This window comes from Megascapheus bottae, chromosome 18 (genome assembly GCF_031878675.1).
Source record: "Megascapheus bottae isolate mThoBot1 chromosome 18, mThoBot2.hap1, whole genome shotgun sequence".
In the NCBI taxonomy this organism is placed as follows: domain Eukaryota; kingdom Metazoa; phylum Chordata; class Mammalia; order Rodentia; family Geomyidae; genus Megascapheus; species Megascapheus bottae.
Window position 1 is genome coordinate 7,647,576 of NC_143526.1, and position 144,179 is coordinate 7,791,754.

Here is a 144,179-nt window from a genome sequence, read left to right on the forward strand (position 1 = left end):
TTTTGTCCCCATTTCCCTCCCCTCCCCCTCTCCCAATCATCTTATTTTCCTTCCTTCCATTTCCTATTTCAAATAAACAAACGTGTATACAATATACCAGAAAACAAGGTAAAATACTGTAGCGATATGAGATTAAGGGGCAACAAAAGAGAAGAGAAATAACATAGTACATTAAGAACAATAATCACACAAGATAAAGCTTTTGTTTCCATATCCTGGAGATCCTTTCATTTAGTCTCATTCTATATGACCTTATGTAGGTTTTGTGCTATTGTAATCTTCTGCTAAGAGAGTCCTAGGTGTGTAGTAATTATTATAAATGAGGGAAACCATGGAGCCTAAGTTCCTTTGGGTCTGGCTTACCTCACTTAATATGATTTTTTCCAAGTCTTTCCAGGAAATGATACTATTTCTAATAAAAATCAAAAGACCCAGATTTAGAAGTTGAAACTTAAATGCAAGTGAAAAAGCCTGTGAGCTCTCCTATATTAAAATGTGCTCTGGATGAGACTCAACATTTGAACAGCAACAGCTCAGACTTGGGTTCGTCAGTCCACATAGGGCTAAAGCCAAACTAAAGGAAAATGTTGGCATACTCGGTGAAAAATGACTTTGGAGTTGTCAACTTGGGAATCCCAAAGTAAAATTAAAAATAAAATGAAGTAATTCCCTGTTTAACTGAAGAAATAAATCAACCAGTGCACAAAGCTATTTTTTTTCCCCCAGTCCTGGGGCTTGAACTCAGGGCCTGAGCACTGTCCTTGGACACATTTTGCTCAAGGCTGGCACTCTCTCACTTGAGCCATAGTGCCACTTCTGGCTTTTTCCATGTATGTGGTACCAAGGAATCGAACCCAGGGCTTTGTGCATGCTAGGTGAGCTCTCTACTACTAGGCAATGCTCCTGGCCTACAAAGCTATTCTTAAACTTTTCACATTTTTGTGTGTCAATACTAAGGCACAGTACTTAGTATTAACAGGGCCAGGGAACTTTCTAATGGAACCTAATGTGTCCCAGAGCTCATGTTCCCTGATCCCCAATTGACTTCTCTGGATCCTTTTCCAAAAGGAAGCTGCCTGAGAGCTGATGTGAAATGAAACTGCAAAGATCTAAAGATTCTTCACTTTTCTAGTTCACAGGTATGGCAAAACTTTTTTTTCCCTCTGGATGCTTTCTTGTTTACCCCTGTCCATGTGAAGCAAGATAATTTGATTGATTGAGAAACAAATATACTTTTGAAAATGGTTGAAGAAAACGATAATTTGACATTTTCTCCCTGACTTCTACTTTAAAGTGCAGCTGAATATATATATATATATATATATATATATATATATATATATTTTTTTTTTTTTGTAGGTCATAGTGCTTGAACTCTGAGCCTGGGTGCTGTCCCTGAGCTCTTCAGCTCAAGGTTACCACCCTACCTTTGAGCCAAGCCCTGCTTCCTATTTTCTAGGAGTTAATTGAAGAGTCTCAGGTCCTTTTGTGCCCGGGCTGGCTTTGAACCTTGATCCTCAGATCTCAGTCTCCTGAGTAGCTAGGATTACAGGTGTGAGCCACCATGCCTGGCCTAGGTGTATTTTTTTTTATTTATACAATGTAATCTAAATTCAAAATGTGGTAAAATTCTTTCAAATTAAGCAAAAAGAATAGTCTAAAAACAGTATTTTACACAAGGAGACCTTTCTGAAGTTGGAGAAATACAGAAAAGATATAAGGACCCATGACTTAAAAAGAAAGTGAAGGAAGGAAGTGACACTATGGCTCAAGTGGTAGAGCGCTAGCCTTGAGGGACAGTGCCCAGGCCCAGAGTTCAAGCCCCACAACTGACTAAAAAACAAAGTAAAGGAAAAAAAAAACGTTTTTGGAGGAAAAAATTTTTGCAAGGTTAGCTTTGTCCTAAAAAGAGTATTTCAAATTGGAAAAGGTAATCAAGCAAAGAAACCAGAAGGCTAAAAATTGTTGTAGAGGAACAGGGAGTTTGGCCTAGTGGTAAAGTGCCCACCCAGTATGCACGAAGTCCAGGGTTCAATTCCTCGGTACCACATACATACAAAAAGCCAGAAGTGGTGCTGTGGCTCAAATGGTAGAGCTCTAGCCTTGAGAAAGCCCAAGGACAGTGCTCAGGTTCTGACTTCAAGCCCGGGACTGTCCAAAAAAAAAAAAAACAACCCCAAAATAGTAGAGTATGAGTAAATTAAAGAGATGGTTATGAAAGGATTGTGTACATGATTAAGTTAGGTAATTTAAAACTACCAAAATTATCTAAAATTCAGTGCACTAATTTTACAACATTTATTTCTTTTGCCCTAAGATGTTTTACTCTTTGTAAACAATTAAAAAAAGGTTTTGTCAAGAAAAACTTGTTTGCTGTAATTTTCACAGGTTTTTAACTAATGAAAATTGAATTCTATTTAATATTAAGATTATTTAAATGGTTTATAGGCATCATATTAAATTATAATAAGAAATATATTAAGTAGGGAAGTTATATGTTTAAATCTCAAATACATGCACAATTTTACTTGGTGTAAGAGTTTACTGGTGACCAGGTGCTGCTGACTCATCCCCTGTAATCCTAGATACTCAAGAGGTTGAGATGTGAGGATCATGGTTCAAAGTCAGCTTAAATAGAAAAGCCCATGAGACTTTTCAATACACTGCCAAAAAGTGACTCAAGTGGTAGAGCGAAGCTCAGGAACAGTACCTAGAATTCAAGCCCCAGAATTCATTCTCTCTCTCTCTTTTTCTCTGTCTCTCTCTCTGTCTCTCTCTCACACATGCGCACACACACAAATATACTGGAGGAAAAATGAATACAGTTTATACAATGATCACTAAATTGAATAGACATTAAATGTAATGGACATTATACACAGGGAGATGTACTTGTCTAAGAATAAAAGTTTTTCTGTTCACTAGCACTGTTTGTTCTAACTTGGAAGGGAGCTAAAAGTTCTCATTTGTGTGAGTAATTTGTAAACAAAGATTTAAAATTTTATCCCAAAGTTAGTCAAAGCCTAGTTTAACAGGAGACATCTGTAGGACCTGGTTCCCGTGTGTATTAAATGTGTTTGGGTTCTTCAATGTCTACCTCAGAACAAACATTACTAAGTCTTGAGATAGCTAAATGAGTGATGGGTACACGGGTTTCTATTTTTTTTTTTTATCAATTTAAATTTTATTGTTTGGGGGCCGGGAGTTTGGCCTAGTGGTAGAGTGCTTGCCTAGCATGCATGAAGACCTGGGTTCAATTCCTCGGTACCCCACATACATAGCAAAAAGCCAGAAGTGGTGCTGAGGCTCAAGTGGTAGAGTGCTAGTCTTGAGAAAGTCCAAGGACAGTGCTCAGGCCCTGAGCTCAAGCCCAGGACTGGCAAAAAAAACCAAACAAACAAACAAAAAATAAATTTTATTGTAAAAGTGATGAACAGAGGGGTTAGAGTTACATAAATAAGGTGTAACAAGTACATTTTTGAAGAGTTACCCACCTCTCATTTTATCCCACTTTTCCCCCTCCTGACCTCCCTCCTCCCCAAGTTGTAAAGTTTGCCTCCAACATAGTGTTCAGTGAATATCACTGCTAAATTGGTTCAGCCTTTGTCTCATTGTTACAGGTTTCTAACTTTAACAGAAAGCTTTATAGTGCTGGTCCAATGGTATTCATTAAAATTAGTAATCTAAAGTGCTACATGCAACAGAAAAGACAAGACTACATATACCTTTTTTTTTTTTTTTTTTTTTTTTTTTTGCCAGTCCTGGGCTTGAGCTCAGGGCCTGAGCTCTGTCCTTGGACTTTCTCAAGGCTAGAGCTCTACCACTTGAGCCTCAGCACCACTTCCGGCTTTTTATTTTTCTATGTATGTGGTATCGAGGAATCGAACCTGGGTCTTTGTGCATGCTAGGTAAGCACTCTACCACTAGGCCAAACTCCCAGCCCCTACATATACCATTTTTCAAAATTTAACCATGTATATTTTAAGGTTTTGTAAATAGTTGAAATTCTTCTCAAAGGCATTTATTACCAAAGTAATAAAAACACTACTGTTAATTGTTTTTCTTTTTTATTATAAAAGTGATATGCAGAAGAGTTAATAGTTTCATAAGTCAGATAAAGCATACCTTTCTTTTTCAACAATGTCTTCCCTTCCCTCAAGTTTTTATAAAACCAGTAAGGTTTAATAGCTGAAAAACAGCATGTATCATGAAATATAAGGTTAGCATTATCCGAGTAGAGTTCTTTTTTTAAAGATGATTATGTTATTTCTAAATTTATATAGTGTTTTGTCCAAACTTAGTAATTTTCAAAATGTAAGGTCCATTATGAGCAGTATAGCCTCACTCCAACATACAGATGACCTTAATTTCTTGTGTTCTGTATGATCAAGAGTTTCCACAAATATACAAATTTGCTAGGTGGAGATTGGAGGTTTGGAGAGTCTCTTTAAAATCATTCACTCCTTCTAACCTTTTAATTGAGTAATCAGTCCTTCTAACTTTTAACTGTTTTCTGGTGGTTAATTGGAGATAAGAGTCTCACAGTCCTCTGTGCCTGGGATTGGCTTTGAACTCTGATCCTTAGATCTCAGCCTCCTGAGCAGCTAGGATTATAGATGTGAACCACCAGAACCTGGATCCTTTTAAGAATAAAAAGTGGGGTGAAGAGCATGATTATCTTCTGTAACAGGACTGTTGACCCTGGACAAAGGGAACCAAAAGTCATTCCCCTATTTAATTTAGGAGGTGACATGGGTAATTTGGTTGACAGGACAATTAGTTGACAGGTTGCCATGAATCAGACTGAAAAAGATTTAGACCAGAAGACATCAAGGGTTTTTGTTGATCTTTTGGTTTGGTTTGGTTTTGTATGTTGTTTTTTGTTCAAAGAGAAGTCCAGGAGATAAGGAAAAGACCTTTCCCTTTCCAGGGAGAACAGACATTTAGGAGTAGGCAGAATTTTTTTTCTTGAAGGAATTTTACAAGTCTGTAAGATTAAGATATTGAATCTACCTCCCATTTACAGGAACGGCATTCTGGATTCACAGAGATGGACATTTATATGCACCTGTCCTCTATTTTAGATGAAATATCCAAGTCACAGCTACCCTTTCTGGTTAAGGTTTCAATTTTCTCCAATTTTAAATCTTTTAAGAAAAAAGTTTTAACTCCCAGTAATAAGATTTGTTTACTCCTTGATGATCAAGAAGAAGAAAAATCAGGGGAAATACATATAAATCCAAATATGAGAGTACCCAATAGTTTTGAAAAAGAAGCTAGAATGAGAACCTTAATGACATGCTCTGTCTAAAAGCTACAACCGAATGTGAAAGCCTTAGCTAAAAGCTGAAAATGAACATGGGAACCAGTTGCAGTAGGCCTGGCAATTCACCATTGAGGAGAGCTTTAAAAAGTTGGTCCTTGAGGGGCCAGAAGTGTGGCCTAGTGGTAGATTGCTTGCCTACCTCGCACAAAGCCCTAGGTTTGATTACTTGGTACCACATACACAGATAAAAGCAGTGCTGTGGCCCAAGTGGTAGAGTGATAGCCTTGAGAAAGCCCAAGGACACTGCCCAGGCCTTGAGTTCTAGGCCCAGGAGTGGCCAAAAAAAGAGTTGGTACTTGAAAGAAGGGAGATTACAAAAAAAAATGTCAATTTATTATCATACCATTTGGCCTGAATATAAATTGTACAATTAAAATTCTTGGCTGAAAGTGTATTAGCTTTCAGTTTAATACTATTCTCTATGCATGTGTAGTTTGTAAGAGGTAGAAAATATTGGTCTTAAATTATCCATGTGCATACAGATAACTCTGATCACATCAATGACATATTCCAAAGAAAAACCTTGATGTTTTCCCAAGAATCCTAGGAAATATGTAGACTGCTTTGTTGCTACTACTTTTGAGAAAATGGGAAAGACTTGTATGTATATTTTCCATTGTTAGTACTCTAGAAGAGATATGTAACATTTGGACAAAACTATGGTAATGAGCTTCATGTCACGGAATAAAGCAAACCAATGAGAAATGTTATTTCCAATGAAGAACAACATTGAAACTATCAAGTAGGGAATGCCCATATACATTTTTTAAATTTGCTATTAATTTTCCCTTTGTTCTTTCCTTGTTTCCCCCTCTCTCCTTCCCTCCCTCCCTCCCCCTTCCTCCCTTCCTCCCTTCCTCCCTTCCTCCCTTCCTCCCTTCCTCCCTTCCTCCCTTCCTTCCTCCTTTCCTTCCTCCCTTCCTCCCTTCCTCCCTTCCTCCCTTCCTCCCTTCCTCCCTTCCTCCCTTCCTCCCTTCCTCCCTTCCTCCCTTCCTCCCTTCCTTCCTTCCTTCCTTCCTTCCTTCCTTCTTTTCTTCCTCTTTTTGTTGGTTATGGGACTTGAACTCTGAGCTTGGGCACTGTCCCCAAGCTCTTCAGCTCAAGACTAGTGCTCTAGCCTTATCACTTAAGCCACAGTGCCTCTTCTGGCACTGTGGTTTTCTGGTGGTTCATTGGAGACTGTGGTTCAGGGACTTAGGTGCCTGGGCTGGCTTTGAACCTGGCTCCTTAGATCTTAGCCCCCTGAGTAGCTAGGATTACAGGTTGAGCCACTAGCCCCTGGCTTGCTTAATTTCTTATTTGAGAGAATATGCTAACCAATACAGAGAGCTGTTTCTAGGATGACTAAGAGACCCTGACAAAAATATAGTCATGATCAGAGCCTGGATTCAATACAAACAACACTACTGGGACATCATTTAATAATGCATCCATGCCCAATTGTAGTAAGCCACAGAAAGAAAACATGGATGCCTAAAACCCACTAGAAAAATTAGCCCATTTTTGTCTCTTCAAATTTTCAAAATCTGAGACTTAGTAAAAGAAAAAAGTTAAAGAGAGTCCAGTTATAGGCCTGGAAGCAAGCCCATTTTTTTGTTACATAAAAAGCTCTCAAGTATTGGCTATGAATGGGAAATTTCCCACTAAGGGAAAGCTCCTTGGAGGAATAATCTGGGTTAACTCTGAGCAAGAAGTGTTTTCAGTAACCCAAAGGAAAAAACGATATCAATGTGAAAACCAGGACATGAAAAGCCAAATGCCCTAAGAAGGGGCCTATTGTTATCCAGGGTAATACTCCCCTTCTAGGAGGGAAAACACTGAATGAAATCCCTTCTCCAGAGAGCTTGGGGATGTCTAGCTTAAAGCTGGCAGTCTCTAGGACTAAAGTTGCCAGAGTTCTTAATTATTTGAGCCCGACTGGCCAACTCCTAATAGCCACTAAGAAACGCCAGGTGGCAAAAACATTAGTTTAAATAGGCAATGAGTACCTGATTCTTCTGCCTTAATTGGCTTACCTGGATCTCTCTCTAAATGGAGCTGTGTGGTAACTGGTGTTGATTTAATTGGAAAGTTCCAAATATTCTCTATTCTCCTAAATTATTGGTATGGTGAAACATTTTTTTCCTCAAGGATTTCTTATTTAATCAAAATGCATCTTTTTTTCTCTTTCCCTGTACTAGTACCTACATTGCCCAAGTTCTTGTCTTGTTGTCCAAGATTTTTATTTTTTTATTTATTTTATTTTATTTTTTTGCATTTTTTTATTGTAATTAGTAAAAGGGTTACATGATATTTGCCAGATAGAAGGTGCATTAATTCACATACATTGATACCCTTTCACATGTCTTGGTACCCGTTTCCCTCCCCCCCCACACCCCCCACCCGTCTTGGTTTCCCCCCTTCCCTATCAAATTTCAAATAACCAAATACAAATAAATTCAATATATCAGATAACAAAGTGAGATACTATACCAATATGAGATAACCAAGGGACAGCAAAGGAGATGAGAGACAACATAGTACAGTCCAAACTCATCAGGAACAATTGTAAGAGGTGACCACTATCCCCTATACTCCATTTAAGATGAAAAGGGCCTTAAAACCACTGGAGGGGAAATGAGGCAGGATAGGTAAGTTGAAACAAGGACCTTACAAAAATGCTGGGCCTGGAGTTTGGCCTAGTGGTTAAAGTGCTTGCCTAGCATGCACGAGGACCCGGGTTCGATTCCTCGGTACCACATACATAAAAAGCCAGAAATGGTGCTGAGGCTCAAGTGGTAGAGCTCTAACCTTGAGAAAGTCCAAGGACAGTGCTCAGGCCCTGAGTTCAAGCCCAAGACTGGCAAAAAAAAAAAAAAAAAGAAAGAAAAAAAATGTTGTTGCTGTTGTTTTATTTGGTGATAGTTCTCTGGGCCTGGGCATTGTCCTTGAGCTTTTGTGTTCAAAACTAGCAGTGTTTGAAACTAGCATGCTTACCACTTGAGCCACAGCTCCACTTCCTGATTTTTCTGAGAAGTTTATTGGAGATAAGAATTTCCTAGACTTTGCTGCACAGGCTGGTTCCAACCACAATCCTCAAACCTCAGTCTCCTAAGTAGCTAGGCTTATAGGTGTGAGCCATTCATGCTTGGCTTTTTTTTTTTTTTCTAGTCCTGGCCCTTGAACTCAGGGCCTGGCACTGTCCTTGGGCTTTCTCAAGGCTAGAGCTCTACCACTTCAGCCACCACACCACTTCTGGCTTTTTTCTATGTATGTGGTACAGAGGAATCGAACCGAGGTCTTAGCAGCACTCTGCCACTAGGTTAAACTCCCGGCCCAGCTTATATATTTTTTATTTATTTTTATTTTTTTATTTTGCCAGTCCTGGGCTTGAGCTCAGGGCCTGAGCACTGTCCTTGGACTTTCTACCACTTGAGCCTCAGCACCACTTCCAGTTTTTTTCTATGTATGTGGTACTGAAGAATCGAACCCTGGTCTTCATGCATGCTAGGCAAGCACTCTACTATTCAGCCAAACTCCCGGCCCTCAGCTTATATTTTTTAAATAAATATAAAAGGGGCCAGAATCAGAAGTTGAAGCCATAGAACAAATGAAAAAGTAGATAAAGCTCCTTCTTTAAATGCTAAGTTACAAAGATTGAGAGACCAATCCAGTTATTTAACTCTGCTTTCTTCGTTGAAATGGAAAACCTTTGACAATTAACTGTAAATTATGAGTTGGTGCAGTAAGATGAGAAGCTAGTATGACAAGATGAAGTCCTAAAGCCTACATATTGTCTTATTTCTAGCAAATACAACAATTGTGCTGTTGAGTCTTGGAACCTTGGTTGTAGTCATTTTCTCCCTACTCCGTTAGACTAAAATCTTTGGTAAAACTTCTTTTTTTTTTTTTATTTTTTTTGCCAGTCCTGGGCTTGAGCTCAGGGCCTGAGCACTGTCCTTGGATTTTCTCAAGGCTAGAGCTCTACCACTTGAGCCTCAGCACCACTTCTGGCTTTTTTTTTTCGATGTATGTGGTACCGAGGAATCGAACCCGGGTCTTCATGCATGCTAGGCAAGCACTTTAACCACTAGGCCAAACTCCCGGCCCTGGTAAAACTTCTTACCTGGTGGGGCTCTAATTTTGGTGAAACATTCTGAAATAGCCTTCATTGAGTAATTCTCAAAGACCTGAGATCTTGTGTGAGAACTAGTTAGAGAAACATCACACCCAACTTTAAATGACAGAATTTGGCAGGAATTGAAACTTACAAATTATAGAAAACACTTAGTTTTTGGAACTTTTTGTCTGTCTCTGTATCTGTTAGCCATGATGACATCTTTCCATGTCATCTCCATGTCATGACCATTTGAGGGAAGACAACAGATGCAGGAATGGACAAGAAATGAAGAAATGTGGCTGGGTATTGGGAGCTGCTGCTTTGTCTCGATTGCTATAGATTTGCTGAACCTAATGCTATACTTTTAACTTGCTTTAAGCTCTTCACTAGCAGTTCTCTGAATTCAGTGTTGCTTTATAGATGGGCCACTTTTGCTGTCCTGGAAGTCATGGCTAAGAGGGACTGAGTCACATCCTAATGGTTATAAGCAATGTTTTCGTTGTCGTTTTGTTTTTTGTTTTGTTTTCTGGCACTGGGGCTTGAACTGAGGGCCTTGGCTCTGTCTTTGAGCCTCTTTTGTGCTCAAGGATAGGGCTCTAAAACTTGAGCTATGGCACACTTTCAGCTGTTTTCTGAGTAGTTTGTTAGAGATAAGAGTCACATGGACTTTATTGCCCAGGCTGGCTTTGAATCATGATCCTCAGATCTCAGCCTCCTGAATAGCTAGGATTATAGGCATGAGCCACCAGAACCTGGCTTTTTGGCAGTGTTCCGGACTAATTAACCCCATCTCAAGGCTCAGGCAATGAGGCATGTTAATTATTGGTCTATGCTTAAGTTTTCTAAGAGTCATAAGTTTGTGTCCTTTCTAATCAGACATTGTCCTGCAGTGTACAACTTCCCTGCATGGTAGTGACACAATAATCTTGTTGATGCTCGTAGATAAAATATCCACCAGTGTATACCCCTCTTCAGTAGGACATAGAATCTGGAAGATTAAAAGGGGCTCTAATTTAGTCATTACACTCCAATGCAAGGAAGAAATAGAGATTCTATTCATATTCCTGGAATTGCTTTTTGTTTTTTCCTTCTCTCATATTCCTGGAATTGCTCTTTGTTCCCCCCCCAAACCCTGTGTGTGTGTGTGTGTGTGTGTGTGTGTTTATGGGGGAGGGGTGTTAAAATTCAGCTGGCCTAAAACTTGAGGTACTTTAGACTGCTTTGATCCCAATAATATGAAAAAGACTCCAAAGTACTTTGGCTGCAATACAGCTAGACCAATAAAAATGTTACAAAGATGGAAATGGTTCACATTTTCTCATTACATGCTTTTGTAAGCAAAAGGCAAAGTGAAAGGTCCTTCATGACTTTACCTAAATGTCAGGACAGCAGCTGGTTTGGGGAGCTCATAGGGATCTGGGAACCTTTTTGATTGAGATAACTCCTTTCCTGTCATTTATAATTCTATCTTTGGTGTTCTTTCTATGATGATCAAGTGAAATCTTTCTCACTACAGCAGGTTTATTCTGTCCCTTTCATCCTGCAGATTCTAATGTCAGAGATCAGGCTCCTCAAAGCAATGAGTGGAGGAGCAATATTTAAATTATATATGAAATTGTATATAAACTATATATATAATTTTATATATTTATATAACTGACATAAATATTTATACACATATATACATATAATTTATATATAGGTGGGTTGTGGGGCTTGAACTCAGCCTGGGTGCTATCATTGTGCCTCTTTGTTCTTGAGTCACAGTGCCACTTCCAGGTTTTTTGTTGTTGTTTTCTTTTTTTTTGCCAGTCCTGGGCCCAGGACTCAGGGCCTGAGTGCTATGCTTGGACTTTCTCAAGGCTAGCGCTCAACCACTTGAGCCTTAGCATCACTTCCTGTTTTTTTCTATGTATGTGGTACTGAGGAATCAAACCTGGGTCCTTGTGCTTGCTAGGTAAGCACTCTACCACCAGGCCAAACTCCTGGCCCCCACTTCCAGTTTTTTGAGTGGTTAATTGGAAATAAGAGGTTCCTGGGGGCTTCTTTGCCCAAGTTGACTTTGTACCGCATTCCTCAGAGCTCAGCCTCCTGAGTAGCTAGGATTAGAGGTATGAGTCACTGGTGTTTGGTGTTGTGGTGGAGTTTTGGGGCAATGGGAGAGAATGATGGAAGATGTGATATTAGTCAAAATGTATTGCAAAAGAATTAATTGGGGGAGACATAACCACAGGTTGATTTCAGCAACCCAAAGGAATGTGATAAATGGAATGACACAGAGCACTGGAAATCCAAATATCCTTACTAGAGGCCACAAAATATTTAGGGATATGCTACTTCTGCCAGAGGAAAAAACAAGCGCCTCTTTCCATACAGAGCTTTCCACCTCCAAACTGGCAGTCCATGAGAATGAATATGCTTAAGAGTTCTTGCTATTCAAGTCTGAAGTGGATAGCTCCCAGCATACTATGTGATATCTCAGTGTCTCATTGCTTACTATTGTCTAGTAACAGTTACACTGCTTTTTCCTTTTTCTTTGTCCTAACTTGGCTGTCCTAAATCAGCCTCATTTCTATTAACTTTTTTCATTGTCACAACTTGTCCTTTTCTTCTTCCATGAACCTGACAGTATACCTCAATGAAAAATGATAAGCCGTTGTTTATACAAACCACATGTTACATGCTTAACAGCTAGATAAACATGCTGATACTAGATATGGTTGACTATTCTTTCCTTTGTGAAATACTTTTCCTACTTGGCCTCTGGGTCAGTACTTTTACAATTTTCCTCTTAAGCTTCTAGCTGTTCCTACTCTCTCTTTTGCTGGTTCCACTGGATTTAGCCAAAGATCCTGGAATCAGATATGCCATCTTCCTTTCTCTAAGTCATAATATCCAGGAGTTTTATCTTTGTTTTTTTAAATTTAATCAGGTTATCACATACACATTTTTAAAAAGTCAGTACTGAAATGGTTATGATATAAGAATTTTTTTTTTTTTGCCAGTCCTGGGCTTGAGCTCAGGGCCTGAGCGCTGTCCTTGGACTCTTTCTCAAGGCTAGAGCTCTTCCACTTGAGCCTCAGCACCACTTCCGGCTTTTTTCTATGTATGTGGTTCCGAGGAATCAAACCCGGGTCTCCATGCATGCTAGGCAAGCACTTTAACCACTAGGCCAAACTCCCGGCCCCTGATATAAGAATTTTTTTCCCTAGTTCTGGGGCTTGAACTCAGTACCTAAGCACTGTCCTTGGGCTTTCTCAAGGCTAGAGCTCTCTACCACTCTGGTCTTTGTGCATGTTAGGCAAACACTCTACCACTAGGCCAAATTCTTGGCCCCAAGAATTTTTTTTTTTGTATTCCTCCTCTCCTTTTCTCTGAATTCCAGGGAGAATTTTTATGACCTACTTTGTCCTTATTTTTAAACTTGCTAGCTTTTAGTAAATATCCTACTAAAATCCTACTTTTAGGTATTATATGTTGACATCTTATAGCAGATGAGCATTAATCGCTTCGATTATTTTCTTTCCTTCCTACTATCCTTAGATTATTCTCTCTCCTTCCTGCTCTCCTTAATTTTCTCAACAGTTACATTATATATGCACAGTTACAGATCGCATTATATATGCACATTTAACTCCTAGGAAAAGGCTAGAATGTTAGTTTTTTAAAACACATACTTGAGTTTCTTACCTGTTGAGAAATTCATTCACCGGTCTTAAGTTTGGTTTATAGTATTTTTTAAAAATGCAAAGTTCACTTTTTATAATTTTCACTTTCATGTTGATCTTTCTGTATCCTTTAACCAGTAAATACTGCTTAAAAGAAATGTGTTTTTTTTGTTTTTGTTTTTTCTAATCCTGAATCTTGAACTCAGGGCCTGGGCACTGTCCTTGTGCTTTCTCAAGGATAGTGCTCCACCACTTGAGCCACAGCACCACTTTTGGCTTTTTGTGTGTATGTGGTACCAAGGAATCAAAGCCAGGACTTCCTGCGTGGTAGGCAAAAACTTTACCACTAGGCCTTGCTCCCAGTCCCCCACAGTGTTATTTTTATGCCACAAAAGTCATAGCAATTTGTTAGCAGGAGCCAAAACAGAAACAAAAATACCAATATTAGTGAAAAAGTTGCTGAGATCTTGCTAGTCTGTACTGTCTATACTGAATCTTCATATAGACTGGTATTTTGGGTATATGATTCCAGGATGGAAAGTATTTTCCTTCAGCACATTGAAGACATCAGCCCACTTTCTTCTGCCTTCAAGTGTTGTCATTTTCATTATGATTCCTGTACATGAGCTTTGTCTTTGCCTTTGGATACTTGGAACATGGTCTCTTTGTGTTTTAATATTTCAAATTGTGCTGTTGTAGAAGAGTAGAAAATTCAGTAGTAGAGGCCCAGTGCTTTAATTTTTTTTTTTATAAATGGAAGAGCAAACAGCAAATTATAGGAAATATTTGTGACATGAAAAATACATTTTTGTTCTTGTGCAAATCCAGGGGCTTGAATTTAGGGCCTGGATGCTGTCTCTGAGCTTTTGCTCAAAGCTGGTGCTCTCTCATTTGAGCCATAGCCCATTGCAGCCTTTTAAACCAGTTTATTGGAGATAAGCATCTAAAAGATGTTCCTACCTGGACTGGCTTTGAACAGTCACCCTCAGATCTCAGCCTCCTGGATAGCTAGGATTACAGACATAAGTCATGGTGCCTAGCTAAAAGTACTTTTTTTAATTAAAAGCTTTTATTAACACAGATTTTTTTACTTCATATTTCAAATGTCAAGTTTGACAAACAAGTATTCAAGAATGGAATCTCTATATGCAATCACATAAATTTAAGAACATAGATACATATCGATCTATATATCAATATGTCTTTAGAATACATATCCCATTGTAGGTCATGTCAATGACCTTGAGTACATGAGTATTGAGTCATTGCTCTTGTACTGTTTGGATCTAATATCTGCATATCAAGGAAACCATGCACCTTTCGTTCCTTTGATCTTGGCTTATCTCACTCAACATGATCTGCTCTAGTTCCATCCACTTCCCAGCTAATACCATTATTTTATCTTGTCTGGTGGCTATGTAGAATTCCACTGTATACATGTATGACTTTATTTTGTATCCATTCAGCTGTAGTAGGGCACCTGGGTTGTTTCCTTCGCTTGGTTATTGTGAATAGTTCAGTGATGAACATGGCTGAGCATATCATAGCCCGGGTTATGATGCTCAGGGCAGATACCTAAGAGTGGTATGGTTGGGTCCTAGGGAAGGATTGCTTTTAGTTATTTGAGGAACCTCCAAATTGCCTTTCAGAGTGGTTGTACTAGTTTACGTTCCCACCAGCAGTGCAGTAAGGTTCTTCTTTCTCCACACCCACCAGCATTTGTTGTTGTCTGAGTTCAGAACATGGCTATTCTGATTGGGATAAGATGGTATCTTAGAGTTTTTTTTTTTAAGAATTTATTAATGTTGATTTTTACATCCTATTTTAAATGACAAGTTTAACAAACAAGTGTTCAAGGAGGGAATCTCTATTTACAATCACTGGGATTTAGTATTTAGAACTTAATCAAAATTAGGCTAAGGGTTTGTATGTCATAGAAACATATTAATTTAAGAAATAAAACATTATGTCTATAGAGTCATAGGTTTTTATGTCTATATAGTTATGTTTATATTTCCATTACCATGTCCATAGCTTTGGGTATGCAGTTATTGAGTCCTCGCTCTTGTACTCTTTGGATTTAATAGCCACATATTAAGGATACCATGCGCCTTTTGTTCCTTAGGTCTTGACTTGTCTCACTCAACATGATTTGTTCTAGGTTCCTCCATTTCCCTGCGAATGCCATTACTTTATCTTGTCTGTTGGCTATGTAGAATTCCATTGTGTATATATACCACATTTTCTGTATCCATTCATCTGCAGTAGGGCATCTGGATTGTTTCCATCGCCTGGCTATTGTGAATAGTGCAGAGATGAACATAGCTGAACAGGTATCCTTGTAATATCCTGGGTCATGATGTTCAGCATAGATGCCCAGAAGTGGTATGGCGGGATCATAGGGAAGGTCTATTTTCAGTTCTTTAAGAAACCTCCACACTGCTTTCCAGAGTGGCTGAACTAGTCTGCATTCCTACCAGCAGTGTAGTAGGGTTCCTTTTTCTCCACAACCCCGCCAGCAACTGTCATTGTCTGAGTTCAAAATCTTGGCCATTCTTGTTGGGGTAAGGTGGTATCTTAGGGTTGTTTTTATGTGCATTTCCTTTATGACCATGGATGATGAACATTTTCTCATACGCTTTTCTGCCATTTTAATCTTTTCTTTTGATAGGTCTCTCTTTAGTTCCCTTGCCCATTTAGTGAATGGCTTATTGGGTTTTCCGGGGATTAGTTTCTTGAGTTCCCTGTAGATACTGGATATTAAGCATTTGTCAGATGTATTGTTGGTGAATATCTTTTCCCAGTTGGTTGGCTGTCTCTCTACTTTTGCAACTATGTTTTTATCTATTCAGAAACTTTTTATTTTTAGGTAGTCCCATTTATCGAGTCTCTCTCCAGTCTGTTGTGACCCTGGGATTCTGTTCAGGAATCTTTTGCCTATGCCTACGAGTTCCAGTGTCTCTCCTACTTTATCATGTAGCAGTTTCACGGTTTCCGGTCTGACGTTGAGTCTTTGATCCACTTTGAGTTAATGCTTGTGCATGGCGAAAGGCTAGGGTCAATTTTTAGTTTTCTGCATGTGGCTGCCCAGTTTTGCCAGCACCAATAATTGTATAGACTGTGTTTGTTCCATTGTATATCTTTGGCTCCTTTGTCAAATACAAGTTGCCTATAGGTATGTGGTTCAATTTCTGGGTCTTCTATTCTGTTCCACTGATCTTCTGGTCTGTTTTTGTGCCAATACCAAGCAGTTTTTGTTATTATGGCTCTATAGTGTGGGGCACGTCACATCGAGGGTAAAAGGCCTACCTTGTGGCCCAGTGCTCACTTCCTGGTTTTGGAGATCCAACCTGCCTGTCTCCTGGTCAGGAGGTTTGGCTATGATTTGTGGTGTAAAATAAGGCTACCTCAACCCATGGATTGGTCCCGCCCTCCCTGACCGCACCTACCTCCCCCTGTCCTACCTACTTTTATGTTAATAGACAATCCTGCTTCTTACTTTAGCCCCTAGTATCTTCCCATTAAACGAATCTGCTGTGACATTCTCCCTGATGCATCTGTGTCTTCCCTCTGGAGAAGGGAGGGCTGGGTGAAGGCGGCCAGCCGGCCCTATCCTTTCTTGGTCTTAGTTGGGGCGTGTTCTCTTTGCCCTTCCTGCTGGTCAGGAGGCAAAGAGTGCTAAAAACCCTGACACTAGAGTTTGAAGTCTGGTATTGTAATACCACCAGCATTGCTCTTTTTGCCTAGAATTGTTTTGGCTATTCTAGGTCTTTTCTTGTTCCATATGAATCTTTGGATTATATCTTCTATTTCCGTAAAGAATATCTTTGGGATTTTGATGGGGATTGCATTGAATTTGTATATCAATTTTGGCAGTATAGCCATTTTCATGATGTTGGTTCTCCCTAGCCATGAGCATGGGATGTCTTTCCATTTCCTAGTGTCCTCTTTAATTTCTTTCCTTAGGCTTTTATAGTTTTCATTGAATAATTCCTTTACATCTTTGGTTAAGTATATTCCTAAGTATTTTATTCTCTTGGGGGCTATTGAGAATGGGATCATTTTCTTGATTTGGCCTTCTGTTTGTGTGTTGTTGGTGTACAAGAAGGCTACTGACTTCTGAAGGTTAATTTTGTATCCTGCCACTTTGTTAAAGTAGTTTATTAATATCTTAGAGTTTTTATTTGCATTTCCTTTATGACCATGGATAATGAGCATTTTCTCATATGTTTCTTTGCCATTTTTACCTCTTCTTCTGATAAATCTCTTTATGTCTCTCTTTAGTTCCCTTACCCATCTAGCAATTGGTTTGTTGGGTTTGGGAGTATTCGTTTCTTGAGTTCCCTGTAGATATTGGATATTGTTGGGAGCCAGAGTGGAATCAAACTGTACCTTGATTTGCATCAGACAATGGCTTTATTGTCTTATTGTTTTCTGGCCTTATTCTGTTTAAATGACCTGAGAATTACCATATGAATGTAACACCTGGAAGTTCCCTGGGTCTGAAGGAGGGAAGAAGCTGGAGTGGAAAATAAACGCGGCAGTCTGGGCAGTCTTTACCTGGACTGCGGACATCCCGTACCTGGTGTGTCTGTCTCTCTTCTATTTCTTCCTAGTCCTTGCCCCCTATTTCAGGAACCCCAATCTGCGAACCCTGGTTTGCTGCCGGTTGGCCCCGGCAGGATATTAAGCATTTGTCTGATGTATTATTGGTAAATATCTTTTCCCAGTTGGTTGGCTATCTTTCTACTTCTGTAGCTATGTCTTTGTGCAGAAACTTTTTATTTTTAGGTAGTCCCACTTGTCAAGTCTTTCTCCAATCTGTTGTGACCCTGGGACTGTTCAAGCAGGTTTTGCCTGTGCGTATGTGTTCCAGTGTCTCTCCTACTGTTGTGTAGCAGTTTCAGGGTTTCAGGTCTGATATTGAGGTCTTTGATCCATTTTGAGTTAATGTTTGTGCATGGCAACAGGCTGGGATCAATTTTTATTTTTCTGTATGTGGCTGCCCAGTTTTCCTAGCACCAATAATTGAAGGGGCTTTATTTATTCAACTGTATATCTCTGGCTCCTTTGTCGAATATAAGTTGACTATAGGTATGTGGTTTGATTTCTGGCTCTTACATTCTGTTCCATTGATCTTTTAGTCTATTTTTGTGCCAATATCAAGCTGCTTTGTTATTTTAGCTCTAAGTAGAATTTGGAGTCTGGTATTGTAATACCACCTGCATTGCTCTTTTTGCCTAGATCGCTTTGGCTATTCTAGGTCTTTTGTTCTTCCATATGAACCTTTGGATTATACTTTCTATTTCAGTAAAGAATGTCCTTGGGATAAGAAGGAGTATCAATGTTTGTGAAGAAATGCACCTTCTATCAGGTGAATATAATGTAACCCTTCTATTAATTACAATAAAAATTAAAATTAAAAAAGGGAAAAAAGAATGTCCTTGGGATTTTGATGGGGATTGCATTGAAATTGTAAATCAATTTTGGCAGTATGGCCATTATCACTATATTGGTTCTCCATATCCATGAGCATGGGCTGTCTTTCTACATCCTGGTATCTTCTTTCTTTCTTTAGACTTTTATAGTTTTTATTAAATAATTCCTTTACATCCTTGGTTAGGTTAATTCATAAATATTTTATTCTTTTGGGGGCTATTGAAAATGGGATCATTGCCTTAATATTTCCTTCTGTTTGTGTCTTGTTCACATACATAAAGACTATTGATGTTTGAAGTTTGATTTTGTATCCTGCCATTTTGCCAAAGTGTTTTATTAGTTCTGAGAGTTTGGGAGTGGAGTTTGTCTTTCAGGTAGAAGATCATGTCATCTGCAAATAGGGATAGTTTAATTTCTTCTTTTTGTATATGGATCCCTTTAAAGTCCTTACCTTATTGCTCTGGCTAAGGGTTCTAGCACTAAATTGAAGAGAAGTAGAAAAAGTAGGCATTCTTTTTTTTTTTTTTTGGCCCCCTTCTCTTTCTGGCCCCGCTCGCTCCGGCCCTGCTCGCTCCGGCCCCGCTCGCTCCGGCCCTGCTCGCTTCCGCCCGGCTCGCTCCAGCTTGCTCCTGGCCCCGCTCGCTCCGGCCCGGCCCTGCTCCTGGCTTGCTCTGGCCCCACTCACTCCTCCGGCCCTGCCAGCTCTCGCTGGCTCTGGGTCGGCTCGCTCCCGCACGCTCCGGCCCTGCTCGCTCCGGCCACCACTCGGTTGGGCTCCGCTTGCTTGCTTTCGCTCTCTGTCGCTTGTTGCAGTCTCGTCTCTGCCACTTCCGGCTTGGTTGTGTATGTGGGATACCGAGGAATCGAACCCGGGTCTTTGTGCATGCTAGGCAAGCACTTTAACCGCTAGGCCAAACTCCCGGGCCCCAAAAAGTAGGCATTCTTGACTTGTTCCTGATTTTAAGGTAAATAGTCTTTCTCTGTTTAGAATGATATTGGCTATATAGGTTTGTCATATATGGCTTTAATTATTTTAAAGAATGTATCTCCTATTTCTATTTTCTCTAGTGCTTTCAGCATGAATGGATGCTGTATTTTGTCAAATGCCTTTTTGGTGTCCAGAGAAATTATCACGATTCTTAGCCTTAGCTCTATTGAAATGATGTATTACATTAGTTGACTTGCAAATGTTAAACCAGCTTTGCATCTGTGGGATGAGTCCTACTTGATAATAGTATACAATTTTTAAAATTTGTTTCTGGATTCTGTTGGCTAGTATTTTATTAAGGAACTTTGCATCTGTGTTCATTAGAGAGCTAGGTCTGTAGTTCTCTTTTTTGTTGGGTTTTCCCCTGGTTTGGGCATAAGTGTGATATTGGCTTCATAAAATGAGTTTGGGATCGTTCGCTCTGCTTCTATTTCTCAGAAGAGATTCAAGAGTATGGTTATTAATTCATGTTTAAAAGTCTTGTGGAGGGCCGGGAGTTTGGCCCAGTGGTAGAGTGCTTGCCTAGCATGCACGAAGACACAGGTTCAATTCCTCGGTACCACATGCAAAGAAAAAAGCCAGAAGTGGTGCTGTGGCTTAAGTGGTAGAGTTCTAGCCTTGAGAAAGTCCAAGGATAGTGCTCAGGCCCTGAGCTCAAGGCCCAGGACTAGCAAAAAAAAAAAAAGAAAGAAAAATGTCTTGTAGAATTTCGTAGTAAAACAAGTCTTGTGGAATTCCATAGTGAAACTGTCTGGATCTGGGCTCTTTTTGGTTGGCATGTCACTGATTGCTTCCGCTGTCTCATTGTATGAAATTGGTTTGTTCAGTTGACTTATCTCTTCTTGGTTCAATGTGGGTAGCCTATATTCATTTAAGAAATCATCCATTTGTACTAACTTTTCCTGTTTCTTTAAATATAAGCCCTGGAAGTACTTATTAATTGTCTGAATTTTTTGAATGTTGTTTATGATTGTTATTGTTATTGTTTGAGTCTCCCCATGCCTTGTTTTGATTAATCTTGCCAGGGGACTGTCAATTTTGTTGACTCTTTCAAAGAACCAGCTTTTTGATTTATTAATTTTATGTATAGTAGATCTTATTTCAGTCTCAGATATTTAAAATTTTATTTTTTGTTATTTCTGTCCTTGTTATTTTAGAGTTAATTTTGTCTTGTTCCTCTAGGTTCTTTAATTGCTTCCTTGGATTGTTTACATTAGTTTCTTCTAGGTGCTTTAATTGCTTCTTTAGGTTGTTTACATGAATTTCTTCTTTTTTTTTACGTTAGTTTGTGCCTTTTTATTAATTCATACAGAGTTACTTGTCTTCTGGCTTGTTGAAACAGTAAGTTAGACAACACTTGCCACAATAATGTCTGTCAAAGTGGCTAGCCATAAAAACTCCAGCACCACATTCATCCGAAGGGCATTTTCGACGAAGACAACTAATTTTGCCGTTTTCATCCACTTTATAGTATTTCAAGACAGCCAGTTTAACCTTCTTTCTCTTATGTTTGTTCTTCTTGGGAGTGGTGTAAGACTTCTTCTTCCTTTTCTTAGCACCACCCCAAAGTCTCAACACTAAATGAAGAGTGGACTCCTTTTGAATGTTGTAATCAGGTAAGGTACGCCCATCTTCCAGCTGCTTACCAGCAAAGATCAGTCTCTGCTGATCAGGAGGAATTCCTTCCTTATCCTGGATCTTGGCCTTTACATTTTCTATAGTATCAGAGGGTTCAACCTAGAGTGTGATGGTCTTCCCCGTAAGGGTTTTGACAAAAATCTGCATCCTGGCGCTGGTCCCACCGCTGATGGCGGATCCTTTTTTTTTTTTTTTTTTTTTGCCAGTCCTGGGCTTGAGCTCAGGGCCTGAGCACTGTCCTTGGACTTTCTCAAGGCTAGAGCTCTACCACTTGAGCCTCAGCACCACTTCCGGCTTTTTTCTATGTATGTGGTACCAAGGAATCGAACCCAGGTCTTCATGCATGCTAGGCAAGCACTTTAACCACTAGGCCAAACTCCCGGCCTTCTGTCTTCTTAATATGGGCTCCCACTGCAATAAATTTGTCCTTAGGACTGCATTTGCTGCATCCCATAAGTTCCTTTGTGATGTATCTTCATTGTCAATGCATTGTAAGAAGTTTTTGATTTCTTCTTTGTTTTGTTCTGTAACTCAGGTGTTATTCAACTTCCACGTATTTGAGTGGTTTTTATCATGTACTATATTGTTTAGAACTAGTCTGATTCCACTGTGATCAGATAGAACATGGGGGATTATATCAGTCCTCTTGTATTTGCTTAGGTTATTTGTGTGAACTATTATATGATCTATTTTAATGAGTATGTTCCATGGGCTGCTGAGAAAAATGTATAGTGTTTGAATATTTTTTAAAAAATTTTAATGTTATTGTAAAGGTGTTGCACAGAGGGGTTATAGTTACATAAAGCAAATGAGTACATTTTTTGTTGAACATTGTTATCCCTCTTGTGTTTTCCTCCCACTTTACCTTCTCTCCACTTGCTCTCCCCACAAGTTGTAAAGTTCATTTCCAACCTAGTTGATTAGGTGTTCTATAGGCTTGTTATATGGGTAAGATTTTTCTCTTTGAGACTGGGGAAGTTTTCTGATGTAATCCTGGTGAATAAGTGTTGCATTCCCTTCATTTCCAATTATATGAAAATTAGATTTCTTGGCTGTGTCTGCCCATTCTTGGATTTTTTGTTTTTGTTTTTGTTTTTTTTTGTGGGTCGTGGGGCTTGCATCCTGGGCCTGAGTGGCACTGTTCCTGAGCTCTTCAGCTCAAGGCTACTGCTCTACCCTTGAGCCACAGCCCCACTTCCCCATTTTCTAGTGATTAATTGGAGATAAGAGTCTCATGATCTTTAGTGCCTGGGCTGGCTTTGAATCTTGATCCTTAGATTTCAACCTCCTGAGTAGCTAGGATTACAGGTGTGATCCACTGTGACAGCTCCTTATTCTTGGACTTCTCGTTGGATCGTCTGGGGAAAACACTTACTTGAGCTTATCTAAAAACAGACAACAACAAACTAATGTATAAAGGACTGGGGACATGGTTTCATAAGTAGGGCACTTGCTTAGCAAGCACAAAATCCTGAGATTAAACCACAGTATTACTAAGAAATAAACACACTGTAAATATTCAAAAGAGGGAAAATAGTTAAAAATCATTCTTCTAGTAATTAGATATCTTTGTAGTGGTAAACAAAAACTACTAGCTACTAGGCTCATGTCCTTGAACTCAAATCACCTCAATAAGCAAATTGAAATTAGAAGGCAGGCTTTTCTTACACAATTACTTAGAAGAAAATTGGCTTTTGGTTGTGCTGGGGGTTGGATCCAGGACTTTGGATGTTAGGCAAGCACTCTGTAACTCTTATGTTACACTCCCAGTTCTTTTGATTGTACTGTATTTTGGGGATAAAGTCTTGTCCTTTGTCTGTTCTGGACTCAAATTCAGAACCTCTTGTCTTAATTTTGACTCAAAGTAACAGACAAACCAACCAGCCTCGGCCAATCAGCTAACTGTTATAATATCATGAATCTCTTGTTAGATTATACATATATAAGGCAGAAACTTACCTGTAGCCAATCAGGTATTCTGTACTCAATATATTGAAGCTCACTGATCATATGGCCAGAGTGAAACCTATAACATCTTTGGTTCTGGCTTCCCAATTCATGAATTATTCTTTTGGTCAGCTTACTTAACTTCATGTATTTGTGTGTGTGTGTGTGTGTGTGTGTGTGTGTGTGTGTGTGCTGGTTCTGGATTTTGAATTCAGGGCCTAAGAGCTGTCTCTGAGTTTCTTTGCTCAAGGCAAGAGGCTAATATTCTACCATTTAAGCCATAGATCCACTTCCAGCTTATTATTATTATTATCATTATTTGGGTGGTTAATTGGAGATAAGAATCTCAGGGACTTTCCATCTCAGGCTGGCTTCAAACTGCTATTCTAAGGGCTCAGCCTCCTGAACAGCTAGGATTACAGACATGAGTCATGGGTGCCTGGCTATGTTTTTGCTGTTGTTTTGAGACAGGGCTCAGGCTGCCATTGAATTTGGGATTCTGCTGCCTCTGCCTCCTCGGTATAGGGATAACAGATGTGCTCTGCCATGTGGGGTCTATGTCCTTCTTTTAGCAGCAGCATATGGTATTAAATTCTGGGGCTGGAGACGTGGCTCAATTGGCAGATTATCTGTCAAACCTCAGCACTACAAAAAATGAGTTTAACTTCATTGGGAAGTAAAGACAGATTTGGTCACAACATTTAAGACAAAAATAGATTCTATCATTTGTAACTGACTTTTTTCTTTTCCTCCTCCCCCTCCTTCAGTGCTGGAGTTTGAACTCAGTTTCTTGTGCTAGCTAGGGAAATGCTTTACCACTTGAGCAGACAAGTAGTAAATTAGTATTCTTGTTCTCCACAAAATCTTTGCTCCCTCCTTTTATTTCCTTTCATGCTTGTACTAGGGTTTGAACTCAGGCCTTACATTCTTGGCTTTCTTGCTCATGGCTAGTATTCTGCCTAGTGCTCTACTTTTTTGAGTGTGGCAATAGAGATAAAATCAGGGATGAATTTCCCAACATTTTTTTCTGCTCTCCAGGCTTTAAAAAGAGGTGTCAGCCTCTTTGTGAGCTAGGATAATAGGGATTGGCCACTAGCTCCTGGATATTTTAGAGATAAACTATTTCTACCTCCAGACACTGAGGAGATACTTTTTTTTTTTTTTTGGTGGCACTAGGGTTTGAACTCTGTGAGACAGGTGTTCTATTACTTAAGCTATATCTCTAGCCCTTCTTGCTCTATTTATATTTGAGACAGCATCTCATTTTTGCTTGTCCAGTTTGGAGAGTCTCCATTAGATTATGCTTCCTCATGTAACTAGGATGACAGATGCATACCACATTCAGTTTTCTCTGTTGAAATGGGGGTCCTGTGACCATTTTTGTTGAGGTTGGCCTAGAATTGCAGTCTTCCCAATCTTTGTCTCCTAAGTAGGTAGAATCACAGGTGTGAAACACTCGCATCTGGCCCAAAGGGCTACATTTAATGTTATGATTCATAGTAATAGTAGTAGCATCTTATAATGAGTACTTAATATTAGACAATGTGTTCAATAATTATTATTGTTGTTATTATTATTATTTCTAGTTGTTTTTGGTTGGTTTGGGGCTTAAACTCCATCTGGGTGCTGTCCCTGAGCTTTTGAGCTCAAGCCTAGGACTCTACCACTTTGAACCACAGCACCTTTTCTGAGGTTTTTTGGTGGTTAATTGGAGTTAAGAGTCTCAAGGACTTTCCTGCCTTGGATGGCTTCTGAGATCCTCAGATCTCAGCCTCCTGAGTAGCTGGATAACAGGTGAGAGTCCCAGCACTGGCAAAACTTACATATTTTATTGTCATAGTAACACTATGTGGTAGAGATCTTCAGATGTGAAGAGTGAGGCTTGGAGATATGAAATGATTTGCTAGTCATACATACAATCCACATTGCTGTTACAGGTGGCTAAGAAAAACAAAATGAAAAATAGGAAATGAGTTTTTGAATTCTAATACTGAAATTTTTGAGTTCTTATCCATTTGACAAATGCCTTAAATATGTAGAGATAGTGTGTAATAAAATCCCTCCCCCCCTTTTTATTTTTTAAGAAGAGCTATTCAGCATGGAGCCTTTAGTCACATGCTCCCCAAGATCCTCGCAGCCAGTGATGGAGCTGAGAACCCCGCAGGAAGAGAGGCAGTGGTGACTACTGTGGCTACTGCTGGGGTTCAGCCTCTTCTCAACCACGGCTTCAATGAGCCAAGTGGAGTGCCATGTGATCCATCTTTGTTTCTTATTCCTTGCTGGGGACACTAGTTTCCACTTGCCATTATGGCAACTTCATCTGAAGCGTTTTTGTTGGCTGTGAAAAAAGTTGGTTGCTTCAAAGGAAGCAGAATGGCACACTGTACCTCATGGCAGAAAGAATTGCTTGGGCACCTAAGGGCAAAGATAGATTTACAATCAGCTGCATGTATGCAGATATTAAATGTCAGAAAATCAGTCCGAAAGGAAAAGCTAAAGTTCGGCTGCAATTGGTTCTGCATAGGGGAGACAAAATTAATTTCTTTTTTTTTTCCAGTGAGAGCAAGATAGTGAAAGAGCAAGATGAAGTGAAGGCCTTTCTCCAGCAGCTACTGCCCAAATTCAAGGGGAAAGTCAGGAGCTAGAAGTAAAAAGCAGGATAATTCAGGAAGATCCCAGGTTGTTTCAGCTTTATAAAGTCAAGTGATCAGTGCTGAGGAATTTTGGGCCAGTCGTTTAAACATAAACCCAATGGATAGTTCTTCTACATCCAGTCACAAGCAGGATGTTGGTATTTCTACAGCATTTCTGGCTGTCTGGTCCCAAATAGATAACTGTAACGATCTGAGATATCGTTTAACATCTGATATAACTGAATCCATACTTAGGACCTATCCAGCAGTAAAGATGAGGTATGCAAAAAAATGTTCCCTACAACATGACAGAAAAGGAATTTTGGGCATGTTTTTTCCAGTCTCACTATTTTCATAGGGACAAGCTAAACACAGAGTCAAAGGATCTCTTTGCAGAATGTGCCAAAATAGATGAAAAGGGGTTAAAAACAATGGTTTCATTAGGAGTCAAAAACCCACTACTAGATTTGACAGCTTTGGAATACAAGTCATTAGATGAGAGATATAGGATTTCCTCGGAGCCATGTACTTCCAATCCTAAATCCATAAAGGAGCGTAGTAATGCTGCCATCAAGAGATTTAACTATTACAGTGCCATGGTTTTGTCAGCTGGTCTCAGGAAACCCCAAGCATAGAATAAAGAAAATGGCAAACCCAGCTGCATGAATGAAAATTATGGAGCTGCTGACTGCTGTCAGCCAGCAGCCAAAAGGACAAAGTTACAAAAGTCCATAGATGATGATGATTTGGGAAAAAAATCAATTCCATTCAAACAACTGCACTAAACATTAAGACGTCAGATAGGTATTATCCTGGTCCAACTCCAATCCAGTCACTACAGTGAGCAGTAAGTCAAGGCATTATTGATTCTCTTCAAAGTTTAGACAAGAACGGGAAACTTATACACCCAGATTAACTCAGATCCTTTCAAGTAGTGATGCTAGTACTGTCACAGCACTGTCACCTGAAGAAACACTTATGCAGGGAGAGGCACAGCAAACCATAAACTAGATGGTGCCAGATGATATTCTGTCTCAATGGAAATACTTGTATGTGGCTGTTAGAGAACTTCTCCAGCATTTCTGGTCCTGCTTTCCTATTAATATACCATTGCTTGCAGAAAAGGTAATGAAAATGAAAAGTAATTTGGAACAGTTCCAAGTTACAAAGCTCTTCCCATACCAGGAGAAAAATGCAGAGATGGCATTTAAGCACAAATTTGGTAAGTCACATACAAGAAATGCTCCAGACAGCCTACAATAGGTTTCACTCAAGGCAGTCATGGTGCCTGATGACGAAGATGTGAAGTGTTCATGGTTTAATGAGATTGAGAAAACTGACCTGAAGTGACTCCGGAGATCTGGCTCAACAGACATGCAGATGCTCACATTGGAGAAATGTCTGTAGCATGCCAATTCCTAGAGCATAAGCTATTGCACTGGCACATTGGGAACTGAAAGGAGAAGACTTAATAAAATGCTGGGGGGAGGTAAATTAATACAGAATCAAATGAGCTAAGTTATAAATATATTTGTATATGCATTATATCTATCTATATGTGTATGCAAGTGTATGTATGTATGTATGTATGTATGCATGTATTTATTTTTTTGTGGGTCATGGGGCTTTAACTCAGCCTGGGCACTGTCCCTGAGCTATTTGGCTCGAGGTTACCACCCTACCCTTGAGCCAAGCCTCACTTCCCATTTTCTAGGGGTTGATTGGAGATAAGAGTCTCAGGTTCTTTTGTGCCTGGGATGGCTTTGAACCTTGATCCTCAGATCTCAGCCTTCTGAGTAGCTAGGATTACAGGTATGAGCCACTGCGTGCCCAGCTAGGAAAATGTATTTAAATACTGCTTATGGCAGACACTCAGGAATTGCTTCTGATATTAAACTGCTTTGAGGAATTAAAAAAACATGAAGGGTGCATTGATAAACATCTGAGGGTTTTCCTTGTAAATTGTTTTAAGTTTATGGCACAGGGTAGACTTTAAATATTTCTCCTCCATCATCCACTTGGGCCCTCCAAATTTTATTGAATTCTAGTTGTATCTTATATCAGCAAGTTAGAGAATACTTTAAAATAAAGCTGAGGGTGATTGTTGTTCAGCCATCAGGAAGAAGTCATGTCAAAAGACGTCTTTAGTCCTGTGTTTCCTAAGGAAATAAGAATAAATATTGTACTGAATGTGTTTTGGAATTTCTAAAGTACAAGGGGGAGCATATTTACAGGAAGTCATGTGGGGTTTTAATGTAGAATTTTAGTAGAAGACAATGGTGCTGTGTATTTTAAGTGCAAATGTATATTGCTAAGATTTTTTTTAAGATGGTATGTGCTTTGAGGAAGTCGTGTTTTTTGAAGAGTTTACAAATCTTTTTTTTTTTTTTTTTTGCCAGTCCGGGCTTGAGCTCAGGGCCTGAGCACTGTCCTTGGACTTTCTCAAGGCTAGAAGCTCTACCACTTGAGCCTCAGCACCACTTCTGGCTTTTTTCTATGTATGTGGTACCGAGGACTCGAACCCGGGTCTTCGTGCAAGCTAGGCAAGCACTCAACCACTAGGCCAAACTCCCGGCCCCGAGTTCACAAATCTTAGGATTATAAAAATCATACTTTTACCTCTAGAAGAAATAAAGGATGTTTCTCATAATAAACATTAAAATTTTACCTCCCGCACTGAATAGATCTTTTTTTTTTTTCTTTCTGTCTTAACAAAGAACCTATCACAGCTACATTTGTATTGGTGAAGATCCTTTAATAGCGCTTTGTTGTGGAAGACCTGCTTGTGGGTTCCTTGTAGTTGGGCGTAGGGTAATATAGCCAGACATTTTGGGAGTTGACAGTATAGCTCCAATCATCATGCACTTTGGTTCAAAAGAGTATGAAAGTTGCTGAAAGAAAAAAAATTCCCACAGACTGACGAACCTTCTGGAAAAGTTACTGAGATGTGATGACCTGGGGGTGAGGAGGTTAATGCTACTTTAGCATCTGGGAAAGAAGTGAGCCTTGAGATGGCAGCAAGATACCAGAATTCATTCAAGATAAATTTCACCACGATAGGAAGTGAAACTTGGTCAGCTCTCCTGGGCTTAACATAACATTGCTGGAGATTTCTTGGCTAGCTCCTACAAATTTTAACTCTTTGTGTTAGTAAGCTATGGAACCAGACACTTAAGGTTTAGTAACTAGGTCTTGTGAAAGGTCTTGAGATCGTAGTGGATGTGATTCAACAGTGACCTCTTGTGGGACTTGTGTGAACTATACAAGCTTTTCATCTTTGGACTGGGTGTTCCTTGAACATACCACAAAAGGACAAAGACATAGAATATACATGATATATTGTGTTCACCCTTTTAATTTCAATGTTAAAAACAGTGAAAAGAGCTGGATACCAGTAGCTCATGCCTATAATTCTACCTATTCAGGAGGCTACCATCTAAGGATCATGGTTCAAAGTAAGGCTGGGCAGGAAAATCTGAGACTATCTCCAATTAAGCACCCAAACAGCTGGAATTTGAGCTGAGACTCAAAAAAGCTAATAAAATAATAAAAAAAATAAAGGCAGCTCAGGGACAGTGGCAAGGTCTTGAATTCTCAACCCCCTCCCCTATAAAAACTCCCCAATCAAATGGAAAAATGGTAATGTAAAATATATTTTAAGAATAGTGCTGGGGCCAGGAGTTTGGCCTAGTGGCTAAAGTGCTTGCCTAGCATGCACGAAGACCAGGGTTTGATTCCTTGATACCACATACATACAAAAAAAAAGCTGGAAGTGGTACTGAGGCTCAAGTGGTAGAGCTCTAGCCTTGAGAAAAATCCAAGGACAGTGCTCAGGCCCTGAGCCCAAGCCCAGGACTGGCCAAAAAAAAAAAAAAGAATAGTGCTAGCTGGCATTGGTGGCTCACATCTGTCATCCTAATTACTCCTGAGGCTGAGTTTGAAGCCAGGCTAGGCAGAATTTCCAATTAGCAAAATGCTAGACTGGAGGCTTGGTTCAAGAGGTACAATGCCAACTGCCAGCAAGAAAACCCAGTCAGAGTGTGAGGCACTGAACTGTAGTGCTGGTACTGGCACAAAAATAAATAGTATTTACAAGTCAAGGAGGAAAAAAAAAAGGAATTCAATGGAAAAATAGCTCCAGAAAAACTATCAGTAATAGTTTCCAGGTAGTGTTAAATGTCTTCTGGAATTAACTGCTTGGAAAGCGCTAGACTAGACTAATACCCTGAGAGAGGATGTGTTGGGTGAGGGGAGTGGAGTTCTTTCCAACTTACAGTAGGGGGCAGTTTTGACTACCCTGGTTACATACCTCCCAAGGACAAGCACTTTCCAGAGTATGGTCTAATCACAGGTTGGAAGATTTCTATTTTCTTCCCTGACCCATAATTTATCTGACTCTTCCCCATAACTACCATGTAGGGAATAGAATTTAGGGCTCCAATCATGCTAGGAAAGTGTTCTACCACTGACCTACATCTCCAGCCCCATCTGTTTTTTGTTGTTGTTGTTTTTTGAGTCATGTGGCTTTAACTCTGGCTTGGGTGCTGTCCCTGAGCTCCTCAACTGCCCTACCCCATGGGCCTGGGCATTGTCTCTGAGCTCTTCAGCTCAAGGCTACCATCCTGCGCCTTGAGCCAAGCTCCACTTCTCGTTTTCTAGAGGTTAATTGCACATAAGAGTCTCAGGTCCTTTTGTACCTGGGCTGGCTTTGAACCTTGATCCTCAGATCTCAGCTTCCTGAGTAGCTAGGATTATAGGCGTGAGTCATTATGCCCCATCTGTTTTAACCAAGTTAACACTACCCACTATTATTCAGAGCAGACTTGATCCAAAAGTGTCCCCTTTATATTTCCAAATGTATCTTCTTTATACTTCCAAATGTAACGTCTATAGTCACCCAGAGCAGTTTTCTTTAATTTCTATAGAGTTGGCCAGACACATTTGATGTTATTTGGAAACACAATCCCAGGGGTTTTATTTTTTAATGGGGAGGTATTGAGAATTGAACTCAGGGCTTTGAGCTTGCTAGGTAGGTGCTCTACTGCTTGAGTATCATAGAATGCACTTACACAAACTCTGATGGCCTAGCTTACATCTAGACATATATGGTTCAGTCTACTGCTCTTACACTTCAAAACCGGCAGCATGCTATTGTACCAAAAACAGCAGACAAGTGTGTAACAGTGACATTTATATATCTAAAACTTTCCCCAAATAGAAAGGTATAGTAAAAGTATGCAAAAGAGAAGAGAGGGTACACGGGTAGAGGGCACTTGGCAAAGAAGGGAGCTGTAGGACTAGAAGCTGCGATTTAGGGGTAGTGTAGAGAGTAGGAAGGGAACACTCAGATTTCATTCATAGGTCAGTGCTATATAAACAAAATTTACTTAGGCTCTTCTAAATGTATATAGATATTTTTTAACTCATGAATTCGTCTTAGCTTACTATACTTGTTTTTAACTTTATATACTTTTACTTTGTCATCCTTTCTGAGCTACCAAAGTCCTGACATTACAGATATATAGCAGCATGCCTGGCTTGAACTTGAATGTCTTTTTTCTCTTTTATAGCGGCACTTGGTTTGAAACAAACATGTAGAGGTGAACTGAGAATAGTTTAGACATTTTTACAAATCATGGTAAAATAAAGCTTTTACAAAATAAAGTATAGTAAAAACATTTATGCAAGATAATATAGAAAAAATACAAATTTTAATTAATTAATTTATTTTTGCCAGTCCTGGGCTTGAGCTCAGGGCCTGAGCACTGTCCTTGAATTTTCTCAAGGGTAGAGCTCTACCACTTGAGCCTCAGCACCACTTCTGGCTTTTTTCTATGTATGTGGTACTGAGGAATCAAACCTGGGTCTTCATGCATGCTAGGCAAGCACTCTACCACTAGGCCAAACTCCTGGCCCTCCTTGGGGTTTCTTAAGGTTAGCACTCTACTACTACTTGAGCCACAGCACCACTTTGGCTTTTTCTGTGTATGTGGTACAGATGTATTGAACCCAGGGTTTCATGAATGCTAGGCAAGCTTTCTACCACTAGGCAAAAATACACATTTCTATTTTCAAAGATGCGGAGACCTTAGGGTACAACCCTTCATGGTACATTAAATATATACTTGCATATTTTTAAAAGTGATAATGACATTGTAATACTGTCACATGTTCTCTTTCAATGAATGATCTCTACCCCCCTCCCCCCTTATTTTTTCCAGTTCTGGGGCTTGAACTTAGGGTCTGGGCACTGTGCTTGAGCTTTCTCAAGGCTAGCACACCACCACTCTAGCCACAGTGCCACTTCCGGCTTTTTCTGTGCATGTGTTACCAAGGAATGGAATCCAGGGCTTTGTGCATGTTAGGTAAGCACTCTACCATGCTCACAGCCCCGATATCTATTTTTTTTTCTGTCTGTAGTGGGACTTGAACTGTGAGCCTGGGTGTTGTCTATGAGCTCTTCAGCTCAAGCTACTGCCCTTAAGTCACAGCACCACTTCTGGTTTTCTGGGTGGAGATAAGAGTCTCACAGACTTTAGTGCCAAGGCTGGCTTTGAACCGCAATCCTCAGACCTCAGCCTCTGGGGTAGCTAGGATTACATACGTGAGCCACCGTGCCCAGCCCTGATCTCTACCTTTCTATGGCCACTCAGTCTTCACCTAATATTTGGTCTTTCTACAGTCAAATGTCTCCAGTTGTCCTAAAAATATTGTTTGAATTGTCTTTTCAGACTAGTATCCAATTCAGACTGTACTATCCTTATGTTCATCCTAAAGTAGTTTTATTTCTTCCTTGTAATTTCTTTCTTTCTTTTTTTTTTTTTGCCAGTCCTGGGTTTCAGCTCAGGGCCTGAGCAATGTCCTTGGACTTTCTCAAAGTCAGAGCTCTACCACTTGAGCCACAGCACCACTTCTGGCTTTTTTCTGTGTATGTGGAACTGAGGAATCGAACCTGGGTCTTCGTGCATGCTAGGCAAGCACTCTACCACTAGGCCAAACTCCCAGTCCCTCTTCCTTGTAATTTCTTTTTTTTTTTTTTTTTTTTTGCCAGTCCTGGGCTTGGGCTCAGGGCCTGAGCACTGTCCTTGGATTTTCTCAAGGCTAGAGCTCTACCACTTGAGCCTCAGCACCACTTCCCGGCTTTTTTCTATGTATGTGGTACCGAGGAATCGAACCCGGGTCTTCATGCATGCTAGGCAAGCACTTTAACCACTAGGCCAAACTCCCGGCCCTTCCTTGTAATTTCTTTGGCTACTTTTATGGTACCATTTAGTTCACTCATCTGCTATATATATATATATATATATATATATTTGTGGCCAGGAATATTGTATATTTCGTACTATCTCCAGGGTTAATCCACGTGGTGGCCGAATGTAAATTGTTGGGGCTGGGAGTTTGGCTTAGCGGTAGAGTGCTTGCCTAACCTGCATGAATACCCTGGTTTGATTCCTTGGTAAAGTCCAAGGACAGTGTTCAGGTCTTGAGTTCAAGCCTCAGGAATCGCCAAAAAAAAAAAAAAAAGGAAAGTGTAAAGTGTTATTTGTACTTTCCCCCAAAGCAAAACAAGATTCTGAAGGACCCGATACATGCTTTCTCTTCCAGTTTTATTCTCTGCTTGACCTCAGTCCAGACCCAGAGGGCTGGCTGCCGCTTTCTGATTCCGAGACAGCATCTGTCCATGTAGCCCAGGCTGGCCTTCAACTCTGCATCTTTCAGCCTCAGTCTCCTGAGCTGTTCTGCCATCCACAGCTTGGTTTTTATGTTCTGCCATGGAATTAATTTTCATTTTCAAGTAAGGGCTGCTGGTCTGGCTCTCCACTCTTCCCCCCCATTCTAATGTCAAGCATCTTCTCAGACATCAGATGTTGAAACCTCGCTTGTGGGGAGCAAGCCTTTGGTTCCAGTTTTTTTTCTTTTTGTCCCCCCTCCTTAGGAGAGTGTGCTGGCTTACCTGGGTTTTCTCCTTACCTGCTGTGAACTGCACAGGGGCTCTGCCTACCAAGCTCCCGGTGCATTCACAGCTGCTGCCCAGAAGCCGAATGGGGCTCCCTAGGTCACAATACCCCAGGGTCTACAAGGCGCTGGGCAGGCCAGCCATCCCCCTCCCGGCCCCTCGGCTGAGCTGGTGGAGGGCCCAGGTCGATGCACCGCCGCGGAGGAGAAGCAGGCCGGGATCCCCCCCCACCCCTCCCCGTGCAGGTGAAGTGCGTCCCCGGGACCATCTCACGTGACCACACGACGCACGCTCCTCCTCAGCGCGCCTGCGCCGTGTCCGCCGCTCCCGGAAGTAGCCAGTCCCGAAGAAGCGCTAGGCGGTTCTCACGTCCGTCGGTCCGCTCGTCCGCCGCCGCCGCCGGGGTAACCGTCGCGCTTCGGCCCTGTCACTGCTCCGCCGTCTTCGCGGCCCCCTGGTACGGCCGGCCGGCGCTTCATCATGGCGACGTTCATTTCGGTGCAGCTGAAAAAGACGTCGGAGGTGGACCTGGCCAAGCCGCTGGTGAAGTTCATCCAGCAGACGTACCCGAGCGGCGGCGAGGAGCAGGCCCAGTACTGCCGCGCCGCCGAGGAGCTCAGCAAGCTGAGGCGCGCCGCGCTCGGCCGCCCGCTCGACAAGCACGAGGGCGCGCTCGAGACGCTGCTGAGGTGGGCGCGGGCCGGGGCGGGAGGGTGGTGGGCGGCGGGCGCCCCCAGGCCTCGCCCCTCCCTCACCCTCCCTCACCCGGGCCCGGCCGGCTGCGGAGGCCGCCCCGCCCGGACTCAGGGGCCGGGGCCGTGGGTGTGGCCTGCATTCTTCCCCGGTGAGACTGGCCGGGCGGGTCCCGGTCCTCCCCGTCCTTCCAGGTGTCACCGAGGGGGTTCTTTACCTGGAAGCCTGCCACGCACCCATCTCTCTTGATGACTTAGACGAGTTTTATTTGATTTTTATTTTCAAAGGGGGACCGCACGCCCACGTTGGTTCCGCCACTGCCTCAGGACTTGGTGCCAAGGCTCAACCTTGAATTTCCTACCAGTAGTGGTTGGGAGGAAGTGGTGTGTGTTGTTCTTGGAATCGGGACACCGGACCCCCCCCCCCCATGTCTGTTTACTATTCATTACATAGGTCGCTTGAAAGCAGTCGTCTGATGAACGAGCTGTAAGGAGAATTGTAAATGAGAGAGTTACTTAAAACTTGAGTGACCAGCCGGGCGCCCCGCCGGTGGCTCAGGACGCCGAGATCTGAGGCCTGCAGTTCAAAGCCAGTGCAAGGTGGTGGTTGGTGGGGGAGTCCATGAGACTGTTATTTCCACTCAACTACCTTCCATTCCCCCCACAAAAAACATAAGCCGGAAGCATCAGCCGTGTGGCTCAAGTGGTAGACCTGTATCCTCGAGCATAAAAGTTCAGGGACAGCACTCGGGGCCTGAGTTTATATACAAAACTCCCTTGGGGGGTATCTGGACTGGAACACTACATAGTTGTGAATCACACTGTTGAGACATTTAAAGCAAGTACTAGACATTTTTTGAAGGATTAAATATTTTTTATATATATATATAATGTTTTTATTTATTTATTTATTTATTTTTGCTAGTCCTGGGGTTTGAACTCAGGGCCTAAGCACTGTCCTTAGATTTTCCTCAAGGCCAGCGCTCTACTACTTGATCCATGGCACCACTTCTGGCTCTTCTTGTGTATGTGGTACTGAGGAATGGACTCCCCCCCCCCATCTTTGTGACATAGGTAAGCAGTGCTGGAGATGGATCCCTGGCCAAGCAAATGCTTTACCATTGAGCTACATCTCCAGCCCTAAGAGTGTGGTGATTTTTTGTTTTTCTTTGTTTGAAACAGGATCTTGATATGTAGCATTGAATAGCTTGTAACTAATTACCTGGCCAGGCTAGTTTTGAACTCATAGGCTTCCTGTCCTAGCCTGCCAAGTGCTGGGATTATAAGCATGTCCTGGTGTTTTTATACAAGTTCCTTCTATGTGGCTTAAGCTGGAGTTAACTCATGAATTTAAGGTCCTTCTAAGTCTACCTTCTGAGTTCTAAGATACTGGCTTATCATACTCTTCATACTCTTCCTGCCTCAGTTAACTTTTTTTTTTCTTTTTTTTGTGGGTTGTGGGGCTTGAACTCTGCCCCTGGGCACTGTCCCTGAGCTCTTCAGTTCAAGGCTTACCTACAGCCCTACTCCTGGAGCCACAGTGCCACTTCCTGTTTTCTAGTGGAGACGAGTCTGGCTGTTTTTAGTGCCCAGGCTGGCTTTGAACCTCATTCCTCAGATCTCAGCCTCCTGAGTAGCTAGGATTACAGGCATGAATCACTAGGCCCAGGTCAGTTTTCTGTAATTGAAGGAACATTTATATAGATTTTGTGAGATTTCTGAACAGATTTGTTTCATTTTCTGTGTTGTAAAATAAACTCAGTTGAACTTGCCTCGCAATTTCCAAAATATTTTCCAAGTGTTAATATTTTAGCACTTTGTTCAGGAAAGCAATTATTGCTGCTCTATCTTTACAACTTTTGCTTATGTTCTGATTGTTAACTTAGGAGTGAGATATTGAAATACCTTTGTGCTAAGGGCATTGGTACAGTTTGTTAACTGCTAATGTGGAATCTTGGGACCACACTATAGGAAGAAGATGTGGAGAATAGAAAGACACATTGTATTTGACACTTGTTCTCAAAGAGTGTTGGTAGTTGTTAGACTTCAGTTTTGCTCAGTAATTTTTTTTGCATAGATAAAATTAAAAATTTCATTTATTTTTGACATTTCTGGTGTGTAGTATATATAATTGCTTGGCAAGACTATCATTTTGTGTATCCATAATAGTATCTTTGGCATTTATGACAAACATTTAAGCCCATATAGGTAACTTCTTTTTGGCACAGCTTGACTGAGGTTTCAGCTCCCAGACTGATTTGCCGTCATACTTAAGCTATAGCAATGATTTTTTTTTGGGATAAATTTGATGAAAGTCAGGCATAAGAGGGATGTATGAGGTTAGCTCACCTGTAACTGGTCCAAGCTTTTTTTTTTTTTTTTTTGGTTGGTCATAGTACTTGAACTCTGAGCCTGGGCACTGTCCCTGAGCTCTTGGTCCAAGGTTTTTGATCCTCTAATTCCTCTCCTTAAGTAGTAAAGGATTATAGAAGTATGTGTTACATTATCTGTCTAATATGGATTGGTTGTTGTTGATTTTTATACTTTTCTCTTACAAACTTTTATTTTTTTATGCCAAAAAATTTATTTATGGCTAATCTTTGAAATTCTCAAGATGATGCTGCAACAGCTGCTGTCTTGGGTTTGGGTATTGTTCCTCCATGGAATCCATGCCTGAATCTGCAATAGATAATTTTTAGATGCCTCATCTGGCCTGTCCCTATAGAGTTTTGTCTCTTAGCCTTGGCACTCCAGTTATACTTTCTCTTGCATTTTATAGAGTAGCTGCATTTGCCACACATCGACTTCTGAATGTAGTAGGCCCTAGAACCACAGTAGCGGCACATCGTGCACGTCTTATTGGACGCTTTCCTAAGGATGGTGTTCCCTTTGTCATCTTGCCTCTGCCACTGAGACCAAAGAGCCAGACTTTTAAACTTATGTTCAGAAAGGGATTTGGCCACTCTTAGGATTTTTTTTAAAGAAATGTGTTATTTTTTTTTTTTTTTTTGCCAGTCCTGGGCTTCAGCTCAGGGCCTGAGCACTGTCCTTGGACTTTCTCAAGGTTAGAGCTCTACCACTTGAGCCTCAGCACCACTTCTGGGTTTTTTCTATGTATGTGGTACCGAGGAATCGAACCCGGGTCTTCGTGCATGCTAGACAAGCACTTTAACCACTAGGCCAAACTCCCGGCCCCGAAATGTGTTATTTTTTTAAAGTACTTTTTTCTCCCTCAGGAGATTTTTTTTTTTCTTCAGTGCTTTGGGTTAAACCCTGGACCTTGGCCATGTCTTGGTCATGCTAATACCTCTGAATTACACCCACAACCTCCCATGAGATTTTTGTTTTTTTTTTTTTTGGACGGGGGGTCCATGTGGCTTTTATTACAAGGCCGAGGAACCAGCAACTGGCTTTGGGGAGCCAGGCCTGCTTCTTTGGATTTTTAAATTATTATATTACATTTTTTTTAAAATAGAAGAGTACATATAGGAAAAAAGCACTTATATGTATTTGCAAAATCTGTATCTCATTTGTCAAGTGTGTACTGTGTATCCAGATACTACCTTAAGCATGTTTTGTTTTTTTTTTTTTTTCCAAGTCCTGGGGCTTGAACTCAGGGTCTGGACACTGTCCTTGGACCCTTTTTGCTCAGTGCTAGCACTCTGCCACTTTACTTCCTGGGGCTTGAACTCAGGGTCTGGACACTGTCCTTGGACCCTTTTTGCTCAATGCTAGCACTCTGCCACTTTACTTCCGGCTTTTTCTAGTATGTGGTTCCAGGGAATAAAACTCAGGGCTTTGTGCATGCTAGGCGAGCATGCTACCACTAGGCCATGCTCCTGGCCCAGCATTTTTTATTTATGACAACATTTATTCCCTCACCCATAGGGGAGTATTGCCTTACTTTAGAAAGGCTTTAGAGAAATGGAATAGCTCACACATGATCAGACAGCTAAGAAATAGAAAATTAAACTCAGATCTGACATTATTGTACCTTTTAGGTATGCTTAGGATTTTACATTTTAAATAAGTGATTAAAAATCCATTTATTTTAAAAATAAAATCTAGTTGGGTGTCAGTCCAGGCAGGAAAGTTTTAACTACTCCAGAAGCCAGAAGTGAAGTTGTGGGTTAAGTGGTAAAGCATGAGCCTTGCGCCAAAAAGCTCAGGGATAATGCTTGCGTCATGAATTCAAGCCCCAGGACTGGTTGGGGTGTGTGTGTGTGTGTACATACTATAAGAATACCTTTTTTTTTTTTGTCTGTTGTGGGACTTGAACTCTGGGCCTAGGCGTTTTCCCTGAGGACAGCTCAAGGCTACTACCCTACCCTTAGCTGGTTTTCTTGTGGTTAATTGGAGATAAAACTCTCAGGGACTTTAATGCCCGAACTGACTTTGAACTGTGATCTTCAGATCTCAGCCTCCTGAGTAGCTAGGATTACAGGTATGAGCCACCTTGCCTGGCTTATAAGAATACTATTTGTAGCACTGATTCCCAAAGTACATTAATGTTTTTGGGATCAACTTTCTGAGTTAGTGTGCTAACCAGTCTTTCTACCTGTCTACACATGTTGGAGGCTGTGGATCCCTATAGCAATTTTTATGTAAATAATAAAGAGCAGGGCATGGTAGTTCTCTTTCTAGAGAATTTTGATACATAAGCTCTAGGAATTATATGAAAGAACTAGATAACATTTGGCCTGTGGTAACTGCGTTTGTCAATTGCTACTTTCAAGTATAAAAAGCCTCTTTTGTTTTGGATGGCTCCATACCGATGAGACATAGTGGATTTCTAGTAACTGCCCTTACCGATGAGACATAGTGGATTTCTAGTAACTGCCCTTTCCTTATACTTCCATTTAACTTTACATGCTTGTCCTAATACAGACAGTTTGCTTCGAAAACTCTACCTCATATCTTTTATCATTTAGATGAACAATATAAATGCACTATTCCCCTCATCTTGCTCAAGTTTTGTGAGCTGATTGCAAAATCTTTATAGTGAAGAGAATGTATGCAAAAATTCAGAATATTCAGTTTAGCTGTTTTTCTTCCCCATTTTAACTCCATTTCTCACTATTTCCTTCCTTGCCTACTTTATAGCAGATGTCAGCAAGATAAGGCTAACCCTGGTACAAGTTTCTGTGTAGGCTATGGGTACTCGAGTGGTTCGTGTTAATACCCTTGGAAACTGAATTGGGTGTTCCAGTACAGTCTGGGTATTCTAGTAGTTAGTGCTATGGTCCTTGGAAAATTACCTGGTGTTCCCTGGGCTTCATTCTGCCCTTTGCTTCTAGTGCCTGCCTCCCTGGCTAGTGGCCATCCTTACCTGCTACCTAGGTTTGCTGTCATGTAATCTACATACTTGGCAATGGCTTGGCACCCAATATTTGAATCTGTCAGGGAGATTGCCTCTTGCCTCCAGCCAGCTGTGTCTGGTGTTCCAGGTGAAAAGCCTGCGCTCTTTGGAGAAGGATGTGCTTCAGTTAGGTGTTGTGTTCACTTTTTGTGGCTGTGACAAGATAGCAGAGGAAAATGTCTTAAGGGATGGAGGCTTTATTTTGGCTCACAGTTTAGACCATGTTCAGCTGGCTCCTTTGGGCCTGTGATAAGGCAGAAGGTGGTGCAGGGAGCCCATGATGGGAGGCTGCTCACCTCTTGGGGGTGGAAAGGCAAAGACAGAGAAAAGAGGTTAGCATAAGATACACACTTCAAAGGCATGCCCCAGTTATCCACTTTCTCCAACTAGACTCTACCGTCTAAAAGCCCATTCAGCTATGCACTCATCATTGGGTTAGTGCTTTCAAGATCCAGCCAGTAGTGCCACCAAGTCCTTAACACATGAACTTTCTGGGGGCATTCATTCATACCTAAACCATGGCAGGTGCCAGTGGGAAACATAAGCTTTAGGAACTATACGAAAGAACTAGATAACCTTATAACAGACTTGCTTTTTTTTTTTTTTTTCCCTTCATCTTGGTATGGAGGTTTGAATGCACAAGTATGTTATCACTAGATATGTGCTTCCAGTCCTTTTTGATTTAGGTTATTTTTCAAATAGGATCTTGAGATATTTGTCCAGGCAAGCTTGGACTATCATCCTCCCATTTATGTAACCTCTTATGTAGCTAGGATTACAGATGTGAACTACCATACCTAGCTTGTGGTAACTTTTTGTCATAGCTGGACTTGAGCCACAATCCTCCTGCTTGAGTTTCCTAAATGCTGGAATTACAGAAGTAAGCCTAGTTGAACTCTTACTTTTCTTTCAGAGAATGTCTCAACCTGATGTGTGTCTGGTATGCTCATCATTGGAATGTCCACCTCCAAAACAAAAAGTACCAGGCGCAGGACAGGAGTTGGTCTTGTTATAGAAGCATTTACATTCTACCCTTGGTTTCCCACAGCCATGTCTGGAATACCCCTTTTCAGAAAACGTTTGCCAGTTCTTTCTCAGTAGCCAACTTGGGCTCTAGGTTGAGCCTGATACACCTTTAGATACTCTGTTGCTCAGGCTCTTGGCACATGAGGTTCCCTCCTCATGGGCTCATTCTTTGAAAGTTCCTATTTATAATCTAACTAGAGAGTCTTACTTTTCAGTGACAGGAGAAAAGCTTTTTTTTTTTTTGGCCAGTTCTGGGGCTTTAACTCAGGGCCTGAGCACTGTCCTTGAGCTTTCTCAAGGCTAGCACTCTACCACTTGAGCCACAGCAGCACTTCCTCCTTTTTCTGTGTATTTGGTACCAAGGAATTGAACCCAAGGCTTAATGCATGCTAGGCAGGCACTCTTTTATTAGGTCATGCTCCTGGCCTGAGAAAAGGGTTTTTTTTTTTGGCCAATTCTGGGGTTTGAACTCAGGGCCTGAACACTGTTCTTCGGTTTTCTCAAGGTTAGTACTCAGCCACTTGAGCCACAGCACCACATCCGGCTTTTTCTATGAATGTGAACTGAACCCTGATCTTTGTGCATGCTAGGCAAGCATTCAATCACTTGGCCAAACTCCTGGCCCTGAGAAAAGGTTTTTAAACAGCATTTTACTGACTCTCTTGCGTGGGGTTAGTAACAACACCCACAAATAGACCCATTTTGTGTGTTCATGGAATTTTTTGAAAGGGTGAGGTGTTAGCATATTGGATTACCATAGTAGTTTCCAGTCTGTTTTCCTAATCCTATGATTTCACCCCCTATAATCAGTTTTCTGCAGAGCAGCCATGGGTGACTATAAACATAAATTATTTCATATTACTCTTTCATTTATCCTCTCCATATAGTAGAAGCCAAAAGTTGTATTTAGGGTACCATTACTATTGTCTTCTCCTATGCTTAGTGGCTATGCCAGGTACATTCTCAGGTACACTCATTCCAGGGTTCTGGCATTTTTCTTTTTTTTCTTTTTTCTTTTTTTTTTTTTTTGCCAGTCCTGGGCTTGAGCTCAGGGGCTGAGCACTGTCCTTGGACTTTCTCAAGGTTAGAGCCCTACCACTTGAGCCTCAGCACCACTTCTGGCTTTTTTCTATGTATGTGGTACCAAGGAATTGAACCTGGGTCGTCATGCATGCTAGGCAAGCACTTTAACCACTAGGCCAAACTCCGGGCCCGGTTCTGGCATTTTTCTTCAGAAAAACTTGCTTGGCTGTCTTCATCACTTCCTTCACTTTTAAAGTAGATCCTTCCCTACCTCACCTCATGCATTTTTCTAATCCCTCTATCACTATTTTTCCTTTATAACACTTAGCCACTATCCCATTGTACCATATACTTTTAAAAAACTTAACAGTTTTGTTTGTCATCCTTTCTAAAAGCATCACAAAGGTGTATAAGCTATAAGTACTTGTTAGCTACCAAATTCCTATGCCATTGAACTATGTTTGGTAACAGTAAGTTTTCTGTACTGAATGAATAAATGATTGCTGAAAAAAATTTTTTTGGGGTGCTGTTCCTGGGGCTTGAGCTCAAGGCCTGATCGCTGTCCTTAATCTTTTGTGCTCAAGGCTAGTATTCTACCACTTGAATCACAGCAACCACTTCCAACTTTTTCTGAGTTTTATTAGAGATAAAGAGCCTTAGAATTTTCTGTCCAGACTGGGCTGGTTTTGAAACTTTCATTAAATCTCAACCTCCTGAACAGCTATGACCATATCTGGCCTGAAGAAAAGCACCCCCCCCCCTTTTTTTTTAAGGCAGGTCATTTCAGACCAAAAATGTGGGAAAATATAAGCTAAATTCCAAATTCAAAGTTTTTGGAAATAGAAGGAAATAAAAATCTCTCCTTTGATAGGAGAGTATGTATCTCAAGATAATTGGGTGATGGCCAGATAATGAAAGTCCTTGTCAGTATTTTCCAGTGTGATTTGAGGTATAATGGGAATATGTCAAGATATTCCAGTACTTAATATTTTGAAGTTTACTTCCTAAGTACAAGGATGCCCTCCTGTGTTATATAACTGTTCTATAACTCAGATTGGCATAATCTGTCAGCTTTGGAAGTGGTCGTGTGGTTTATGTGGAAGAGCATTAGCCTTGAGCGAAAGAAGCTTAAGTTCAAGCCCCAGGACTGGCAGCAGCAACAACAAAAAAATGCAAAACAAAAACTTAAATCTTTAAAATTTGAAATTGGCTGATTTTTCCAATAGTGTTATATACAAGCTCAGGATCTAATTTTGCATGGATTGTATTTAATTACATCTCTTTAGTATCCCCCAGTCTGTAAATAGTTCCTCAGTTTTATTTTTCATGACTCTGACATTGATTTTCCTTTTAGTGTTGCTGGGGATCACTCCCACACAGCCTTTTACACTCTGGGCAGGCACTCTAATCCAGCTATATTCCTAGCTGCATGCCCTTGATAGTTTTAGAGTAGAGAGTTTGTTACTTGTTACTTTGTAGCCTGTCTCTCAATAAGGTTTTGTGTTACATTTGGAGGTATACCAGTGAATTCATGCTCTGTTATTTTTGTGGTTTGTATTAGAAAAAGCATGATGGTGTCCTTGTGATAAAAATTTTTAGCACTCGGTGAAGGTGATGTTTGCCAGGTTCTTTTTTTCCCTTTTTAAACAGCACTGGGATTTAAACTTGAGGCCTTGTACTGGCTCAGCCCTTTTTGCTTATGCTGGTTATTTTTGAGATAGGGTTTATCATCCTGCTCAGGTGTATGTTTGGACCACACACATATTTTAGGCTTTCCCTCAAAGCTGGGATGATAGGCATGTATCACCATATGGAGCTTCTTTATTTTGAGATGGAGTCTCCCTGCCTGGGCTGTTTTGCAACCGTGCTTCCCAGTCTCAGCCTCCCACGTATCTTGGGGTGACACATGTGTGCCCCCACACTTCGCTGTAGGTTGAAAAGGGGCCTCATGATCATTTTTCCTGGACTGGTCTCAAACTGTTATTCCCCACATTGTCCACATGGCCCCCACACCGTCTTTTTTTCCTAATGGGAAAAGGAAGTTGATAATGGAGGTTGGAAAAAGCTTTATGTTTATTGCTGTGTGGAAACTAGTTTGGAAAGAATGAGAAAGGAGATAGGCAGATTGACTAGAAAACTTTGGCTTACTCTACCTGGAGATGATTTGTGTGAGCGTTGTTGAGTTGCCTGGCAGTGGTGGCTATGCCTACAGAGATGGATGTACCTAAAGTACATTTGAAAATTTGTTCATCTGTTTTAATTAACAAGTTACCAAAGGTAGGAATTTGTCTGGATGTAAGTAAACGTTTATCATAAGAGTGCATTTTAAATATACATTGTTTTGAGCCAGATACTTTTATTTATTTTGGTAATTTATTTATTTATTTATTTTTCAGTCCTGAGGCCTGAACTCTGAGCCTGGGCCCTGTCCTTGAACTCCTTTTTGCTCAAGACTAGCACTCTACCACTTGAGCCACAGCACCACTTCCGGCTTTGTGTATGTGGTACCAAGGAATTGAACCCTGGGCTAGGCAAGCACTCTACCACTAGGCTACACTTCTGGCCCCAGAGAGAGTGTTTTGTAAATTTCTTTTCATTGCATATACCATGGCATTGCCTTTCCAACAGGTGATTGAATAGGATTTGTGGACTACTCCAAGTCATCATGAATAGTTTTTTTTTTTTTTACACTTGAATCAGTTCTGTTTTCATAAGTACGTGTCATATTTAACTAATTACTCTTTTCACCCTACTTTTTAGATATTATGATCAGATTTGTTCCATTGAACCTAAGTTCCCATTTTCTGAAAACCAGGTAAGTCATTGATTTTGTATAGTAATAACAAATTGTCCATTTCCTTCCACCCATAGTATCATTTTATTGAACTCAGTTATGCCTCTTTTCCATCTGTAGGTCTATGAGATAGTTTTATATGAATTAGGAATTTTTAGGTTTATCTGGTATGAATTTGTCATTGTGAAGAGTCCTAGAGTTCTCATAAAACTGTATACAGTCACTTAGAGAGCATTAGACTCTATTTTATATCAGTAGGATCTATTTATTTATTGACTAATGTAAATGACTCTGTCTTTCTCTTGACTTTTATAGAATTGAGGAATTATATAGTTGAGGAAGTACCAGTCTCAGGTTTGTGCACACCATGTAAAAAAAATGAACTCTGTGGTTAGGGATGGCCGAGGGAAGGGGTGATAGCGAATGATCCCTTCATTTTGTGAAAATGTGCCTGCTCAAACAGATGATGCTTTAAAAGCAAGGTGAAGGCTGTAGTTCATGCTCCCAAGCCAAAAAGGTCATGCAGTAGGATTAATTGAAGTGGAGATTTGAGATTGGTTGAAAGGTCACATCTTTAGCAGGAGTTGGATGATGTTACGAGAAAAGTGAACCAATCATCTGCAATGCAGTGTAGTGCTGATTAGTATTAGGGGCAGGTATATTTTCTTTCATGGCAGTTTCCTAGAAACTATATACTCCTAGATACTGAGCGTCTACTGAACTTTAACCTTTATTGTACCAAAATGGGATTATTATATAAGATTTTCTTAAAATACTTAAGGAAAAAAATGTTTATGGATGGCTGGTGAAGGTGCTGGAAGCAGAAGTTGGAGAATAGATGAACAAAGAAAGGCAAAAGGCTAAAGATATTAATGGGTGTAGAGAACTTGATCATTAATATTATTACTATTTTGAGTTCTGTGGGATTTTTCTAATTCAGAGTTTAAAGTATTTTTTTTTTTTTTTACTAGCTAGCGATGGATGTAGCTAAGTGATAGAGTACTTGACCGGTGTGCGAGAGGTCTAGAGTTCCCATACAGAGAAGAAAAAAAAAATCCTTGTACTGGTTGTAATTAATAATTTAAATGGATCTAAATTCTTTTTAACCTTACATACAGTATCTTAGATAGAAGCAGGGAGAAATATAGTTTTTTTTTAAGTAAAAATTTTATTCATGGGCCGGGAGTTTGGCCGAGTGGTTAAAGTGCTTTCCTAGCATGCGCGAAGACCCAGGTTCGATTCCTTGGTACCACATACATACAAAAACGCTGAAACTGGTGCTGAGGCTCAAGTGGTAGAGCTCTAGCCTTGAGAAAGTCCAAGGACAGTGCTCAGGCCCTGAGCTCAAGCCCAGGACTGGCAAAAAAAAAAAAATTTATTCATGTATAACTTATTATAGAAAATGAACAGATCATGTTTATAACTTTCATAGTCACAAGTGAATATGTTTGTATAACTAGCACTCAGATCAGGAAATAAAATATCCCATTTCCCAAAGAGACTATTTCCTATGTTAGTAATTTTTGTTTTCAGTTTTATTTCCTAGGAAACTTTGTAGTGATTATTTTCTTCTTTTGATTGTTTGATGTGTTAGCTTTATTGAGATTATAAAGATGAAGATAATGTTTGTGATTATTGACACAAGAACATTTTGAAATAACATGGTACCAGTATTTTACTTTTTAAGAAATTATAGTCCCAAAGAAGGGAAAGGATTTGGTGACAGAAAATATTATCTTATGTTGGTTGAGCTTTTCTCCTTTCCTCATTGAAGGACTCTCTAAAAAGAGACAATATTTAATGACATCTAAGAAGCTAAAATAATTTTCTATTTTATCTCATTCTATCTAGATCTGCTTGACATTTACCTGGAAGGATGCTTTTGACAAAGGTTCACTTTTTGGAGGATCTGTAAAATTGGGTATGTAATTTTAAATAGAAATAATAGGAAACTTGACCTAAACACTTTGTTTTTGATTTTGAAATTTGTTATTCTATCACTGGATACTTAAATGGGCATTTTTTTCTAAACTTCAAATGATTTAGAAAAAAATATTCATCCAAAAAAGTTTGCCTCCTTGGGCTAGGAGTTTGGCCTAGTGGTTAAAGTGCTTGCCTAGCATGCACGAAGACCCGGGTTCGATTCCTTGGTACCACATACATACAAAAAAGCCGGAAGTGGTGCTGAGGCTCAAGTGGTAGAGCTTTAGCCTTGAGAAAGTCCAAGGACAGTGCTCAGGCCCTGAGCTTAAGCCCAGGACTGGCCAAAAAAAAAAAAAAAAAGTTTGCCTCCTAATGACTAAAATTTTTTACATATTTTCTTTTTTTTTTTTTAAATTGTAATGTATAGAGGGGTTACAGTTATATTTGCCAGGTAGTAGATGCATCACTTCTCACACAGTTGATACTCCTTCTCATGTTTTTGTTCCCATTTCCCTCCTCCAACCCCCTCCCAATCCTGTTTTCCTCCCTTCTCTTACCTATTTCAGATAAACAAATAAACGTATATACAAGATGACCGCTAACAAAGTCAGATACAGTAACAATATGAAATTAACCAAAGGGCAACAAAAGAGAAGAGAAATAACATAGTACATTAAGAACAACAATCATAGGATATAAAGCTCTTGTTTCCATATCTTGGAGATCCTTTCATTTAGCCTCATTATATATGGCCTTATGTATCTAGGTTTTGCGCCATTGTAATCCTCTGCTAGGAGAGTCCTAGGTGTGTACTAATTATTACAAATGAGGGAAACTGTTGAGCCCATGTTCCTTTGGGTCTGGCTTATTTCATTTAATATGATTTTTTCCAAGTCTTTCCATTTCCTTACAAATGAGTCGATGACATTCATTCTGATGGCAGCATAGAATTCCATTGTGTATAAGTACCACATCTTCTTGATCTAATCATCTACTGAGGGGCATCTGGGTTGGTTCCATATCTTTGCTATAGCAAATAATGCTGCAGTAGTGGCTTTAGTATGTCCTTGTTTCTGGATGCTTGGGTAAATGCCAAGGAATCGAATTGTTGGATCATAGGAGAGCTCTATGTTTAGTCTTTTGAGGAATCACCATACTACTTTCCATAGTGGTTGAACGAGTTTGCACTCCTGCCAGTAGTGTGGTAGCGATCACTCCTGGCCACATCCCTGCCAGCATCTGTTGTTATGGATCAAAGACCTTGAGGTAAAAGCAGATACTCTGAAAACTTTACAAGAAGAAATAGGAGATACAGTAGGTTTCCTTGGCACAGGTTGAAACACAACAAATAGAAACACAACAAATTGAAAGTTTGGACAAATGAGACTGCATTAAACTGCAGAGTTTCTGTATGGCAAAGAACATAGCTAGCAGGTTAAATAGAAAGCCCACAGAGTGGGAGAAGATCTTTACTACCCACACAACAGACAAAGGGCTCATATCTAAAATATATCTATAGCTAAAACAATTGACTTTCTCCAAAACAAATCTTCAAAGAAACAACCATCCCATTAAAAGGTGGACCAAAGACTTAAAAAGAGAGACTTTCTGAAGAAGAAATAAGAATGGGCTATAGACACATGAAGAAATGCTTGACATCTCTAGCCATAAAAGAAATGCAAATCAAAACAACTTTGAGATTCCATCTCATTTCAGTTTGAATGGCCATGATCAAGAAATTAATTACATATTTTCTTTTTAATCTCAGCTTCTAACATAATTCCAAAATATTTGTAGAGAGCCTACACTATGCCTGTTATAAAAACAATGCAGTTGTATTCAGTCTAGTTGGGAAGTAAGTTGATCATTCTAAATGTAATATGCACTAGGTAATGTGTAACATGCACCACATAATGCATAATGACATCTTCATCAGTGACAGTATGCTCTGTATTAGTGGTACTATAGGCTTATGTGTCACAATGATGTTGTAGTTATCTGAGTTACCTAAGTATACTTTAATGCTTGCATAATGAAGAAATCACTTAACAGCTCATTTCTCAAAATGTGTCCCAGTTGTTTCAGTGAGACATGACTAAATCAGTCTGTGAAACACACTTATGGGAGCTTAGGTGAGAAAGAAGTTAACTCTATCTGTTAAAAGAAAGCAATGTTTGAGTTAACTTGAAGGATGAATTTCTTTTTCTAGGTGGAAAATATTTCAGATGAATCATCATAAGCAAAGGTCAGAGGGTAGAGACTTTTTTATCTACTAGTTCAAGCAAGGCATCTTCTTTGTACCTTAATTTCTTTACCTGTGAAGTGAGTCATGGAGTTTACTGGGTGGATTAAGAGTGACGATATGTAAAATCCTTATACTGTTCATTTGCTATTGATTGAAATGAATAATAAATGAAGTACATCATATAAAATTATATTGTAGAACATTTATTTATATATCATGTTTATATGTATACTTCAAATAGTATATATATTGTATGAAGTATTGTCTAAATACTGTGTAAGATATATGTGATGCACATGTATCTATCCCAGTATAAGGTAACCCTAGTATCAGACATCCTTTTTATGTAGGTGAGAAAATGAAAATATGTAATAATTACATGTTCTAAACCAGTTTTGAGTTGAGGAATTTTGAAGGTGATGGTAATGGAAAACAAATTGTGAAGAGTTACACATATTCTACTATTGAAATTATACTTCTCCTTATTTATATTTATTTATTTATTTATTTGCCAGTCCTGGGGCTTGAACTCAGGGCCTGAGCACTGTCTTTGGGCTTTCTCTACCACTTGAGCCACAGCACCACTTCTGGCTTTTTCTTATATGTGGTACTGAAGAATCAGACCCAGGTCTTGATGTGTGCTAGGCATGCACTCTACCACTAGGCCAAACTCCCAGCTCCTCCTTATTTCTATTGAATATTGAGTATTAACTCTTATCTAGGCATTGCGGAAGAGGCTTACATATATTGTCTTACTGATTTCCCCATTAGTCTAATGAAGAAAGGCACTATAGTAGTTGCCATATGACTGAACTGGCTTTATCAGATTAAGTAACTTTCAAAGATCATATGACTTGAGTTTAGTGACAGTGATACATGAATCCGGGACTAGAGAGAAACAGACTAGGGAGGACAAGGGAGGACAGACCAGGGAGTATGTATGGTCAGAGAAGTGTTGGGCTTAGGAGACACTTCAGAGGTAAAATGGAAGAGGAAGAAGAAAAGTTAAGGGTTGACTTTTTGCTTTGTAACTTGGCACTTGGAAACAATGGTTTTAAGGAAACAATGGATTTAAAGCTCAGAAGACATAAGAGTTGTTGATTTGGGAGGAGTTAATCATTAGGTGATAATAAATTGAACCCCTCTGGCAGATAATAGAAAACTGTGAAAGCCAGAGCTAGAGAATATAAGATTCCAAGAAAATAATAGGAAAAGTTCTGAGAATGAGAAAAAGCTTTAGATCCTGAAGGAATTAGGAAAATACACATATCAGAGGAGTTTTAAAGGTGATGCAGATTGTGATTTCCCATGTCTGCTGCATATCAGAATTAATTGCACAAAATCCAGAGAGTGAAGAGGAAGTAAAGAAATGTAAATAGCAAAGTGGGTTACTTGTTTCAGAGAATTTTCAGTCTGGATTTTGGTTCAAAGGGAGTAACATTATGCTGAGAGGGAGCCAAGATGAAATAAGATTTTTTTTTTTTTGCCAGTCGTGGTTTTGAGCTCAGGGCCTGAACACTGGACTTTCTTAAGGCTAGAGCTCTACCACTTGAGCCACAGCACTACTTCTGACTTTTTCTACATCTGTGGTACTGAGGAATCAAACCTGGGTCTTCGTGTATGCTAGGCAATCACTCTACCAAACTCCCGGCTGGAAGAAAGGATTTTTAAGGCTGTTGTGATTTAAAAAGCAAATTGATAGGCTGAGAAGAGGAGCAGATAACAGGAGATAAGATTCTGGAATGCTATAGGTTGAATAATGAACCCAAGGTTCTAGAAGAAGTGGTAGGAAGCAAGAAACTGAGAGCAAGAAACTGCGAGCATAAATACAACAGGTGGTGGTTTGCCTGGGTATTTTGGTAACAAAAATTGGAAATTCAATGTCGTAATAATATCTGTTACACATTTGTTAGAATATTGTGCAGTTTTAGAATGGTAAGTGATAAAGCAAGTGTGTATTTGTGGGTATGTAAAGTTACATCCATATTGGAATACATATCAGAGTAGGAGTGAGTGTATTGCTCAGCACTTGCCTAGCAAGTGTGAGGCCCCAGTTCAGACAACCCCAAACTACAAAGGTCAGAATAGTTGTGTTGTACAACTTCATCTGAGTTGGGATCCTTGCAACACTCTTTATATATGAGCATCCCAGGCAACTTGAGTAGTGTGTGAAAAAAATTACATATGGAAATACATGGAGCCAGGAGTTTGGCTACTGGTAGAGTGCTTGCCTACTATGCATGAAGACCCTTGTTTAATTCCCTGGTACCACATACGTAGAAAAAGCCAGAAGTGATGCTGTGGCTCAAGTGGTAAAGCACTAGTCTTGAGAAAGTCCAACAGTGTTCAGGGCCTGAGTTTAAGCCCCAGGACTGGAAAAAAAAAAAAAAGTAGTTGAGAAAAAAAATTAATGTCATTACTCTTAGGAGATAAGGTATTGGATGGTTATGATTTAGTCTAATTTTATTAGCATGTTTGAATTAAAAAACTTTATAACCCAAGTTAGTAATTTTCAAAAACTTTGTGAAGAAGAAGAGGTAATGAGACAACCAAGAATAAAAATAAACTACCAGAACAAAAATTTCTTACCAAGTCTCTCAGACATAAGAAATTGTGAAATAAAATGACAGACAATAGCTTAGATGATAATATTTACAAAAAAATGCAATAGACTGGCATGTATATAGTTTAATCTGTTTCTTGGAGTATATTTCTTTCTTTTTTTTTTTTTTTTTTTTTTTTGTGCTAGTTCTGGGCCTTGAACTCAAAGCCTGAGCACTACCCTTGGGCTTTTTCCTCAAGGCTAAAATTCTACCACTTGAGCCACAGCACCACTTCCTGCTTTTTTGTATTTATGTAGTACTGAGCAATCGAATCTGGGTCTTTGTGCATGATAGGCAAGCACTCTACCACTAGGCCAAACTCTTAGCTGTGTATATTTCATTTTTAACTTATCCTTTTTTTTTATAGTGCTAGGTCAAAATTTAGGGCCAAGTCCGAGTGTGTGTGTGTGTGTGTGTGTGTGTGTGTGTGTGTAAGGCACATGTGCACATGTATGTGTGTGTGATTTATTGCTAACCCTTTTAGTTGGATCATTTATATCTCTTTTTAACCATGGGGATTTTTCTTACATTTCTTTGATAATTTTCTTGACCTTTCATCCCTGTCTTTATACTTTCTAAGTAATTGGGAGCTACTGTAGATTTTTTTTTTACATATTGATTATAAGAATTAGTGCATAAATTTTAATTTTTTAACTATATATTTTTTCTAGGAGAATGTGTAGATAATACTTCTTTGGAGATAGTGTTAGTAACTAAAATTTTCATTTCTGGGTAGCTTTTAATATTTTTTTTATTGTAATTAATAGAAGGGTTACATTATATTCGCCAGATAGAAGGTGCATTACTTCTCAAGTTTTGTCCCCGTCTCCCTCCCCCCACCCCCTCCCCTCATCTTGTTTTCCCCCTTTCCCTATCCTATTTCAAATAAACATATATATATATATATATATATATATATAAAACATACCAGATAACAAGGTAAGATACTGTAACAATATGAGATAACCAAGGGACAACAAAAGAGATGAGAAATAACATAGTACATTAAGAACAACAATCACACATTATATGGCTCTTGTTTCCATATCCTGGAGGTCCTTTCATTTATCCTCATCCTATATGGCCTTATGTATCTAGGTTTTGCCCTATTGTAAACCTCTGCTAGGAGAGTCCAAGGTTTATACTAATTTTGACAAATGAGGGAAACCATTGAGCCTATGTTCCTTTGAGTCTGGCTTACTTCACTTAATATGATTTTTTCTTTTCTATTTCCTTACAAATGATGTCATTCTTTCTGATGGCAGCATAGAATTCCATTGTGTATAAATACCACATCTTGTTGATCCAATCATCAACTGAAGGGCCTCTGAGTTGGTTCCATATCTTTGCTATGGTAAATAGTGCTGCAATGAACATTGTTTTGCTAGTGGATTTAGCATGTCTTTGTTTCTGGATGATTGGGTAAATGCCAAGTAGTGAAATTGTTGGCGTCATAGAGGAGCTCTATTTAGTCTTTTGAGGAATCACTATATAGCTTTCCAGATGGTTGAACGAGTTTACACTCTCACCAACAGTATAGTAGAGATCTTTCCTGGCCACATCCCCACCAGCATCTGTTCTTATTAGATTTCTTTTTTTTTTTTGCCAGTCCTGGGCTTGAGCTCAGGGCCTGAGCACTGTCCTTGGACTTTCTCAAGGCTAGAGCTCTACCACTTGAGCCTCAGCACCACTTCTGGCTTTTTTTATGTATGTGGTATCGAGGAATCGAACCTGGGTCTTCGTGCATGCTAGGCAAGCACTCTACCACTAGGCCAATCTCCCGGCCCCTAGATTTCTTGATAATGGCCATTCTAACTGGAGTGAGGTGGAATCTCAAAGTTGTTTTGATTTCCATTTCTTTTATGGCCAGAGATATCGAGCATTTCTTCATGGGTGTATAGGCCATTCTTATTTCTTCTTCAGAGAACACTGTCTTTAAGTCTTTGTTCCATCTTTTAATGGGATGGTTGTTTCTTATGCGATTTCTTTTAGAGTGATTCAATTTTTTTTAGCTATAGATATATTTTAGATGTCTGTTGTGTGGTTAGTGAAGATCTTTTCCTACTCTGGGCATTCTATTTAGCTTGCTAGGGATGTCTAGGTAGCTTTTCTTATTCTTCAACTTAAAGATAATAACAGCTTGTTTGTTCTCATGGTTGTACCATTTAAATCTCTTTTAAGGATACTAATTATCTTTGACTTACTGGAACTGATTTGTTTACTTTGGTTATTTTTCAGTTACCTTGATCTTTCCCCCCTCCCCCATCATAGGGGTTGAACTCAGAGCCTAGGCACTGTTTCTGACCTTTTTTTTTTTACATAAGGCTAGCACTCAGTCACAGTGCCACAGAACCACTTCTGGCTCTTTCTGTTTATTTGGTACTGAGGAATCAAACCCAGGCTTCATGCATGCTAGGCAAGCACTCTACCACTAAGCCACATTTCTAGTTCTCTCTCTCTCTCTCCTTCTGTCTCCCTCCCTCCCCCTCCCTCTCTCTCCCTCCCCCCCTCTCTCTCCCTCCCCCCCCTCTCTTTTTAGGCTATATTAGTTCTCAGGTCACACTTTACTTAAGAAATTAAGTATGTATTTATTTTAAAAAGTAGGTAAGAGTAATACATTTGTCTGCTGAACTATAGAGTCAGGATGTTAGCAGTGAATTGCTATTATTAAAAGGGAGGCTACCAAGGTATTGTAGCAAGAAGGGTTATAATTTATAGCATTATTCTATGGCTTATACAACTGTATTATTCTGGTTCTTTTCAGGTTTTTTTTTTGGTGGGCCATGGGGCTTGAACTCTGGGCCTGGGTGCTGTTCCTGAGCTCTTCAACTCAAGGCTACTGCCCTTCTTCTCCAGCCACAGCTCCCCTTCTCATTTTCTAATGATTAATTGGAGATAAGAATCTTATGGATTTTAGTGCCCAATGCCTGGGCTGGCTTTGAACAGCGATCCTCAGATGTGAGCCTCCTGCGTAGCTAGGATTACAGGTGTTGGCCACTGTATCTGGTTTCTTTTCAGTGATTTGCCCAATGTTTTTTGTAAAGAATCTTATGATTATTTTGCCTTGTGGCCATTTGTCTTGTATGCTATGTAAAGTCCTAATACTGTGATTGAATTTTCCAAGTAATGGAGATTCTTTTTCTTTACAACTTATTTTATTTTATTTTTTTTTGGCTAGTCCTAGGCTTGAGCTCAGGGCCTGAGCAATGTCCTTAGACTTTCTCAAGGCTAGAGCTCTACCATTTGAGCCTCAGCACCACTTCCGGCTTTTATGTATGTAGTACCGAGGAATCGAACCTGGGTATTCGTGCACTGCTAGGCAAGCACTCTACCATTAGGCCAAACTCCCGGCCCCACCACTTTTTTTTTTTAATTGTGATAAAATGTCGGGGTTTTTAGTCTTCCTTTCCTCCTGACCTGAAAGAGGGATAGAGAGAACACGCCCCAACCAGGAAGAGCCGAGAGAGGAAAGGGCCAACTGAGGCCCGCCCCCCTTCCCCCCAGCCCTTCCTCACCAGAGGACAATCAGACTTGTCAGGGAAACCCGTCAAGGCAAGGACTTGTTTATTGAGGAAGTATATTTAGCCCAGCACAAAGGTGGGTGGAGGGGGGAGGAGGTAGATAAAGAAGTGGAATCAGGTGCTGTCCCAGTTCTGGGCCTATCCCAGAGGTAGCCTTACTTTACATCACAAACCACAGCCACGCCTTCCAACTGGGTGACAGGCAGGTTGGGTCCCCAAACCAGGAAATGAGCACAGAGAGCACAGAGCTCCTTTTACAGCATAGGTTTCATTTCCCTGATAGGATGTGCCCCACAATAAAATACACAAAATACCTTTTTAATAATTTTAACTGTACAGTGACTTTGAGCATATTTACATTATTTTGCAACCATTACCACGGTTTCTAGAAATCCTTCATTTTGCAAAACTGACACTACTCATTGAACATTATCTTCCCATTCTTTTCTTCTTGCTAGTTTCTAGAACTCCAGTGTTCTTTTTTCTGTCTCTGAATTTAATCATTCTAAGTAATACTGTAAAAACACAATAATAAAATCTGCCATCTTAAGATTCATTTTAACTGTACAGTTTAGTAATATTACTGTATTCATTGTTGTAAAAGAAGTCTCTAACAATTTTCTTGCAAATATGAAATGCTATATTCATTAAATAATAAACCCTCCACTCCCCTGGTTATCACCATCTAATTCCTTTTCTGTGCATTCAATTATACTAGATACTTCATAGAAGTGTGATCAGACAGTATTTGTCTTTCAGTGGCTGGTTTGTTTCCTTTAGCAGAATGTTTATGTTGTAGCATGGGATTTTTATCATAAAGATGAAATATACCAGAGGTTACAGCTACAGAGGTCAGGAAATGAGTAATTTCTTTTTGAGTGGTGCCACTTCTTCCCTCATTTTCTCCCAGTTTTTTGCCCTGTGATTTCCTTTCTTTTTAGGGTTGAATAATATGTGATTGTTTGTATATATAGTATTTAGTTATTGATCAGTGGTGGATAGACACTTGGGGTGATTTTGCTTTTTGTCTATTATGAATAATGCTGCTTTGAACCCTAGTGTATAAATATCTGAGAGACTGCTTTTAATAGTTCTTTTCTTGATTATATTGTAATTCTGTTTTTAATCTTTTGTGGTTTCTCATAGCACTTTACATACTTTTCATTCCTACCAACAGTGTATAGTAGTTCCTTTTTCTCTACATCTTTATTAACCCTTGTTATTTTACTGCTTTTTAAAAATAGTTATACTAAGTGGATGTGAGATATTTTACAGATTCTTGATCAGAGTTGTATTTTTGCTACACTATCCTGCTAGGCTTCTGAGAAATGTGTTGGCTTGAGAGGGAGTGAGGCGTGAAAGGCCAGCTAGGAGAGGTCCTTGCAGTAACTCAGGTTTGTAGTAAAGAGGAACTAGTTTAAGTGTGGGATAAAGATATACTTTTGAGAGGTAATGGAAACATGGGAAGAATTTATGTGAATTTAAGAGGTAAAGTGAAAAAATGACATAATGATTTTAATATTTTGAATCTTACTATAATAAAACTGTAGAAGTTAAAAGGTGAGAAAGGGTACCTTATTGATCTGTTCAGCTTTTTTTTTTTTTTTTTTTTGTCAGGCCTGGGGCTCAAGCTCAGGGACTGAGCACTGTCCTTGGGCTTTCTCAAAGCTAGCACTCTACCACTTGAGCCCCAGTGCCACTTCTGGCATTTTCCATGTATGAGGTACTGAGGAATTGAACCCTGGTCATCATACATGCTAGGCAAGCACTCTTCCACGAGGCCAAAATCCTCTCCCTTCTGTTCAGCTTTTGATGGTAGACCATTATGGAACTAAGTACTTGTGAGGGCAGTCTGAAATAGGTGGGGAGTAGGTCTGGAAACTTTTCTGTGAGGGCCAATAGGATCGAGGCTATACTATTTCTCTCCAAAACATTTGTTTTCTTTAGAAAAAATTTGAATGTTCTCGCTTTTTTTTTTTTCAGCTCTTGCAAGCCTCGGATATGAAAAGAGCTGTGTGTTATTCAATTGTGCAGCCTTAGCTAGCCAGATTGCAGCAGAACAGAACCTGGATAATGATGAAGGATTGAAAATTGCTGCTAAGCATTACCAGGTATGTAGAAAACCGGTATCCCATGATTGTCCAGTGGTGGATTTGCATTTAATTTTTAAATATCTTTTTTATTTTTTGAAAAGTAATCCACTTTAAAACTGAATTTTGTCTTGAACTGTCTATATCAGGTCAATTTTTCCTAAGCATTATTTACATAGCACCTGGCATAGTACCTGGCTTACATTTGAGGCTCAGTAAATAATGATGGATCAGAAAAGTCATTCACTTGCATTTATGATAAATTTAAGTAAATGACTTCTCTTGAAACATGTATTAGGCTTGAACTCAGGGTCTCCTAAGTTACTCTGCTTGCTCACATAGGGCTAGTACTTCTACCACTTGAGCCGCGCCTCCAGCAGCTCAGCTTTTTTCTGGTTATTGAAGATGGAAGCTTTCAGATTCTTATGCTTAAGTTGGCTTTGAACTGAGAGCTTTCAGGTTTCAGCTTCCTGAGTAGGATTATGGTTATGAGCTTGGTTTTATATTCTTACATTTTCTTTGAGTGAAACACATTTAAAATTTGCCAAGTGTTATAAAAATTAAGAACTTTTGGCAAGAAAATAAAAGTTTTAACTCAGGCCTGTAGTAGAGCAGTTGTATTTAAATATGGCTGAAAGTTAAGTTCATGAGATGACTAAATTTATACTTTAGCTACTCATCATTGACTAATATGGCATGTTGTTTATTATTTACTCAGGTGTTTTTGTTTCTGCAAAACAAGTGACTTGTTAATAACAAGATCATATTTTTGTGCTTTATGTTACTTTGCATTTACAGTGTTTTCATGTATGTCATTAGATATTTTTTTCTTTTTGTCAGAGAATGGGATTTGAACTTGATATCTGAAATTTTCATTCATTGACTGGCACTCTACCATTGACCTCATGTTATTATGTAAACCCTGTCATGCATGTCATATAATGTCAGTCAGTGAGGAGACTGAGAACTGTATTAATAAAGCAGTTCGTTTGAGTTATAGATGTTCTTACTCTGAGTTTCATGGTATTTCCTTTTTTTTTTTTGCCAGTCCAGGGCCTGAGCACTGTCCTTGGATTTTTCTCAAGGCTAGAACTCGACCAGTTGAGCCTCAGAACCACTTCTGGCTTTTTTAAAGTATGTGGTACTGAGGAATCAAACCTGGGTCTTCGTGCATGCTAGGCAAGCACTCTACCACTAGGCCAAACTCCCGGCCCCTCATGGTATTTCTGTTGGCCTTTCCATTGCTTTTCTGTGGAATTTATTTGTCTCAAAAGGGCCTTGTATCTTGACTTTCCTCATTGTTTAAGTTCAGACGAAAGGTGAGGAATGCTATTTTGGGCAAGTGAAAAGAAAATACATGGTAAGCAAAGTACATGCATCAACTTGTGGCTTGTTGAATTGTTTTGGTGCACATATGGTTTCTTTTTTTTCGGTGGGGGGGGGTGTTGGTTGTGGAACTTGAACTCTGGGCCTTGGGCATTGACCCTGAGTTCTTCAGCTTAAGGTTACTTACTGCCTTACCCCTTGAGCCACAGAGTCATTTCTGGTTTTCTTGTGGTTAATTAGAGATAAGAGTCTCACAGACTTTTGTGCCTGGGCTGGCTTTGAACCGTGATTGTCAGATTTCAGCCTCCTGAGTAGCTAGGATTACAGGTGTGAACCACCACACCCAGTTTATGGTTTCTTTTTGAGCCTGTAAATGACAAATATATAGAAATTCTCAAGTACAATGAAATTTTATTTAACTTTCTATTAACTGTTAAGTTTCTATTAAAATTTTATTTAGCTTTGTTAACTTTCTGTTTTAGGTAGCTTTCTGTTAACTGTAACTCATTTAATTGACATGTAAGATTGCGGAGTTCGTATTGTGTTGTTGAGGAAACCCTCTGTTCTGTGAGTATCACAGCAGGCTACATGGATAGAAGGAGCTGGTGGTCTTAGACTCACTCCTGGTCTGGGGTACTGGCCACTCAAACTATTAGATTCTTTCACCTCTTTAGATACTCAGTTGCTCATATGGGCAGGAGGGCCTTGAACAAGGCCAGCTGATTCATCTTTCTAGATATTCTAGTTTTAGGACTACTTTATGACTGTATGAAAGATATTACTTATTTTAGTATAGTTAGCTGTATACCCTCTATAGCTAATCTAACATCTTCCTTTTTTTCAGTGTAAGGGATTTTAGTATATGGACAAATTATAATTGGGATAAAAAATGTATAATTGGCATAAAAATGCAATGGGATACCTTTTATTAGAGAGCCTTGAAAGGTAAACTGAAACAAATAGTAATGCTTTTCCTTAGAGGATTGAGGTGAGTATGAGATATATGTATTGTTTGAGAATCCCCTGAGCACAGCATACTTCTTGAAATAAAAGTTTGAAATCAAAGCAAGAGCATTTCAATACTAATTTTATCCTTAGATCAGATTGGAAGAGGTATATCTAAATCTTGTGGTCATTTTGTTTTTCCTTCTTCACTAGGTTTCTTATTAGAGTATTGAAAGATACTGTGTAAACTGAGAAATTTTTGTGTAACAATTATTCACTGGTTAACCTTTGATTTTTGTGTGTAACCATAGAAAAGCAAGTCTTACAGAATTTCTATAGATTTTTAAGCCTTTTTTTTCTCTTCCTGTCTAGTTTGCTAGTGGTGCCTTTTTACATATCAAAGAGACAGTTTTATCTGCCTTAAATCGAGAGCCTACTGTGGACATATCTCCAGACACTGTTGGGACCCTCAGTCTTATTATGCTGGCACAGGCCCAAGAAGTTTTTTTTTTGAAAGCCACGAGAGGTAACTACAATTTTTTTTCTCCATTTTATTGCCTATGAAAAGAAGTGTTAGGCTTTTAAACTAAGAAGGTGTTTGAAATATGATTAAAATATTCTATTAAAGCTTTTCCTTTTGAACTTGATACTTGAATTATTGAGAAGTTTAATTACCTTCTTTTTTTGTACTGGAAGTATAGGTTGTGTTTGAAAGTTTATGGAATGGATAGGTATTATCTTTAAATACCTGGTTATGGAATAATAATGATGTGTTTATGATATTTCAAAATATTATTTAGCAAATATTTACTGGGTATCCGTTCTGTGCTAGGGCATTGTTCTAATGTCTAGAAAAACAGAATTAGCAAACAATTAAGACCTCAGTCTTTTTAGCAGGAGATAGATGATAAGGAAGAAATAAAGTGGCCAAGGTCATTTCAGAGGCCTAAGTGGCTCTGAGTAAAATAAGAATGGATTATGTGTAGTGGTTGGTGGTCAGGCTGTGACATGGTGGTCATACTAATTAGGTTCATTAGTTGAGAGTTCCAAGACTTAAATGGCAGAAGGAACCATTCAGACAAACTCCTTGGTATATAAGGGAGTAAGAACATTTTTTTTTTATAAGGCATAGAAGTTAATATGAGGGAATGGAATAAAAATATGTAAAGTGCAGAAAAATTGAAGATTAGAGACCTTGCTGTAATACAAAACTAGAATAAGTTTTTTTTTTACAGTAAGAGATTATGTTGTATGTGGTAGCTAAAGTCTGTAATCCCAGCTACTTAGAAAGTAGAGATAGAGAGGATTATAGTTAGTCAAAAAGTTTGTGAGACACCTCACTAACAAAACCAAAAATGAAACAAAGCCTGGTCATGGTAGTTGTCTGCTTGTCATTGCTGCTATGGAAGCTGGCATAACCAGGAGGATGGTGACTTTGTCTTGAGCAAAAAGAGCTAGGGGCAGAGTTTACATGGTAGAGTGCTTACCTACCACTGTTACGTCTTGAGGTCAAACCATAGTACCACCAAAAATAAACCCAAGCAAACAAAACTAAAAGCAAATACCAGAAAAAGCAAAATGGAAAACTCAGCCAGCTAACTAAACAAATGATAGTTTATATCGAGGTGGACTGCATATACACCAAAATTCTAAACTTTATGTCAATGTTGTTTAGTGTATTCAAAATTTTGCAACCATTATCATCTTATTTTAGAACATTTTTTGTCAAGCTGGGCGCTGATGGCTCATTGCCTGTAATCCTAGCTACTCAGAAGGCTGACATCTGAGGATTGAGATTCAAAGCCAGCCCTGGCACGAAGCCAGCCCTGGCATGAAAGTCTGTGAGACTCTTATCTCCAGTTAACCACCAGAAAACTGGAAGTAGAACTGTGGCTGAAAGTGGTAGAGTGCTAGCCTTGAGCTGAAGAGCCTAGGGACAGCCCCCAAGCCCAGAGTTCAAGCCCCATTACTCCCCCCCCCAAAAAAAAGACACTAAGAACATTTTTGTAACCCCAAGAAGACAACCATACGTTACTCCTTACTGCCTAACTGCTGGTAACCATGAATCTATTTTTGTGTTTTTGGATTTGTCCGTAGAGTAATTGGAGTCTCATAAGAATACTGTATTATCAGTTTTTATTGTTTTGTTTTTTTGGTTTTTTTTTTGCCAGTCCTGGGCTTGAGCTCAGGGCCTGAGCACTGTTCTTAAACTTTCTCAAGGCTAGAGCTCTACCATTTGAGCCTCAGCACCACTTCTGGCTTTTTTCTATGTATGTGGTACCAAGGAATTGAACCGGGTCTTCATGCATACTAGGGAAGCATGCTACCACTAGGTTAAACTTCCGGATCTCATCATTAAGATTTTTTAAAAAGTAAATGCACAAACTTAGTTTTAGTGCCTATACTGACTCATATATAATTTTACTTATAATGGTGAATTTTATTCCAGATAAAATGAAAGATGCCATTATAGCTAAATTGGCTAATCAAGCTGCAGATTACTTTGGTGATGCTTTCAAACAGTGTCAGTATAAAGATACGCTCCCCAAGGTCAGTTATTTTTTATATATAAAAACAGTTGGTTATTTTGCATGGGAAATATTTTTATATATAAAAATCAAGTTGAAATTTTGTATAAGAAAATTTGAAATTTTAATAGATGTAAAGAACATTTATAGAAAGCATTTTAAATTGAAGTTGCATGACCAATCTTTTATATTTAATCTTTATACTGTGTAGATGTTGTACTAAACTTATTTTCCTAAGCTAAACTTTTTTCAGAAAAACTGACCATCTTTCCAATCAAGGAGTTGTGTAAGACTGAATTGTTGGTGATTTAATATAAGCATGAATAATTGAGTATGTTGACTATTCATATTTTTAATTATTGTCCTGTTCTCTTAAAGATGAATCTTAAGGCGCAAAAGCAGAAAAAAGGAAAAGAAACCTTAACAAATTCATCTGCTACCTTGATTAGAATTAAGTTTTGCCAACAGGGATAGAAAATGGGCTGATAATGAACAGCTAAGGAAAAGCAACCATCTTAAACTGCATATCACAGGAAGTATTCTGTTTTAATGTGAGGTTTTCTGAAGTGACAATTGAAAAGATTGCTCAGAGGTGATCATTTGTAAATAACAAAGGGATGACTAGACTAAGCAGTAAAGTTGGAATGGTCAAAAGAGAAACTTAAAAATGCAGTACATTTTAACTATTCTCTTCAGAATTAAAAGAATTCAGGAATTAGTTTCACTTGTGTGGTGGCAGATGATGTTCTGTGATTTAAGAAAATTTATGAATTGATAAGTAATTTTTAAGAATCATCAGAAATTATGAACTTGCAGAGTTTTGGGCTACAGTAAAAATTCATATAAATATATTCAGTAGGATGAATCAGGAATTAATGTGACAATTTGTAGTGATTTAGAAGATACTTAAAGGGCTAGAGTGTAGATTCATGTTAGAATACATGCTGGTAGAATACTTGCCTAGCAATTAGAGCTCTTCATGCTTTTTCCCAGTTCTTGGAGAAAAAATAAGACTGGGAAGTGACTAGCAGAATTTTGCCCAGGACTCTTAATATTAGTAACATTACTGTTACAAGGAGACTTGAGATCTCCTCTTCCCTTTTCTTCATGTGAAAGACCTGTGTTCAACTGCATAGTGTACAGATACATCCAATTAGATTATTAATTCATTACTGTCATAAAGAGAATAATATCATCTCAATGGCTTAGAAGCTATCTCTAAACATTCCTGTTATTCATGAATACCTTTTGTTTAAATAACAAGTTGTTACAGCCTTGAGTATTCCTGCAAATGCAGTGTAGGATTAAGATGTCCTGTTTTTTCCTTACTATTAAAGCTGAAGGGATTTTCATTCTGGTTATAAAACTAGTGTGTCTGCAAGTGGGACCTAGGAAACTAGGATATTATTTACTGAAGGACAAGGAAACCCTGAAGGTAGTAATTTAGTTTTGATTTAACTCTAATTTTGTCTAGACAGACATGTCTAGTGTATTTCTTGGGTGTTTAAAAAAATGTTTCCTAGAAACAATGAAGTGACAGGATAGGGTTAGGTATTTTGGAAGAGCCTTTACCCATATAGTGGATTTTTGGTTCATTTCATTGGATTTTTTTTCTTTTTCTTTTTTGCCAGTCCTGGGTTTAAGCTCAGGGCCTGAAGTCTGTCCTTGGATTTTTCTCAAGGCTAGAACTCTGCCACTTGAGCCTCAGCACCACTTCTGGCTTTTTCTAAGTATGTGGTACCAAGGAATCGAACCCGGGTCTTCATGCATGCTAGGCAAGCACTCTACCACTAGGCAAAACTCCCGGCACTCATTGGATGTTTTAAAAGTAATTTGAGAAGTTATTTTTAAAGATTAGGGAAAATGGCACTATCATTATTTATTCATGTGGTGCATTTATGTGTCTACAACATGGTTTTGAGAATATGGCATAGAAATGTTAGTATGTATAGTACTAAACCATTTTTAAATGGCTAAAATAATCTTTACGTCTCTTAGCATATGATTTAAGCAAGAACTTACTTTGCTGTCTTTTGTCTCTTTAACATGCTGAAACAGTCAGCTATAGAGCAGTTTCATTAGTCTATGTGAGTAATGGTGGTTTAGGTAATTTTAAGGGCTGGGTAAGGGCTCTCAAGAAAGTTTGTAAGAGCCCTGTGCTTGGCCATTCTACATCTCTTTTTCTTTCTAACGCATGTTCCCCTCTCTTCCTTGTAAACAGAATGCTGACTTCATGCCTTAAACAAAATTGTAAAAATATAAATTGACTTCATTTAACAATTTTAAAAAACCCTTAATTTTAACTGGAAGAAATATCTGAATTCATAGAGTTCAATCCTCACGATATCATACCGTCTTCTCCATTTACACCTAGTGACTAACCTGTCTCTAAATCATTAATGGGGTGATTCTAATCTCCCTCTCCTTTTCCTTTTTCTTCCTGCATCCCTGTTGTCTGTTATGGTTTGTTTGGTTGGACTTTCCCTGGTCAGTATTTTTATTTCCAGGAGGTGTTCCCCATCTTGGCGGCAAAGCACTGCATCATGCAGGCCAATGCTGAGTATCACCAGTCCATCCTGGCAAAACAGCAGAAGAAATTTGGGGAAGAGATTGCAAGGTTGCAGGTGAGTCTCAGTAATAAATAATATGGCTTGCTGTTTTTTTTCCTAGTCAGATTTAATCAAAGAAAAGTAATTTTTAAAAATCTGTAGTCTTTACATACTACATTTTGAAGTTTTATATTTTATCTAAAAACTTAGTGCAGTTTTGTATTTAATTTCTTACTTGTCCATGCTTATTTTAATGTAAGAATATCCTAAGTATGATTATTGCTCTAAAAAAGGTGTGTATTCTGGGCCAGGAGTTTGGCCTAATGGTAGAGTGTGTGTCTAGCATGCATGAAGACCTATGTTTGATTCCTTGGTACCACATACATAGAAAAAGCTGAAAAATGGTTCTGTGGCTCAAGTGGTAGAGCTCCCAGCCCTTTAACACACATGGGCTTTTGGGAGACATTGATTCAAGTTATTTAATGAAATTCCTTTTCAACATAAGGTTATGATTTCTTAATTTAAATTATTATAGAGAATTATATAAGTAAATTTTCTTCTAATGAAATTTTTGTAGTCTTGAGATTTGTTTTGGTCTTTATCTCACATGATTGTTTTAGCTAGTATTGTCTGTATTTGTTAGAATCTGTCCGTGTGGCCCAAAGTTCATGACTGGCAAAGCACACTGTGTTCCACTTTGGTATAGGCTGAGTTACCAATTTGCTTATATAGCTAGAATAATTGCTTATATAGTTAGAATGTGTTAAATGCAAAATTTAAGTTTTCTATCTTCCTGATAAATTGGCATTATTCTGTCAGTTTACCTGGCAATGCATCTATGCATTACCTTTCAGTGTTTGAGCATTTTATAATGAGAGAATTTACAGGTTGTCAGCTTCAGTGTTGGAAATGCCATTTCTTAAATTTTTTTTCCAACTGGCAATTTTCTTTTTAGCATGCTGCAGAATTAATCAAGACAGTGGCATCTCGTTATGATGAATATGTCAATGTGAAGGATTTTTCTGACAAGATCAACCGTGCCCTTACTGCAGCAAAAAAGGATAATGACTTCATTTATCATGATCGAGTTCCAGACCTTAAAGATCTAGATCCTATTGGCAAAGCTACATTAGTCAAATCTACCCCAGTTAATGTACCTGTGAGCCAGAAGTTTACTGGTATGTCTGCTCTTCTGGTGCTCTTCAATGTACTCTTTTCTGCAGCTTACTTAATAAGTATTTGTTTTATAGCTAATGTCACAATTTCTTTATATAATTTAGGTATTATTTATATTGATGTTTAAAATAAATGTGAGAATAAAGAGTTCAGTGAAAATTTGAGGTGAAAAGTTAATGATAAAGCATATATAAAGTATGGAACACAAGCAGAAATTAGAAACTGAGTAATGATTCAAACTTTAGATAGGTACTTACCATCTTTAATATTTTTACATTTAAGATACTGTCATTCAAAATAGCTATATATGGGGCTAGGAGTGTGGCCTAGTGGTGGTAGAGTGCTTGCTTAGCATCCATGAAGCCCTGGGTTTGATTCCTTGGTACCACATATACAGAAAAAGCTAGAAGTAGTGCTGTGGCTCAAGTGGCAGAATACTAGCCTTGAGAAAGTCCAAAGACAGTGTGCAGGCCTTGAGTTCAAGTCCCAGGACTGGAAAAAAAAAATATATGTATTTCTCCCCGTTCTCCTTCAGACCTGGGGCTTGAATTCAAGGCCTTGACACTTTCCCTGAGCTTATTTTTGCTCAAGGCTAGTAGTGTCCTATCATTTGAGCTACTGCTCCACTTGCAGCCTTTTCTCTCTCTTTTTTTTTTTGCCAGTCCTGGTCTTGAACTCATGGCCTGAGCACTGTCGTTGGGCTTTCTCAAGGCTAGAACTCTACCACTTGAGCCATAGCACCACTTCTGGCTTTTTTCTATGTATGTCATACCAAGGAATTTAACCTGGGTCTTTGTGCATGCTAGGCAAGCACTCTGCCAGTAGGCCAAACTCCTGCCCACTTCCAGCTTTTTCTATGTATGTGGTACTGAGGAAATGAATCCAGGACTTCGTGCATGCTAGGCAAGTACTATACCACCTAGCCACATTTCTAGCCCACTATATATTTTTAAATAGGGAGACTTCTGGAGTTATTTGTATGAAATAAGTAAATATCTTACCTTTAGTAATCAACAATGTAGTATTTGGTGTCCCTTAGATGGGATTTGAGGTATACCATTTTTAAGCACCAGGGAAAGTGACTATTTTTCTTATGTTTACTTAGCAAATAAAGCAATTCTTTTAAACACTTCATGATGATTAGCTCATTTTTGTTTCTCACAAAACCAATGATATGGTACTGTTAATATTCTCATTTTACTGATGAGAGTATTGATACATTGAGTAGTTATTACCCCAAGGTCATGGAGCCTAGGAAGTAGTAGAGCTGGAAACTGAGTCAACACTGAGGGGTGTCATCAGAGGTCTTTCATAGTCTCTAGTTTAGAAAAAGGAAGTTCAGAAATTGCCGTTGTCCATGGATTTGGTGATCAGAAAATTGTCTTCCTCATTGTACCTTCAGTAATGATTTAGTTTTGACCTTTATGTATTTGTATGTGAATATTGAAAGACCATATCATCCGTTGTTTTTACAGTTTGAGTTTTTGTCGTAAAAATTTATTGGAACTTCCCTTTCTAATTTCAGATCTGTTTGAGAAGATGGTTCCAATGTCAGTGCAGCAGTCTTTGGCTGCATTTAATCAGAGGAAAGCTGATTTGGTTAACAGATCAATTGCTCAACTGAGAGAAGCTACCACTTTGGCAAATGGGTAGGTAGGGTTTACATTTTATATTTCATAAATTAGTTCCTAAAATTTCCTGTTGGCTAAACTGTGTGAGCATTTTAGCTTTCTGAATTTGCAGCTAAATATCAGGCATATATGATAAAGTTGTAGGAAGATAGATACACGTATATTTTTGGGGATATTTTATTAAGGCTTAGCAGAAAAACTATACATGGGTAAGTTGAATTGCAGGACCTGATTACCATGCTTCTTTTTCTTCTTTTTTTTTTGGTTTTGGTACAAGGGCTTGAACTCACTGCTGGGTGCTTTTTTCCCACCCCTCATATCTATTTTTTTTTATTGGGTTACAGTTATATTCACCAGATAGAAGATGTATTACCTTACACACATTAATACCCCTTGTCATGTTTCTGTCCCCATCTCCCTCCTCCCATCCCCTCCCCTCATCTTGTTTTCCTCCCTTCCTTTTCCTATTTCAAATAAATAAACATATATAGTATACCAGATAACAAGGTGACAATATGAGAATAACCAAGGGACAACAAAAGAGATGAGAAATAATATAGTACATTTTTAGATTTTTAAAAAAATTTTTGCTCAAGGCTGTCACTCTTAACATTTAAGCCACAGCCCTACTTCTAGCTTTTTGGTGGTTAATTGGAGATGAGTCTCAAAGACTTTTTTGCCCAGCTGGTTTCCAACTCTAATCTTCAGCTATCAGTCTCCTGAGTAGCTAGGATTACAGTCCTGAGCTGCCAGCAGCTGGCTACCAGATTGTATTTTAAGACATTTGCTTCAGGGAAATAAGTAGATATCTCTTTAAGATAAATGGTACAACTGTTCATATGGGAAAACTCAGGCAGTACATATTGTGTGAAAGAAAAAGTAAAAGTTAAAATTAAGTAGATATATGGGTACATTAAGGTATTCTCAACCAGCTTTTGAACTGATGGAAAAAAGATAATAATTGATTTAAAATAATTTAGGTATAATTTACATAAAATGTACTCACTTAAAGTATACTGTGTAGTTAATTAACTTTGATAAATGTACTCATCTATCCATTAGACCAAGTTAAGCACTATTTCTGTTACTTTAAGAAATATAAATAAGGGGCCAGGAGTGTGGCCACGTGATAGAGTACTTACCTCGTATATGTGAAGCCCTGGGTTAGATTTCTCGATACCACAGACATAGAAGAAGCCCAAAGTGGTGCTGTGGCTCAAGTAGTGGAGCTTAGGCCTTGGGAAAGCTCAAGGACAGTTGCCCAGGCCTGAATTCAAGCCCCGGGGCTGGCAAATTAAATAAACAGATAAATAGATAAATAAAGCTTATTAAGATACTTAGGGAGCATGTAATTTACCCACTAGAATGGAATTTATAAGTGAGTGTAGTGTACCAGAGTGCCAGATTATTTTTCCAAACTGGGTATTCTATTTTGTTCAAGAAAGATAGTTTCTCTGTATTATTACCATTGCTAATTTTAACTATTTTAGTGCATATGTAGCAGTATCTATTATGTTTTAATTTATACTTCTTGAGGTCCAGTGATGTTGAACTTTCCATATGTTCTATTTTTCTGTGACATGTCAGTTGGGTCCTCCACTCCTTCTCTATTATTATTATTATTTTCTTACTGGTCCTGGGGCTTGTATTACGCTGTCCTTGAGCCCCTTTGTGCTTCAGGTTAGTGCCCTTGAGCTACAGCAACACTTCCAGCCTTTTCTGAGTAGTTTATTGATGATATTATCATGGACTTTTCTGCCAGGGCTGGCTTTCATCCGCTGTTCTCAGATCTTAGCCTTCTGAGTAGCTAGGATTACAGGTGTGAGCCACTGATACCTGGCTTCCTCATATGTTTGTCTGTGTTTGGTATGCGTTTGATTACCCATATGTCTAGTTATTTGGTTCCTTTGAATTTTCTTATTTTTATTAAATTTACTATTATTTTTTCTGTGTGGGTTGACTCCTAACTATGACCTGTTTTATATATTATGACTTATAACAATATGATAAATATGATAAAGACTGCTTTCTTTTTTTTTTTTTTTTGCCAGTCTTGGGCTTGAGCTCAGGGCCTGAGCACTGTCCTTGGACTTTCTCAAGGCTGGAGCTCTACCACTTGAGCCTCAGCACCACTTCCGGCTTTTTTCTATGTATGTGGTACTGAGGACTCGAACCCGGGTCTTCATGCATGCTAGGCAAGCACTTTAACCACTAGGCCAAACTCCCAGTCCCAGGACTGCTTTCTTAAGAATAGAATTTTCAACCTTTATTTAGGATGAAAAATGTTCTGTTTGAACAAAAACCAAATGCCAAGCATATTTTCCTACTGTCCAAAAATTTTAGCTTTAATAACTTAGTTCTTCAGTGGTTTTAATTTTATTAATCACAAGTTTTCTGTTTTTCCCTTTATTTTTATATTCATATAAAATCTTTTTTGGAGGGTTGGAGATGCTATTCCATTGATTTAGGTAGATATGGTATAATATAAAGGTGATTTACATCTTACATAATACATTATTTTATTTTTTACAGGGTATTAGCTTCCCTCAATCTTCCAGCAGCTATCGAAGATGTGTCTGGAGATACTGTACCGCAGTCCATATTGACCAAGTCCACATCTGTCATCGAACAGGGAGGCATCCAAACTGTTGATCAGTTGATCAAAGAATTACCTGAATTATTGCAAAGAAATAGAGAAATCCTAGATGTGGTATGTTTTGAGAGATGCTTTTCAAGTATAAACTGACCTTTTGGTGCTCAGTAGGAATTGAGACTGGAGGGTTTCATGGAGTACCTTTCAATACCATGGTGAATGCTTTGTGGCTTAGAGTTGGATCATTAGCTTCAAAGGAAATTCTGTTAAGAATGAGTTTATTGTTAAGGGAAAATAAATGCATGAAATTGACAGAGCCATTATATCATACTGGTATACAATGAAAAACTATTGCACAAACTGTTCTAATCTTCATAATTAGTAATTTCTTTTGTATATCAAATTTGTTTAACATGGAATCAGACAAAGGAAGTTAGATCATCTGATGCTTTATAAGGTGATTGAATTCATTTACTTAGAAGAGATGGCACTTTTTCAATGGAATACTCTAAAGTTGTTTTGATTAAGGCCAACTATTTTCTCTTTTTCTGGTGTCTTTGCCCTTTTCCTTAATTGGTAGGTTTCTGTATTTAATAGATAACTTAAACTGATTATAGAGCTCTTGCTAGTTTGAGTTACGTGTTCACTTTTACTTTACCAATGCTTTAAATCCATAATATTTTGATTTGTCAGTAAACTTTCAGAGAATTTGCTTCACCTCACTTCTGAGTACTGTCAGGAAGAGGAAGAATTTTTAAGTTCTTAGAATGTTGTGAAGTATATGATTGATAATTTTTTACCTCCTTGGGTGATTGCAGAAATTAAGTCAAGACAATGAAATATGTAGCTGTTGGGACTGATAGGATGTTCTTAATCAGTTATGGCTATATTACTGTTACATTGTGGTGATAGTGCAACTGTTGTAACTTGAGAATGATGGCTGTTATTCATCTTTCAATGCACATTAGCTTGAAGAAAGTTAGGGTGGGAACTTACTGCCTTACTGGATTGGAAAGTTGGGATTCTACTCTAATTATTCAGTCAGCATTCATTCACCTTGCCTGTAAAGACATAATAACCAGAAAAACTAAAGGAGATTGTTAATATTATATAGTCAAGTACTAAATTTTTGCTTTTGCTGAGCTTGTTAGAAACACAGAATCTCAGATTTGAATTAAAATCTGTATGTTGATTCATCTGGAAAATAAGGATGAAGGTATTTAGTCTGTAAGAGAGTTGTAAAGTACAGTAATAGATGTGCCTGCTGCTTAATCTAAGTTAGACATTAGAAATTAAAATACTTACTTGAGGTTTAAGGTGATACTGAATGGAAGACATATGTTTGGTTTTGTAAAAAGTTATTTTTGATAAAAACTGCTTACTGAAATGTCATCAATTTTTTTTTTTTTTTGGCCAGTCCTGAGCACTGTCCTTGGACTTTCTCAAGGTTAGAGCTCTACCACTTGAGCCTCAGCACCACTTCCAGCTTTTTTCTATGTATGTGGTACCGAGGAATCGAACCCAGGTCTTTGTGCATGCTAGGCAAGCACTCTACCACTAGGCCAAACTCCCGGCACTGAAATGTCATCAATTTTGAGAAGAGGTTTTTTTGTTGTTGTTGTTGTTTGGTGGGGCGAGGTTGGTTATAGGGTTTCACCTCTGGGCTTGGGCATTGTCCTTGATGTCTTCAGTTCAAAGGTAGCGCTGTACCACTTGAGCCAAAACTTCTAGTTTTCTGATGGTTAACTGGAGATAAGAATCTCATGGACTTTAGTGCCCAGGCTGGCTTTGAACTGTGATCTTCAGATCCTAGCTTCCTGAATAGCTGGGATTACAGGTATGAGCCACTGGTACCCAGCTGAGAAGAGTTTTTTGGTTTTTTTTTCTGGTCAGTTGTGGGGCTTGAATTCAGGGCTTGGGTGCTATTCCTGAGGTCTTCAGCTCAATGCTAGCTTACTTTTCAGCATGTATGAAGTGGTATGGATTTGATTTGTATTTTCCTAATGACTAATCATAAGGATGAGTATCTTCTCATTTGCTTGTTGGTCACTTGTGTCCCTTCTTTGGGGAAATGTCTTTTGAACTCCAACTCTTCAGCCTTTAAAAAAATATGTTGTCTTTTTGAATTATATAATTTGGATATTAGATATTATCAGCTTATATGATTTACAGACACCTCTTCTATTCTGTGAGTGGTCTTCTCATTCTCTTGATATTGTTCTTTGGTGTAAAAGAAAGACCATTTTCTTTTGGTGGTACTGGGGTTTGAATTTGAATCCTCATACTTGATAGACAGACACTCTACATTTGACATGCCCCAGACCTTTTTACTTTTCTTACTTTTTAACTAGATATCACATTTTTGGCTTGGACTTTGAGGCTTCTGTTTTCCTCTTTCTGTGTCGTTATGATGACAAGTACACACACTACTGCCTAGATAAATGTTTCGATGAAGTACAGTTTATGTAATTTTTCCTTGTTTGTGCTTTTGGTGTCATTAGGATTCTAGTGCCAAAAATTCAAGGTCATGAATACTTTTATGAATACGCTTATGTTTGGGTGTTTGATCGCTACTAAATTACATCTTTTTTTTTTTTTTTGGCAGTCCTGGAGCTTGAACTCAGGGCCTGGGCACTATCCTTGGGTTTTCTCAAGGCTAGAACTTCACTTGTGCCACAGCAATTTTGTGTGTGTGTGTGTGTGTATGTGTGTGTGTGTGTGTGTGTGTGTGATACCGAGGAATTGAAACTGGGTCTTCCTGCGTGCTATGCAAGCAGTCTAACACTAAACTCCTGGCCCCTAAATTAAATATTGAGTATGGCACGAAGTCTGAGTTTATGTTGTAACCATGTTGTTTTTATTACTGTAGCTTTGTAAATGAGGGAGCTTAAATTCTACAGCTTATTCAAGCTTGTTTTTCTATTTGGAGACTTAAATTTTCATAAGAATTTTTGGACCAGATTAGTGGGAAATCTGATAAGGATTACATTAAGTTTTTAAATCAGTTTGGGGAGTATTTTCAGTCTTAGCAATGCTGTCTCTTAATCCATGAACACAGAATATCTTTCCATTTTTATTTTTGTCTTAAGTTTTTTCAGCAATGTTGTATAGATTTCACTGTATAGTCATTGTAGTTATTTCTTCTTTTTTTACAGTAATATTTTGGCAGTATCAAAAGCACTTTTTTCATATATTTTTTATTGTAATTAATAGAACGGTTACATTATATTCACCAGATAGAAGGTACATTACTTCACATACATTAATACCCTTTCTCATGTCTTGGTCCCCATTTCCCTCTCCCCACCCCACCCCTCATCTTGTTTTCCCCCCTTCCCTATCCAGTTTCAAATAACCAAATATGCGTTTATCCAATATATCAGATAACAAAGTAAAATACTGTAACAATATGAGATAACCAAGGGACAGCAAAAGAGATGAGAGATAACATAGTATATTAAGTACAGCAATCACTCATTATATGGCTTTTGTTTTTATATCTTAGAAGTCCTTTCAGTTAGTATCATACTGTATGGCCTTATGTATCTAGGTTTTGCTCTATTGTAAATCTCTGCTAGTAGAGTCCAAGGTTTCTATTGATTATGACAAATGAAGGAAACCATTGAGCCTAAGTTCCTTTGAGTCTGGCTTACTTCACTTAATATGATCTTTTCTAAATCTTTCCATTTCCTAACAAATGGGGCAATGTCACTCTTTCTGACAGCAGCATAGAATTCCATTGTGTATAAATACCACATCTTGTTGATCCACTCATCAACTGAGGGACATCTGGGTTGGTTCCATCTCTTTGCTATGGTAAATAGTGCTGCAATGAACATTGTTGTGCTAGTGGATTTAGTATGCCCTTGTTTCTAGACAGTTGGGTAAATGCCAAGTAGTGGAATTGCTGGGTCATAGGGGAGCTCTATGTTTAGTCTTTTGAGGAACTGCCATACTGCTCAGAAGCACTTTTTTATTGTAATGTATGGAGAGGTTACAGTTATATTCTCCAGATTGTAGGTGCATTACTTCTCACACACTGATACCTTTTCATGTTTTTGTCCCCATTTCCCCCATCCTCTCCCAATCATCTTGTTTTCCCCCTTCCCTTCCTATTTCAAATAAACAAATAAACGTATATACAATATGCTAACTAACAAAGTCAGATACAGTAACATTATGAGATTGACCATAAGGGGAAAAAAGAGAAAAGAAATAATATAGTATAAGAACAACAATCACAGGATATAAAGCTCTTGTTTCCATATCCTGGAGATCCTTTCAGTTAGCCTCATCATATATGGCCTTATGTATGTAGGTTTTGCACTATTGTAATCTTCTGTTAGGAGAGTCCTAGATGTGTACTAATTATTACAAATGAGGGAAACCATCAAGCCCATGTTCCTTTGGGTCTGGCTTACTTCACTTAATATGATTTTTTTCCAAGTCTTTCCATTTCCTTACAAATTGGAGATATGTTAGCAATTTATTTCTAAGTATTTTATATATATATTAAAAATATATATTTGGGAGGGAGCTGGGAGTTTGTCCTAGTGGCAGAATCCTTGCCTACCATGCACCCAGCCCTGGGTTTGATTCTTTGGTACCACATACACAGAAAAAGCCAGAAATTATGCTTGTTGCTCAAGTGGTAGAGTGCTAGCTGTAAGAAATCTCAGAGACAGTGTTTATGCCCTAAGTTTAATTCCAGGACTGGCAAAAAACTATTTGTTTGACTCTTGATTACTAAAGTTAAAATATATTGACTTTTGTTTCCATTGTTTTACTGAAATTATTAGTTTTATGCTTACCTGCCTGCTTGCCTTCCTCCCTTCTTTTCTTTTTCTCTTCCTTTCTTCCAGTACTAGGGTTTGAACTCAGGCCCTAGGCTCTGGGGCTAGTGCTCTGCTACTTGAGCCACACTCCACTTTAGGCTTTTGGTGGTTAATTGGAGATAAAAGTTGTACAGATTTTGCTACCTGGTTTGAGACTCAGTCCTCAGATCTTAGTCTCCTGAGTAGCTAGGATTACAGGCATAAGCCACTGATACCTGGCATCAGTCTTTAGTATTTTTTTTTTTGCATATGTGGTTTTATAAAATGCAACTAGAGATAGTTTTACTTTTTTCCTACCAATTTGGTTGGCTTTTATTCTCCCTTCCTACTAGTTTTTGTGATACTACAGTGGTGAGAGATTGGACATCCTGTTTTGTTTTTTTTTTAATCTTACAGGGAAACTTCCAGTTTTTATTTTTATTTTTTGCCCAGTAGTAAGCACAATCATATGCCACTTTAATGTGGGAGTATGTTTGAAGAAACACTTGTTAAGTGACTTTTGTCATTGTACATACATCACAGTGTGTGTACTTTTGTTAGGCATATAATTTTATGGTACTGCTGGAAAAAAATCATGGCTATATGGTGCAGGACTGCATGATTTTAGCTGTGGGATTTTCATAGATGGCTTGTATTGTGTTGAAGTTCACTACACCTGGCTTCCTGAGTGAAATCTGTCTTCTCTCCTTCCTTGGGTCCTATTACAAAAAAATCCCTTTCTTTTTTTTTTTGCCAGTCTTGGGCTTAAGCTCAGGGCCTGAGCACTATCCTTTGATTTTTCTCAAGGCTAGAACTCTACCACTTGAGCCTCAGCACCACTTCTGGCTTTTTCTAAGTATGTGTTACCAAGGTATCAAACCCGGGTCTTTGTGTATGCTAGGCAAGCACTCTACCACTAGGCCAAACTCCCAGCCCCATCTTTCTCCTTTCTTATATGGGAGACATGGGTAGGAGTGCCTAACTGAGGCTGCTCTAGGAAAAAAAAACTGAGACTATCAGGAAAATAAGGCAAAAAAATGAACTGGAGCCATGCCTGAAGTGGTAGAATACTATCTTCTCCCCACCAAAATAAAAGTATTCATTGAGAGTCACTGATTTGTAACTTTCCTAGTCTGACAAAAAGAGAGTGCCTTTGTTCTCACCTCTTACTATTTTGACTCTGCCTAAGTTTTCTGTTTTCTTCTCATGTGTTAAGTTCAGTGATAAACTTCACAGATGGCAAAGAATAGATTGTGAGCCAGTTCTAGGTTTTGGCGTACTTTTGTATGCATTCACTAGCTGAATTCATTGTTAGAGGGTTATAAAAATAATATATAATAATATATTGGTATATATGATAATATATGATAAAAATTCTAGGAGACCTACAAGGCCTCTCTGGTATATGAGAGAAAAGATGGTGTTCTCTGCCTCAAGTGATCAGGGCCTGTAAGACACCTTGGCTCCTTTGTGTCCATGGATAGATTAGCTGTTTCTTGTGTTTCCTTTCAGTGGAACATTAGGAAATTTTTATGTGTTTTGTATACTTTTCAATGTGTTGTACTTGGATGGAAGTCTAATTATATCTTATTGCATAATTCGGTTGTTCTTTTTGCTTTATTTTCAGAGGTTTGGCTTATGACTTTATTTTATTTTGGTTTTGAGGTACTGAGGAATTGAACCCAGGGTTTCAGGTATTCTAGGCAAGCACTATACCACTAAGCCACATTCCCAGCCTCTGTTTATTTTAATCTTAAAAATTTCTTTACAGCATTTTGGTACTTTAAAAAGTATTTTACTGAGAAATACTATGGGTAATAGAAACCTTACATTTTATAACTTTCTTGTTTTTTTTTTTATGGTATTGAGCATGAAATTCAGCTCCATGCACATGCTGTGCAATTGCTTATCTACTGAGTGCTATACTCTAACCTATTTTTATGACTTTTTATTATATATTACTTAGGTTGCTACAAAAACCAAAACCATTTCTTTTCATTAATCAGTCATGTAGAAGTTTTTGTTTCTCATGAAACTTACCCATTTTGGACATTATTATTATTGTTTTAATGGTTATTATAAAGGTAATATATACAGGAGTCATAGTTATATAAGTCAGGTAAAGAGTATATTTCTTTTTGCACAGTATCATTCCTCCCCCACCCAGTTTTTCCTTCCCAACCCCACCAACAAGTTGTATAGTTCATTTTCAACAGTGTCTACTACTGTTGAGTACTACTGTTGTATTTGTTCCCCCTTTGTCCCTCCTTCCATTTCTGTGCCTTCTCTTACCCTCCTAAAGACATACAAACAAAAAATAAGACAAAAAAAAAAAAAAAGAAAACAAAGCGATGATTCACTATTTGGGTACCCAATATTATGGACATGGTCTTGGAGATATAAACATAATTACATAGACATAAAAATCTATGATGGGCAATATATTCTATAGACATAATGTTTTATTACATAGATTAATGCTTAATTTTAATTATGTTCTAAAATCTAAGTGCCAGTGATTGTATACAGAGATTCCCTTCTTAAATACTTGTTTGTTAAACATGACATTTGAAATATGATGTAAAAATCAATGTTAATAAATTCTTCAATAAAAACATTAAAAGAAAACAAAAGCAACAAAGACCTTATTTCTGTTTCCTAGAGTTCATCTTGATAAATAACATTTTGTATGATCAGAGGCACGTAGGCTTTGCACCTTTGTATCCTCTCCTAAGAGTATCCTCCTTGGGTCTCACAGTGAATGAATGCCTAGAGTTTTGAATAATTTATCATGTCCCAGTGTATTTTAGATCTGGCTTCCACACAGGAGAGAAAACATGCGCTGTTAGTCTCTCTGAGCTTGGCTTAGTTCATTTAGTGTGGTTAGTTCTAGCCCATCCATTTTTCTGGGATATGATTATGTTTAAAATGTCTGCATTTTTATGATAGAAACGGTGTCTCAATGTTTTTTATTTCCTTTTTTCAAGTCACTAAAATTGTTGGATGAAGAAGAAGCAACTGATAATGACCTAAGAACAAAATTTAAGGAACGCTGGCAAAGGACACCATCCAATGACCTTTATAAGCCTTTAAGAGCAGGTAAGAGTATGTAAAAATGACCTCCACTAGAAAACATTTTTGATTTGTATTCAGGATTTTGATTAAGTTAGAATAAATTGTAAACTTATTTTTACTAAATATATGCTAATACAAAAACTTGGTGTTTTCTCTTAGTTTAATATAAAAACAGCAATGACAAAATAGCAGTAGCTCTATGTTGTTTGCAAGAACTAAAAAATAAAGTGAACCTTTATTTTTTTTGCCAGTCTCTCTTTATATTTAAAAAACATAGGAAGCCATATAGATAATTTATAATTTCTTTTTTTGGTGCCAATCCTGTTTTTTTTTGGTGATTAAGTGGTGATATAAGAATATCATATCCTGCCCTGGTTAGTTTTGTGCTATGAACTTCAAATCAGCCTTCTCAGTAGCTAGAATTATAGGCATGAGCCACTGTGTCTGGCTCTATTTAAATATTTTGTATTTAATATAGCCTCATGAGTAGGAACTTGTTTATTTGCATAAGGTTTTAAGAAATACGTCTTCTGATTTTTAAAGTTATCTTTTGAGAGAATTCTTTTTATACAAATTGTATACAGTTTTGTGAGTGAATTATACCTTCTGATATTCATGAGTATAGAAAAGGATTATACTTTCAATTTGCTTTCATTTGACACCACATTATACTGAGTTTAACTTGTAGCTTTGCTTCTGATTTTATTCTTCCAAAACCGAAAATGCCAAGATTGACAGCTGAGTTTTTATTTAGTATTTTGGGGCCTGTAGAAGGGGAAGATGAATGAAGTTGAGGACCAGAACTTAAAAATACATATGGCCTATAAACATTGCTGTTAGAATTATGCTATGCTCTGGAAACTTTATTCCTCAGAGGGAAACAACTTCAGAACAGTTTTAGACAAAGCTGTACAAGCAGATGGACAAGTGAAAGAACGTTATCAGTCTCATCGTGATACCATCGCACTTTTGTGTAAGCCAGAGCCTGAGCTGAATGCTGCCATCCCCTCTGCTAACCCAGCAAAAACCATGCAGGGCAGTGAGGTAAGAGGGGGAAATAAGGCATGGGTGGTCATTGCGCACAAAAATTGTGTTCAAGCCATTATGCATAACGAATTGCCAGTGTATTACTGTCCTCTTTAAAAAATATATACACATTTGCTGTGAGTATAACAATGTAATAAATGGTACATTTGCTTAGTATACCCAAGCCTGTAGATGTGATGCTCAGGAACACACACATGTACGTGTGTGTGTGTGTGTGTGTGTGTGTGTGTGTGTGTGTATAGGGGTTTGTTGAAAATACTTAAAAATATTATATATATGATATGGAAGTAATTATTACTGATATGAATGCTAAGATTTCAGTCTTTCAATGCCTTAATGAGGATATATTATATTCTAGATACTTCATAGGCTCACAATATTTAATTCAAGTTTTATAAAAGAGAGCCTTGGAAATATAGAAACTTCTCTGAAATTAAAAGCAAATGAAACTTTCTCTCTCTCTCTCTCTCTCTCTCTCTCTCTCTCTCTCTCTCTCTCTCTCTCTCTCTCTCTCTCTCTCTTTCTTAAGATTGCATGCTGCATTCTACCATATTCTGTTAGGACGATCTCTGGAGGGAAAATTGACAAGTTAATAACTGGGTGACATCATCATAGTATTTCTAACTGTGGTAGGTAGGAGAAAATCAGTAGTAGGTAATCTTATTTGAAAAGTCCCAATGAGAGGATCACATTGCACAGATTTGAATGGATAAATGCTCTGAGATAGGAGAGGTAGATATGCCAGTGTATACTGGAAAATAACAGGTTATTGTTGAAGATATTTTTTCTTTTTGGTCTGTCATGGGGCTTGGACTATAGGCCTGGGCACTGTCTCTGAGCTCTTTAGCTCTAGGCTACTGCTCTACCCCTCGAGCTATAGCCCTACTTCCCAATTTTTCGTGTTTAATTGGAGATAAGAGTCTTACGTTCTTAATTTCTTTGGTGCCAGGGCTGGCTTTGGACTGCAATCCTCAGATCTCAGCCTCCTGAGTAGCTAGGATTATAGGCATGAGTCACCACCATGCACTGGCTTGTTAAAAGCTTTTTGAAACAATTGAATTTTCTGAGATAGTAGATTTTGAAAGATAACTATATTGTTTCTTGCTTGTGTTTCTACAGAATAATTTCATGTGTTTATCTAAGTCAACTAAGTACTTAGAAAAGCTAACAAATGATCAGATATAGCATTATCCCCAATTTGTGGTTCAGTGTGGAAAACCAGTCATGTACAAAGATAACTAATGAAGGATAGAGTTTAAAGAGAAACAAAGTATACTGTGAAGGTTTAGATAAAGAATTATAATTTCAGCAGTTTGAAAATTGCAATCTAAAATGAGGTTATGACGAAAGGGGGGTCCGGGGGGGGGGCTTGTAATATAAAGAAGCTGTAATATTGCCCAGTTTATCATTTGAATTAAGCACTTTAACTTTTAATTTGCTTTTGGACACTATTTAATTTTGGGATGACAGATACAGCAGATCACACACAACTGATGTAAACACAACTGATGATAACCAAAAACTGAGAACTTTTCTGCCTCAACTGAGCTGCATAGTGCACACAGGAATTAAAGCTTTTGTTTTTAATTTTTTTGTGTGTGTTTAAAAACTTACTGTTTTTGACCATGTTTGGTAAAAATATATACTGAATCTGTGATTGAGACAGGCTATGTACAGTTAAGCCATGAAACTCGATTACCAGGTACCAATGGTTAATATGATTGAATAGTTGTTACTCTTTGTTATAAATCAGGCAGCCATTTTATTTAGATTATTTCAGTCTTTACAGTGTTCCTGAAATATGTATAATTTCTGTTTTGTGGGTGAATTTTCCAGTGCTTACTAAATACCTTTCAAGTGCTTTCCTTGTCCTTCAAAAACTTTAGAGAAATGCTTGTAAACTATCTTTTACAGTTGCAGAGTAACTAAGTCCATTGAGCCTACTACAGGGCTTATAATCAGAATTGAAGTAAATTTTTTTCTGTGTAATTTACCTTTCATTTTTATAGTTTTTGAATTTAATTTTAATTTATTTTTATGATAGTGGGGTCTGAACTTAGAACTTTATATTTGCCAGAGCACTCTACCATGGAGCCATGCATTAAGCATGGTGGGTCATGGTGCTTGATCTTGGACTGGGCACTGTTCCTGAGCTCTTCAGCTCAAGGCTACCACCCTACCCTTGAGCAAAGCCCCACTTCCATTTTCTAGTTTTCTAGAGGTTAATTGGAGATAAGAGTCTCAGGTTCTCTTGTGCCCGGGCTGGCTTTGAACCTTGATCTTCAGATCTGAACCTCCTGAGATCTGAGCTAGGATTATAGGTATGAGCTTATATAGCCTGGCTTTCGAGCCCTTTTCTTACACAGGTTAGTTTTGGATAGGGTCTTGCTTCCTGCCTGGCACATGCCTGGGTTATAATCCATGTATTATGCTTCCTACAAAGCTAGGATGACATGAAAATACCATATGTATAGCTCTTGATTGAAAAAGGGTCTTAAGATTTTTTTTTTCCTTCCTGAGGGATGGCCTTATACTGTGCTTATCTCTGCTCCTCTAAGTAGTTAGGATTATAGACATGAGCCACTGGTACCTGCCTTGCCTTTTTTTTTTCCCCCACTGTGTTAAAAAAGTTGTGATTCTAAGGCACACACATGTAGAGCAATCTTACTCTATTCTTGAGATCTTGAGAGGGGTATATATTCCCTAAAAGTTACCATAGTCCCTAGTATGTTAGTGGTTTGTCCGTATTGCTTTTTTTCTCTTTTTCTTGCAAAATACTCATTTATTGGGGCTGGGAGTTTGGCCTAGTGGTAGAGTGCTTGCCTAGCATGCATGAAGACCAGGTTCGATTCCTCGGTACCCACATACATAGAAAAAAGCCAGAAATGGTGTTGAGGCTCAAGTGGTAGAGCTCTAGCCTTGAGAAAGTCCAATGACAGTGCTCAGGCACTGAGCTCAAGCCTAGGACTGGCAAAAAAAAAGAATGAAATAATATATATCTGTATATTGTAATACAGTGATATACATATATGCTTTTGTACTACCCCCTCTCTTTCAAAAGCCTGCTCTTCTGTTGAGAATTGAATGTTTCTTTTAAAATTTAACATCAAGGCATTTAGAAAAAATGTGTGTGAACAGAAGAAGCTGAACTTCAGACTTTTCTTTAGATCTTTATTCTTTAGTAGGGAATGTATTTGTGGATATTGCTGTCCAGGAGCTAACCACTGAGGTGGAAAGGATAGGACATCAAAGCAGTTCTCAGAAAGGTCCACTGGAGTTGGAATTGCTGTTGGTAAAAGGACAGAGAGGAGTAGAGATGTTCTTCATGAATATCATCCTTTGTCTTTTCCAAAACATGATTCAAGGCAAACAGATTGTGGCTGGGGCGGGTTTTGGAGTTCTCTGTTATAGTCTTACGAAGTATGAAGAGGTAGGAATGAAAGAGGCAGCTTGAAAGCAGCATTAGAAATACTTATATGCTGTTAATATAAAGGAGCACTAAGGATTTGTGAATGTAAGCCACCTGGTGACACCTGGTACTGCTGGGTATTACTATATTGGAACCATGTTACTTAATTTTTCTGGGACTTGATTTTTTTTTATGTCTGGAATAGAAATAGTAAATATACACTCTATAAGATATTGTAAGATATTAAATTACATTTGAAAACAGTTTAGCACAGTTCCTGGCAACAGTAAATGTTCAGTAAATTGTAGCTTTATTACTGTTATTTAGTACTGCTGCTGTTATGTTCTGAGTTAACAAAAGGTACATTGTCTACACATAAATAAGCCTGAGAAAGTATCTCTTTCTGACCATGAATTAACCTTTGTAAATTATTTCCTTCTTGAAATGGACTTTAAAAAAAATTTTGAATTAAGATGCCTTTTTTTTTCTTGCTTAGGTTGTAAATGTCTTAAAGTCCTTATTGACAAATCTTGAAGAAGTGAAGAAGGAAAGAGAGAATCTTGAGAATGACCTGAAATCAGTGAATTTTGACATGACGAGCAAGTTTTTGACAGCACTGGCTCAAGATGGTGTGATAAATGAAGAAGCTCTTTCTGTTACTGAACTAGATCGAATCTATGGCAGCCTTACAAATAAAGTCCAAGACTCTCTAAAGAAACAGGAGGGACTTCTAAAAAGTATTCAGGTAAAATTTATATATTTACTAAGATTGCTTTAAAGAATATACCTGTAATACATGCAACTTGGGGAATCTATGGTCAGTGTGAAATATGACGTATCTATATTATGTAAAATTTAACTTAAAAAAAGAATCTGATTCTATTGGAAAAAAAAATTGACATAAAGCCACTCTTTGATAGCTAAAATGCTGTATGTTGCACTGCTTGACTTTTATATATAAAGCAGTACTTGCTTTTTCAGATAAAGTTTTTCCAAGTCTTTACAAGACTGGAAGGCTAGAATGTGCCTCAAGTGGTAGAATATATGCATAGATCCTGAGTTCAAACCCAAGTACCACCACCATCACCATCAAGAAATAAAAAGATAACATTTGTCTTTTGACCATATATGAGGAAAATCAATAAAATTATTTGGCATTATTGCATATATTACTGCAATATATACTTTAATGGCTAATCCATGTATACTTCAGTTAGGTTTCCAACATAGTGCAAAACTAAATGTACTTAGCTGTTTAAAGTTATTATTTATATTCATAAATAGTTTTTAGGCAACAAGACTGAAAAATTTGTCCTTTTCATAGTTGGTATGCAGAATGAAACAATTTTATTTCTGTTTGTATATTATAGTGAATATTTCTATAAAATAAAAACTATTTAAAGTAATAGAAGTTTTTAAAAATGTTTTTTAATTATAATTTTTATTTATTTTTTGCTGGTCCTGGACCTTGAACTCAGGGCCTGGGCACTGTCTTTGGGCTTTCTTAAAGCTAGAGTTCTACCACTTGAGCCATAGCACCATTTCTGGCTTTTTTCTATGTATGTGGTACCAAGGAATCAAACCCTGGTCTTTGTGCATGCTAGGCAAGCACTCTACCACTAGGTTAAATTCCTGGCCTGAGAAGTTGTTTCTTTCTTTTTGTGTGTGTGTTGATTTTGGGGGTTGAACTCAGGGCCTATGTGCTATCTCTGAGGTTTTTGCTCAAGGGTAGAGTTCTTTTGTATGAGTCACAGCTCTACTCTGACATTTTGGAAGTTCATTGGCAATGAGTGTCATAAACTTTCCTTCCTAGGCTGGTTTCAAACCATTATCTTTAGATCTTAGCCTCCTGAGTGGCTAAGATTATAGGCATGAGTTACTGGTGCCTGGCATTAAATTAGTTTATTTTGATGATGTTTATTTGTAAATATTACAGGTTAATAGAAATCTGTAATCATTGCTGGTTATATTTTGACATGTACTGAATTTGTGATATTTTCAAAGCACTGTACTGTCTCCAAAGAAATATTACAGGGCCTGGGTATATGACTCAAGTGGTAGAGTACTTTCCTATCAAGTGCAAGACCCTGAATTCAAATCCTAGTTTCATAAAGAAAAACATTATATACATATACACATCTGGACCCTGTATGATTTTCATAGTTGGGATAAGGATCAAAAAAATTTAGATGTTATTCTCATTTTATAAATAAATGCACATTGTATCTTTCTTTTAACAAGGTCTCACATCAGGAATTTTCGAAAATGAAACAATCCAACAATGAAGCTAATTTAAGAGAAGAAGTTTTGAAGAATTTAGCTACAGCATATGACAACTTTGTTGAACTTGTAGCTAATTTGAAAGAGGGCACAAAGGTATGAAGAGCAGAGGAGAAATACTAGCTAACCAAATAGATGGGAAAATATATTCTGGAGGTTTATTGGTATTTCTAGGTGGGTGAAGTTATTCTTTGCCTGGAATTCGGTAGTTTTCATGACTTGCTTGTTTGTTGTAGAAGGAGAAAGCCTAAGGAAGCTAGCTATATTTTATTAGAACTTTAAGACTGAATTACATATTTCAGTGGGCAGAAAAAGAGCATAAATAGTTCCAGTAGTGGGAAGTATATCAAAAGCCAATAATGCCTTTTCAAGGATTAGGAACTAGACCCATTTGAATGACTTAGGAGAGGCTAGGAGTAGTAACCAAGGCTGATCTTTGGTTGAGCTGGGGATGCATGGCTTTTATATTCTCTGCTGATGCTTTGTGGTAGGCTTGTGATCTACTGAGCATCAAAATGCTTACTAAGTATGTTTTTTTTTTTGCCAGTCCTGGACTTGAGCTCAGGGCCTGAGCCCTATCCTTGGGCTTTCCTCAAAGCTAGAGTTCTACCCTGAGCCACTGTACCACTTCTGGCTTTTTCTATGTATGTGGTACTGAGGAATCGAACCCAGGTCTTCGTGCATGCTAGGCAAGCATTCTACCACTAGGCCAAACTCCCGGTCCACTAAGTATGTTTTAAGGACATTGCATTTCTGTCCTTTAAAAACTTTAGAGAAATACATGTATTTTTTCTTCCTGATTATTATACTTTTTAGAGAACACGTGGTTAATAAGTTTTCAGATGTACAATTTTAGTACTTAATTCCATAATGATTTGAATAGTTAGATGAGATACATTTGGTATAAAGTACAGTCCTCTGGAGAGGTGGTAAAATCACTGTGAAGCCTTCAGAATAAAGAGAATAAAATGTCATTTCAGTTTGGATAAATGCCTGTTCAAATAGATAAAGTGAGGAAATTCCCCAGAGAGCCTTTGGATTGTTTTTTAAGGTTGACTGAAACAATGTCTGCATCTCTGTAGTGAATGTGCAAATTTAACTCTTAACTAAATGGATTCAGGGTCATTACTAAATCATTAGCCTTTTTTCTAGAAATTAAGAACATGTTCATGATTGTGAAACTTTTAACTTGCCTTCTAGTTTCTGGTGATGATCTGTAAAAAATTATTTTCTTTACTAATCTTATATATAATAAGTTGCTTGAAAAGTGGTCTAAATGGAGCCCCGGAATTTGGCCTAGTGATAGAGTGCTTGCCTAGCACTCTAGACCTGGGTTCGATTCCTTGGTACCACACACATAGAAGAAAGCTGGAAGTGGTGCTGAGGCTCAAGTGGTAGAGCTCTAGTCTTGAGAAAGTCCAAGGACAGTGCTCAGGCCCTGAGCTCAAGCCAGGACAGGCTAAAAAAAAAAAGTGATCTAAATGTGTTTCATGCAGAGGAATTCGGGTCTTTGGCAGTAAGCCAGCATTGCTCTTAGTTTTGGACTATTATTATGCCCCAGGTTGACAACTGTTTGTGTCTGTTACTTGGATTGCTTCTCTGTTTACAGTTTTACAATGAGTTGACTGAAATCCTGCTCCGGTTCCAGAACAAGTGCAGTGATATAGTATTTGCTCGCAAAACAGAAAGAGATGAACTCTTAAAGTAAGTGTGTTTGATGTATTAAGTTCTCATTAAAAGTCATGTTGAGCCAGGTGCTGGTGGCCCACACCTGTAATCCTAGCTGCTCAGGGAGCTGAGATCTGAGCATGACATTTGAAATCTAGTCTGGGCAGGAAAGTCTACCTTCAATAAACTACCAAAAGCTGGAGGGGAGCTGTGGAGCCTTGAGCATAAAGAATCTCAAGACCAGTACACAAAAAAGTCATGGAGAAAACTTTGGGGATGAACTTATGTGAGAGAACAATTCTCTTCTGTGTTTTGCTACAAAGTAACAAGCAAAGAGCTGTACAGTACAGTTCAGAAATGAAAAGATGAAAAGGAACAGAAAGTTATATAGAAGAACAGAACCATCATGGTAGTGATGACAAAATGTCTCAGGGTAGCAGATCTCAGGAGGTGCAGTGAAATAGATTGAGTGGCAAATAGATTCTTTACATAAAATGAGACATACAGCACTTGGGGAAGACAGGCTCAGGGTGTATCACCAAAAAAAAAGTCCCTTTCTAAAGGAGCCTGCTGCAAAAGTTGGGCAAATAGCTTGGGACTCATTACTTGCATAGTTATCAGTAGAAAGTTGACCCAATACAGTAGATACTGTAATTTTGAAGGTAGAAAAGGAACATATAAAAAACCTCAATAAAAGCTGGGCATGGTGGCTCATGCCTATGATCCTAGCTACTCAGGAGCCTGAGATCTGAGGATCACCATTCAAAGCCAGCCCAGGCACTAAAGTCTGTGAGACTCTTGTCTCCAGTTAACCACTAGAAAACCAGAAGTGGTGCTGTGGCTCTAGGGGTAGGGCGGTAGCGTTGAGCTGAAGAGCTCAGGGACAATGCCCAATGCCAGAGTTCAAGCCCCACAACCAAGACGGACAAAAACAAACAAAAAAGATAATAAAGAGTTCTTACCAGTGTATGAAAATTCTGAGTTAACATTTCACAGTGAATTTCACAGTGAATAACTGTTACTTCCCTGCATGATAAACAGATATAAGATACAATAAACTAAGAAAACAGTATTTAAAATGAATTCATAGGCCACAAGCTAATTTACCTTATTTATAAAGAACTCCTAGAAATTAATAATGAAAAAGAAAAGTGAAAAAAAATATGTGATCATGAATTTTGCAGAACAAGGACTAGAAATGACCCCTAAACCTATAAAACCTATAAATTAAAAGTAACACTATTCAGATTGTTACCAGTCTGACACTTGGTTAATATGCTGCATTGGCACGTTGTGGAAATAACATGATGTGTTGGTATAAGTATATAGGAAGGTGCAGTCTGTGTGGAGCAAAATTCCTTGAGTGTAGCCAATCTGTTTTGGGGAATCTATTCATAGATGCATTAACATTTACTGGAAATGGCCTATGAGCTTTTATATTTCTGCATAGCTTTTGGCATGGAAAAATTGTGTCCAGGTATGGTGAAATAAAGCTGTATCTGTGCTGTGAATTTACTTTTTCCTCGTTTCCACCTTTCTAACTTTGTATAAGCAGTTACTTCATTTTTGCACAGTATATAAATGGAGTCATGTTATAAATTCCAGTTACTAGGTTCCTTTTCATACTATATTTGAGAGATTCCTCTCAATATAGTTGTTTATTTTTGTAGCTATTTATTCTCATTTCTGTGCAAATATACTGTTATCATTAATTGATAGTTCTGGTACCAGTATTGTAAAATACGGTTAGTTGTCCTATCTCGGTGTAGTGGTATATACCTGTAATCCTAGAACTTGGGAGGCCGAGGAAGCAGAATTTTGAGTTCAAGGTTAAACTCAAATTGAGTTGCCTCATAAACTAAACAAAAAACTTGTAACAAAACCCCCCCCCAATAAACCCAAACATTAATTTGCCAATCTGTTGATAGCAGTAAAAGAATCAGATATCTGGGACTGGTGAAATAAAGCTATAACTCCATGGTGAAATATTAAACATTAAAATGCAGATATAGCAAAAAATATTTGAAAGTAGTATCAGTGTTTTTCATTTAGCAAGGTATTTTTAGAATATTATCTTTTGAACATATATATATATACGTATATACATATATATATATATATACGTATATATATATATATATATATATTTTTTTTTTTTTTTGCCAGTCCTGGGCTTGAGTTCAGGGCCTGAGCACTGTCCTTGGGCTTTCTCAAGGCTAGAGCTCTACCACTTGAGCCATAGCACCACTTCCAGGTCTTCATGCATGCTGGCAAGCACTCTACCACTAGGCCAAACTCCCAGCCCTGAACATGATATTTTTATATCATACTTTAGAAATCGAGTGTGTCTTAACACTTAGAGCACACCCTTAATTCAGACTTGCTCAACTGTTGGTGTTTTACAGCCATAGCTGCCCAGTGATTCTTGCCCTCAGATGTTTTTTGTGAATAGGTATGATGCACAGTGCTGCATCTAGGAAAAGGGAGTGCTGCTATGTGGTATTGCCAGGCAGTTTGCTCCATCGTGCTTGTACTCATTTACATTCCTAGCAGCACATTGTGAGAAGTCTGGTGGCTCCTCACTTTTGCCATTAATTATTCTGCTGGGCATGTTGAGTTAACACATTATGGCTGTAATTTTTCATTTCCCTGATGAGTAAGTGAGATGTAAACCTCTTAGCATAGAAGATTTGAGTTTTTTCTTTTTTTTATTGCATTTAAAAAAAATTGTCGGGGTAATGTATAGAGGGGTTAGAGTTACATTCACCAGGTAGTAGGTTCATTACTTCTCACACATGGATACCCCTTCTCACGTTTTTGTCCTCATTTCTGCACTCTTACTCCCTCCTTATCAACTTGTTTTTCCCCCTTCTCTTTCCTATTTCAAATAAGCAAATAAATGTATGTATAATATACCAGGTAACAAAGTCAGATACAGTAACAATATGAATTAAAGGGCAAAAAAAGAAAAGAGAAATAACATAGTACATTAAGAATAATAGTCACAAAAGATAAAGACCTTGTTTCCATGAAGGTTTGAGTTTTAATTTCTGGTTAACTTCATTAGAAGCTTTTCATGAAAAACTGTCCTGAGATTTACTTTTTATAAATTAAACTAATATCATGGCTATTGGGGTATAGGAATACTAGTGGTATTTCATTTTTGCTTCTTTACATTATTGGTCTTATGATTTAATAGCTTTTTTTTTTTTTTTGCCAGTCCTGGGTTTGAGCTCAGGGCCTGAGCTCTGTCCTTGGACTTTTTCAAGGCTTAGCACTCTACCACTTGAACCTCAGCACCACTTGCAGCTTTTTTTTTTCTATGTATGTGGTACCAAGGAATCGAACCCTGGTCTTCGTGCATGGTAGGCAAGCACTCTACCACTAGGCCAAACTCCCGGCCCCTTTAATAGCTTTGATTGATAATATATGTGACTAGTAAGTGGGAGAGGTTTTATACATAAATGGTATTTCCAGTCAGATGTTTTAGAATTTTAATATTGAGTACAACTTTTCACTTTACTGTGTAAACAACTATTTACTTATATTAGTTTTTTTTTTAAATAATGGTATGTTAAATTTTGTATCTGTTAAATTTTTGTAACTGTCCTCTAGCTTGGGGTCCTTTTTGAGAGCTCAGGTGTAGGTGGTAGGTGTGTGGGATTGCTGGGATTGCTACATCAAGGCAAGGGTATAGGCATTTAGGGACATGTGCTTGCTTTGTTCAATAGCATAGGGAGACTTTGATCAATACCATGCACTACTAGAGTACTATTTTAGATGTAACAGTGCCTTGAGAGTTTTGGGGATCATTCTAGTTAAAATAATTCTCCTAATGTTTAATACTAAGTTTGAATGGTCTTTTCATTATCTTTAGTAAGTTTATCTTAGCAGCAAATTGAGTTATCTTCTGACATAATATATCTCAGTAATACATGTCTTTGAATATCAATTTCATTGTTTAGTTAACTTTCTCACCTGTCCTCCCTCCCTCCTTCCTCCCTCCCTCCCTCTACTGAGCCCAAGCTAAGCACATATGCTACTACTTGAACAGTGCTCTCACAGTTGTTTTCCTGGGGTAGGTGGGTAGATAGTAGTTCATTTCTTTGATTTCTTGAGACAGCATCTCATTGTAGCACAGACTGTCTTAACCTCCTGAGTGCTGGGATTACAGTATGTGTCATCATGCCTGGCAAGGTTGTTTTTGTATAAATGTTGATGTCATACAGTGAATCATGTATTAGCTTAGGTGATCAAGTGGTTGTGGTTTGTGTTAATTTTGCATGTGTATGCTGGTACTAGTATTTGAAATCAGTGTCTGAGCGCTGTTCCCAAGCTGTTTTGCTTTATCACTTGAGCCACCATTCCACTTCTGGTGGAGATAAGCATTTCATGGACTTCCCTGCCTGGACTATCTTCAAATTGTAATCTGCAGCTTCCTGAGTAGGTTTGAGCTGTGTCTCCCATTTTCTGTTACTTGAGTAATCTGTTTTTTTTTTTTTGGGGGGGGGGGTTTGATGACTGTAAACAATGAGCAGTCTTGTAGGACTGCTTGTCTCTTTTAACATTTTCCTTACTCAACTTGTAGCTATCATCTCTAAATATATTTACTTTTATTTGTTGCCTTCAGAAATATAAAACCTCATTTTGTTAAGCGATACAAGATGATTTGTGTTCTCGTCATGAATAGCAATATTGTAAATAATAGAGATGTATATTCAAAAATATCACCATTTGGGAGCCATTATCTATTTTATATCTTGAAAAAAACTAGACCTGATATATATGTACCACCCCCCCCCCCATTTTGTGTATTTATAACTCTGTCTTTAACAAGGGATTTGCAGCAGAGCATTGCCAGAGAACCTAGCGCCCCTTCAATTCCTACTCCTGCATATCAGTCTTCTCCAGCAGGGGGACATGCTACAGTTCCTCCAACGCCAGCTCCAAGAAGCATGCCGGTGAGTACTGCCAGTGTATCTGCAGGATGGAAGCAGACCTTAGGGACAGCTGCCTGCTCTAAAGGAGGAACAGGTTTCCTTTGGAGGAGTCTAGTAGTTACCACTTGGGTAAGGTGGATGGAAGCTTTTCAGTATGTAGAACACACTATCACGAATTCCTCCCCCCAAAATGTTTGTGAGTCCAACCAAACCTTCAGAACGACTTTGTTTACAGCAAATAAAGTGACTAAGGGGTATCAGCAAGCAGTTGGCTAAATCTAGAACATGAGACATTTTATGTGACATCTGAGTTGATCTTTTCTAAAATAAGTAGTAAAAAGTGTTTTAGATGAAAAGAATGGAAAGATTTGTTCCAGTCAAGTACAGTGTGTAGATTGTGTTTTGTGTTTAGTTCATAAAAATAGCCACAAGAGCTTTTTCTGTAATAAAGGATGCTGGAGTGGGTATTTAGTGATGCTGAAAATAATTAAGTGATTTTATAGAATATTCTTATGACTTAAGTGCTAAAATCTGCTGTCAGGTTTGCAACTTTCAAGAGGATCTGAAAATGTGTAGATAAATATGTGGATATAGCTAAATAACAGTCATGATGGTGTTAGTAGTTACTGAATTTCATATAGATATATGATTGCTTTAATATATATTTTTTTAAGTTTTCAGATCTTTGGACTTTTTTTTTTCTGTTGGTCATGGGGCTTGAACTCTGGGCCTGGGGGCACAGAAATTAGGGAGAAAAATCAACTCTTAAACCATATACCTTGATGCTGCTTTCCATTTCAGTTGTCTAACCATTGTTGGAAGTAGCCAGAATATAGATATTAGACATCAGGAAGAGTGGTGACTATCATAAATTGGAGAATTATCTTTTCTACTCATACATTTTTAGAGTAGTAAGCCAGTATTTAAGAATGGTAATTGGAAGTCTATTTGCTTGGATGCTACAGTTTCTCTTATGTCATAACTCATGAAAGTTTTGTAGTCAGTACCTATTTTTTTCTTTACAGCCTGCTAAACCTCAGCCCCCAGCGCGGCCTCCACCTCCTGTGCTTCCAGCAAATCGAGCACCTCCTGCTTCAGCTCCACCTCCAGTAGGGGCGGGGACTGCCACACCAGCTCCATCTCAGACCCCTGGCTCAGCACCTCCCCCACAGGCCCAGGGACCACCCTACCCTACCTATCCAGGATATCCCGGGTAAGGGGGCCACATGGTACATTCCAGGGTATCTGCTGTTGTGTCTAGGCACTTCATTTTTTTTTTCTAAAGACAAGGTTGTTAACCCTTCTCTAAAAGGGCATTATAAATGGATAAGTGACAAGGTCAGTTTACCTGGAAATTGAAATAATATTGAAGTCATTCGAATAGTTAAATAGCCCTCTCCTGTGCTTTTAAAATGTGCACTTTCAGTTTTTTGCATATTGTATTGGTATTAAACACATTTCTTCCATGTAGAATTCAGTACTTGTTTGCCTATCCCCTTTTATGAGGTGATAGTGGTTAGAGGTCTTTGCCAAGCTTTAAAGCAGCAAGGTTGATAAAACTTTATTTGCATACTTGTGCTTTGAAATCTTGGAATTTAACAAACCACTGAAGAGTAATTAATCTCATTAGGGAATTACATGACTGTTTAAAGGTTAGGTTTTTTTTTGGTGCCAATTTCTTTCCTTTCTTTCCTCTTCCTCCTCCTCCTCTTCCTCTTCCTCCTTTTTTTCCTCCTCCTCCTCCTCCTCCTCTTTCTCCTCCTCCTCCTCCTCCTCCTCTTCTTATTTATTGAGGGCCTTTTTTAAAAAGACAAATCCGAGGCCACATTTTTAGACAAGTCATTTATCCTTCAGTTACATCCCCAGCCAGGGTAATTTTTTACTTTTTTATTGTGGCTTTTTATCAAGACTTTTTTTAATCAAGTCTTGTGGCTTGAACTTGGCCTGAGTGCTTTCCCTGAGTTTCAAGGCTAGTGTTTTACCACTTAAGGCAGGACTTCTGACTTTTTGAAAGTTCACTGGAGATGAGTGTCTCACAGACTTTCCTTCCTGTGCTGTTTTTGAACTGTAATCCTCAGATCTCAGTCTCCTGAGTAGCTAGGATTTCAGGCAGGAGCTAGAAGTGGCCAGCTAATTTCTTTCTTTTAAAATTCTACACATATTTTGGTGTGGCATTATTAAAAAATGTATTCATTGTTTGACTTGTGAAATGATAATATCTTAAGAATAACTAAAATTATTTTAAACCCCCAGCTTGTACTTTACTGCCTTTTGTTAAGATATTCTCTAAGGGTCAGGGAAACCACAGAATATGCCAGAAAGTGGCACTGTGGTTCAAGTGGTAGATTGCTAGCCATGAGCAAAGCAAGGCCAGAAACTGCCTAGGTCCTGAGTTGAAGCCCCAGGCAGGCCTGGCTAAAAAAAAAAAAAAAAAAAGGGTTATGCTCTAAATTTTACTTACTAGGATTTATAAGTGTATCATAGTGGATATATGCATCATAGTGAATACTGACTCAAATAGAGCAGGAACATCTTTAGGGTATTTTGTCATATTTGATGTTCTTTCATTTTAATTAATGAGAGAAATGAAGGAGAAATTATGAGAAAGGAATGCTTTCTCTCTTGACAAGTACCTAGAAAACAGTTTCTCCTTTTCTATGTACTGTTATCTAGATTGTAAATAGACAAAAGTGGCTCTTTAAAGCAATTGGAATATTTGTGTAGTTCAAGTATTTTATTTACTAACCCAATGTTTTTTGGCTTTTTCTCCTCATCAGGTATTGCCAAATGCCAATGCCCATGGGCTATAATGTCTACACATACGGGTTTAACATGCCATATCCACCAGTGTACCACCAGAGTCCGGGACAGGCTCCATACCCAGGACCCCAGCCGCCTTCATATTCCTTCCCGCAGCCCCCACAGCAGTCCTACTATCCTCAGCAGTAATGGTTCTGCTCAGAAGCTCAGCTGGTTCAGTTCACAGGGGAAGAAATACCAGCCCTGCAATAAAATGTACTAAACTCTACGCTCTGGTTAATATAATGTACTTTACTGTACTGAAACTACAGTGTATAATTTCTGTCTGCGGCTAAAAGCTGTGCCCCAGTTCCACATTTGATTGCACATGTGAGATTTTGCTACTGTTGCAGTATAAATACTAGGTATAATAAGAATTGAAATACATTGCAATATAGTTGATAAGAGTTGAAGATGAGAAATTAAAGCTGCCAGTGAGCCTTCTGAAAGAAACTAGCATACTTTCTACATATGATGCAGTTGGGACATCAGATACTTACGAAGATGGTCTCAATACTGATATTCAAGGAAACTAAATTTTCTTTTGTCTTTGGTTTCTTGATTTGATTTAATTTCATTTTGATATTTTGCGTAATCAAGACATTGTAAATCTTATAATTTAAAAATAAATTACTTAAGAACAGATGTCATTGTTATGTTTGTCATTGATTCTCATTATTGTCTAATTTCTTTCTGGTATTGTCTCATTTTGTATGTTTGCAAGTTAAACAGTACTGTGTTTAAATGCACAGGTAGTGCAAGCTAACAGGTTTAAGGACATTTTATAGGAAAACAAGAAGGATAGTATTTTTATTTTTTTGTATGCTCATTAATTAATTAATTTTGGCAGTTGTTTTAAGAAGTTTTATATTGCAGAAGAAACACAGTCATGCCAAAGGTTCTTCAAATGAGTATTATTCATCTTTAATGTTTTACCAGTATCTTCTCCAAGAAATTGATACAAATTCTGGTAATCTTCCTGTTTTTTCTTCAAAATTTATTAAAATAAGTTAATATCATTGGCATTGTCTATGTACAGTTTGTTGAGAGAAGGTTTCCTATATGCTTTTATTTTATTGGCTTAACCCAGTAACACTTAATGCACAGTGTTGGACCTTCTTCTTCCTCTTTTTTTTTTTGGCTCCTAAAAGATTGGGCTGCCTTGAGCATACAGAATAATTGTTGAGAACATGTAATAATTGCAGAACAGGCTTTTTACTCACTATTGGTCTCTGCTGTGAGGATATTCAGTTACAAGGGGAATAAGAAGTCATGGAACAAGAAGTGAGAGAGGTACAAGCTGTCCAGTATCACAGTGGGTCTGTTCTGTGTGGGATTTTTTTTTCTGAGAACAGTTTTCCAATGGATCCATTTGTGTTTATTTCCTGAGTTTAATGATGACTTTCTGCATTGTTTTCATTTAAATGGTGCTGTCTCTTAGTCTGCTGTTGTTTTCATTGACAATTTAGATTTAAATGTTAGAGTGAAGATCTAATTGTAAAAGGTAGTAAACTGGTTGAAAAACATGTATATTTTAAAAGAATCTTACTTTGTTGTATGTGGAAAACACAAAAGACCTGTTTGATTCAATATAAATGATGAATACTGAAATTGGTTTAAGGTCCAATAGTTAAACCTTAGCAAATTATACATCATTGCTAAGTTTTAACACTTTGGACTCATCCAAGTGTGAGATGGGTTTATTTGACTTTTCTGTAAATGGCAGTTGAGTTACCTTGTACTGGCATAAAACAACTCAGAGTTAGGAATATCCCAAATTGTTAGTTTCCTAATGAAAGAATAAAAAAAAAAATGGCCTGAATATTCTCTTGGGGAAAGAGGGCACTGAAAGAAAGAAGTAAGTGCATCAGAGAGCCAAAAGATGGTTGTAAGGCCAGTTGGTCCATTCCCAGGCAAAGATGGTCCTGTTGCTAAACCTGGAGGGAGAACGAGTGAGAAAGCCTTCCCAGGAAGGGAGCCTTAGAGCCCTGGAAGCAGCCTCTCCAGCACTGCCTCCCGGTCAACTCATAGCAAAGCCTTGGTGTAGCAGCCTAGACCCATCTTGTCAGTTCACACATCCTTACAGTGTTAAACCTTCATTCTGGGCTCATGACTGTCTCTATAGGTGGTTGGTACTAGGTTTATCTCCACAGGCCTTTTTCATTTTGGAAAGAGATACAGAAAAAAAAGCTTTCTCTTATTTAGCAAACAAGGAAAGTTCCACTAGGTTTTTTGTTACCGAACTTTTTTTTGTTTAGCTGCCTGTGGTCTACCAAATGCCCTAATGACTAGTGCTTTTGTTTGGAGGTAGGAGGGTTTCACTCTATGGCTCTGGTAATTGTTCCCATAAATGGGTGATTGTTGTTGCTCTTCCTAAAGGAATCATCCATAGGCCCATTCATGTGAGGCTTTGGAATACTGTTATAAAATACTTCAAGAAATGGAGCTCTGCATAGTGGAATTAGAATTTGGGGAAAGCCATCTAACTTCTGTTTCTTATTCCTGATTGGAGATAAATGGCCTGATTTCTGTCTTGTACAAAGTGATGGTCTACAGAAGACTATTCTCATGCTACTCCGTCTTTATTCTCAGCTGAGAAAAACAGCCACATTTCACTACAAAGCAATTTATCTATGATCCTGGATCCTGATTCCAACGTCTTTGAAATTTATAAACCCTCCCAAATGTAAGAAGTTACAGGAAGAAATGGTTTCCACAGTCTTATGTCCTAAATACTGTCCCAGCTAGCAGCCTTTGTTGTCAAAACATGAAAAAAAAAGTTTTCCATTAGAGCTTTCTGGTTTGCAAAAATGCTTTGTATACCTTTTCTAATTTCATACGTCAGATAAAATATTTGTTAAGTAGGTTACAGTTTGCTAATAATTTCCTTTGTTAATTTTTATTAGTATATCTTGATGACATCTCATTTTTCAAAGGCCTGCAGAGGGTGTGTGTGTGTGTGTGTGTGTGTGTGTGTGTGTGTGTGTGTGTGTGTGTGATTCACAGAATAGGCAAGATACAAAGCAGGACAGTCTGCTGTAGTGTTATAATTGCCGGTTTAAATATAGACTTTAGAGCTAAATGGTTGAATATAAGATTTACATGGAAGAGCAAAGAAGGAAAAATTATATTTTTAAAGAAAGAGAATATTCAGGCTTTATTTCTGGTATGAATTTTATATTTTTTAAAGAATCCTATATTATCACACCAGAGATTTTAGATTCTTTTCTGCTTACAAACATTGCTGGTAGTTGGATTATATTTTTTATTGTATTCATTTCTCTTAGGGGAAAAATTGTAAAGAAACAAAAAGATTCCCAATGAATGTATCCTAGAAATAAAAGTTGAAAGATTCTTACTTCTTGGAGTATGAATTCTTTTTTAAAGTGTTTAAGCTTGAGAGTTTCAGTAATTTCTTGACAGAAGGTGGGTTGGGAAAGTCCATTCTGAATAAATACATGACTGAGCCTTCAAAAGGAAGACTTATTTCATAGCTAATGTGAATTATATGACAATTATGGATGGACCATGTTTTCATTAGTTGTGATCTCAGTTTTTGCACGTAGGGGTATTACTGTTTTTTTTGGGGGGGGTGGGGAGCTAGTGGTGTGGTGATGGTTACTGGGGTTTGAATCTTGTATTTCCTAGGTAGGTGCCTTACCACTTAGAGCCACATCTCCAGCCCAAGGTACACTTTTGTTTTTTTTTTTTTTTAATTTTGTTTTTTTTTGCCAGTTCTGGTGCTTGAACTCAGGCATTGGGCTCTGTCCCTGAGTCTTTCTGTGCTCAAGACTAGCACTCTACCATTTGAGCCACAGCAGTGTGGCCATTTCTGTTTATGTGGTACTGAGGAATTAAACTAAGGGTTTTGTGCATGCTAAGGCAAGAACTCTGCCCCTAAGCCACTTGCCCATCCCCTAAGATCCATATTTTCAAGAGCCGTTTTTTTTTTCATGGCTGTTTTGATTGGTGAGGTGGTTACTATATTGTAGCACATAATGGTAGGGCAGAACTTAATTCTTTTTTTTGCCAGTCCTGGGCTGGAGCTCAGGGCCTGAGCACTGTCCTTGGACTTTTCTCAAGGCTAGAGCTCTACCACTTGAGCCTCAGCACCACTTCTGGCTTTTTTCTAGGTATGTGGTACCGAGGAATCGAACCCGGGTCTTCATGCATGCTAGGCAAGCACTCAACCACTAGGCCAAACTCCCGGCCGTAGAACTTAGTTCTTTTGAGCTGCCCTTCCTGCACTGTAGCAGCCTCTGTGCCAAGGATCCTAGATTTTGTCAGTTATGTGTTTTTTGTTTTTTTCCCATGAACTCTCTGCCTGTGCTGGTACTGAATCTTATGATCCCAATCTCTGTCTCCAGAGTAACTAAATTTACACACATCAGCCCCCACTCCCTGCCCCGTTTGGCTTTTTGTTTGATAGTGCATTTATTTTAATCACTACATAATTACACTGTGAATTTTGTTTTTCTCGTCACTTGTTGGCCTTGATCTGAGGGCCTGGGCTCTATTCCCTGAGTTCTTTTTGCTCAAGGCTAACACTCTTATCACTTAAGCCACAGTGCTACTTCTGGTTTTTGAGTGACTAATTGGAGATAAGAGTCTCTCCTGATCTTTTCCACTGGGGCTGGCTTCCAGCCAAGATCCTCAGATCTCAACCTCCTGTGTAGCTACTTTTACAGGTGTGAGCCACCAGCACCCAGTAGTCTAGAAGATTTTACCCACCTCTTTTTTTTTAAATTTAATTTTATTGTCAGGGTGATATACAGGGGGGTTACAGTTACCTACGTAAGGTTATGTGAATTTCTTGTAGTACAGCTTGGTTATCCATCTTTTGAAGGACACTGTGGCTGTTAGACAATTACAAATATATATATATGTATATGTATATGTATATGTATATGTATATGTATATGTATATGTATATGCATGCTTCTTGAGTCGCTGAGATCACAGGTGTGGAAGTTAGCAACAAATAAGCACAAAGTGGTTGAGATGGGTTTTGCTAACTTTTTCTGAGGAATGGAGGATCACCTCGAACTGTGATCTTGTGCACAGGTGAATAACTATTTGAGTTCAGCTTTGTGTGACTATAAGTTTTCATCTGATTTGAGTGAAAACCTCGGAGTGTGGGAGAATACATGACAAGGCTGCGTTTTTCTTTGTAAGAAATTACCAAACAATTCCCAGAGTGTGGGCATTACTTTTATCTCTCATGTGATGAATGAGAGGCCCTATGTCCTATTTTTGCACATTTTGCCAGCATTTGGTATCAGACTTTTTTTAAGTTCCTATGTGTTGCTGTTTGAGCTTGCAATTCCTTTAAATCATTAAAGAAGTTGAGCATCTTTCTATGTCCCATCTTACATTTTCTTTGGTGAGCATCAGGAATATTATCCATATTTTTAAGTTGGGGTTCTTTTCTTGTATTTCATAGGTTCTTTTTGTAGTTTGGATGTAGTTCCTTTCTCAGATGTGTTTTGCAAGTGTTTTTCTCATTGCCTCTTTTTTGTTCCCTTTAGTAGTTTTTCAGATGGTGCATGTATTTTCTTTATTTTTATTTTTAACTATTTACATGGTTATGCAAGGAAGTTACAACATAATGTCCATTTATGTGTACAATGCATCTTTAATCAGAGTCATTCTGTCATTCTTCCCCCCACCCCTTTCCCTACCCATTTTCTCAAGTTTTCCATTAGCTGGAAGGCACTAAAGTTGGGTGGATCCTTTTTTCTCCTTGGCAGGCTCTGATAAAATAAGATTCCCTGGATAGTAGACACAGGAGAATGTACAGATTGAACTGCAGATTTGAACTTTCAGGATCATTCACACACAACTTCTTTTGTCCATGACCATTTGTTTTCCTTCCAAATCCTGACTCTAGTAGCTTTTGCTCCTAGTAAGCAAAAGTTGTCTTCAACTATTTTTCCAGTTAAACCTATGCTAGGTTTAAAATGAGTTATTTCCAGTGAGACACAGAACGACAACTTATCAATTCTCCTCATCTCACATTGCAGAGCATAAAAGTACAGATAAACTTTTAATACAAATACACATTTTTAAGGAAAAATTAAGCTCAGAAAATGTATCACCACTTTTCCCTACGCTCTTGATTCTGGAGACTCTTGTTTTGAACATTAGGTCTTCCTAGCTGTTCTATCACATGTGTTTAATAATTGTAGCTGTGTGTGTGTGTGTGTGTGTGTGTGTGTGTGTGTGTGTGTGTAAGAGAGAAAGAGAGAGAGAGAGAGAGAGAGAGAGAGAGAGAGAGAGAGAGAGAGAGAGAGAGAGAGAGAGAGAGAGAGAGAGTTTTGGGGCTTGAACTCAAGGCTTAGGCGCTGTTCCTTAGCTTTTCACTCAAGGAAGGTACTCTACCACTTGAGCCATAGCTTCATTTGCAGCTTTTTGTTGCTTAATTGAAGATAAGATCCGCTCAGACTTTTCCCTCTGGAGTGGCTTTGAACCTCTGTCCTCAGATCTCAGCTAAGGAGGCATGAATCATTAGCTGTCATCCCTTCCATCCTTTTGGATTTCCTTCAATGTCATTCAAAATTATACATTGAAAGACTTTCCTATTCAAGGTGATAGCAATATACCAATGATCTGAAATGTATATTTTGGAAGCCAGTGAGATTGAGCCAGGTGTGGAGAGGAATATTGTAAGTGCTTTTGTATGGGTCTACTCTCTCTTGCCAGCTAAACACACCATAATGTGTTTCTGAGGTTATTTTCCTGGGAGGGACAGGGGTGGGAATAGGAATTGCAGTTGGGCCAGGAGTCACAGAATTGATAAAACCTCAGAGCTTGGCTGTTGTATACAGCCATGACAGAGCTGATATGCTTCAAATGAGATAGGTGTCCACATCTGAAGGCCAGTGAGGCTGTGCAGGGGCTCAAGGTGGCATCTGGCACTACTGATGGTTGTGCCGAGAGCCAGAGATTGCAGATACAACCCTCCTCATCCTAAGGGTGTGGCCTTTGGGCTTCCAGGGAGGGCTTGTAGCAGGCTGTGAGAGGAATCTGCACCCACTCTCCCTGAGTTCAGGTCTGGCCATCCAGAGCAGATGCTGGGTTTATTTGCTGATTAACTAAAGATAGATATCTCTTAGACTTTTCTGTCTGGGCTGGCTTCAAGCCTTGATCTTCAGACCCCAGCATCTTGAGTAGCTGGGATTACATGCATGAACCACCAGCAGCTAACTTGGTTAATACATTTCCCCCCACATCAAAACCAGGTAATTTTCTGCTTGCCCTCAATCAAAAAAGACATGCAGTTTCTTTTTCTTTTTTTTTTTTTAATTGTCGGGATAATGTATGGAGGGGTTACAGTTACATTTGTCAGGTAGTAGGTGCATTACTTCTCACACATTGATACCCCTTCTTATGTTTTTTTGTTTTACCAGTCCTAGGCTTGAGCTCAGGGCCTGAGCACTGTCCTTGGACTTTCTCAAGGCTAGAGCTCTACCACTTGAGCCTCAGTACCACTTTTAGCCTTTTTTTTTTTTCCCTATGTATGTGGTATAGAAGAATCGAACATGGGTCTTCGTGCATGCTAGGCAAACATTCTACCACTAGGCCAAACTCCTGGCCTAGTTTTTGTTCTTATTTTCCTCCTCCCAATCAGCTTGTTTTTCTCCCTTCCCTTTCCTATTTCAAATAAATAAATAAATGTATATACAATATACCAGGTAACAAAGTCAGATATAGTAGCAATATGAGATTAACCAAAGGGCAACAAAGGAGAAAAGAAATAACATAGTATATTAAGAATAACAATTGCTCAAGATAAACCTCTTGTTTCCATATCCTAGAGTTTCTTTCATTTAGTCTCATCCTATATGACCTTATGTACCTAGCTTTTGAGCTATTGTAATCCTCTGCTAGGAGATCCCAAGGTTTCTACTGATTATGACAAATGAGGGAAACCATTGAGCCTATGTTCCTTTGGGTCTGGCTTACTTCACTTTATATGATTTTTTCCAAGTCTTTCCATTTCCTTACAAATGGGGTGATGTCATTCTTTCTGATGGCAGCATAGAATTCCATTGTGTGTAAGTACCACATCTTGATTCACTAATGAGGGGCATCTGGGTTGGTTCCCTATCTTAGCTGTAGTAAATAATGCTGCAATGAACATCGTTGTGCTAGCGGCTTTAGCATATCCTTGTTTCTGGACATTTGGGTAAATGCCAAGGAGTGGAATTGCTGGGTCATATGGGAGCTCTATGTTTAGTCTTTTGAGGAATTGCCAGCATCTGTTGTTATTAGGTTTCTTGATCATGGCCATTCTAACTGAAGTGAGGTAGAATCTCAAAGTTGTTTTGATTTGTATTTCTTATTTATTTATTTATTTATTTTTATTTTTATTTTTTTGCCAGTCCTGGGCTTGAGCTCAGGGCCTGAGCACTGTCCTTTGACTTTCTCAAGGCTAGAGCTCTACCACTTGAGCCTCAGCACCACTTCCAGCTTTTTCTATATATGTGGTGCCAAGGAATCGAACCCGGGTCTTCGTGCATGCTAGGCAAGCACTTTAACCACTAGGCCAAACTCCTGGCCTGATTTGTATTTCTTTTATGGCCAGAGATGTGGAGCATTTCTTCATGTGTTTGTAGGCCATTCTTATTTCCTCTTCAGAGAAGTCTCTTTTTAAGTAGGTATAATTTTTGATATGAGGCCCTTGTCTGTTATATGGCTAGTGAAGATCTCCTCCCCTCTGTGGGCTTTCTATTTAACTTGCTAGCTAGTTACTTTGCCATACAGAAGCTCTGCAGTTTAACGCAGTCCCATTTGTCCATACTTTTTAAAATTTGTTGTGTTTCTTGGTCTTTATTAAGAAAATTTCGACCTGTGCCAAGGAGATCTAGTGTATCTCCTATTCCTTCTTGTATAATTTCAGGATATATGCTTTTATCTCAAGGTCTTTGATCTGTTTGGAATTAATTCTGGTGTCGAGTGACGTAGAAAGATTTAACCTTAGTTTTCTATAGGTGCTTAACCAGTTCTGCCAGCACCCCTTGTTGAAGAGGCTGTCTTTCTTCCATTCTATTTTTTTTTGGCTCCCTTATCAAAGATTAGGTGGCATAGGTCTGTGGGTTGATTTCTTTTTTTTTCTTCTGTTTTTCTTTTTTTTGGTCCTGAAGCTTGAACTCTGGGCCTGGGTGTGTCCCTGAGCTCTTCAGCTCAAGGCTACTGCTCTACCCCTTGAGCCACAGCACCATTTCTGGTTTTCTAGTGGTTAACTGGAGATAAGAGTCTCACAAACTTTTGTGCCTGAGCTGGCTTTGAACTGTGGTTCTCAGATCTCAGCCTCCTGAGTAGCTAGGATTACAGGCATGAGCCACCACGCCAGGCTCTGTAGGTTGATTTCTGAGTCTTCAGTTCTTTTCTTTCTTTCTTTCTTTTCTTTTTTTTTTTTGTGGGCCATGGGGCTTGAACTCTGGGCCTGGGTGTCCTGAGATCTTCACTCAAGGCTACCACCCTAATCTTGGGCCTGGGTGTTGTCCCTAAGCTCTTTAGTTCAAGGCTACCACCCCATGCTTGAGCCAAGTCCCACTTCCCATTTTCTAGAGGTAAATTGGAGATAGAAGTCTCAGGTCCTTTTGTGCTCAGGCTTATTTTAAACCTTGATCCTCATATCTCAGCCTCCTGAGTAGCTGGGATTATAGGTGTGAGTCACTGTACCCAGCTCTGGGTCTTCAGTTCTATTCCATTAGTCCTCAGGCCTGTTCTTGTGCCAGTACCAAGATGTTTTGGTTACTATAGCTCTGTAATAGAATCTAAAGTTTAGTATTGATATTCCTCCCATGCTGTTCTTTCTACTATGGATTGTTTTTACTATATGGTTCTTTTATTATTCCATATGAATTTTTGGATTGCTTCCTCTATTTCCTTAAGGAATGACATTGGGATATTGATGGGTATTGCATTGAATTTGTAGATAGCTCTAGGCAGGATGCCATTTTCACAATGTTAACTCTTCCAATCCAGGAGCATGGGAGGTTTTTCCACTTCCTCAGTTCTGCTTTAATTTCCATTTTCAGGTTTTTAAAATTTTCATCATAAAATTCCTTTACATTCTTAGTTAACTTGATTCCTAAGTATTTTATTTTCTTTGAGTCTATTGCAAAAGGAGTTGCTTTCCTGATTTCTGCCTTGCTCTTCTCATTGTTTGCATACAGGAAAGAAGTTGATTTTTGAGGGTTAATTTTATACCCTGCTACTTTGCCAAAGTTTTGAATCAGCTCAAGCAACTTTGGAGTGGAATCTATAGGGTTCATTAAATACAAAATCATGTATGTTATCTGTAAAGAGGGAAGTTTCACTTCCTCTTTCCCTATTTCGATCCTCTTTATGCTTGCTTCTTTCCTCATTGCTCTGGCTAGGAATTCTAATACTATATTAAAGAGGAGTGGAGAGAGTGGGCATCCTTGTCTCATGCCTGATGTTAGAGGACATGGCTTTAGCTTTTCACTATTAAATATAATGCTAGCTGTAGGTTTGTCATACACAACCAAGACATACCATTTCTTGAATATGGTGCTTGCAAGCTGGGAAATAAGCAGACTCCAAGGCTCTAAGATCCAGAGACCCCCATGCCCTGGATTTTTCCTTATAACCCATCCTCCCTACTGGGGAGTAGGCCTGTAGCTTAGGAGATAGCAGCTCATGCAATCCTCATTTGGCCTGACAACATTAACCTTTATCTACTTTTTCTCTCAAGTCAAGGGATAGAATTTCTGGAGATGAGGGTTGAAGGGAGGAGTTCCTGGCTGGCAATAACCACTCCCCTCTCCCCTCCCTCTGGTCATGATCAGCAGAGGCCAACACAGTGGAAAAGTGTGGAGAGTCCAGACACACAAGGCTGGCTATTCAACTGCTTGGTAGACAATGGGCCCTGGACAGGGGACTAGGCACTTTACTGGGGATCCTTAGTGGTTAGGCTTGGTGGGTCAGTCACATTGGCTGTGGCTGTGGGGCCCTTTTTGTCTCCTGTGTACTCTTCCTGGTACACAGCTCTCTGTGCCAGGGGACTGCCATGTTGGCTTTCCCTGCTCCTGTGATCCTAAGTGGGATGTCACGGGGTCTGCTGGGGAGAGGATCCTGGCATTGAGCTATGTTAGTTACTGGAAGACTTTTCCTTTGCTATGGGTGCCTCCATTGGCTTGCTGGCCTCTGGTAGAAATGTTTCCACTTGGGATGTGCTACTACCAGGTAGGAGAGAAGCTGTGCCCCTGATCTTAGAGCACTGCGGTTTAGCTATATACAGTGCACTGAGGTGTCCACTTATTGCAGATAACCTCATCCCCCCCCACACTGGAGAAAACAACAAGTTTCCTGCTGAAATAGTTAAAATAAAAAAGTGATTCCTGAGAAGAAACTGCACAGTGCATATGTTAAGCTAGTTGGATTAGCTGGGGGTCTATTAATGGCAAAGGGTCAGAATTCAGAAGTCCAATGGGAAAAGACTTGAGTTTCATTTGCACTTAAAACTTAGAATTTCCTTCACTTATAAATGGCAATAAATTCACCTGTGATTTCAACAGAACCTGTGGCGCCATCTTGCCTAGAAATCCAAGATGTTCCCATGACACAATTGCTACTGAGGCATCAAATGTCATTTTTACTGTCCATTGTTTTGTATTTATGGTGATTGGACCAGCAGGTAGGTTCAACTGTTAATGATGGTGTTAAGGAAATGTATTTATGTAACCCCAATTTATTTAATGATTATACACATAAATTGAAATATAATTGTATTTGCTTATAGTTGTATGTCTTTTATTACAAGAATATGAAAAAAATCCAGAGACATTACAATTTTACCAATGTGATTTTGCCTCCAACATGATTCTTCATCCCATTCAAGTTTCTTAGCTTCTGGACACTGGAAAGTTTCTGAAAAAGAGTGGTAGTTCCAAATTTCACCACAAGAGGGAACCATTTTACCAGTTATGGCACAAAAGATGATAGGTTTTTTTTTTTTTTTTTTGTTTTTTTTTTTGGTGTGTGTCTTATTCCTTGTTCTAAAACTGGTTCAAGTTTTCTTTACCTTTAGCAGTGTAATTGTGGATCCTGTGATGAGGCACTGTAGTGGATCCCCTACAGAGATCTGAACTGTGTCAAGTGAATCCAGGAAGGTGTGATGTGAAAAAGTGAGTCCAGGCACCAGATGAGGGTTAGTGCCTAGAGATGCTGCTGCTGCTTCTTCTCCTTCTCCTTTCTTCCTCTTCCTCTTCCTCTCCTCCTCCTCCCCCTCCTCCTCTACTTCCTCCTCCTCCCCCTCCTCTTCCTGCCTCTCCCTCCTCCTCCCTCCTCTATTTTTTCTTCGCCTTTCTCTCCTCCCCTCTCTATCTCCCATCCAAAACCTTGTAGCACAGGAAAAAAATACTTGCTTTGTAGAAGTAGACTCTCTATCCAGATAGAAATGTAGCTGAAGGTTTTCCATTAATACTATGCTTGTTAGAATAGAGGGGTGTGTGTGTGTGTGTGTGTGTGTGTGTGTGTGTGTGTGTGTGTGTGTGTGAAAGAGCAGAGGCAGAGTTGTTCTAGGAAGGAGGACAATCAGAACTTTCTAAGTGGAGCAAGACTTATACACTAGAATAAAAGCCTGAGCCCTGGCTAGGCCCACTGCTGGGTTCTGTAGGGCTGTCTCCAGGGTTCATTTTAATGGGAACAGTTTATTGGTTCCTTTGTCCTTTGGCCTCAGCAGCACTTAGGTCACTGTATATAGTTCAGGGCAGAGAATGGAAGTCTTTGAGTGTCTAATTGCAAAGGGCAACAGCCACTTTTTACAAGTTAGCGTCGGTTTTGTTCCAGCGACCAGCTCTGCAAATGCTGGCAACTCTGGCCTCCCCTGAAGTAGATGAGGCAGGAGGAAACATGGCAAGTGTCTGTGGGCATGGAGTCTGTGTTCTGACTCCTGAACACAACCACTGTCCACAAACGTCCCTATGCTGCCTGCTGCTCTGACCTTTCAGGATTGTCAGCTGTCCACCCCCTGCTCTGGTTTCAAGATAAAGGAAGCAGTTGTGTTCTTTCACTCATGCTGCTGTTTCTAGGCTTATCCTAGCTGCTAGAGCTTTGGGACAGAACCAGCTGCCAGTCCTGAGGTTCTGAACTGCTCCTGGAGATGCTTAGCTCCCTTCCCCCCCCATCTCTCTCTCCAGTACTGAGGCTTGAACTCAAGGCCTGGGTGCTATCCTTAAGCTTTCTTGCTCCAGGATGGTGCTTTACCATTTGAATCACAGTTCCACTTCTGATTTTTTTGGGTAGTTAATCTGAGTGAACCGTCTCTTGGCCTTTTATGCCTGGGCTGGCTTTGAACCTCAAACCTCAGATCTCAGCCTCTTGAATAGCTAGCATTACAGCCGTGAGCTACTGTGCCCGGCATGCTTGATTGCTTTTATTCATGGCTGACATTTACCTCTTGAGCTGGATCATTGGACTTAAGAGTCTCCTGGGTTTGTTTTCCTTTGAACACAATCCTCAGGTCTCAGCCTCCTGAGTAGCTAGTATTATAGACGAGAACCCCCAGTACCTAGCTCGGGGAGAACAACTTAAAAGGAGGACTTTGTTCTTCCACTCTCAATTCCAGATAGGTCAGTTCAAACTCACTGGGTCCAGTGGGAGGTGGTGGCAGTGTGTAGAAGCAGGGCTGTTCACCTCATGGAGTAGAGGAACGGACCAGCATGCAGAATGCAAGATCCAGCCTCCAAGACCCTCCCCAGGGAGATACTCCCTTCAGTGAGGCCGCTTCAGTGAGTCCCCACAGTGTCCCCAAATGGTGCCACCCACCTGCCAGGTGCTAAGCATTCAACCAGTGAGCCTCTTTTTGGGGGACCCTTCCTATCCACACCTAACAGGTGACGTGCATGGGCTGCTGCTTGTGATGGGATGGAGTGGTGAGCAGGTGACTTGGTGTGGCTGATGGGGTAACTGTGGGATGTGGCTGGTGGGGTGTGGGAGGAGAATGATGGTGGAGGGTGGCACCGTGGCAGCAGCAGTGTGTATGAGGCGTGGCAGTGGGAATGAGGTCTCTATTCACTGGAGGGCAACTTTGCTGTGACCCCCACTATAGGTAAACTCTGGGGTGTGTGTTTGATGGCCGCTCTATAGGATGCCTGGCTGATCTCCCAGGTGGCTGTGGGGCCTCCTGGGCCAGGGTCACTGTCTGGAATGTGCTAGAATTCAAAGCAGCAAGATCAACGTGTGCTTGCTGTCTGGCAAGTTTTATTCTCTGGTGGGCATACTCAAGCTTTATTTGATACTCATACTCCATCCCTCTCCCACCCCCCCCCCCGCCCCGTCTCTGTCTGAGAAAGCACAGACATTTACAAGATGTTCTACAACTATTTCTTATAACATCCTTTTGATGTGAGGGTCAGGTAAAAGAGCCTCTCGTGTTACAGGTGACAAAATTGAGGTGATTCTCCAGGCCACGTTTCCTTAAACCACTGGGAAGTGACATCTGGTTTACAATCTCTCCTGTGGCTGGCAGGCTTAATTTTTGTTGAGGGCAGGGGTTGGGAGGGAGGCTTCTTTGTTGTATTTCACCCTCCCCACTGTGGAAAGGGGGGATGGCAAGCAAAGCTATTTCTTCTTTCTTTTCAGAGAGCCAGCTTGGGTACCCTCTGTTGGTTCATTTGCCTGTGACCTCATTTCCTTGCTGTGAGTACTGGGCTGGGGTGCAGGGCAGGCGGTGCAGGGCAGGGAGGAAGGGGGGGCAGAGCACAGAGAAGCTGGGACCCAGGATAGTGGGTCCAAGTTTTCCTGTGAAGCTTTGTCATGGGCAGAGTGCTATTTTGCCTGCCCTTATCCCTCGGAATTCGTCTTGGAGGGGAAAAATGCCCTCAAAACTTGGGTCATCTTTTGATCCCTCAAAGAAAAAGTTGCTCCACATTTGATAAAGCTGAAGGAAAAAAAATTGCATTTTCCTTAGTGAGAAGAATTGCTTTGAAGCAAGGCTTTTTTTGGGGAGCTGGGGGATTGTTGGTAAGGGAGCCAGGACAAAGACAGCAAGACTTGGAGGCAATGTGTTTAAGCTGAGAAAGGAACAGAAGGGTCTGAACTCCTGAAGGCTGCTTTCCTAAAACACGCTAATTGTGCATGTTAATCAAAAGCCAGAGGCTCTCACCAGCCTCATAGAGTCCTATTTATGGATGTTTTCTGGGGGTGATTGAAACCTTAGGACACTTCCTTTCCTTTCCCCTGGTGAAGGAGCTTGGTGTTATCAACTTATTAACTTGTGTTCTCAAGATCTGCCTGAGGTTGCAGTCCTCTGGGGGGGGGCAGGAGATGGTGGAGTCACAGAGGTGACCATGGTCACTTTGCAAACAGCACAGGAGCACAGAAGGCAAAACTTGAGAAGCCCCACAAGTGCTGATGAAGGACTATGTTCTAATATTCTCACCCTGGCTTCTGTATGAGATGCCTCTGAGCTGGGCGGGTTAGGAACAGTCTGCTATTCCCTCACGCTGTGCAGTGTTCAAACCTCCCTCCTTCCCTCCCTCCTTCCTTCTCTCCTTCCCTCCCCCCTCTTTCTTTCTGTCTCTCCTCACCCTTTCTATCTCCATCTCCCTACCCTCTCTCCCCTTCCCTCTCCTTCCTTCCCTCCCTCCCTCCTTTCTTCTTTCCTTCCTTCCTTTCTTCTCTATCTCCATCTGCCCTCTCCTCTCCTCCCCTCCCCTCTTTGTTTCTTTCCCTCCATCTTTCCCTCCCTCCTGTTTTCTCTTTCTTCCTTTTTTCTTCTTTTTTTGGCATTACTGGGGCTTGAACTTAGGGCCTGCATGCTGTTCCTTAGTGTTTTCATTTATGGCTGATTCTCTACCACTTGAGCCATAGCTCCACTAGCGTATTTCTCTAGAAAGGCCTCGGAGGGCCTGGGGTAGCCCTGGACTGGATGCTGGAGCTACAGCAATGAGGAAGACCAGCGACAGTGGTAGGGAGCGAGTGGAGAGGCTGCATCCCAAAAATGGCAGCATGAAGCAGTGGACCACCAAAAAAAAAGCATTGGGGTGAGCAGGATTCAGGAGCTTATTGGAGGATTCGGGGTGTGTTTGGTGATTGGAAGGAGAATACAAATGGAGTGGGGTTCTATTCCGGCCTGGTGCTTTAGGAAGTGGGGTGATTTGGTGGGTAGGAGTCACATGCAGTCCTTAGTGTTAGCCTTAATCCCCGGATTGGGGTGAGGATGGGAAAGAAGCGACTGTGATTCCCATGAGCAGAGGCCTGAGGGAGACTGGCTGTCATTCTTCTGCTCTGTGTCTTCATTTCCCCTTCTGCTCAGGTGTGATTAGGGAGTGGCTTTGTTTTCATCCTTCTGTGAAATGGTGTTTCATCTCACAATCCACCAGGGAGCAAGCAGACCAGCTACTATCAGATCTTAATGGCACTCTCTCCCCTCTCCCTCCATGCTCTGTGAGGGTACTGAAGAATGAGTAGAAGTTCACCAGCTCAATCTTCTTTCCCAGGAGACTGTGGACACCCAATCCTGCAGCATGCCCATAGCGAGGGAGATCATGTGGCAAGAATCAGGACACAAAGCTGAGGGGTGAGGCAGGGCCAGATGGGGGACAGGATTGTGGTTGAGGCCAGGCTCCTCTGCCTTGTTTATCTGAATGTTGACTTCAGAAATGGCTGTGGACAGCCTTTGTGGAACTGGGGTATTGAAGGTTGCATCAGACTTCATTCTCCTCACTCTTTTACCCCATCACTGCCAGCGGTATTGAGACCAAGCTGTCGAAAGAAGCCAGGCCAGGCTGTCCCTTACAGGAGCTCTTGGATTCCTTCACTCGCAGAGCTGGAAGGTTCTAGAACACTATGGTTTTCTTCTCTCCCTGTCCAGGGAGGACTTGAAGCTGAGTATCTGTTCCGTGGAAAGCATCGAACCCAGGACTTTACCTCTGTTTTATTCTCTCTCTGCTCTTCGAACTGTATATCCAGCACTTAGAATGAATCTGAATTGATTCTTCCAGAACCCTGGAAAATCTAGAGGCCCTGGGATGCTTGGATCTCCAGCCAGCAGCCAGAGATCACTGAGAAATCTATTTGCTATGAGACCGTTAAGGATGAGATTTGTCAGCCACAGTTAACACATTTCTGAGGCTCTTTCCTTCACGCTTCCCTTCCAGCTTCTCCAAATCTGTTTCTTTTTTTTGGGGGGGGGCGGGTAATAGTACTTAAGCTGCTTCTATAATAACTACTGGGGGTTGAATTCTCCCCTTCCCTGCCCACCTCTGCCCCCATCTTCCCTCCCCTTCTCTCCCCTCTCCTTCCCTAGTTCCTTTGGAAATACATGGAGGTCGACTCTGTCCATATCCTCCTTACCATCTTCCTGTCCCAGGAGACTGTGGACACCCAATCATGCAGCATGCCCATCCCCCTGTGTGTCAATTAGGCTGGCTATAAGTTGGAGAAACCATGGTGGTTAATATTAGGAAGAGGTTTGCTTTTCTCCCCGCAGGAAGTCTGAGCTCCATGAATGGTGCAGCTGTGCCTTCTGGTTTTCTGCTCTCCTTTTCCCGTGGACAGGCTTCTAGCTCCCACAGACGGCTGCAGCCCTTCCAGACGTCATGCTTTTCTTTCTTGCCAATGTCTAACAAGAAGGGGAGTGGCCAAGCGCCCGGCCATAAGCGGGTCTCTTTATTTCAGAAAAGCAATTTCCTGAAAGCCTCATGTAGTAGATTCCTCTTATATTTTATTGGCCATAAATGGTCATAGGGCCCTCGGTAGCTCCCAGGACACCCGGGAGTTAAGATAATGGCTCTCTAAGCAACTCTAAAGAGAAAAAAAAAGATCCAGGCCTTGTTAGGGAAGGAGAATAGATTTTGGATAAGAAACTGTCAGTGTCTGCCATTCTCATCTGCTAGACACGGCATCACAAAAAGTTTGGAGCTGATCTGACAAAAAAATCAACAATAAAAAAACATAGGGCTTCTTTCCATGTTGGAGTAAGGTGGAGAACCTGATAAAGAAAAATTATTCATAAATAAATATGTATTTGTTTAAGTGAGTATGATCAATTGGTGAATATGCTTATTTTGTGTTTACATTTGCAAATCCTTTAAAAATAAGCAATGCAATAGACATGTGAAGGTTTGAATCTTAAATGTGTCCTAAATTCTCATGCCAGTTGATAGGCATTTGTGTGTGTGTGTGTGTGTGTGTGTGTGTGTGTGTGTGTGTGTGTGTGTTACTGGGTTTGAATTCAAGGCTTCCCACTTTTTAGAGTGTTCTACTACTTGAGCCAGACTCCCAGGCTTGCTTTTACTGTTTTTTCCCCCATATTTTTTATTGTAATTAATAGAAGAGTTACATTATATTCATTAGATAGAAGGTGCATTTCTTCACATACTTTGATACCCTTTCTCATGTGTGGTCCCCATTTTTCTCTCCCCACTCCTGCCCCTCATCTTGTTTTCCCCCTTTCCCTATTTGATTTCAAATACTGTATGTATGCGTATTTGTTTTTTTTTGTTTGTTTGTTTTTTTTTTGCCAGTCTTGGGGCTCAAGCTCAGGGCCTGAGCACTGGCCTTGGGCTTTCCCAAGGCTAGAACTCTACCACTTGAGCCACAGCACCACTTCCAGCTTTTCTATATATGTGGTACCAAGGAATCGAACCTGGGTCTTCATGTATGCTAGGCAAGCACTCTTACCACTAGGCCAAACTCCTGGCCTTGAAGTTAGGGCCTGAGCGCTGTCCTTGGGCTTTCTCAAGGCTAGAGCTCTACCACTTGAGCCTCAGTACCGCTTCTGGCTTTTAACTGTGTATGTGGTACCACTAGGCCAAACTCCCGGCCCTGCTTTTACTGCCTTTTTTGGGGGTGGGGGAGGGTTGGTCAGGCTCTTGAACACAGGGCCTGTGGATAGTTCCTGAGCTCTTTTGCTCAATGCTCTATCATTTTGAGTCATCGTACAACTTCTGTAGTAAATTGGACAAGAGTCTCACAGACTTTTTTTTTTTGCCAGGGGTTGGCTTTGAATGGAGATTGTAAGATCTCAGCGTTCTGAGCAGCTAGGAATACAGGTGTGAGCCACCTGCATCTGGCCCGCTTTTGCTGTTTTGAAAAAATTATGTTTCTCCTTCTTCCCTCCCTCCCTTCCTCCCTCCCTCCCTCCAATTCTTCTTCCTCCCTTTCTATCTCTCTCTCTTTTATCTCTTGTTCTCTTTCTTTTGACCTCCTTCCTTTCTTCCTCCCTCCTTCCCTCTCCCCCTCTCTCTTTCTGCCTGTCTGCCTTTCTTTCTTTCTCTTTCTTTCTTTCTTTCTTTCTCTTTCTTTCTTTCTTTCTTTCTTTCTCTTTCTTTCTTTCTTTCTTTCTTTCTTTCTTTCTCTCTTTCTCTCTCTCTCTTTCCTTCCTTCCTCCCTCCCTCCCTCCCTCCCTCCCTCCCTCCCTTCTTTCTTCCTTCCTTCCTTCCTTCCTTCCTTCCTTCCTTCCTTCCTTCCTTCCTTCCTTCCTTCCTTCCTTTCTTTGTCTGAGCCTGGAACTAACTCAAACTCAGTGTGTGCTTTTACACATTGGCTAGTGGCTAGCACCCCACCAATAGAACCAAGGCTCCAACCTACTTTTACTTTAATTTATATTTTTGACATTAGGTCTTGAGCATTTTTCTGCCTGAGCTGGCCTTGAACTCAGATCCTTCTGCTCCCAGCCTCTTGAGTAACCATGATTACCGACAGCAGTTGATAAGCTTTTGAGTGGTGATTGTGCCCTGTAGGCTCTGAGTAGTCCATGGTTGAGTTCATAATTAATAATTAGGAGCCTGGTGGAGGAAGTGCATCATAGGTATCTGTTTTTCCCCTGTCTCTTCCTCCCTGCTTCCTGCTGTCATGAAGTAAGCATCTTTGCTGCATCCCATTTCCCTACCCAATGTTCTGCTGTAGTTGAAGCTTCCAGCAATGGAGTCAAAGTGACGAAGCCCTGAAACCTCTGAAATTGTGAGCCAATATAAAATAAACCTTTCCTCCTAGTTGCTATTCTCAAGCATTTGTCAGTGCTAGAAAAGTGACTAATCCAAGCATTCAGGACATATGGCCTATATAGAAACCAAGCCATCTTATTTTATTTTATTGTAAAGATGGTGCACAGAGAGGTTATGTGACTAAGATACCGAGTATATTTCTTTTCTAGCCGTGTTACCCATCCCTTTGTTTTTTCCTGCTTTCCCTCCCCCCCTCTCTCCCCTCACCATTTTTTGCTTAATGTATTATACTTAAGACCAAGACTTTACTCTGAAGTACCTCAGTTCCAAGAAGAAAATATTTCAAATACATTCTACTTGGATACATTATAGTTGTTTTTCTCTTTATTACACATTAAAGCAGCCTCCCTCCCTACCAAGCTCTCCATATTATAGTTACAATTTTCAGACACATAAGCATTTAATGTTATTATAATGAGCACATATCAATTACTAGTGATCTATTATTTTCCATTTAGCATTATTTTGGAGGCACGATTTTATGGATTGCCAATCCATACAGTTGATTTTAGTAATGTTCTGTTTTGATTTGCTGTATTGGCTTAGCCATTACCCTTTGATCAGAGATGATTAAAAAAATATTTAACCCTTGCACAGCATTGCCTTTGATCAGCTTAGGCTATTGAAGCGCCAGGCATCCAGATTGGCTTTGCATTCACCAGTCTGTTGCTGGATTATGCGATAAATTGGGTGGTGGTAGGGGGGCTGATACGCAAGAGCTGTAACAATGTCATCATCCACTTCATCGATTAGTGTCTGCTCTGTCACAAAGCATTCTGAAACACAGGGACTTGAAAAACAATCTCAGCTCAAAACCAGTGAGTGCATCAGACCCCTCATTCTGCCGGTTGGTGGTTTTGTACTAGGTTGAGCTGGGTGATTCTTTTGGTCTTGCTGAGATTGATGATGCGTCTGGGACCTGCTTCTGGTCAGTTAGGCAGTGCGTGTCTAGGTATTTCTGGAGAGTAGGGGTGACTGGGTCATGCGTATTATTTCATCCTGCAGAGAGCAGGATGAACAACAACAAGGAACAACACCCAAGGATTCTGAGCTTGAAACCTTGACACGGTCTCTTCCACTCTTCCTTTCTTGCTTCCACTGCTACCAGGTATATACTTAGTGTAAGCTCATGCATTTTTCTTTTCTTTTTTTCTTTTTTTTTTTTTTTATCGTTCCTGGGACTTGAACTCTGGGCATGGGTGCTATCCCCTACCTCTTGAGCCACAGTGCCACTTCCAGTTTTCTAGTGGTTAATTGGAGATAAGAGTGTCACAGACTTTAGTGCCTGGGCTGGCTTTGAACCGCGATCCTTAGCTCTCAGCCTCTTGAGTAGCTAGGCTTACAGGCGTGATCCACTGTGTCTGGTTTGAGCTCGTGCTTTGCTTGCTAACAATCTGCTACTAGCGTGCCATAAGCTCCACCAGCTTAGGTTTTTGCTAGTTAATTAGACACAGAATTGTTCAGACTTTTCTGTTGGGGCTGGCTTTGAAATTCAGTCCTCCAGATCTCAGCTTCCTCAGTAGCTAGGATTACAGGTGAGAGCCATTGACGTATGGCCCTTCTACATGTTAATTGGCCAAAGTAGGTCTGGATGTCAGGTTCAAGGGGCAGGACATAGAGTCTACCTCTGTATGGGAGGAGCTGGGAAGTCACATTGCAAACAAGTGTGGATACAAGGGGAGAATTATTTGGCCATATATAATATAATATAATATAAATATTTCAGAGGCCAAATATAATATGTAGTATACATACTATATGATGTATACTATATAATATATAACATATCATATGATAAAATAAAATGTAAAATCTGTAATACATTATATTAATTATTTGGGCCATATATATTTATATATATGATTTGACCCATATATCTATGGGCTGAATCTCATCCTGTATCCATGCTTGTGAAGTTTTTCCAATCCAGAGATAGAAGAATATCATATCATCTATCTGTCTGTCTGTTTGTCTGTCTGTCTATCTATCTCATACTGTTGCATATCAAGGTCGCTTGGCTAAATATTAGTTCCGTTGGAAAGCAGACACCTGTAGCTGACATTCTTTAAGCCTTACATGAAGCCCTGCGGTGAATGTCACAGTCTTCATTGTTTGCATTAGCCTTTAGATTTTGTAAGGAGCAGAGACATCTTCCCTCACTCAGCCCCCTGTGGCATTGAGCAGAGGAGTAACAGAAGCTGGAGACAACATTTGTTTGGGGTGTGGCAGGGAGGCAGTGAGACCAGGAGCTGCACTGTGTGAACAGGGGTCTCTGATTTGGTTGTTGTATGAAGGGCCCAGAGGGAGGGGGGTGAGTGAGACTTGTATATGGCTGATGGGGGGAGGAAGGAGAGGGAGGGAAAGTGGGGAGAAGGGGGAGGGCTGTCTAAAGACTAATAGAAAAGTTTACCTTTGAAAAGCAATCCAGATAATGCAGATAGGAAGAGTGAGTTCCAGTCACTCTAAGGGTTTTCATTGTGATGATGAGTCAGGTCACAGTCAGGTTGGGGAGAAAATCAGAGCATGGTTTATTGGTGTCTTTCTGGGCTTTAAATGATGTCCCATTGAGTTTTCTGTTTTTTTTTTTTTCTTATGGCATTACCAGAGTATTATCTTTACTGCAGGATTGTAATATGTATTAGTATGCTAAAGTTTTTTAAAGTATGAGTTCTGTGGTTTGAATTCAGGACCTTATTTAGCTAGGCAGATGCTTAGAATTCTAATTTCCTAAAGTTGTGTAATTTTCTTGATTTAAATTGCCCTTCTCTGTCTCTCTGTCTCTGTCTCTGTCTGTCTGTCTGTCTCTCTCTCCTTCTCCTTCTCCTTCTCCTCCTTCTCCTCCTCCTCTTCCTCCTCCTCCTCCTCCTCCTCCTCCTCCTCCTCCTCCTCCTCCTCCTCCTCCTCCTCCTCCTCCTCCTCCTTCTTCTTCTTCTTCTTCTTCTTCTTCTTCTTCTTCTTCTTCTTCTTCTCTCCCTCCCTCCTTCCCTTCCTTCCTTCTTTCCTTCTCGCTCTCTCTTTTCTTTTCCTTTGGCCCCCACCCCCATTATTAAGGCTGAACTCAGAGCCTCATACTCTTTCTTGGCTTTCTCCAACTAGCATTCCACCACTAGCTTTCTCTACACCTAGCATTCGACCATTTGAACTACATCTTCACTTCTGATATTTTGCTGGTTAATTGGATGTAAGACCTGGGATTTGTCTACACGGTCTAGATGAAAAACCATGATCCTCAGATCTCAGCCTTCTGAGTAGCTAGGATTATTGGCATGAGCCATTAGCACCCAGCTCAAATTGCTTTTTAAAATGTTTCTCAAAAGTCTCAATTACGTTTCCATTGGGCAAACTTTTCTGTTTAAGAATATGGCAGGGGCCAGGAGTCTGGCCTAGTGGTAGAGTACTTGCTTAGCATGCAGGAAGACCCAGGTTCAATTCCTTTATACCACATACACAGAAAAAGCCAGCAGTGGTGCTGTGGCTCAAGGAGAGCGCTAGCCTTGAGAAAAGCCCAAGGACAGTGCTCAGGCTTGAGTTCAAGCCCCAGGACTGGCAAAAAAAAAAAGAAAAAGAATATGACATATCAGGCTGGGTGATGGTGGCTCACACTTTTAATCCTAGCAACTCAGGAGGCTAAGATCTGAGGATTCAGGTTGGAAGCTAGCCCAGGCAGGAAAGTCTGTGAGACTTATCTCCAATAAGTTTCCAAAAGCCAAAGGTGGAGCTGTAGCTAAAGTGGTACAGCAGTAGCCTTGTGCTAGTGTTCCAGGTCTGGCACAAAGAACAATAGCAACAAAATCCCCAAACCAAAACTCTAAAAGAATACAGTAAACCTTCTCATTAGTATGTTTTTTTTTTTTTTTGCCAGTTCTGGGTCTTGAACTCAGGGCTTGAGCACTGCCCTTGGGTTTTTCTCAAGGCTAGAGCTCTACTACTTGAGCCTCAGCACCACTTCCAGCTTTTTTTAGGAATCGAACCTGGGTATTTGTGCATGCTAGACAAGTACTCTACCTCTAGGCCACACTCCTGGCCCTGGGGTTGGTTTTGTTTTTTTTGAACAAATTTTCACCACATAGTTTTGGTAGATGTCTTATGTATTTAACACTTTTGGTTAATTAAATGAGGTCTTGTTATAGAGTCCAGGTTGGCCTCTAACTTCTTTTTTTTTCTGTTGCTTTTTTCTTTTTTTCATATATTTTGTATTGTAATTAATAGAAGGGTTACATAATATTTGCCAGATAGATGGTGCATTAATTCCCATACATTGATACCCATTTCTTGGTCCCCATTTCCCTCCCCCCACCCCCACCCCTCATCTTGTTTTCCTCCGTTCCCTATCCAATTTCAAATAACCAAATATAAATATATCTGATATATCAGGTAACAAAGTAGGATACTGTAACAATATGAGATAACCAAGGGACATCAAAAGAGATGAGAGATAACATAGTACGTTAAGAACAACAATCATTCATTATATGGCTTATGTTTCTATATCCTAGGGATCCTTTCATTTAGTGTCTTACTATATGGCCTTTTGTATCTAGGTTTTGTTCTATTACAAATCTCTGCTAGGAGAGCCCAATGTTTCTACTGATTATGACAAATGAGGGAAACCATTGAGCCTAAGTTCCTTTGAGTCTGGCTTACTTCACTTAATATGATTTTTTCTAAGTCTTTCCATTTCCTTACAAATGGGGCAAGGTCGTTCTTTCTGACAGCAGCATAGAATTCCATTGTGTATAAATACCACATCTTGTTGATCCACTCATCAACTGAGGGACATCTGGATTGGTTCCATATCTTTGCTATGGTAAATAGTGCTGCAATAAACATTGTTGTGCTGGTGGATTTAGTATGTCCTTGTTTCTGGATGATTGGGTAAATGCCAAGTAGTGGAATTGCTGGGTCATAGGGGAGTTCTATGTTTAGTCTTTTGAGGCACTGCCACACTGCTTTCCATAGTGGTTGAACGAGTTTGCACTCCCACCAACAGTGTAGTAGTGATCCCTCCTGGCCACATCCCCTCCAGCATCTGTTGTTATTCGTTTTCCTGATCCTGGCCATTCTAACTGGAGTGAGGTGAATCTTAGAGTTGTTTTGATTTGCATTTCTTTTATGACCAGAGATGTTGAGCATTTCTGCATGTGTTTATATGGCCTCTAACTTCTGATTCTCCTGCCTCATGTCTCCAAAAGCTGGGATTATAGACAGGCATAGACCACCAAGATAATCTGACAGCCAGATCACTATGCAGTTTGCACTCTAGCCAGCCAAGTAGCTCCTAGGAGTCAGGTATTCCATTCACCCAGGAGGAGAGGAGGCACGCTAGGGACCAAGAACTTTTGTTACCGAAGGCCTATAAAATAGTCTATGCTTACTCAGTGAAACTATCCCTAACAATGGTGTCGTTTCACTAACTCCACTATGAGGAAAAAAGATTATTTTTTCAACCCTGGCAATAGATTTTTTTTTTTTTGTGGGTCATGGGGGTTGAACTCAGCCCGAGCGCTGTCCCTGAGCTCTTCAGCTCAAGGCTACCACCCTACCCTTGAGCCAAGCCCCACTTCCTGTGTTCTAGAGCTTAATTGGAGATAAGCATCTCAGGTCCTTTTGTGCCCCAGTTGGCTTTGAACCTCAGTCTTCAGATCTCAGCCTCCTGACTAGCTATGATTACAGGCACGAATCACCACAACTGGCTGCAATAGATTTTTCTTTTTAAGGTACCAGAATCAGTTTATTTTAGCGTGAAAGGAAAACCAGGAAAGTAGCAAGACTCACCACCATCTGGAGCAGGGTCCAAAGAGAAGTCCCTAGACTTTTAAATATTAAACAATCTTGGCATTGAGGGAAGTATTTGGGGGGTGGTTGGAGCTCAGAGGGTGGAATAGAAGAGAATGAATTGAGTAATTGAGTCCATGGGTGTGAACTGTGGATTTCAGTCAGAAGGCACGCAGGGACTAGATGTCTCTTTATAAGGTGAGGAGGATTCCTTTATATCTGCCGAAGGGACTAGCATTCCACTTAGACTTTCCTTTGACTTCTTCTTTTCCTTTTAAAGTACACATTAGCTGTACAAGAGGGATTTCACCGTGTGCTGACCAGGTGCATCTTTTCTACCTCTCTATCATTCTCCTCCACCCCCCATTCCTCCTTCTTAAAATAATTTTAACAAGTTTCATTGTTCTATTTTCATCCATGCAAATAGACTGGACCTCATTCTCCCCCTTACTCCTTCTCCTGCTGCTACTTCTTCCTCATAAAGCCTGTTCTCCTTTCCTGTCATTGGTCTCTCTCTCTCTCTCTCTCTCTCTCTCTCTCTCTCTCTCTCTCTCTCTCTCTCTCTCTCTCTCATAAAAATGTGCCTTAATTGCACTGAAGAGTTTCACCCTGGTATTTTTCAGGCACATAGATTTTGTTCAGAATAATCCCCTCGATTGCTTTCTCATCCCCTATCCCCCTACCCCAAGCTCTTACAGACCAATTGCTTTGTTTGAGATTCCTTATGACATCTTGATACATAGTGTTACTGTATTTTGAAATTAGTCATCCTTCACTTTTCTTCCTTTCTCCTTCCCCTCATGGTCTTACATAGTCACTTGGAATCATGTTGTATGTACATATATAAAAATTTATGTACACATATACATATATGTGTGTGTGTGTGTGTATGTGCTATGAATTTGTATCTCTGTCTTTTAGGCCTAGCTTCCATAATGAGCTTGGCTTACCTCACTTGCCATGATGTGTTTGAATTCCATCCATTTTCCTGCAAATGACATGATTCATGTTTCTTTTTTTTTTTTTTTTTGCCAGTCTTGGGCTTGAGCCCAGGGCCTGAGCACTGTCCTTGGACTTTCTCAAGGCTAGAGCTCTACCACTTGAGCCTCAGCACCACTTCCGGCTTTTTTCTATGTATGTGGTGCCGAGGAATTGAACCCGGGTCTTCATGCATGCTAGGCAAGCACTTTAACCACTAGGCCAAACTCCCAGCCCCATGATTCATGTTTCTTTATGGCTATGATATTCCCTGTTATTATCTGTCTGTCTGTCTGTCTGTCTGTCTCTGTCAGTCTCTGTCTCTCTGTCTCTGTCTCTGTCTCTCTCTCTCTCTGTCATGTATCTGTCACGTTTTCTTTGTGTGCGCATCTTCTTTATCCATTCATCTGTTGGAGTCTCACGTCTGACTATTGTGAATAACACTGCAATAAACATGGCTGTAAAGGTATTTTTAATTGTATATTGATTTAATCTCCTTCAGATTCATGCCTAATCATGGGATAGTAGATTGTAAGCTAAGTCTAGTTTTAGTTTTTTGAGGAACCGCCATGTTGGGGTTTTTAGTCCTCGGTCCCTCCCGACCTGTAGGAGGGATAGGGAGAACATGCCCCGACCAGGACGAGCCGAAGGAGAGGGCCGACTGACCGCCTGCACCCAGCCCTCCCTCGCCGGAGGACAATCAGACGTGTCAGGGAGACCCGTCAAGGCAGGAACTCGTTTATTGAGGAAGTACATTCAGCTAATATAGGGTGCAGGAGCCTATCAGCACAAAGGTGGGCAGGACAGGGAGGTCCACGTGTTTACTCTCACTATAGGTCTCAGCAGAGAGTGATAAAGCAATAACACATTCGTACCCAGTGGTAATCAAGTCTCAGCAGAAAGTGATTCACAATACCAACAATAAGGCATTCATACATGACAACTCATTTGTGTGCTTATCCTACTCAGTGATGCAGATTCATGGGCCAGCCTGACCCTGCACTTGGCTCCCAACACTGCCACACTGATTTTCATAGTGGTTACACTAGTTATACTCCCATCAGCAGTGTATGATGGTTTCTTTTTTCCTGAATCTTCATCATCATCATTTGTTTTTCTTTTTCTTTTTCCTTTTCCCTCCCTCCCTCCCTCCCTCCCTCCCTCCCTCCCTCCCTCCCTCCCTCCCTCCCTCCCTCCCTTCCTTCTTTCCTTCCTTCTTTCCTTCCTTCTTTCCTTCCTTCCTTCCTTCCTTCCTTCCTTCCTTCCTTCCTTCCTTCCTTCCTTCCTTCCTTCCCTCCCTCCCTTCCTTCCTTCTTTCTTTTGTGCTGGTCCTGGGGCTTGAACTCAGGGCCTTGGTACTCTTTTTGGGCACTTCTGCTTAAGGCTACCACTTTTATTATTCCTTTAGGATGTTCATATAGTTGCTACTTACAGGGACAAAAGTACTGGAGAAGTTACTTTGTAGGGATGTACCTGGCTCAGCCAGGAAACTGGAGGTTTTAGATCACCTGCTGTCCTTTCCTACATCACCACCTGGGGCCTGGCTCCTTTGGCAGGCCCACTAGGTGTGATCCAATTTGTGTGCCATGTTCCTCCTGCTCAGCGGGCACCTTGGGGAGTACGTACACATGGGCACATGTGGTAGTTCACATAGTGCCAGGAAATGGTACCATACCAGACCCAGAGCCCGCAGATGCTTTCCCACGTTCCTCAGCCTGAATGTGGTGGTGGTATGGGAGGCCATGCTGGAGTACAGAGGCATCATAACCAAGGATGTTGAGAGTGACACCCTCCATCACCTTCCTATTTGCTTGTCTTGTCATGAAATGGCAACTACACTTCTGTGCTTTAGGAACCATCTGACATTTTTCTACCTGTCAAGTCTTAGCTTAAGACTCAGCTTGTTAGGTCTCTCTCTCTCTCTCTCTCTCTCTCTCTCTCTCTCTCTCTCTCTCTCTCTCTCTCTTTCTCTCCCTCCTTCCCTCCCTCCCTTCCCTCCACCATAAGGCCTTTGCACCATCCTTAATCCTATCCCTCCCACTTCCCTCCACCTTTGCAAGGCATCTCTGATTTCCTTTCTGAGTCTCATGCATCCCTTGTTACATAGACTGGGAAGAAACCCCGCACCCCCCCAGCCCCAGGCTAGTTAGGGCCTCTCCTCCTGTAGAGGAAACACACTTAGAGCTTCTAACAGCTATTGCAGACCATAATCAAGCCTTTGCTTCATTCAGATCGAACCCATGAGGAATTTTGGAAATTCTACAAGAGAAAACAGAGATCAGATCTGTTTTGTTCTCCACTGTGTACCTTATAGAACACATGCCATGGAGCAGGTACTTAGCAGATTAAAAACAATCAACAAACCAACCCAAACAAATGCCTCTCAAAGGCAACAGAGAATATTTTCTGCTCTTTCCCACCCAGGCTGTCTCTCCCTCCTTCCCAGACTTGGGTCTGAGGCAGAGATGAGGACAGGTTTACCTCCTGGGTTCTGTGAGGACAGGAACCACTTTGAATTCCCTGCTGCGGACAGCCTTGACAGGCAGCTTTGGATAAATGGAACAAAACTGTGGGTGGGGCCAGGCTGGGAGGCCATTAGCACCGGGGCAGGGGCTGCTTTGAGACTTGGCCAGTGACCGTGACAGCAGGTGATGACTAGGCATATCCAGGAACCCAAAGGCCCAGCCTGCTGGTGTGCTAGCTAGCATGGCATGCTCAGCTGACTCTCTTCCTTGTGGAACAGAGAGATGCCATTTAGCAAATTTTTTTTCACTCAGTCAGCAAGCTGGGGTGAGAAATCTTTTCCTGCCAACTCATTAAGGATTGGGCTAGGTTCTCAGGATACCTGTGGGTATAGGCCATTTAGCAGAAAAAGCCTGAGGGTGTTCTCTCATCTGTAGCTCCTCTTGCTTCTTTGGGTCTCCTTTCTTGATTTCTGGGTAGGGACACTGGAGAGAATGGAGGGAAGGGGGTGAGGGAGCCAAGAGGAAAGATGAATTCCCAGTGTCTCTCTGCCTTTCTCAGGGATTCCTGTGTCCGGGCTGCTGTGTTGTCTTTCAGTGGGAGCTCCAGTAGGAACCAAGAATGTCCTCTTGCTGTATTGGCTCCATATCACATTTATGAGCTCAGGTGGCCACCCAGAAGTAGCCAGGCATTTATGATAATCACATGAATGAGTGAAGAGACACAGTGTACCAATGAGGGTTTTCTAGGAGAACAGAATCAATAGGATACATAAAAATAGTTATAAAAGGAAATCTATTGGGTTGACTTGAACAATTGGAGGTTGGAAAGTCCAATACTATCTGTCTGCACACTGAACAGCCAGGGAACTTGGCAGCTGCTCAGGCTGAGAATGAACCAGAAGACTGAAGACCTTGAAGCTTCCTGGACGCTTGCTGGTATGAGTGCCCATTTCAAGGATGACAAAAGCAGCAGTTTTCCATGTATGGGTAATAGCAGCAACAGTAGACACATTTGTGTCAGAGTAATGACACATGTGCTGGCTGACTTTTCCTACTTTTTCCTATTATGTTCAGAGTGGGTCTTCCCTACTCTTAGTTGCCATGTCAATTGTCTCTGGAAATTCCTTCCCAGAAATTCCAGAAGTGAGCTTTCTCAATCTCTCATACATCCCTCAATTCAATCAAGTTGACCATCAAAATTAACCAGCTCCTGTCTACCAAGCATACCACAAATACACATATGCATTCCCGGAATGCTACGCTCCATCAGATAATAAGTTTTGTATCTTTAGGCTAAATGCTATCTCTTTGGGGAAATCTTCATTGATGCATCTGGACTAACTGAGGTTGTCTGGTCATAGGGTCTTAGAGTTTATCATTCTTTTCTTGGTAGCTCTTAGAACAGAATGAAATTACTATGTGAATGTCAGTTGAATTTCTAGATTGCAGATTTCATGGACTTTCAATTAGTGAACTCATTAACGCATGGATTTAACAAATGTTTCTTGAATGCCAGTTACGTGTTGGACATTGTGCTAACATGTTGGGAATACAACAGTGATAAAAATAGATCTAGTGTCTGTCCTCAGAGAATTTAGAATCACGTTGAAGTCCAGTATTATGAAATGATGAGCAGAACTTAAGTTAAATTGCAGGAGAGGTAAGATCTGGGGTATAATTCTACTGGGGTAACTTGAAACAGGAGGCCGGTGAAGGCTTCTGAGAGCTGAAATATGCAGAGTGAATATTAACAGACAAAGGCTGAGAGTGAAAGGTATGTGTGGTGAGGCAGTTGTGAGAGGAAAATACGGGGTCTAAAGGACCGAATGGGGAAGCTGGAGGGCAGAATGAGAAGAGGCTCGTGTAGCATGGCGCTGGGAGTTAGGCAGTGCTGGCTCATGCAAGACTCTCCCTGCCAGATTGAAAAGTTTGAAGATGAGCCGGAGGAATTTGACTTTGCATATGATGATTCTGAGATAACTTCAATATTCAGAAGGTGCTCTAAGAAGTTGTATGTACAAGTTGGGAGCTCAGGATGCAGAACCAATAGGAACTGGTGTAACTGAAGCCATAGTCAAATGTATGATCCTCCCTCCCTCCCTCCCTCCGTCCCTCCCTTCCTCCATTTTCCTTCCTTCCCTCCCTCCCTCATTCCATTTCTTCTTTTTTCCTTCCTTTCTGCCATTCCTTTTCCCCTTTCTTCCCTCCCTCTCTCCCTCCCTCCCTCCTTCCTCTCCCCCTCTTTCTCTATACCTCTCTGTGTCCCTTTTCCACTCTCTACCCCCCTCTTTTTTTTCTTGTGCCTGTGCCTTTGCCTCCTTTGTGAGTCTAGGTATGTTGGTATTTTAAAATATGTGAAATAAGATGCATAAGAGAGCATTGGAAACCAAATGCATTGAAATGTAGTTATCTTGCAAGTACCTTTGTGATATAAACAATCTACGATTCTTTTTTCAGTTCATTAAATACTGGCAAGTGTGTATTTTGAGATCTTTGCAACAACAACTGTATGTGATGAAGACACTGGGGATTTGTATTTGGGGCAAAATCACAGGGGCTTCTGTGGTTTGTTGCGTGTATCCATAATGGGAGAAACAGTGAAATTTCAGTAAGGGGATGAACAAAATCACAGATAAGGCCTTTTTTTTTTTGGCGGGATTCAGGTCATGGAAGTGCCTCGGCCAAGGTCCTAGGAAGCCCAGGTTAATACACTGTGGTTTAAAGGAAGAGTGAGAGGCCATTTGTGATGCTAGGATGGAGCTCTGGATCAAAAAGAAGATAGGTGCCCTGCAGCAGGGCAGAACAGAGGCACAGATAGGAGAAAATTCTTACAAGGCTATGCATATTACCATTTTGTACCAGTGTGAGAAACCATTCTCAAACATGAATCATGGCTAATTCTTAATTGCACTGCTTACCCCCCAGGGAATTTTATTTGCTCTAAAAATGTATATAATTTCTATGATTTGGAAGTTGAAAAAATTCTGGTTTAAGAAGTACATGGTAAGTCCCACAGGCCTATGAAAATATTTTTCATATACAGAGACCTGAGCCCCCTAAAAATGGCCTAATGGGGTTAATAAAGGTCAGCGTTCCTCCAAGAACTGGGAAATTAATCTGACTGTTCAAATCTCCGAGGGGTTAATGGCAATTGTAAGGCAACAGCTCTGCATATTGAACAGTCTATAAATAGCTCCAAGTCCTGAACTGCTTCCCGAAGTGGTGATAGTCTCCACATTCCCCCCAGCAGCTTTGAGCCAGACTCGGATATGACTTGAATTGATTTTGGCTGTACCCAGAAGACCCCTGAGTATCTTTTAGCCATTACCAAAAGAGTGGTGAACAGGGGTAGATGAAAGGCTGCCTGCTTATGAGCGATGTGCCAGGTTCCCTTTGAGTGAGTGGTGAGGGGATTCTGCGTGTGTGTGTGTGTGTGTGTGTGTGTGTGTGTGTGTGTGTTGCTCATATGTGTGACCATCTGGAAAATAAAGGAAGAGAAAGGACATGTCTGTGTGTGGTATCTCAGTTCACCTGATCATTTAGACGAGGTTAGATTTCTTTATTATCTTTCGGCAACAGGAATTTGGGAAACAGGACTTGTGTGTGGCTGTGTGAGGACCAGAGTTGGGGGAAGGGACTTGAACCCTCCAGTGCCTCTGTTGGTCAAGGAAGTGGGCTCAGGCTCCCTGGGCTGCCTGCAGGAGACAGCCATCCTTCTCTCTGTTTCTGAACATTTCATTGCAGTTCCTTTCCTTTGGTGTTTGTCTGTCTTGCTAGCGTGGGACCCAGGCAGCAGGTATTATCCTACTGGATTTCGATGCCTGCTACTTGGCAGAGGGTCTTGGCATACCAAAGACACTCAGAAAACTTTTGTTAATGAGTTGATTTACTGTCTCAATGAGCTATCTTTAAAATTTTTATTTTATTATCATTATCATTATTATTATTTTGCCAGTCCTGGGCCCCAAACTCTCAGCCCGGATGCTATCCCTAAGCTCCTTTTGCTCAAGGCTAGCACTCTACCACCTGAGATAATTGGAGATAAGAGATAACTGAGATAACTGGAGACAAAGAGTCTTGTAGACATTGCTTCTTGGGCTGCATTGAAAGTGCCAGCCTCAGCTCTCAGCTTCCTAAGTAGCTAGGATTCCAGAGATGAGCCACTTGTGCTCCACATCAGTGGACTTCCTTAAGAGAAGTGATCTGAGAGTTTAATTTCCCCGAGAAGAAGAGCAGGAGGTCATGAGAAAAAATTTTAATAGAGCCAAGGCCAGGTAGCCTCTCTTTTTCAAAATTAAAGAAATAATGACTTTCATATCCATAGAATTCACAGTCAAAATATTTGTTTTTCCTCTTCCTGTTAACTTCATGGAGAATACTGAGTCTCTGGGAACCTCTACATTGGGTTAAGGCTACAAAATTGCCAAGAGGCCATGGCCCAGGCCTTCTGGGTTTGGCTAGGACCTTCACTCTTATTCTGGGGCCAACTGTCACCTTGGGCTACCTTGGGAAAGCTGTATAGGAACTTTCTGAGACAGAGTAAGGGCCAGACACTTGGAGGAAGAACTGAGCATGTGTTTAGTGCTTTCTGGCCCCTTAGTTGTGCTCTCTGTCAGCCACCTTATGGGGTCCCACAACAGCCTTCTGTCCTGCTGCTGTCATTTCTTCCACTGCCTGGGTAAGCAGCAAATGAGCTCCTTCCATCTTAATATATTGTGGCATTGGAGTGGGGCCTGCGTCTCCAGCCTCTTGAGTTTCTGCTCCAAGCACCATAATGAACATCAGTATAGAGAATGTGGAGGCATGTCTGAAAGCACAAAAGAAGGCCTATAGTCGAGGAAGACTGGTCCTGGGTATAAATAACACGACAGACAGTCCTGGACCAGGGCCTGAGCCTGAGCTGGGTCTGCTGGGGAGCACCGATCCTCTGGCAATGGCATATGGGAAGCCAAGAGGGGAAGCATTCTGAGGAAGATCAGGGAACTGAAAAAAACAAAGAGGAAAAGATAGAAATCAGTGATCAAATCGATAGGACAGTGAAGGGAAAAGAATGACATAAGCCAAGCAAAAATGTAGAGAAACAGAACATCTAGCTCTCCTCTGAGAGTGCTTTTCAGCTACCAAGTGTAAAGGGATGTTATTTTCGTATTTGTGACATTTTAGGCTTCAGCTACTTGTGATTTAAAATGGGAAAAAAGGAATAAAAAGAAAATCCCAAATTGACTCAACTTATTCCTTACTGAGTTTAGGAAAATGACAGAGGAAGGATGTACCCCTTTAGCTTGCTAATTGCTCTGCGTTCACAGTTGTGAGCCCGTCCTCAGCATATTTAAAATAGGCACCTTCTCACTTCCTTCACTGTGGAGGGAGAAGTGGTAGGGCAGCACTCAAAAAAACCATACGAAACCCCAGGATTCAGCAGATTAAAACAAATAGTGCCATCCGAGAATGCCCTGGGATGGAATGAGAATGCCCCAGTATTCTTTCTGAGGTCTGGGACAGAGGGCAAGTCCCTTAGCCTTGGTGTCTTAGTCCATGCATTTCTTCTCCATTTCTTCTCCCCCAAGGGCTGGGCAGGGATCTTGGGGTGAGTGTGTGTGTGTGTGTGTGTGTGTGTGTGTGTGTGTGTGTTGAACTCTGCTGTCTCCTTTCTTTGTTCAAAATTTTGATTGCTATCAGATTTAACATTGGTCTCATAGGCTTTCCTGATAAATCTCCAAGCAGGAAACAATATCATTATTCTTTTTTTTCTCTCCTCAGTGAAAAGAGGGCAAGACTTAACCATGATTCCTTTGAGAAAGAGGATGAGTCAAGATGTTTGCAAGGTAAGAAGAAATAAAAAATGGCCTGTAAATAGCAGGTAATGGAAATGTAAGGAGGTATAAAACATAAGATGTGCAGATTCCTAAACTATTACAAACAAGGACCAAATCTGACAATCCCCCCCCCTACACATCTTGGCTATACGTCAACGGTCCCTCATCCTCCAACACTCCGGAACCTCTGAATGAAAGAATTCAAACTCCAACTGGAACCCCACTTCCTGTGGGTGCTGTTGTAATTGTCAAATGTATTTTCCCCAAAGTTAAAAACAGCTGGTAAAAAATTGAATCTCTCCAAAACAAATCTTCAAAGAAACAACCATCAGAGTAAAGATGGGCTAAAGACTTAAAGAGAGACTTCTCTGAAGAGGAAATAAGAATGGCCTATAGACACATGAAGAAATGCTCCACATCTCTGGCCATCAAAAAATGCAAATCAAAACAACTTTGAGATTCCACCTTATTCCAGTTAGAATGTCCATGGTCAAGAAATCTAATAACAACAGATGCTGGAGGGGATGTAGCCAGGAGGGATCACTACTACACTGTTGGTGGGAGTGTAAACTCCTTCAACCACTATGGAAAGCAATATGGTGATTCCTCATAGACTTCCCCTATGACCCAGCAATTCCACTCCTTGGCATTTACCCAACCATCCAGAAACAAAGACATACTAAAGCCACTAGCACAATGATGTTTATTGCAGCAAGCCAGACCCAAAGGAACACAGGCTCAATGGTTTCCCTCACTGGTAATAATTAGTACACATCTAGGACTCTTCTAGCAGAGGATAACAATAGCTCAAAAGCTAGGTACATAAGGTCATATAGGATGAGACTAAATGAAAGGAACTCTAGGATATGGAAACAAGAGGTTTATCTTGTGAGATTGTTGTTCTTACTATACTATGTTATTTCTCTTCTCCTTTGTTGCCCTTTGGTTAATCTCATATTGCTACTGTATGTGACTTTGTTACCTTGTATATTGTATATATATTTATTTGTTTATTTGAAATAGGAAAGGGAAGGGAGAAAAATAAGATGATTGGGAGGGAATGAGGGGATGGGAATGGGGGCAAAACATGAGAAGGGGCATCAATGTGTGAGAAGTAATGCACCTAGTAGGTGAATGTAACTGTAACCCCTCTATACATTACCCCGACAATAAAAAAATTAAAAAAAAATCAGCCGGTAATCCTAGCTACTCAGGAGGCTGAGATCTGAGGATCGTGATTCAAAGCCAGCCTGGGCAGGAGAATCTGTGAGACTCTTATCTCAATTAATTGCCTGAAAATTGGAAACGGAGCAGTGGCTCAAAGTGATAGAGCACTAGTCTTGAGCACAAAAGCTCAAGGATCAAGCCTAATACCTGAGTTCAAGCCCCATGACAAACATTACAAAAAAGCACTATTCTCATAGGACTATAGGAGGAAGACGTGCCTGGCATTTATTAGACTCCAATCAGCAGGGTGTTAAAGGCAGCCACAAGTGACTTTACGGCCTACATGTTTCTGAGAAGAGACCCCTTGGCCCTGCCAGGCTTATGGTGTGACCACTGTTGTCTGGACAGCTCCATCCCTGGGGAGGGATGGCGGGGAGAAGGTGGGATTATAGGCCACAGGATGACAGCTTTGCAGGTGCTAGATTCTATTTTATTAACTTTTATTGTCTGGGCCTGAGGTTTGAACTCAGTGCTTGTCTGCTTGTCTGGTACTCTACCACATGAATCACATTTCCAGTACTGCTGTTTTTGTCTGATTATTTCAGAGTGGGGAGGGAGATACGTCTCATGGACTAGTCTTCTCTGTCTAGCGTTGAGCTTAATCTTTGATTACAGTCTCCTGAGCAGCTAGGATTTCAGATGTGAGCTGCTGGTGCCAAGCTATTGTGAGATTTTTTTCAATGAATTTTCTTCTTCTCTTCTAGCTGTACTGTTTTGTGCAGGACAGATCAGGCTGGGGCGGGGGCTGGTGAAGCCACTCTCTTCAGACATTGAGTTATTTAGTAAGATTGGTTTTTAGATGGCAGCCTTCTCAGACAGGTTTAAAATAAAAATGATCTAGAGATGAGATTGTGAGCAGGAATTTTAAAACCAAATATAAGTCCCTTGCAAAATCAGAGCAGTAGTCTGGATGTTGGATGTACCTTCCATTCTAACACCTTGAAGGGCTCAGAAAATGTCAGGAGTTTCCTCCAGGAAAGCAAAGACCCCACCTTGTTCCAGCAAGTGAGGAGGTAGGCTGACATGTACAGAGTGAGCTTCCGTGTTGGGTCCAATTGCATACTGTATCCCCCTTTTATTCTTCCAGCTCTGTTTTTTTTTTTTTGTTGTTGTTGTTGCTGTTTAAAGGAAAGATGTATTTGAAAGTATTTCAGTGATGTCATTATCCCCAACCTCAGGGTTGGCATTTTCAGTGACTCACTACTGAGCTATTTTGGTGTCTGTGCATTTGAATCAACAGCTGTCTTCCCCTCTCTGGTGAGCATGCACCTGCTCACATCTGGAGGCTTCCAACAGGGCAGACAGAGAGACCAGGTAGGGAGGGAGTTACTTATGATCCACATGTGTACAGAAAGCTGGGGATGAAACATCAGGCCTGCTCTACCAGCACATCCAAGGACAAAGGGAAGCCTCTTCCTGGGAAAGAAATCCAGGCACGGCCTTGATTGTCCATTGTGCTGACATTCTTGAGATACTTCATTGAGACACTCTGGAGCCAGGAGAACCCTTTGGGGGTAGAATTATCAAAGCAAAGTGTCTGGGAGCTTAGTAATATTCTTTTTTTCTTTTTGCCAGTCCTGGGCTTGAGCTCAGGGTCTGAGCCCTGTCCTTGGACTTTCTCAAGGCTAGAGCTCTACCACTTGAGCCTCAGCACCACGTCTGGCTTTTTTTTTTATGTATGTGGTACTGAGGAATTGAACCCCGGTCTTTGTGCATGCTAGGCAAGCACTCAACCACTAGGCCAAACTCCCGGCCCTTAGTAATATTCTTAATGGGTTGAAGTTTCCTGTCTTGGGAAGTCTGTCAAAACTCTGTAGAGAGCCTCAGCATCTCCTTAGGCAGTATTCACTTGGGCTTGATAGGTAAAATCTCTGCTCAGACTGGCCTCCTCTTGGACCTGATCTGCTTTAAGTGGTGCTGAGTGGACATTGGGGTCAAGGGCCTTTGATTCATTCTCTTGGCAATAATAGTCTCCAAGGGGTTATCTGGTAATGTTAGACATCTATTCCTGGACCAGAGGGTGTGGTCACAGAAATACCAAAGGATGCCAGGGTGCTGGTGCGCATGCCTGGAATCTTAGCTACTCAGGAGGTTGAAATCTGATCCTGGTTCAAAGTGAGCCTGGGTAGGAAAGTCCACGAGACACTTATCTCTCCTGTTAACCACCAGAAAACCAGAGTGCTAGCCTTGAGCAAAATTGCTCAGGGACAGTGCCCAGGCCCTGAGTTCAAGCTCCATGACTAGGGGAGGGGCACAAGGCACCAAAGGATCCTGAAAGATCATACTTAACTTTCTTCACATTCAGGGTGTGTTTCCTAAATCTGTGTACATTCTGGAACAGGGAAATGCATGTTTATTCTTCAAATTCTTCACAGAACCTAGCAGTCCAGAGCCAGTTATTCATGTCTACCTGATACAACACAAGGATTTAAGCATCATCATGAACCTGGGATCATTTATTCATTCATTCAAGCCATTTGCTGGGTACTGTAACATGCAGTTGAGTTTCTATAGTCTTTACTCTTGCAGGCTTTTATTCAAGTAGGAAAGAGAGATAAAATAATCAAAGCAAACCAATAAAATGTAGTTTGTAAGTAAGAAGGGCTAAGAAAAATAAGTAGGAGAGGAAAGGTGCCTGTGAAGAGTTGTGGGATGGTCGAGGAAGGTTTCATGGAGGAGACTTCCGAGTGAGGTCTGTGGAAATCAAGGAATGAACCTTCAGATTTTGGAGGGAAGAAATCTCCTTTCAGAAGATCCTCCCCCAGCCCCAATTTTCCCCAAATGAGGAAAATGAGATGATGGTCATGTGACTTTTTTTTTTTTTAGTGCGTTGCATTATAGTTCCCATTTTATAGAGGAGGAGAGAGGTTCAATGCCTTTTTTCAGGGTCACACCACAAGTGTCAGATTCAGCTTTTAATCTTGGAGATTTAGGCAGGCCAGAATAGGCTTGTTACTCACTCCAGCAGGAAGTGGTCACAGGCATTTCCGGTGGACAGGACAAAAGGGCTCCTGTGCTGGCCAGAGCTGAGCCTTCTGAATTCTGAGCTGTTAACTGATAACTTTTGTTCAGTGTGATCTGAACTGGGTAGAAACACAGACTCAGAGCACCTCAGACTGAGGGCACCCAAAGCTGTGTTTTAACAAGACTTCTTTGTGATTGGAGTGCACAGAAACATTTGAGAAGTCCTCTTCTGGAGGGGTCTTTCTGAGAGGAAAAGCTCGAGAAAGCTAGCTAAGCAGGCTGCTTCTTTCAAAAGGAGGCCTGGGCAGACATAACAGCAATCAGTACCATCCATGCTACTGTGCCCTCACAAACAGATCCCCCTGCCCACTTTCCCCAACAGTGGGCAAAGTCAAGCCCACTCCTAGTATTGATTGCCAGAACAATGAATAAAACAGCTTGAAGAAATTCTCTGGGAAACTCAGAGAGCCCAGGCAGATGTGACACCATGCAGACGCTAGATGGCAATGGATAGACAGGCTTTGGAGGAAGGCACAGGAGCACAGGAGGTTCTGTTCCTCTGTGGGGCAGAGGCATGGAGCAGGGGCTGGGAAAAGAGAGTGGAAAGTCTAGGAAGGCTGTTTTGTGAAATGAGAGATTTGGGCAGTTATAATTCTCTCTCTCTCTCTCTCTCTCTCTCTCTCTCTCTCTCTCTCTCTCTCTCTCTCTCTTTCTCTCTCTCTGCCTCCAGCTATGTTAAACACACACAATCTCCCCACAGGGGAGGGATGTCAGCAGCTGCAAATGGTGAAGCTAGAGGGAATGAAGTGTGGGGACAAAGTTTCCAGTCTACTCTGTTTGGCTCCCTGTGGTTTGGGGAGGTGGCAGCCTGTCTGCAGCACTGGTTAGTCAAAGCAGTCTGTAGGAACAAAAGCATCCTTCCTATCATGCATTAGGCTCACAGGGTGCATCCATACCTAGCTAGATAACATGCTGGTAGCCCCTGTCACCTCAGAAACATTTGGAGGACAGGTGTCCAGCTCACAGTCCCCCTGTGTCCAACTGGCTTCTTTTGGCCCCTATGCCTCCCTCATCACCATGCCCGTATGTTCTGTAGGACTAACTCGTGGGGTGGAGGGAGCCCTAGAGCATCCCTATTGGAAAAACTGGACTTCAAAGATAAGCCAAAGGAAGGTTTCATGCAATTTCCTAGCTTGCGAGGTCACCTCTAGAGCTAGGCCTTTTTTGCTATGGTGGTTGGTTCCAGCAGGATCTTTTCATTTATTTTGTGGAGGCAGTGCTGGGGAATAGTTTTTTTTTTTTTCTTCTTCCAGAAATTCATTCAAGAGACAGTACTGTTGCCTTTCTATTTGACAGGAATGTTATCTGAAACAGATCAGAATAATGACAGGTGGGTGGGATTTGCATGGTTCTTAGAGATGCCAGTGTTTGGAGTCTGGACTTTTTCAAGTTATACTAAATCTGTAGGCTGAATTGAAGCTGGACAACAGATCTCTGCAGAAGTCCATAAACCTGTTAGTAATACGACTGTGGGATTATAGAATGGGTTTTGAGCATGTGCAGTCCCTCTTTGGCTGGAGGTCTGTAGAGATGTATTTGGTTTATTAAGGAAAACCTTTCATGAGTGCCCGTTTGTGCCAAGCACCGTATTAGAAAATGAAGGCCAAATGAGGAGTAGAAGACAGTTCAGATCCATTTTCAGCTCAGCCATCTCACTTATAGAGTAGACCAGCAGCTTACTTGTGAGTAGTGGTATAGATACGAACAAATGACACAAAGTTCCCTCTCTCCCTCCTCCCTTTCTTCTCTCTCCTTCCCTCTCCTTCTTTCATCTCACCTTTTTTTTTTTTTTTTGAATTCTGAAGATATTTTAAGCCCCAGGGGCTCTTACGTTTACCAGGTGAAAATGAGTAAGCAGGCAACAGTATTATGGATTCCAAGGACATATTTGATCATTTTGTCTTTCCCCAAAGGCCTCAATACAAGATGCAGTGCTTTCAGACCTGAGGAAGAAATTTTATTTATGTTTTTTTTATTTATAGGAACTTCTCTTATTTTCTGTGAGAAGAAAATAAACTGAGCCACTCTTTTTTTTATAAAAATAATTTTTTTGGCCTGAGGAAATACACTTTATGTCATAGATAAGCTCAAACATCACCCCCCTACCCCAACCAGGAAGATGCTGTCCAAGCTGTAACCCAGCCACAATTTATGGTGGACTGCTCTTATTCTCCAGCTTCTCCCTTCTTTCTTAGGGTATGTCACATGAATAGGTTTTGTGAGTAGAAAGAAATGGTGAATTAAAAAGAATATTGTTAGAAAACTCACACACATGAGACCCAGTGCTATACAAGGCACTGAAAAAAACCAAGCAATTGGCCTGGAGCTTTCCTCACTGGGGCTGTGGCCCAGGCCTCTGTGTCTGTACTGACCAACAAGAACTCAGGGCCTGAATATCAACCACCTGAAGTTTGCCTATAATTGAGCTTGCCGGCCTCTCAAAAGCTTACATTTTATTCACAAACACAGGCATCTGCTACTAATTAAAGTATCAGGGTATAATTATACCCTTTCTTATTAGTAGATATGGAATCTGACAGTTGCTTAGATACAAAATAAGCAAGTGCAGATTGCGTTCTGCGCCCTTCACAGGCTGGGGAGACAGAAACAACAGAATTTTCAAATGCTCCATGTAAATGAGTTCTTGTTGCCCAGAAAATGTAAAGTTCTGAATTATGAGCGGTAAAATTTGCCTGGGAACAGATGTGAACCCATCACAACTCTGTGATTTGAGCTTTAGTAACGTTCTCTTATTTCCCTTGGCTAGTGCCCTCGCCCCTCCACTGCACTCTCTGCACAAAACAAAAAGCTTCCTTCTTTCCTCCATATGCAGTTAAAGCCTATGATCTAACAGATTACAGCAACAAAGCAGTTGGGACTTCTGCAGGGAATTCTGGAGCTATAAGACCCTGCTTACCATAGCTAGGGGCTATGAGGTGGCTAGCTTAGCCTAGAGCTTGTCCTTGATCTGGGGAGCCTCCTGGTCCTTCTAAGGTAGCTGCTTCCTCCTGCTCAGATGTGTTCATGTCATTCAATCAGAGGAGTTGCCAGCTAAGCCATCGGCTCCAGGTTATCTGGCAAACCCGCAGTGCCTAGTGCATTGCTGTTCATTAGGAAACTGCTCCATGGATGTCTTCCCTGGGCAAAGAAACTATTCCAACTTGGAGCTGATCATTTCAGCAAGGGGTACAGCAATGAGGTGAGGATTTGGCAAATTGTAGCTCTAGGCCCACGTTCTGCTTGCCAACCAAGTTTTATATTGTTTGTGAGCTAAAAATGGGTGGCAATATTTTTTTAAATGGTTGAGAGGGGAACCCTAAAACATTTGTAAGGCACCAGTGGTTCACACTTGTAATTCTAGCTACTCAGGAGGCTGAGATCTGAGGGTGGTGGTTTGAAGCCAGTCTGGACAGAAAAGACTGTATGATTCTTACCTCCAATTAACCAGCAAAAAGCTAGAAGTAGATATGTGGCTTAAGTGGTAGAGGGCCAGCCTTGAGTGAAAAAGCCAAGTGAGAGTGCAAAGTCCTGAGTTCAAGCCCCACTACTGGCATTGAAATTAAACAACACACCAACAAACAAGATTTGAGGACCTCTGAAAACTACAAAACTTCGATCTGTGTTCATAAATAAAGTTTCATTGAAACACAGCTAGGTTCATCAATCTACGCCTTGTCTACGACTGCAGTGGAAGAGTTGAATAGTAGCTAAGTAGATTACATTTGGCCTGTGAAGCCTATCACATTTATTATATGGCCCAGACTCCCTGAGGTCACTTCTCAGTGTCAGCCTTTGATATTCTTGGACACCAGATGGAGGAAAGGGTAAAGCATGGGCAGAGTCAAGGGAAGAAGTCTACATGAGCCTTTTCTTCTTCTTGTTGTTGGTTATGGGTCTTGAACTCAGGGCCTGGGAACTGTCTCTAGCGTTTTTCACTCAAAGCTAGTGCTCTACCACTTCGAGCCACAGTGCCACTTCCTGTTTTCTGGTGGTTAATTGGAGATAAGATTCTCATGGACTTTCCTGCCCAGGCTAGTTTTGAGCCATGGTCCTCATATCTGAGCTCTGTGTGTAGCTAGGATTACAAACATGAGCCACAGGTGCCCAGCTTACAGGAACACTTCTTCACACGATGCCAGCCCTGGGTCTTCCATGGTGGTACATGGCTTCTGGTTCCTGCAGCAATAATCATCATCTCAGATTCTATACTGCTCTGATACAAGGGACTGTGGTTCTCTTAGTCCAAAATGCTCTTTCGCTGTCAGACATAAAATTCTGCTTCTCAGTATTTATGCAATAAATCTATATATATGAGCTAGTGTGAGCTTGGAGCTTGATTTTGGAAAGGAAATGTCTCTAGTCTTAAGGCAGCTGGCAGTTCCTTAAACAGCCACCCCACATCTCAGCTACCTGGACTGCATTGACACCCACCAGTTTCCTGAAGCCATAAGATATCTGTCTCTAAGCTCGGAGCCTAGGTGGAGCCCTGCCCTGGCGTGAAGTGCCTTTGTGATTAAGCTGGAAAGGATGCAATCAGCCTAGCTAAAGCCTTGATAATCCACTTGATCCATCCCAGTTATCTGTCCAAATCCCACAAGGCATCTTCTAGACCCGAGTCTCATTTCTTTCGGATGTACAGGAGCACTTCCTGGAACAGAACGCATCGTATAGTTTTCTTATTAGCTATCTAAATTCTGAATCAGAGCTTACATTTTTCCAAATTTTATACTTTATTTGGAAAGAGGTTACTTCTTTTGGTTCTAGCCTCTGGGTTTTTGAAGGCCTGATTTGTTTATATGTGGAAGAAATGCCCAGTATCTTTTGAGGGGGGAATTGAAGGGGTCAGGGGATTGATTTATTTTCGGAGGGGCAGTGATTAGCACGAGTATTGTTTACCGTAAGTGGATCAGGGCTTTGACTGTCATAAGCAATAAGGAGATTTTCATGACTTTTCAAGGGTTGACTAGCAGGGCTTCCTGTGGGATCTCAAGTCCGTTATCTGATCTGAAAGGATTTAGTTTTAAATAAGGGAAATGCTTTGTGGAGAGAAAATGCAAGCTTCTGCTTCCTAAATAATAAATGTGTTATATTTTCTACATGATACTTATTCTGCATATATTTTATCCAATTCTTACCTATGTCGTATAGGATAAAGGTTATGTGCATTTTACAGAAGAGGAAACTGACCTAAATCGGAGAAAATGGGTTGCTTAGATAACAGAGAGAAGATGGCATAACTAGGATTCAAACTCATGCTGGTGTGACTGAGGACTTCTTGTATGTAGCATCATAATAACTCTCTGGAATGTCATTTCAGTCACTTCATATCTTAAGGATGGAGAGAATTTTTACAAAGAACCGGAACACAAAGAAGCTACCGATGGCTTTTCACAATGACTGTTAGATACATATGGACCTAGCTGTCATGTAATTGCTTTGTATTTTAATGTGTACAGGGGTCATGAAGAGTCATGACCCCTTTCTTCCTTCTTTCCTTTGTCCCATTTCCATTTCCCTTCTTTCTTTTTTCTTTTCCCCTCTCTTTTATTCTTTTCTCTTTCTTTCTTTCTTTCTTTCTTTCTTTCTTTCTTTCTTTCTTTTTTCTTTGTCTCTGTCTCTTTCTCTCTCTTTCTTCCTTTCTTCTCCCCTCCCTTCCTCCCTCTCTTCTTCCTTCCTTCCTTTTTTTCTTTCTTTCCTTCTTTCTTTCTAGACATGGATATCACGATGTATCCTGGGTGGGCCTCGAACTCATCATGATCCTTCTGTTTCAGCCTTCTAAATGGTGGGGTTACATTCACGAATCATTATACTCTGCTGCCTCATATTTTCTTTTCTTTTAAGTCTGTTTTGCCCCATATTTCCTTTTAAAAACATTCTGTTCTTTTACATATTTTGTCTTTATTATTCTTATTCTTATTATAATTTTTGCCAGTCTTGGGCTTGAGCTCAGGGCCTGAGCACTATCCTTGGGCTTTCTCAAGGCTAGAGCTCTACCACTTGAGCCTCAGCACCATTTCCAGCTTTTTTCTATGTATGTGGTACCGAGTAATCGAACCTGGGTCTTTGTGAATGATAAGCAAGTACTGTACCACTAGGCCAAACTCCTGGCCCCACCTTTATTATTTTTAAGGAGTTGTACAAAGGCGTTATCCATGTATCAAATCAGTTTGTAAGTATAGTGCATCTTGGTTGATGTTGCCTTTTTAATCATTCTCCATCCCTCCCAACCCACCTCCTTCCCTTTAAAATTCCACAGGATATGTAGTGAATATTATGATTGTATTCGTTTTTCTTTCCTCTCTTGATTCATCTACCCTTCCTCCCCTTGACTTTCTCCCATTGCACCTTTCAAGTGTCAATTTCTTGGTATTCATTTTGTTAGATTGTTAGTTCTTCTAACGAATTACATTGTTTGAATTGCTCCCTGCAGATACCATACTTGGATTAATACATTTGGGTACACTTGCATACAACTTACACTTGACCCCATATTTCTTTAGCTTAAACTTTTCATTATTTTCCTTACTAGACATTAAAAATAATTTTATAAAGGGATTAAATATGAAATTGTTTATTTAATCATTATCTTAATGGCTTTAAAATTCAAAGGGATAAGAAAGCATATAAAGAAAATACAGCAGATTCCATCCTGGAGAGATTTCCTATAGCCTTCTTATAGGCGGCCTATGTCAATATGGTAGATTGAAAAATGTCCCTATATATATATTTGTTTATTAAAAAAGAAAAATGTCCTTAGCTCCTCTTCTTCCTTGTTTCCACACTTGTTTGCACTATGATGTTGCTATAAACTGCACACTACTTCTCTGTCCCTTGAACCTAGGTTGATCTTGTGTCTGACAAAAGATGGCTACATGATCTTCCAGTTCCATTTTAGATGTTGTGTCTACTTTTCTTTCCTTCCCAAACTTGTTGAGTTTCTTATTATATAAGCAAGCCCATGTTTGGGTTGCTGGAGGGTGAGAGACCACATGGAGCTGATATATCAGCTGAGCAAACACAAAGTCTGTGAGAAGCAAGGATGTGGGCATCTGTCAAGACCTGCCAGGAGGTCAGGATGAGCGAGGACAGCAGTGGAAAGAAATGAGCTGGAGACATGGCCATGAGCCCTGTAATGAGGATTCTTGAGTTTTAAGTAGATAATAGCAATGGATAAATGTACAAAGGAACAGAGGAATTCAGGGGGAATAAAATGTGCATGGTTCCTAAAAGGTCAAGCCAGTGCTTGACCCGGCCAACTTTTTTTGGGATTTGAATGTCAAAGAAATGCAAATCCAATATCGTTCCATGAGAGACACAGCTCACAACAAAGCAGAGCTGGAGAAGACAAAGTAACCCAGACCTTGGGTACCAGGTTGCTGATTCCTGTGATTCTCGTTCTGGATTTTGAATTCTCAGTGTTGGACAGATTCGTTCTTGAATCGATTATTGAGGTCTAAAGATAATGGATGTCCACTGGGGAAAACAGAAGGAGAAAGATCAGCTGTAGCTTGGCCTCTCCAGCTGCTTCTTTACCCAGTGATGTTCTGTCATTGGCAGACCGTGGTAGGAGTGAGGTCTGTAGAGAAGTAGGGTCTGCAGTGGTCAACCTGACATCTGTAGGAGCATCTCAGGCTAGCTTCCACACGCCAGTAATTGGACCAATCTCAGAGATATTTCTCAGTGAATTCCCAGTGGACATCTCATTACTTGTATTTGGCATGAGGCTCGGGGTCAGGCTGCACCTTCAGCTCTCTCAGCAGACCCCTGGATCAGAAAGCCAAAATGTCACCGATGTTACTGATGTTCAAGTTTATGGGTAAAAAGTGAAGCATCTTGAAGATTCAGATGATGGCAGGAATTTATTTCATGTTGTCATGAGTGGTGGGGTTTATACAGCCTGGTCCAGACAAAGGCTTTGAAGACCAGTTTCGAATCTTACTGGGAGCCAACTTTTTTTAAAATTGGTTGTTGGGACTTGAACTGAGGGCCTGGGTGATGTCCCTGAGCTTTTTATCTCAAGGTTAGCATTCTACCACTAGAGCCATAGGACCACTTCCAGAGCCACTGCACTAGACACAGCAGCCAACTTTTTTTTTTCCAGTCTTGTGCTTGAGCTCAGGGCTTGAGCACTGTCCTTGGACTTTCTCAAGGCTAGAGCTCTACCACTTGAGCCTCAGCACCACTTCTGGCTTTTTGCTATGTATGTGGGGTACCGAGGAATCGAACCCAGGTCTTCATGCATGCTAGGCAAGCACTCTACCACTAGGCCAAACTCCCGGCCCCCGAGCAGCCAACTTTTTACTCCTAAGATCTTATGTCAAATTATTATCTGAGTTCTTTACTCCCTTTTCATTCTCTCTGGGATGCACTTTTTATTTCATGTACCCACCCTGAGTGGTTTTCAGATCCTTTACAAATCCCCCTTGGGGAGGATTGACTGGCTCATGTCTGAGTGATGGGTTGAAGCACATGCCATGATACAGGGGCACAGTAGATGTCACCTTCTTTTCTTGGGTATAGAAGTGTTTCCTCCCTTCGCCAGCCTCATCTTATCTTTCTCACAGAACTCAGGGAAATTAAACTAGATGACAGTGTTGGTAGGAACAAGGGAGAGCTGGATGGATTTGAGAAATATTTAGGAATTAAATTGGGTTGCATTAGATGTAGTGGTGCTAGAGGGGGTTGTTTCTGGGCTGGTGCCCAGTTTCCGTTTGAGTAATGAGATGGATGACTGGTGCCATTTTGTGAATTGGATACTGTTATAAATGAAATAGATGGGCACTATGACCATTAGTGACTGTCCATAAATATTAGCCACCTTCATGGGTATTTCCTCAAGATTAATCACTGAGGTCCCTCTCAAATGGTCCATAACAGGAACATACAGAGAAGGCCGACAGTTCTGAGCATTAACAATCAGCCCTCTCCAAAGGACAACCTCTGGAATGCCAAGGCTGGCTGCTTCCCCAGCTTGAGCTTTTGAGCCCAAACCATCAAGACATCATTGGTGTGAATAAGTGAAGAACAAATTAATCTGCTTGGGAATGAATGATTGGATTAGACACAGTCTTGATTGCCTGTTTTTTCCCTTTCCTGCAGGCAGCTTGTTTTTGGGGTAAGAGTGCAGTGCTCTAAAACATCACTCTTCTCTAATGATCAACACGGGGAGGGGGGAGCATCCTACAGGCTCCAGGAACAAGGTGGTAGAAATGGATGTATATTATGCCAAAAGCACACTACTACTAAGTCACATTCTCAGACCCATAGTCTCAGAATTTGAATCTAGCTTGATCTTCACCCACCTACCTAGACATCCAGTAGCAGAAAATAATTGATACTAGAAGGCAGCTAGGAAGGCAAGAAGGTATCTCCATTCATATGGCATCTGGCAGGAGGCTCAGTGATGGAAGTACCATGCGTTTCATGTCAGAGATGGCTAATCTATGTGGAAAGGGAAGTTATTAATGGAGAAAGAGAGAAAGAGAGAGAGAGAGAGAGAGAGAGAGAGAGAGAGAGAGAGAGAGAGAGAGAGAGAGAGAGAGAGAGAATCCACATCTTCCTTTTTCCTCGCATAAGGAAATCACAGGAGAACTTATAAATGTATACAATATGTATTATATTTTATAGCATATCTTCTAAGATATCTTCATATTTCAGTTGGATTAGGATTAAAATTCAATACTGGTGCTTTTTGCTCATTGGCTGGAGCTCTGTGGCCTGAGCCATGCTTCCAATCCCTGGATTTTTTTTGCCAGTCCTGAGGCTTGAACTCAGGGTCTGAGCACTGTCCTTGGACACCTAATCCGTGGATTTTTTTTGCCAGTCCTGAGGCTTGAACTCAGGGTCTGAGCACTGTCCTTGGACACCTTTTGCTCAAGGCTAGCACTCTGCCACTTAAGCCACAGCATCACTTATAGCTTTTTCTGTGTATGGTGTTCTGGAGAATTAAACCCAGGGCCTCGTGCATGCTAGGCAAACATGCTACCAGTAGGCCATGCTCTGGACCCATCCCTGGATTGTTTGTGAAAGAAATAATTTTCAAATGTGCAATGTGATTTCTGTTTTTGAAAGCAGAATATTTTAAAATCAATTTATTCATTTAAAATTTTAAATTTGAAAAAATATTATAAAGATGATGAACAGGGGTTACAGTTATATAAGTAAGGTAATGAGCACAATGTTTAATGAGCACATTAAACATTGCTACCTCCTTCCTCATTTTTTCCTGTTTATCATTCCCCACTGCCCTACCTCCCAAGTTGTAAAGCTCATTTCCAACAAAGTGTCCAGTGAGTATCTTTGGTGCATTAGTTCAGCCTTTGTCCTGCTGTTTCAGTGATTCCCTTTCCCTTCCACTGATCAGATGCACTTATACACAAGACAAAGGGATTAAAAACTAGTACAGAAAGACAAAAATAGAAATAACTGCATACAGGACATAATAAGAACCTCTTGTTTCCAATTCTTGGAGTTCATTTTGATACTCTTCATTATATATGGTCCAATGCACTTAGTGATTGGGCTATTACGATCCCTTCCTAAGAATATCATAGACATATTCTAGTTTTTACAAATGAGGGAAACCAGGAAATGCTCAATACCTCTGGCCATAAAAGAAATACAAATTAATGTTTATTTATTTGAAATAGGGAAGGGAAGGAGGGGGAAACAAGATGCTTGGGAAGGAGTGGGAGAGGGAAATGGGGACAAAAAACATGAGAAGGGGTATCAATGTGTGAGAAGTAATACACCTACCACCTGATGAATGTAACTGTAACCCCTTTATACATTATTCGGACCAAAAAAGAAAAAAGAAATACAAATCAAATCAGCATTGAGATTCTGCCTTACCCCAGTTAGAATGGCCATTATCAAGAAATCTAATAACAATAAATGCTGGTGGGGATGCAGCCGAAAGGGAATGTTACTACACTGTTGGAAAGCGGTATGGAGGTTTCTCAAAAGACTAAACATGGAGCGCCCCTATGATCCAGCATTCTGGAAATTTATCCAAATGATCACAAATAAGACCATACTAAAACTATCAGCACAACCATGTTAATTGCAGCTTTATTAACTGAGATATGGAATCAACCTACATGCCCCTCAGTAGATGTGATACACACACACACACATGCACGCACGCACAATGGAATTC

General features: G+C 40.0%; 1 protein-coding gene, 1 long non-coding RNA gene and 3 pseudogenes across 3 annotated transcripts; 2 read left to right on the top strand and 3 right to left on the bottom strand.

The window, feature by feature from the left end:
* Positions 1-20,815: 20,815 nt before the first annotated feature.
* On the bottom strand, positions 20,816-21,328 carry LOC150050059 (ubiquitin-ribosomal protein eS31 fusion protein pseudogene; annotated as a pseudogene).
* Positions 21,329-24,912: 3,584 nt separating this feature from the next.
* LOC150050060 (uncharacterized) lies at positions 24,913-33,935 on the bottom strand. The gene is made up of 4 exons (XR_016538565.1): positions 33,710-33,935; positions 27,818-27,897; positions 27,080-27,191; positions 24,913-25,046 (listed from the first exon to the last, which is right to left on the bottom strand). It is a non-coding gene; the product is annotated as an uncharacterized LOC150050060 (long non-coding RNA).
* LOC150050061 (general transcription factor IIH subunit 1 pseudogene) lies at positions 25,410-27,044 on the top strand (annotated as a pseudogene).
* Positions 33,936-34,088: 153 nt separating the features above from the next.
* Pdcd6ip (programmed cell death 6 interacting protein) lies at positions 34,089-95,275 on the top strand. 2 transcript variants are annotated; one of them, XM_090351867.1, is made up of 18 exons: positions 34,089-34,384; positions 44,556-44,610; positions 46,441-46,510; positions 56,865-56,992; positions 59,615-59,768; positions 61,692-61,792; positions 64,263-64,394; positions 65,275-65,497; positions 67,021-67,144; positions 69,659-69,836; positions 77,521-77,632; positions 78,483-78,652; positions 82,561-82,809; positions 84,306-84,440; positions 85,954-86,048; positions 90,850-90,973; positions 91,978-92,165; positions 93,730-95,275. In XM_090351867.1, the coding sequence occupies exons 1-18, from the start codon at positions 34,176-34,178 to the stop codon at positions 93,899-93,901; spliced, it is 2,619 nt and encodes an 872-aa protein (XP_090207993.1). In that variant the 5' UTR covers positions 34,089-34,175; the 3' UTR covers positions 93,902-95,275. The 2 variants fall into 2 exon arrangements, with proteins under 2 accessions (XP_090207993.1, XP_090207994.1); XM_090351868.1 differs by having other exon boundaries at positions 64,278-64,394.
* Positions 36,997-37,283, bottom strand: LOC150050063 (large ribosomal subunit protein eL37-like; annotated as a pseudogene).
* Positions 95,276-144,179: the final 48,904 nt, after the last annotated feature.

Coding starts and splice junctions, on each gene's coding strand:
- Pdcd6ip (XM_090351867.1), top strand. CDS start 34,176: ATGGCGACGTTCATTTCGGTGCAGCTGAAAAAGACGTCGGAGGTGGAC. Junction 59,769..61,691: donor TTTTTTGAAAGCCACGAGAG/GTAACTACAATT, acceptor ATTTTATTCCAG/ATAAAATGAAAGATGCCATT. Junction 61,793..64,262: donor ATAAAGATACGCTCCCCAAG/GTCAGTTATTTT, acceptor TTCCCTGGTCAG/TATTTTTATTTCCAGGAGGT.